General features: G+C 38.5%; 4 protein-coding genes across 4 annotated transcripts; 3 read left to right on the top strand and 1 right to left on the bottom strand.

Annotated features, from left to right (window-relative positions):
- The first annotated feature begins 31,484 nt into the window (after positions 1-31,484).
- LOC138898936 (uncharacterized) lies at positions 31,485-32,198 on the top strand. Its single transcript, XM_070185045.1, has one exon. The coding sequence runs from the start codon at positions 31,485-31,487 to the stop codon at positions 32,196-32,198; it is 714 nt and encodes a 237-aa protein (XP_070041146.1).
- A 72-nt stretch (positions 32,199-32,270) lies between these two features.
- On the top strand, positions 32,271-50,132 carry LOC138898935 (uncharacterized). The gene is made up of 13 exons (XM_070185044.1): positions 32,271-32,566; positions 33,276-33,507; positions 33,604-33,748; positions 34,091-34,125; positions 34,417-34,548; positions 35,302-35,396; positions 36,072-36,135; positions 37,746-37,859; positions 46,204-46,209; positions 46,774-46,852; positions 47,045-47,169; positions 48,642-48,815; positions 49,569-50,132. Exons 1-13 carry the CDS (start codon positions 32,271-32,273, stop codon positions 50,130-50,132), a joined length of 2,061 nt encoding a protein of 686 aa, XP_070041145.1.
- A 13,353-nt stretch (positions 50,133-63,485) lies between these two features.
- Positions 63,486-74,172, top strand: LOC104086977 (uncharacterized). Its single transcript, XM_009591344.3, has 4 exons — positions 63,486-66,946; positions 67,431-67,690; positions 69,263-69,859; positions 71,602-74,172. The coding sequence occupies exons 1-4, from the start codon at positions 63,659-63,661 to the stop codon at positions 74,015-74,017; spliced, it is 6,561 nt and encodes a 2,186-aa protein (XP_009589639.2). The 5' UTR covers positions 63,486-63,658; the 3' UTR covers positions 74,018-74,172.
- A 16,316-nt stretch (positions 74,173-90,488) lies between these two features.
- Positions 90,489-91,136, bottom strand: LOC138898934 (uncharacterized). Its single transcript, XM_070185043.1, has one exon. It carries the CDS (start codon positions 91,134-91,136, stop codon positions 90,489-90,491), a length of 648 nt encoding a protein of 215 aa, XP_070041144.1.
- Between the last annotated feature and the right edge of the window lie 53,043 nt (positions 91,137-144,179).

The raw sequence follows: 144,179 nt of genomic DNA, 5'->3' as shown, positions 1-144,179 counted from the left end.
AGGTTAGTTGGATGTTTAGGCTTTGGCCAATCAGGCTGAGAGTATGGGTAGACTTGCATATATTCTTGCTTGGGTGGTTTCTCGGTCTTCTCTGTATGAGCGCATCAGATTGTGTGAGTATGACAACCCCCATTTGCTTGTACTTAAGGACACGGTGCAGCATGGTGATGCCAGGGAGGTTTCTATTGGAGATGATAGGGTGCTGCAGGTGCAGGGTCGAATTTGTGTGCCCAATGTGGATGGGTTGTGTGAGTTGATTCTTGAGGAGGCCCAAAGTTTGTGATATTCCATTCATCCGGGTGTCGCCAAGATGTATCAGTATTTGAGGCAACACTATTGGTGGAGAATAATGAAGCAAGATATAGTGGAGTACGTGGCTCGGTGTTTGAACTGGCAGCAGGTGAAGTACGAGCACCAGAGGTCGGGCGGTTTGCTTTAGAGACTTGAGATTCCAGAGTGGAATTGGGAGCGTATTACCATGGATTTCGCTGTTGGGCTCCCACGGACTTCGAAGAAATTTGATGTAGTGTGGGTTATTATGGATAGACTGACCAAGTCTGCACATTTCATACCGGTTGTGACTACCTATTCTTCGGAGCTGTTGGCTCAGATCTATATCCGGGAGATTGTTCTTCTTCACGGTATGCCAGTGACTAATATCTTCGATTGAGGCACGTAGTTCACATCGCATTTCAGGAAAGCTGTACAGCGGGAGTTAGGTACGCGAGTTGAGTTGAGTACAACATTTCACCCTTAGACCGACGGACAGTCCGAGAGCACCATTCAGATCTTGGAGGATATGTTATGCGTATGTGCTATGGATTTCGGGGGTTCATGTCGCTTGCAGAGTTTTCCTACAACAACAGCTACCAATCGAGTATTCAGATAGCTCCTTATAAGGCTTTATATGGGAGGCGGTGTCGTTATCTAGTTGGTTCATTTGAGCCGAGAGAGGCTAGGTTGTTGGGCACTGATATGGTTCGGGATGCCTTGGAGAAAGTCAAGTTGATTCAGGATTAGCTTCGTACAGCACAGTCTAGACAAAAGAGTAATGCTGATCGGAAGGTTCGTGATGTTGCATACATGGTGGGTGAGAAGGTTTTGCTTAGAGTTTCACCCATGAAGGGCGTGATGAGGTTCGAGAAGAAGGGAAAGTTGAGTCGTCGGTATATTGGCCCCTTTGAGGTGCTTGAGAGTGTTGGGGAGGGGGCCTATAGACTTGCATTGCCACCTAGATTGTCGTGTGTTCACCCAGTGTTTCATGTTTCTATGCTCCGAAAGTGTTATGGTGATCCGTCACATGTTTTGGACTTCAGCACGATTTAGTTTGATGAGAAATTAGCCTATGAGTAGGAGCCGGTGGCTATTCTAGCTCGGTTTTCCCTCTGTAAAAGTGAAATAAAGAGGTGAGCCGATTGACGTAGCTATGTGGGACTCCGAGTCCGATATGCGAAGTATATACCCACACCTTTTCACCAATCCAGGTGCTTTTCTATGTCTGTTCGAGGATGAACGTTTCTTTTAGAGGTGGAGTATGTGATGACCTAATAGGTCATTTTGATTTCTAGCCCTTATTTATGTCATCCAAGACCTTTATTAGCTCTATTTAATATTTCTCGATTTGTGCGCGCAGTCCGAGTCTTTTTTCGAAAAGTTTTTATGTAAAAATTTGAAGAAAATACAATTTTTGGCTTTAAAACAACTTGAGTTGACTACGGTCAACATTTTGCGTAAACGACCCCGGATCAGTATTTGGATGGTTCCAGTAGGTCTGTATTGTGATTTTGGAATTGGGTGTATGCTCGGAATTGAATTCAAAGGTCCCTGGGTTGATTTGACTTGTTTTGCCGAAAGCTAGTAATTTGAAGTTTTGGAAATTTCTTAGGTTTGATCGTAGGTTGATATAATGGCTATCGGGTTCGGATTTTGGTTTTGGGACTTGGTATAGGTCCATTTTTCTATTTGAAACTTATCTGTAAAATTTGGTGCAAATCGGAGCTGGTTTGATATGATTCGGACGCTTGGTTGTAATTTTAGAAGTTCTTGAGTTTTCTTTGAAAGTCCATGCATTCTGACGTCTGATTCATAGTTCTAGGTATTATTTTTGTGTTTTTCGCGCGATCAAGTTCGTATGATGTCATTACAGTTGTGTGCATGTTTGGGTTGGAGCCCGAAGGGCTCGTGTGAGTTTCGAATAGGCTACGGACCATTTCGGACTTAAGAGATTGCTGGTTTCAGCACTTTCTGGTGTCTGGTATGTTGTGCTTCGCGATCGCAAAGGGGAAGTTGGGGATGGGGCTAGTTTTTCTACGCGAACGCAAGGAGCTGGTCGCGAACAAGAAGTAGAGTAGGGATAACCCTTCGCAAACGCGACAGGCCTCTCGCGAAGCCTTGTGGGGATCTGGGAAGGTCAGTCGGTTACTCTTCGTGAACGCAGGCCTTGGTTCGCTAACCGGAAGGCAAGGGGGAGTTATTCCTTCGCGAACGCTAAGACCTTCTGACCGCTGCTCCTCACGAACGCGAAGAACACCTGACACTTAGGTATTAAAACATCTAAAAGTCGGGATTTGAACTATTTTTCACCATTTTCAAGTTAGAGCTCGGCCTGGAGGCAATTTTGAAGAGGTTTTTCATCCCAACTTCATTGGTTAGTAAATTTTAACTTGTTTAGTTATATTTCCATAAACACCCATTGATTTTAACCTTTAATATTGGATTTTTCATGGTAGAAATTAGGGATTTTGGAGTTGTTGGTATTTTGAAAGTTGAGATGAATTATCATTACATTAAGATTTAAGTGAAATAGCTTCCCACCTTGTTTTGCTATTTTGAATTAATGTTGTTGCTTGGTGAGGAAGAGTGAAAATCACGTATGGTGTTGTCGTGCCTTATTTGCATACAATATTATTTATTGAGAGATTGTGAGGATAAAAGCATGAAGTGTGATGTTGTGCATTTGACTGCTTATTATCATTTATCATTTCATGTGAGGTTGGGAGAAAAAGAACGAAGGGTAATGCCGTGCCATGTTATTTATGATATTACATGGTGAGGATGAGAGTAAAAGAACGAAGGGTGATGACATGCCATTATTGATTTTTTTTCTTTACTTGGATACCGGATTGATGATTTACTTGGTTGAATTATTATTGTTTCTTTTTGGAAAAGGGCTATTCAGTAATTTTATACTTGATGTTCTTTTTGTACTTCCCTTTCTACATGTTCCCTTCGAGTTAATATTTTAATTGTCTTACTTGTCATTTTGTTGCTTTATATATATTCTTGTACAGGGTTTACATAGGTGTCTTGTCATAGCATCGTCACTACTTCGTCGGAGTTAGGATATGGGCAATCTTGACTGGTCAACATTCTTCCCCATAAATTTTGGGGGCACCTTCTTGTCACACAAAACACCAGATGCTAACCTCCATTTCATCCAACCTGCCCCTATAAGGTGCGTGACATCCTCGTAGATCTCCCCGTTCCCCTGGATAATCGACCCAAGGTACTTAAAACTTCCTTTCTTTGGAATTACTTTTAAATCAAGCCTCACGTCACTATCCACTTCCCTCGTGACTTCGCTGAACTTGCACTCCAAGTACTCAGTCTAATCCTGCTCAACTTGAAACCTTTAGACTCAAGGGTCTGTCTCCAAACCTCCAGCCTCTCGTCAACACCTCCTCGCGTCTCATCAATCAGAACTATATCATCTGCAAATGAGATAAACCATGGCACCTCCCCTTGAATATGGTGCGTCAGAGCGTCCATCGCCAGTGCAAATAAGAAAGGGCTGAGCGCAAATCCTTGGTGTAGCCCCATAACCATTAGAAAATGCTCCGAGTCGCCTCCTACTTTCCTAACCCGAGTCTTGGCTCTGTCATTCATGTCCTTAATCATATTAATATATGCTACCAGAACACCTTTTATCTCCAAACACCTCTAAAGAACCTCCCTCGGGACCTTGTCGTACACTTTCTCTAGGTCAATATACACCATGTACAAATCCTTCCTCTTATCCTTGTACTGTTACACCAACCTCCAGATAAGATGGATAACTTCTGTAGTTGAACGACCCAGCATGAATCCGAATTGGTTCTCAGATATAGACACTGACCTCCCCACCCTCGCCTCCACCACCCTCTCCCATAGTTTCATAGTATGACTAAGCAGCTTGATACCCCTATAGTTGTTACAATTCTGCATATCACATTTGTTCTTGTACAATGGAATCATCGTACTCCATCTCCATTTGTCTGGCATTTTCTTCATCCTAAAAATAACATTGAACAGCCCGGTCAGCCACTCTAGGCCCTCTCTACTGACATACCTCCAAAATTCAACTGGGATCTCGTCTGGCCCAGTCGCTCTGTCCCTGTTCATCTTACGCATAGCGCCCACGAGGGTTTTAGTTGTTTTATCATATTTTGAGATTGTGAGCTCGGATTTGGGCGATATTAGAAGAAATTTTCACTATTTGGATTAGGGTAAGTATTTTTTACTCGGATTTGGTTATTATTTATGATTCCATCTTTATTTTAGCATTTAATTGATGAATCTAAGTAAGGGAAATTGGAAATTTTAGTAAAAACATTTCCAAAAGTAATTTGAGGATTTGAACCCTGATTCAAATTCAGAATTGGATGAAACTTGTATGGTTGGACTCGTATTCAAATGGGTGTTCGGAATTTGTGAATTTTGTTGGGTTCCGGGAGGTGAGTCCAAGTTGAATTTTTGATTCTTGTTAAATATCGAAGCTTTATTATTTGAGGTTGTTTCCTATGGCTTTTATTGATGCTATTAAGTTATTTGGTCTAGATTCGAGCCGCCTAGAGGTTGATTCATGCGGGAAGGGATTTTTATTGATTTGGCATGTTTGAGGTAAGTATGTGTTAGGGAATACCCTTTAGGATTTAGCCTTGATTGCTCATCCGTTTTATGTCTAAAGCGACGTGTACATGAGGTGGCGAGCATGTACACGGGTGCTATATGTGGCTTTGTAATCGAGTTGGACCGTAGACTTTTAATATGCCTTAATTTGATAAAGTAACTTATATGGAAGATTCTTACACCACTTTGTGATTTTATGATCATGATCGCTACATTTGACTTAGCCATAGTCATGTTTTATTTGTTGAGCACCCCTCCACACTTTTATGTTATTGTCATGTCCTTGTGCACCTTGTTGGAAAGTTGTGAGATTATATCTTGATAAAACTTTGATAATATTGTTTGTGATATTGTGTCACATATGGACATGTTATGTAGATTGATTGTTGTTGTATGAAATATAAGGGTGGTATTTCACTATTGTTGATTGTGTGGAGCGATATGGGTGGCTATTGTGATATTACCAGGGCAAAGTGATACGGGTGGCTATATTGAGCGATACGGGTGGCTATTGTATTTTTGTCAGGGCAGTGTGATACGGGTGGCTATTATGACGTTGTCGGGGCGGAGTGATACGGGTGGCTATTGTTGTTGTGATAAAAATGAGGGCATGAGGTGCTATTTGTGTGAGTTTCTCTGTGATGACTTGTTGGTGAAACTGAGCCTTTACTTGTATTGAATTGTTATCACTTATTCTGATGAAGTTATTGTTATCGGTTTTCTGCTATGCTTTTGTTGCCATTCTTTGATCTATTACACATGTTATTTTGACTAGTGAGTATCACATGACTTGAACCGCGTCACTACTTCACCGAGGTTAGTTGATGTGCTGTAGAATTTTGGCACTTTTGATACTAATTGCATAGACTTTAGCTCGTCTTTTAAAGAATTTTTAGTTATTTCATATGAAGTTTTGGTGTTTTGCAGTATACTAGACTTGAAGAACCAAGAACACGGAAAAGAAGATAAAAATCCATAGAAGGGTAGAAATGCGACAGGTCTGCGACCGCAGAAGTGATGTGCGAACCGCAAACCAACCGTAGACTGAAGCAGGTGGTCCAGCTCTTGAAGAGAGAAATATGCGGTCGCATAATGCTTTTGCGGACCGCATAATGACCACATAAGTGCAAAAGGAGATCCTGCGAGAGCACTTTTGTGACGCAGTCTGCGGTTGTATAATCAATATGCAGACCACATAATGGATCTACGATGGGGAACTGAGCAACTGGGCGTGCAATTATGCGGCGACTTTGTATTTCTGCGGACGACATACATGATCTGCGACCCATTCTGCGGTCGGAAATGTGTTCTGCAGGGGCATTTTTGTCTAAATTTGACCCCGACTTTTGGCACATTATAAATATATTTACTAGAATTTTTGTGGGACATCTGGTCTGAAAAGAGGCTACCTTTACAGCATTGAATACACCATTGTTTTGGAAGCTTTTGAATAAAGAATCTTGTATCTTTGTAAGCTTTATGACTTCATTTATTGCTTTGTTCTTGGATTCTAGTATGAGTAACTAGTTTTAAATACTAAGGTTGTGGGCCCTAAATGTGTGTAATGCTAATGGTTATTTACCATTGAATATATATATAATGGTTGGTTGGTATTTATTCATTTCTCATCCTTCATTTAATGTTGGTGGTTGCAAACATTGACTACTTCCATTTCATTCTATCTTTACTTGGAAAAGTGGGCTAGGGTTTGGTAGAATTGAATAGCAAAAATTCAAGGCTTTAAACCTTGTTTAATAGAATCGCTTAGGAATAAGTGGGTTCTATTTGACATAAATTGGTTGTTCTTAATTGTAACTCTTTTATATTTGGAAAAATCATAAAGAGAAAATACTACCTAACTATTGGAAAATATTGGGTAGTCTTTTAGAAACCATTTTCATATCAAAGGACCTTCCATTAGGAATATATCATATTAACATCGATAACATTACATTCCATTGATGGGGACATAACCTTGGTTTCCTTAATCAAATTAATTACATTCTCATAACAAAATAGTTTTCTCGATAACTCGTAATTATAACACTCTCTTTTAAGCTAACGGAGTGGGATTCGACTTAAGTCAAGTTTCACACTATTCAAGTAACCTTTCCTCACTTATTCCCCGTGGGATTCGACCCTAACCTAGTTGGATTATTATATTTGACATCGACCGCCTTACATCATTTATTTAGGTGTAATTTGAGCGTATCATTAGTCTTGATACTTATTGGATACCGATCGTGGTGTACTCATACTACATGTATGCACATTTTTATGCATATCCAGGTGTTGGAGGTAGCGTAACCAGGCAGTGAGAGCTTCTTTGATTACGAGGATTCAAGGTAGAGATGCTTTGATCGTCGCAGTCCATTGGAGTTCTTTTTCTTATATTTATACTGTCAATTCACTATCTGAACAGTATTGTATTTTGAGATATTTCTATGTATTCAGTTAGAGCTCGTGACTCTGTACTACCTAGTTCTAGGGTTTTGTTTGTGGTTATCGTCGGTTTTGCTTGTATTACCTTTATTTCTACAGTTATGATAAACTTTGTTTCATTATACCATGTATTATTGATTTAATTGTTGTAAGTGATCAGCTTACCTAGTTTTAACGATTAGGTTCCATTACGACCCCTATGGTGAGATTTGGGTCATGACAATTCTTTCCAAGAGTTCTTGTTTATTATCAAAAGGGCAAAAATATTACATTTTCTATTCGATTTGAGCAAAAGATGAACGGTTCTGAGGGTTATTGAATGATACATAATGTAATACAGTTAAAGTAAAGTATTATAATAAGAATAGATACCTTGGATGCAAGTAAAGATCGGCAAGCGGAAAATATTTACTCAAACTAGTATTTTCCACCAATCTAATGTATATAAAATATGTCTTTAATTTATATATATGTAACACCCCGAAAAATTTCGAAGTACTTAAGTGTAAAGCCCGGTAAAGTTTGCAAAGAAAATAATGTTTCATGGTGCCGGACTAGGCTTACGTGTTTGAGGATTGTAGAAATTCTTCGCGGCGAGCTTGCGAGTTGCGGCTCGGACTGTTGGGTTGAACAATGCACCGGAAAGTAAAGAATAATATTTGGCGGAAAAGTGCATTTCTGCGGTCCATTATGCGACCGCAGAACCACTATGCGGATCGCATAATGGCCGCAGAGTGAGGTAGTTAATTGATTCAGTTGGAAGCAACTATGCGGTCGACTATGCGACCGCATAACTGTTATGCTATGCATTATGCGACCGCAGAACCACTCTGCGGACCGCATAGTGACCGCATACACACACAGTTCTTTTGGCTATTTTGTAACCAATTATGCGACCGATATGCGGTTCGCATATTGGTTATGCGATCGCATACCTTGTTCCGGAGCTCCATTTTTGGGTTTTTAAAACCCGACCCTATTTCGTTAAATACACTCTTTAGGCCATATTTGAGACATAATCTGATATTTTAGAGTGAGAGAGAGTGCCCTAGAGTGAGAAGGTGTTCTTCAATAATTTTTCTTCAATTCTTACTCAAGTTTTGGAAGATTAAGAAGGGAAGCTCACTAGGTCTTCATCCTAGAGGTAAGATTCTATACCCTAAACCCTAATTTCAAAATTTTCTGAAAATGGGTTACTAGCTAGATAATTTTTGGGCATGAGAGTTGTTTATTTTACATGCATGTGTTATCAAAGGGTGTAGGAAGATTATTGAGATAAATATTATAAAGATTGGGTTGTGGGATGATGGAATTCTTCATAAAAGGACCTTGGAACCATAATGGACACTTAGAGTTTGATAAAATGCTCAAATGAGCTCGAACCATGATCACCTTCCTAATTTTGATTCAATTTGTTATATTTCTACAATAGATTGAAGTTGCTAAGAATTCCGGAACATTTAGGGTGTAAGGAAGCTCAAGTGAGGTGTGTTGGCTAAACTCTTCTCTTAGATTTGAATCCCACGATATTCATGTAAATTATGTAAGTCCCGAGTGATTCATTATGAAATTGGCTATTCCGAGTAAGATTGGATTGAACGATATATGTTCAACAAGCATCACAAATGATCTATTAATGTTATGTTACCAATTGAGGATGTGTTAAAATATGGGTTGTGCATTAATAATATTTCGACTTTAAGTCAAGTTCAAATGAAGGCTATTATGCCAAGTTTTGTGAAATATCTCTATGTGCATTAGACTCTAAATTGCTCACATGTGTACTACACACTTTTATTTGAATTGTGTTTGTTGTTGATGATGAGGATGATATTTGAAATTGATAATGTGAGCATGAAATACTGAATATGGCCAACATGCCAAGAATGATCTTATCATTATTGCCACTAGTGCCAATGAAATGAAAAGATGTGAAAGTATTATGAAATGCGATGATTGATATAAAAAGGTTGATGTCTCAAATAAGACGGCCTAGCTGATTGGGTCTTGATCGGACACCATGCCGCACACATGGTGGCGATTGTGCTGGAAATTATAATTGAAATGGTAATTGTGGTTGATGTCCCTAATGGATAGCCTAGTCGATCGGGTCGTGATCGGACTCCGTGTTAAATAAGGTGGTATTGATATTGAGAGAAATTCTGTTTGATGCCTCTAATGAGATGGCCTAGCCGATCGGGTCGTGATCGGACTCCGTGCTGAGTGTACGGTGGTACTGGTTTTGTAAATAATGGTATTGTGAATAAAGGTATTGTGGACAATAGTATATCGATACTAAAAATCTCTCAATGTGAGATATGGAAATTAATTTTAACATTGTCTTGATCCTAAATTGAGGTTTGATGTATATTAAGTCTTTCATTGATATTATAATAATCTTATTTGTATTATTTGTTATTCAATTGAGAGGGTGTTTAGTTATACATACTAGTGCTATTCGACGGTACTAACGCCCCTTTTGCCGGGGGCGCTGCATCTTTAAATGGATGTAGGTAGTTCCACAGCAGGAGATATTGATCAGTGATAGCAGTGCACCTTCTTCCCAGCTGACTTGGTGAGCCCCACTTCATTCCGGGGTCATAAATCTTTTGTACTTTGTGTATTCTGTTTGAGGTATAGCCGGGGCCTTGTTGCCGGCATTATCATTGTACTCTTCTTTATCTATAGAGGCTCCATAGATATAGTGTGGGTTGTATATTGGTGTTGGGGAAAGGCAAACTATGTTATGTTGTGAATGTATTACTTGTCCATTTGAGACTTTAAAAATGATGAAACAATTGGAAATGAATTGGTATTGTAGACATGAACACATTTTTGTCTAATTAATGATAATATGTATTATCTCTATTCATGGATGAGTTTGGGTAGAAGGAATATAACAGGCTTGTTCGATCGGGTTCACTCGGTTGAGCGTCGGTCGCGTTCCTCGGTTTTGGGGCGTGACAAACTTGGTATCAGAGCCTAAGGTTTTAAAGTGTCCTAGGATGTCTCGGAGCGGTGTCTAGTAGAGTCCTTATTATCGGTATGTTGTCGACCACATCTATAAATAGGATGCTATATGGGCATTTAGGAATATTATGCTTCTTTGATATTCTGAATCGTGCGATGAAACTGGTTGTGAAACTGTTCTTCCTCCAACTAGTGCATTGAGGTTCAAGGTAAGTTTAAATGCTCTTTTATTTTATTCCAAGTAATGTTGTCATATGACATGACGAAAGGGTAAAGGCTTGAATATTAAACATATGGCACATGTATCATGTTGAATGAATAGTATGGCATATGAGACAAGTATATCGTACCATGAGCATACTTTATATGAGAAGAGTGCTAAAAGTGATTACCCACCTCAAAAGAGGCAGTGACGTGATAAATGAGACATAAGCTTAACTAGTACATGCGGATAGTGTGGGAACAATGTATATGATTCTAAAATGTAAACATGTTACATAGGCACGTGATATATGAAAGGCATAGCCTGGAGAGTAATGATAAACATGTAGGTCTCTCACGGGAGACAAGAAGTTATGAAAGGAGAGTTGATTGAACCCACAATGAGAAGACCCTAGCACTATGAACGTTTTAAGAATCCTAGGAATGTGCGAAGTGGTGTTACACTCCGAAAAGGATATTGACATGAGGGAGTTGGATCCCAGGCCTATGTGGCTGAATAAGAGTAGAGAACGTATGAGGTTAATACCATGGTGACCTAAATCTCCCTAATAGTCGAACATATATATGAGGGATAGAGACATATGTCCCTGAAGTTGCTAAATTCAAGATTTGTGTCAAAATGTGAATTATTCACCCAAAGTGGGGGAGGAAGGGCCATGCAGAGGCCAGTTAAATACAATGAAACAAGAGTAAGACCATGTAGCTATGATATTTGAATATTTTGTTAAAGACAGGTGTAGTCTAGAAAAGAGATAATGGGTAGCATGATTCTCTGAAAGGATATGCTAATGATAGACCACTAGTAACCCCAAAAAGGTGGAAGGTTAAGGAAGGTAAATTCTTCATACATGGCAATGTGAATGACAAGTTCAACGATCCTAGAAACTAAGAGTATGTTTACAAAGGGATTTTATACTTGTTAGGGGGTCAGGAACAATGGAACCTAAGGAAGTAATATAGGTCAAATGTGAAAGGTTGCGAGTTTTTAGAATGAGTTAATCACGGATTTGCGATTTAGCTAAACCTCTAAGGCTTTAATAAAGACAGAATGAGTGGGAAAGATAAATGTGATGTTATAATAACCCAAGAGTGCATCGGTACTTAATGGAAAGTCTCTTAAGAATCTTACAAGCAAGGAAGTGTTAAGTGATACACGAATGAACACACTTTCCCACGGATATCCCAACAAGTGTCGAGAGGCAAGTAGGATGAATTCCCAACTAAGGGAAAAGACCATGTAATGTATGGAAGGGCGCATAGCTATTCAATAACTAGGGAGAATGCGGTGAGCAAACAAATTGGAAGAAAATCTATAAATTGAGATGGTCATGGTTATCGCAAAATAGTTTGTATCAGAATGGTGGACTCGCCTAGAGCACAAGTGTTAATAGAAGATATAAAGGATCAACTGTAATGCAACCGACTTGAGTGACGCCGAATATCAACTAAAAGATATGGAGGGAGTTCATGTCTACATATTACATTGGAAAGTGAGACTACTGGTAATGAAGTGGTGGTGTGATAAACTCAACAAACCAGACACAATGATACTACGAGTTCATGGGAGGCAAACAAATGTGTGGCACAATAGGGATTATCAACTATGAATTAAGGGCAAAATGGGATGGGAGTGAATGCTCTAGTCACAAAGGAAATATAGTATCAACATATTGTCTAGACCAAAGGGGAATGTTTGAAACAGATTAAGAGAGGATGAACACTTGTTACAAACCAAGTATGTTTAACATGATAGCTCTTAGGCTGCAATACCAGGAAACACTATTGGTAACTACAATATGGGGAATAAGGTGAGTTACTCATCGAGGATGGAATCAGGTAGACTAAGTCCTACACTTATAAGGAAAACAATAAGTTGCCGCTGAAGAATTTAGGAGGATCTTAAGTTTCAGAAAAGGCCCTATTCGGGTTAAATATATATATGAAGGGTATCAATATGTGTTTTGGGAAGTGTTTAGCAGTAAAGAGGAATCGTGAGAATGTTCACCAGGGAAGTATAGTGGTTTCTTAAAACCCTATAAGACTTATAAGGAGGAAAGAGGATGGCTAAGAAAGGTCTGAGCATGATGTTACTTCATATATTGAGGCAATGCCATGCAGGTTGATGTTATTAGGGTGTGCGCACAAGCTAGTAGATGTTATTCATTTGAAACAGATGGTCCCATAAGAAAACTGGCTTAGTAATGTCTTTTGTTGAAAAATTTGGAAAACAATAAGTTGCAAGTACTAATAAGATCGTAACCGTATCAAGGAAATTTTTGTAGAACTCAATTTCTAGGAGGTCATATGAAAGAGAAATCTGATATAGATGTTCCACTAATGATGAAATATGACAAGATGATCATTTATACCTCTAGGCAACTCAAGAATCATGAGAAAAATAATCCAACACATGACTTAGGACTTGCAGCTGTGATTTATACATTAAAGGTTTGGCATCATTAGTTGTATGAGGTCCATGTGGACATATTCACGGACCAAAAGATCCTTCAATATATTTGCAAATAGAAGAAATTGAATCTAAGGTAGAAAAGATATCATGAGTTACGTAATGATTACGATATTAATATTCTATATCATCTGGGGAAGCTAATGTTGTGGCGGATGCTCTTACCCGGAAATCTATGGGTAGCTTAGCACACTTGGAGGCATATCAAAGGCCATTGGCCAAATAAGTTTACCGACTGGCTAGTTTGGGAGTTCGTCTTGCGGACTCTAGTGAAGGAGGGGTAATTGTGCAAAATAGGGTTGAATCATTGCTTGTTGTGGAAGTCAAAGAGAAGCAATATAACGATCCATTGTTGGTGATATTAAAAGAGGGGATTCATAAATATAAGACCATGGCCGTTTCTCTTAGCATGAATGATGGTACACTAAGGTACCAAGGGCAACTCTGTGTTCCAAATGTGGATGGTCTCTGGGGAAGAATTATGACTGAAGCTCACACTTATAGGTATTCCGTGCATTTAGGTTCTACAAAAATGTATCATTATCTTTAGGAAGTCTATTGGTGGAATGATATGAAGAGGAATGTGGCGGAATTTGTGGCAAGATGTTCGAATTGTCAGCAAGTGAAGGCCGAACACCAAAGGCCTGGTGGATTGGTAAAAAAGATAGAAATTCCAATATGGAAGTGGGAAATGATTAATACGGACTTTGTGGTAGGATTACCGCGCACTTCGCGCAAGTTTGACTCAATTTGGGTAATTGTGGATCGGCTCACGAAGTCATCACACTTTTTGCCGGTTAAGTCTATCGACACAGTGGAGCAGTATGCTCAGCTGTATATCAAAGAAATAGTCAGGTTGCATGGCACCCCAGTTTCCATCATTTCTGATCGGGGGGCACAATTCACTGCTAAATTTTGGAAGACATTTCAGCAAGGTTTGGGTACTCAGGTGAATATTAGTATAGCCTTTCACCCGCAGACTGATGGGCATGCAGAGCGAACTATTCAGACGCTTGAGGGTATGATTCATGCTTACGTTCTAGACTTTAAAGGTAGTTGGGATGATCATTTACCACTCATAGAATTTGCTTACAACAATAGCTATCACGCTACCATTCAAATGGCACCGTTCGAGGATTTATATGGTAGGAGATGTAGATCTCCCATTGGGTGGTTCGAAATTGGGGAAGCAGAGTTGATAGGGGCAGACCTCGTGCATCAAGCTATGGAAAAAGTTAAAATCATTAAGGAGCGGTTAAAGACTGCTCAGAGTCATCAGAAATCCTATTCAGATGTTCGTCATAGGGATTTGGAGTTCAAAGAAGATGATTGGGTATTCTTGAAAGTTTCCCCCATGAAAGGAGTAATGCGATTTGGTAAGAAAGGGAAATTGAGTCCGAGGTATGTCAGACCGTACAAAATCATTCAGAGGATCGGTGAGGTGGCGTACATGGTTGAACTACCACCTGAGATGTCATTAGTACACCCGGTGTTTCATGTGTCTATGTTGAAGAAAGTAGTTGGAGATTTGACACTCATTGTTCCGGTTGAGACCATTGAGGTAAATGAGAAATTGACTTACGAAGAGATTTCGGTTTCTATTATTGATCGGCAAGTCCGAAAATTGAGAAATAAAGAAATTTCCTCCGTGAAAGTGTTGTGGAGAAACCAATAGGTTGAAGAGGCTACTTGGGAGGCCGAGGAAGAAATGAAGAAAAAGTAACCTTATTTGTTTGAATGACCATGTATTTAAAATTGTGATCAAGGAAGAAAATTATAAGACTTACTTTTTATGAATTTTATATCATGTGAACAATTGGCATTAAGGGTGTTCTTTTCTGAATATATATTGCTTATGAGACCACATTTGGTATTGTTTTGTATTATGTTACGTCGTTAGAATACGTATATGTTGTTAGGATGTGTTTCTGGGGCTCTCTGACAGGTGGATAGGCCTAGTTACAAGGGAAACTCTAGCGAAGTTTTTGGGGATTTTGGGAGTTAGTTAAATTTGGGGCTGCTCGAATGTGGTATGAAACAAACTGAGTTGCATAAGATGCTAATGATGGATTTTTATCCTCATTTGAGGACGAATGATCCTAAGCGAGAGAGAATGTAACACCCTGAAAAATTTCGAAGTACTTAAGTGTAAAGCCCGGTAAAGTTTGCAAAAAAAATAATGTTTCATGGTACCGGACTAGGCTTACGTGTTTGAGGATTGTAGAAATACTTTGCGGCGAGCTTGCGAGTTGCGGCTTGGACTTTTTGGGTTGAACAATGCACCGGAAAGTAAAGGAAAATATTTGGCAGAAAAGTGCATTTCTGCGGTCCATTATGCGACCGCAGAACCACTCTGCGGACCGCATAATGGCCGCAGAGTGAGGCAGTTAATTGAGTCAGTTGGAAGCAACTATGTGGTTGACTATGCGACTGCATAACTGTTATGCAGTGCATTATGTGACTGCAGAACCACTCTGTGGACCGCATAATGGCCGCAGAGTGAGGCAGTTAATTGGGTCAGTTGGAAGCAACTATGCGGTCGACTATGCGACCGCATAACTGTTATGCGGACCGCATAGTGACCACATACAGAGACAGTTCTTTTGACTATTTTGTAACCAATTATGCGACCGATATGCGGTCCGCATATCAGTTATGCGATCGCATACCTTGTTCCGGAGCTCCATTTTTGGGTTTTTAAAACCCGGCCATATTTCGTTAAATACACTCTTTGGGCCATTTTTGAGACATAATCTGATTTTTTAGAGTGAGAGAGAGTGCCCTAGAGTGAGAAGGTATTCTTCAATAATTTTTCTTCAATTCTTGCTCGAGTTTTGGAATATTAAGAAGGGAAGCTCACTAGGTCTTCATCCTAGAGGTAAGATTCTACACCCTAAACCCTAATTTCGAAATTTTCTAAAAATGAGTAACTAGCAAGATAATTTTTGGGCATAAGAGTTGTTTATTTTACATGCATGTATTATCAAAAGGTGTAGGAAGATTGTTGAGCTAAAAATAGTAAAGATTGGGTTGTGGGATGATGGAATTCTCCATAAAAGGACCTTGGAATCTTAATGCACACTTAGTGTTTGATAAAAAACTCAAATGAGCTCGAACCATGATCACCTTCCTAATTTTGATTCAATTTGTTATATTTCTATAATAGATTGAAGTTGCTAAGAATTCCGGAACATTTAGGGTGTAAGGAAGCTCAGGTGAGGTGTGTTGGCTAAACTCTTTTCTTAGAATTGAATCCCACGATATTCATGTAAATTATGTAAGTCCCGAGTGATTCATTATGAAATTGGCTATTCCGAGTAAGATTGGGTTGAACGATATATGTTCAACAAGCATCACAAATGCTCTATTAATGTTATGTTACCAATTGAGGATGTGTTAAAATATGGGTTGTGCATTAATAATGTTTCGACTTTAAGTCAGGTTCAAATGAAGGCTATTATGCCAAATTTTGTGAAATATCTCTATGTGCATTAGACTCTAAATTGCTGACATGTTTACTACACACTTTGATTTGAATTGTGTTTGTTGTTGATGATGAGGATGATATTTGAAATTGATAATGTGAGCATGAAATACTGAATATGGCCAACGTGCCAAGAATGATCTTGTAATTATTTCCACTAGTGCCAATGAAATGAAAAGATGTGAAAGTATTATGAAATGTGATGATTGATATAAAAAAGTTGATGTCTCAAATAAGATGGCCTAGCCGATCGGGTCGTGATCGGACACCATGCCGCACACATGGTGGTTATTGTGCTGGAAATTATAATTCAAATAGTAATTGTGGTTGATGTACCTAATGGATTGCCTAGCCGATCGGGTCGTGATCGGACTCCGTGTTAAAGATGGTGATATTGATATTGAGAGAAATTGCGGTTGATGCCTCTAATGAGATGGCCTAGTCGATCGAGTCGTGATCGGATTCCGTGCTGAGAGTACTGTGGTACTGGTTTTGTAAATAATAGTATTGTGAATAATGGTATTATGGACAATGGTATATCGATACTAAAAATCTCCCAATGTGAGATATGGAAATTAATTTATACATTGTCTTGATCCTAAATTGAGGTTTGATGTTAATTAAGTCTTTCATTGATATTATGATAATCTTATTTATTGAGATGGTGTTTAGTTATACATACTAGTGCTATTCGACGGTACTAACGTCCCTTTTGCCGGGGGCGCTGCATCTTTAAATGGATGCAGGTGATTCCACAGCAGGAGATATTGATCAGTGATAGCAGTGCACCTTCTTCCCATCTAACTTGGTGAGCCCCACTTCATTCTGGGGTCATAAATCTTTTGTACTTTGTGTATTTTGTTTGAGGTATAGCCGGGGCCTTGTTGCCGGCATTATCATTGTATTCTTCTTTATCTATAGAGGTTCTGTAGACATAGTGTGGGTTGTGTATTGGTGTTGGGGAAAGACAAACTATGTTATGTTGTGAATATATTACTTGTCCATTTGAGACTTTAAAAATGATGAAACAATTAGAAATGAATTGGTATTGTAGACATGAACACATTTTCGTCTAATTAATGATAATATGTTTTATCTCTATTCATGGATGAGTTTGGGTAGAAGGAATCTAACAGGCTTGTTCGGTCAGGTTCACTCGGTTGAGCGCCGGTCGCGCTCCTCGATTTTGGGGCATGACAATATATTTGTTACTTAACTGTAGTTAATTAATGTACATCGCTATCTCAATTTCATCATTTAATTATAATTAATTAATGTAATTTTAGTGGGTAATTTTTTCCGCCGACTAACAAAAGGTAATATTTAAGAATTTGAGTTTCTGTTTTTCAATGCCTCATAACATTCATTAACTCAAGTCTCTCAAAGTTAATCGTTTTCCTCCTTGTTAGGGACATAAGTACGAGGGGCCATTATCAAATTTCATATCACATGCTTTTTTTCTCCCATCAATGACATGAGACATGGCATACTGGTATAATTCAGAGATGAGATCTCCAAATAAGTCTGACATTTAATTATACATTGTCACGACCCCAAAATCCCACCTTAGGTATCGTGATGGCACCTATCCTCTAAGATTATGTAAGCCTAACACATGATAAGAATAATAGGTCAAATCCAATTAACTATAAAGCATAAATGGATAAGTGACATAGTATCGTCAAAATGACCAAACAGAAATACACCCCAAAACCGGCAGTACAGAGTCATAAGCTCTACTGAGAGTAACTAGGAATATCAATTACATTATTGTTTGGAATTAAAGAAAATAGTAATAAAGTAAAGATTCAGAAGGTGACTTCGAGGCCTACGAGCATCAAGCAGGTATACCTTGAAGTCTCCGCAATGACTGAATCAACTCACTAGCGTCCGGCACGGACAAAGTTATCTAGATCTGAACAAAAATATGCAGAAGCGTAGTATGAGTACACCACAATGGTACCTAGTAAGTATCAAGACTAACCTCGGTGGGGTAGTGACGAGGTCAGGTCAAGACACTTACTAGACATAGAAACTTGTGCAGAATATTAATATAATCTAACAGCGAGAAGTAAAAGCAATAATTGACAACATAGCAGAATGTTAATATAAGGATAACAACAGAAGTAAAAGCAATAAATGACAACAAAGAAGAATGTTAATATAAGGCTAACAACAGAAGTAAAGGGCAATAAATGATAACAAAGAGTGAACATATGATAAAATCAGCAATTAATCAAATACAGTCAAAATACAAGTGAAATGAATTAAGAAAAAACTATAACCGTTCAAATCAACAAGTCGTTCCAACAGAGAATGTACAACAAGAATTACCCGAGGTACCACACCTCATATTCACATTTCACAAGTCACAATCACAATCTTCCTTATGTCGTCGGGTGAGCCTTGCATTAATTTTAAAAATATTTTTCCCAAAATAGCTCCACGTGCTTTATCCTCCTTATCTCGCTGTGTGTGCTTGAAATGAAGTAATATCCTTTACTAGCAACACGTGCATAAATCCCCCGTATGTCTCCGCATGCGCATCAATATCACCACCCTTATACCGCCGTATGCGCATCACATCATAAAATAATAATTAACTCGCACCACACGTACCCATATGTCACAATATTTCCACAACAATAATACCAATATCACCACAATACATAGCCCACGACTCAACCACATTGTGAACAAGAATCTAAATAACAATAAAATGAAAGGGGGAAATAACTCAACAATGAAATATACTCCATAAAATAAGGACTTCAATTAAAACATTTTAATAGATCTCAATTACTACAATTTCAATTAAATTCATAAGAATAAACTCAATAATGAAATAAATGACATGTAATAACAACCTCAATTAAATACATATAAGAGTAAACTTGACAATGAAAGATAGAACATGTAATAACAACTTTAATTAAAGCATATAAGAGTAAACTTGATAATGAAAGATAGAACATATAATAACAACTTCAATTAAAGCATATAAGAATAATCTTGACAATGAAAGTTATAACTTGATATAACAACTTCAATTAAATGCATATGAGAAACTTAAGAGTCTAAACCGGTAAAATTCTACATATAAGGCCGCGTACACACTCATCACCTTGTGTACACATCTTCCACGATATTCAAATAGTGCAATTAACCAAACCCTACAGGTTAGTTGCCCCCACACAAGATTAGGCAAGATACCTACCTCAACGAGACCAAATCAACACTCAAAAATGGCTTTTTCCTAAAAATTCACCTCTGCGCGGCTCAAATTTAACCAAAAATGACTTTATATCATCAAACAATGCAAGAGAAACCAATTTCGATTAATAAAGCTAAGCTCTTTACACAATTCTCCAAAAGTCAACTCCGGGCCCACCTGGTCAAAACCCAAGTCCAAGGATAGATCTTGACTACTTATAACCCTATGAGTCCAAATATGTGTTTTGTTTTCAAATTCGAGTTCAATTCGACTCTCAAATCTCAAATTTTTATTTTTCAAAACATAGACAAAATTCCCCAAAAATTCTCTTCAAATTCCATGGATTAGAGGTTAAATCTCATAAATAATCATGTAATATAATTTAAAATTGATCAAAATCACTTACCCAATAGTTGTATGTGAAAATTCCTCCTAAACAATTACTCCTATCGAGTCTAGGGTTCTAAAATTTGATAAAATGAAGCTAAGTCCCGTTTTCTAGCCCTTTCGTTCAGGTGCAGAAGTCGCAAATGTGACCGCGGGTTCGCAATTGCGAACACTCGCAAATGCAGACAAAACCTCAAAAATGCGGCGCCTGAAAGCCTAGGGAAATGTCACAAATGCGACATTGACTTCCCAAACGCGAAGTTTTCCCCTTCCACAAATGTGGCCAAATGGTCGCAATTGCGACCTATCCAGCCTAAGCCTTTCTTCACAATTGCGAGTAAGGCATCGCATTTGCAATACCTGAGCCCTCCCTACCTACATTGCAATTGTGATGTTGGTGCTCACAATTGCGATAGCTGGAGCACCAGCACACCAACAACCTAGAATGAGTTTAATCCAATCTGAAACACGTCTGAAACTCACTCGAGCCCTCGGGGCTCCATACCAAACATCCACATAAGTCTAAAAATATCATACAAACTCGCTCACGTGAAAAACCAAAATAACATCTGGAACCACGAATCAGACATAAAAATGCATGAAATTTCACAATGAACTCAAGAATCACTAGAATCTTAACCAAGCGTCTAATTCCTATCAAACCAACACGGAATGAAACCAAATTTGTAGACAAGGTTCAAATAGAAAAACAGGCCTTTTCTAAGTCCCAAAACTAAAATCTGAACCCGATAGCCATTAAGTCAACCTACGGTCAAACCTATGGAATTCCTAAACATTCAAATTGCCAACTTTCGACAAAACGAGTCAAATCAACCTATGGACCTCTGAACTCAACTTCGGGCATACGCCCAAGTCCAAAATCATAATACGAACCTATCGGAGCCGTCAAAATACCGTTCTGAGGTCGTTTTCACAAAAGTCAGACCTCGATCAACAGTTCCAACTCTTCTAAACCAACTAAGGGATCCAAAACTTCCCCAGAACGAAACTAACCATCCCCGCAAATCATAAAACCTCAAACACACATACGTAAATCTTTAAAAGGGGGAACGGGGCTCAAATACACAAAATGACATGTCGGGTCTTTACATTCTCCCCCTCTTAAAACAAACGTCTGTCCCCGAACGTGCTTCAAGACATACCTAAAGTGCCAAAAAGGTGAGGATAATGACTCTGAATGTCTTGCTCGGTCTCCCAAGTTGCCTCCTCGACCAACTGATCCCTCCATTGAACCTTCATTGAAGCAATATTCTTTAACCTCAACTTCCAAACCTGCCAGTCCAAGATAGCCACTGGCTCCTCAACATAAGTCAAATCCTTGTCCAATTGAACTTACCTGAAATCTAATATGTGTGTTGGGTCACCAAAATACTTCCGGAGCATAGAAACTTAGAACACTGGCTGAACTCCCGATAATCTGGGTGGAAGTACAAGTCTGTAGGCCACCTCATCAACTCTCTCAAGGATCTCAAAAGGACCAATATACCTAGAGCTCAATTTGCCCTTTGTTCCCGAACCTCATCACACCCTTCATGGGTGAAACTCTAAGCAGAACCCTCTCTCTCCCCATGAATGCTACATCACGGGCCTTCCAATCAGCATAACTCTTCTGCCTGGACTGTGTTGTACGAAGCCGATCCTGAATCAATTTCACCTTCTCCAAGGCATCCCGAACCAAATCAGTTCCCAAAAACCTAGCCTCCCCCGGCTCAAACCAACCAATTAGAGAATGACACCGCCTCCCATATAAGACCTCATAAGGAGCCATTTGAATACTCAATTAGTAGTTGTTGTTGTAGGCGAACTCTACGAGCGGTAGGAACTGACCCCATGAACCCCCAAAATCAATAAGAAATGTACGTAGCATATCTTCTAATATCTGAATAGTGTGCTCGAACTGCCCGTATGTTTGGGGATGAACTATCGTGCTCAGCTAGACATATTTTCCTAACTCATGTTGCACAGCTCTCCAAAAATGAAATGTGAACTACGTGCATGTAACACCCCGAAAAATTTTGAAGTACTTAAGTTGTAAGCCCGATAAATTTTGCAAAGAAAATAATGTTTCATGGTGTCGGACTAGGCTTACGTGTTTCATGGGATGAACAATGCACCGGAAAGTAAAGAAAAATATTTGTCGAAAAAGTGCATTTCTGCCGTCCATTATGCGACCGCAGAATCACTCTGCGGACCGCATAATGGCCGCAGAGTGAGGCAGTTAATTGGACCAATTGGAAGCAATTATATGGTCGACTATGCGACCGCATAACTGTTATGCGGTGCATTATGCGACTGCATAACGGTTATGCGGACCGCATAGTGACAACATACACAGACCGTTCTTTTGGCTATTTTGTAACCAGCTATGCGATCGATATGCGGTCCGCATATCAGTTATGCGATCGCATACCTTGTTCCGGAGCTCCATTTTTGGGTGCCCTAGAGTGAGAAGGTATTCTCCAATATTTGTTCTTCAATTCTTGCTCAAGTTTTGGAAGATTAAGAAGGCAAGCTCGCTAGGTCTTTATCCTAGAGGTAAGATTCTACACCCTAAACCCTAATTTCGAAATCATCTGAACATGGGTAATTAGCAAGATAATTTTTGGGCATGAGAGTTGATTATTTTACATGCATGTGATATCAAGGGGTGTAGGAAGATTTTTGAACTAAGCATGATAAATATTGGGTTGTGGGATGATGGAATTCTCCATAAAAAGGGCCTTGAAATTGTAATGCACACCTAGTGTTTGATAAAATGCTCAAATGAGTTAGAACCATAATCATCTTCCTGATTTTGGATCAATTTGTTATATTTCTAAAATAGATTGAAGTTGCTAAGAATTTCGGAATATTTAGAGTGTAAGGAAGCTCAAGTGAGGTATGTTGGCTAAACTCTTCTTTAAGAATTGGAATTCCCAATATCCTTGTAAGTTCTGAGATGTTGATTATAAATGGAGTATTCTGATAGGTTTTGTGATGAAGATATATGTTCAATTCATGTTTCAAATGCTCTTATCATATTACATTATAAATCGAGGATTTGTCCCAAACTATGGATTATGTATCCACATGTTATAATTTCTAGTCGTGAATTATGTGAAAGTTATTATGCCAAGTGGTGTAGAGATTGTGATTGTTATACACCTCCACCTGCATATATTGTGGTGAGGCGGCATGACCGCTTTGTGTGGGAATTATGGTATAGATATTGTGATTGTGATACACCTCCACCCGCGTATATTGGGGTGAGGTGGCATGACCGCTTTATGTAGGGATTATGGTATTGTGGGACTACACCTCCACCCGCTTACATTGGGGTGAGGCGGTATGATCGCTTTGTGTATAGTTTTGGTATTACTGTGGCACCACCACCCGCATACATTGGGGTAAGGCAGCATAGTCGCTTTGTGTAGGTTTTTGGTATTGTGGTTATACATCCACCCGCATACAATGAGGTGAGGTGGCAGGGCCGCTTGATTAGAGTTACGGTATTGTACGTACACCTTCACCTGCATACATCGGGTGAGGCGGCGGGGCCGCTTTGTGTGAAGATGGTTATAAAGGATCTCATCTTAAATCCTATCAATGTTGTTGATAGCTTTTAATAAGCTTGCTATGGTTGAGACAGTTATCTATATTATTCTATTGTCGCACTGGTTCATCATAATTATCTTGTATTTCTAAATTCTTAAATTGGTGTTTAGTTTTCATAGTAGTACTATTCGACGATACTAACGTGCCTTTTGCCGGGGGCGCTGCATTTTTAAATGGGTGCAGGTGGTTCCACAGCAGGAGACATTGATCAGTGAAAGCAGTACACCTTCTTCCTAGCTAACTTTGTGAGTCCCACTTCATCCCGGGGTCATGTATGTTTTGTTCTTTATGTATTATGGTTGAGGTATAGCCGGGGCCTTGTTGCCGGCATTATCATTGTACTCTTCTTTACCTATAGAGGCTCCGTAGACATAGTGTGGGTTGTGTATTGGTGCTGGGAAAGACAAACTATGCTATGTTGTGGTTGTATTACTTGTCCATTTTAGACATTAAAAATTGTGAAACTTATGGTAAGAAATTGGTAATTGCAGACATGGCCATTTTATTGTTTAATTAAGTAAAACATATATTCTCTTTATTCATGAATGAGTTTGGGTAAAAGGAATCTAACAAGCTTACTCGGTCGGGTTCACTCGATTGAGCGTCGGTCACGCACCTCGGTTTTGGGGCATGATAGTGCCTCGATCGGAGTTGATAGAGACCGGCACACCATGAAGACGAACAATCTCACGAATATAAATATGTGCCAGCTGCTCATAAGAGTAGGTAGTCACGACCAGAATGAAGTGTGCAGACTTGGTGAATCTGTCCACAATGACCCATACTGCATCGAATTTCCTCAAGGTCCGTGGAAGTCCAACTACAAAATGCATGGTGATACGCTTCCACTTCCACTATGGAATGTCAAGCCTCTGAAGCAAACAGTCCGGTCTCTGATGCTTGTACTTCACCTGCTGACAGTTCAAACACCGAGCTACATACTCCACAATATCTTTCTTCATTCTTCTCCACCAGTAGTGCTGCCTCAAATCCTGGTACATCATCACGGCACCCGGATGGATGGAATATCGTGAATTGTGGGCCTCTTCAAGAATTAACTCACGCAACCCATCCACATTGGGCACACAAATCCGGCCCTGCATCCGCAATACCCTATCATCTCCAATGGAAACCTCCTTGGCATCACTGTACTGCACCGTGTCTTTTAGGACAAGCAAATGGGGGTCATCATACTAACACGCCTTGATGCGCTCAAACAAAGAAGACTGAGAAACCATGCAAGCAAGAACCTGGCTAAGCTCCGAAAAATCCAATCTCACGAACCTGTTGGCCAAAGCCTAAACATACAATACTAACGGCCTCTCTCCAAATGGAATATAAGCAAGACTACCCATGCTCTTAGCCTTCCTACTCCAAGCATCGTCCACCACATTGGCCTTCTTGGGATGATAAATAATGGTGACATCATAGTCCTTTAGTATCTCTAACCACCTCTGTTGCCTCAAGTTTAGTAACCTGTGAATACCTCATCAAACACGTCGTACAGATAGTGCTTCCAAATCTTTAATGCGTGAACAATGGCTGCCAACTTTAAATCATGTACTGGGTAGTTCTTCTCATGGGATTCAACTGACGCGAAGCATAAGCGATCACTTTACCCTCCTACATCAATACACACTTAATGCCAATCCACGAAGCATCATAATAAACTGTATAAGAACCTGATGTTAAAAGCAAAACCATAACTAGAGTTGTGGTCAAGACAGTCTTGAGCTTCTGAAAGATCTCCTCACACTCGTTAGACCACCTAAATGGGGCACCCTTCTGAGTCAATCTAGTCAAAGGAGTTGCGATGGATGAAACACCCTCCACAAAACGGTGATATTACCCGGTCAAGCCTAGAAAACTACGGATCTCAGTAGCAGAATATAGTTTGGGCCAACTCTAAACTACCTCCACCTTCTTCGGATCTACCTTAATCCCCTCAGTAGACACCACATGGCCCAAAATTCCACTTAATCAAGCCAAAACTCACATTTGGAGAATTTAGCATATAGCTTTTTCTCCCTCAAGGTCTAGAGCTCGATCCTCAAGTGATGCTCATGATCCTTCCGGCTGCGAGAATACACCAATATGTCATCAATGAACACGCTGACGAAATAATCATAATATGGTTAGAACACATTGTTCATCAAGCACATAAAGGTTGTTGGGACATTGGTCAACCCAAATAACATTGGAAAGAAATCTTCAGAATGTTTGAATCCCGGATCTTCAGCTGATGATACCTCAACCTCAAATCAATCTTTGAGAATACTCGAGCACCTTGAAGCTGATCAAACAAATCATCAATACGTGGTAGTGGGTACTTGTTCTTGACTGTGACCTTGTTCAACTGTTTGTAATCAATACACATCCTCATAAAGCCGTCCTTCTCTTCAAAAATAGCACTAGATCACCCCTAAGGTAAAATACTCAGTCGTATGAAACCCTTATCAAGCAACTCATAAGGTTGTTCCTTTGATTCTTTCAACTCCACCGTACGATATTGTGGAATAGAAACCGATATCCCTATCGGGTAGCATGCTCGGTAGTCTGCTGGAAACACATCTAGGAAATCTCTCACTATCAAAACTGACTCAATGGTAGGAGTATCAGCACTCACATCCCTCACAATGGCTAGATATGCTAAGCACCCGTTCTCAACCATCCGTTGTATATTTAGAAAGGACACCACCTTGCTAGGAACATAATCCAATGTACCTCTCCACTCCAACCATGGCAACCTGGCATAGCCATTGTCACGACCTTGGCATGACAATCCAGAATAGAATGATAGGGTAACAACCAATACATGCCCAATATCACGTCAAAGTCCACCATACTAAGTAGCAGAAGGTCAACTCTGGTCTCATAACCCCCGACGTTGACCAAACATGACTGATAAACACGATCTACCACAATAGAGTCTCCCACAAGTGTAGACACATATACAATGGCACTTAAAGAATCACGAGATATATTCAAATATAAAGCAAAGTAAGATGACACATACGAATACATGGAACCCGAATCAAATAAAACTGATGTATCCTTATGACATACAGGAACAATCCCTGTGATGACAGCATCTGATGCAACAGCCTCGATCGTACCCGAAAAAACATAGATTTGGGCCTGGTCTCCCTCTCTAGAATTACCTCTACCCACCTGACCTCCACCCCTAGATGGCAGTGTAGGTAGAGTGGCAACTGGAGCACAACCATAGCCTGTGAACCCTGTGGAACCCGTGGATCTTGTGGAGGTGCACCACTCCTAAGTCTGGGATAGTTTCTCACCATATTCCTAGTATCACCACACTCTAAATAACCTCTCTACATGTGTGGCTGTTGAAATTGAGTATGAACTAGTCGGCTAGACTGACCGCTTATGGCACCCTATGCGGGAGGTGCATTGGAAAGTGGATGTGCCCAATAGGTGACCTAAGACGTCAGAATAGTTGGAGCCTTGTGAGTATATGGAACTATCGAATGAACTGGTCGACTCACATAACCTCTACCATGACAAGCTAAAACTTCAGCGCGGGAACTACTAACTCCTCCAGAATCTCGAGGCCTTTTCGCCTACCTATCCTCCCTCTCCTAGCCATACATACACTCCATTCTTTTGGTGATCTCCACATTTTGCTGAAATGGAGTATTTGTCTCCAACTCTCGAGCCATACTGAATCTAAGCCCATAATTGTGCCCCTCGATAAATCTGCGGACTCGCTGTCTAATTGTAGAAACCAACGCAGGTACATGCCGGGACAACTCACTGAACTTGATGGCATACTCTGACATTGTCATAGTCCCCTGAGGCAGCTGCTCAAACTCTATGTTCCACACATCCCGGAGGGTCTGGGAAATAAACTTCCTCAAAAATAGATCTAAAAACTGAGCCCAAGTGAGTTGCATTGCATAAACTGGCCTACCCTCCTCATAAGCTTGCCACTGCCTATATGTCGCCCTTGTCAGCTAAAATGTAGTAAAAGTGACTATTCTTACCTCCACAACTCCCATGGTGCAAAGAATAGAGTTATAACTGGTCTAGAAAACCATGTGCATCCTCGGTAATTTTATCACTAAAAGTAGGAGGATCATACTTCTTGAACCAAAAAAGCCTCTTTTGGTCCTCCTCTGATGCATCTAGCCTGACCTCAGGCTGAACCGTGATAACGGGCTAAGTTGACGTAACACCCGTTACCTTATCAACGTGGACCTGCTGCTCTGGAGTACGGGCTGCAAGAGTCTAAGCTCCTCCCCCAACCTAATATGTAGTTGGTGCAACTGGGATTAATACCGCCTGAGCTAAAGTACCGAACATACCCAGGAAATGTGTTAAGGTCTCCTACAGTCCAGGGGTAGCAACAGGCGCCTCAGGTGCCTATCCCCCAACTGGAGCTACTGGTGCCTCCTCAATCACTGCTCTAGCAGGTGCTCTAGATATGGCACGTGCCCATCTTCATCCCCTACCCCGGACCTAGCCTCTCGCGGCTCTAGCAAAGGGCACGAGTGTCTGCTCATCTGATCTAACAGTGTGTGTCCTCACCATCTGTGAGAGAATAGAAAGATAAGGCTTAGATTACGAAATCAAAAAATCTGCACGATGAGGAATCAAAGAAGCGGAATTACCTAATAGTTTTGTAGCCTCTCTGTAACGGCCCCACCGGTCATTTTGTGTATTGCAGCCTCGTTTTCTTATTTATTGCTTCTTCTATGTTCATTTGTGGTTATGTGACTCTCCGGGGTGGTTGATGTGTTTCTGGGGTGTTTTGTAGTGAATTGGGATACTTAGTCCCAAGGTTGGAAGCTTAAGTTGGAAGAGTTAACCAGAGTTTGAATTTTGTATAGACGACTCTGGAATGGAGTTTTAATGGTTCTCATAGCTTCGTATTGTGATTTCGAACTTAGGCGTATGTCCGAATATTGATTTGGAGGTTCGTAAGTTGATTTGAGGTTTTTTGGCGAAAGTTAGAAAGTTGAAGGTTTGGAAGGTTGAGAGGTTTGACCAAGAGTTGACTTTGTTGATATTGAGTTCAGATTTTGGTTTCGGGAGTTAGAATAGGTCCATTGTTTCATTTTGGACTTGCATGTAAAATTTGAGATCATTCGGAGTTGGTTTGATATGGTTCGGCATTGGTTTTAGAAATTGGAAGTTCAGTTGTTCATTAGGCTTGAATTGATGTGCGATTCGTGATTTTGGTGTTGTTTGATGTGATTTGAGGCTTCAAGTAAGTTTGTATTGTGTTTTAGGACTTGTTGGTATATTTGGACGGGGTCCCCGGGGCCTCAAATATGATTCGGATCAAATTCGGATTCATTTTAGACTTTGAAGAACTGCTGCAATTTGTGCTTCTGGTTTCGTACTTCGCAATCGCAAAGATAGGGATGCGATCACGTAGAGTCTTTACTGGCAGGTAACTTTTTGCACTTTGCGTTCACAAATTGTTGTATGCGTTCGCGAAGCATTGGAGTGTTGTTCATCGCGGACGCGTGTGTGGGTCCGTGGTCGCGTATAAGGAATGTGAGGCTGTGTGGTGGCACACGTAGTTTCCCGCGGTCGCGAGGTATGGTACGCGGTCTCATAGCTTGGGGGCACCTTCTCATCGCATTCGCGACTGTGGCCTTGTGTTCGTGTAAGAGGTTTGACAGCTGGTGAACTTTGTTCTTCGCGATCGCGATGTATCACCTAGGCAGAATATTTAAATCCCATTTCCACGGTTAGAGTTATTATATCACATTTTGAGGTATAGAGCTTGGCTTTGGGTGATTTTGGAGGTAATTTCAAGGTTTGGATCGGGATAAGTGTTTTTTATTTGGATTTGTTATTATTTCATGATTCCATCTTTGTTTTTAGCATTTAATTAGTAAATTAAAGTGAAGAAATGGAGGAATTTTGTAAAAACTTCCTAAAGTGAAAATTGAGGATTTGAAGATCGAATCGAGGTCGGAATTGGATAAAATTGGTATGGTTGAACTCGTTATTGAATGGGTGTTTGAAATTTGTGAGTTTGAACGGGTTCCGGTGTGCGGTCCCGAGGTTTACTTTTTGGGTTGACTTTTTGATTTTGATAAAGATAGAAACTTTATTGTTTGAAATTGTTTCGTACAGTATTATTTGTTGATATTGAGTTGTTTCTGACTTGATTTGAGTCGTTTGGAGGCCTATACGTGTGGGAATGGCTTGTTGGGGTATTGATTGCGCATTTTGAGGTAAGTAACACATCTAAACTTGGATTTAAGGGTATTTAACCCAGGGAACTATGTTATATGAAAGATATTGGGTGATGTACGCGCTAGGTGAGGCATGTGTACGTGCACCGGTGTGTTCATGGTTTGAGGAGGGATTTAGGCTATTACAGGCTTGGTTTGCTATCATACCTTGTTATCCCCCGCGTTTCCTCTACTTGTTTGGTTATTTGAACTGTGATTCATGTTAGACACCATGTCTAGGTTAAGTGCTAACTATTTGAGACTTGTTAGGGCTATTCTAGTTGTTTCTTGTATGATATCTATGTCTCAGTATTTCTTATTTGATTCCTCACATGTTGTTGATACCACTTAAGGATAACACTATTAAACCGAGTAATTTGAGATATGTTTATCTGAGACTTGAATGGTAAATGACTGAGTTTTGGCCATAGAGTCGGTTTGATATTGATTTTGAGGTGATGCGTACGCGAGGGCCATATTGGGCTAAATGTTATTGTTTTGGGGTGACACGTGCACCAGGCCTTACTATTGGACTAAATAATTATGATTAGCGCTTGGGAGTCTAATATGCCAGCAGTGGGCTATATACGTGCTTTGATGATGGGTAGTTATGCCAAGGACCCGTAGAGTGCTAAGTGTGTATATTGATGGATCCACTGTGACATTGTTAATTGACATGTATACTTGATATGTAGACATAGAAGTGTACCTTCCACATGCTAGATGTTAAATGAAATGATTTATCTGTGTTGGGCTTTAGCTGTTATACTTGAAAGCATGTGTAAATTTCTGAAATGTGAACAAGTTGAACGTGATATCATTGGGCTACTTGTTTCTACGATTTTTCTTTTACTTTTTGAGTTGTTACCGGTTATTGATATTGGCATTTGACTATTATTCTGAGCTCATCACTACTTTTAGTCCAAGGTTAGTGTTGTTACTTATTGAGTACATGGGGTTGGTTTTACTCATACTACACTCTGCACTTCATGTGCAGATCCAAGTACATCTGGTCGAGGTGATTTCCAGACTTGACTTGTTGCTAGCTATTGGGAGACTACGAGGTAGCTACTATATTGTCTGCAGTCCTTGAAGTTCTCTTTCAGTTATTTCTATATTTACTGTTCTATTGTTCCGATAGTTGTATTAGAGGATTTTGCTTGTATCTTATTATTCAGTAGTGCTCGTACACTCGTTAACACCATATTTTGGGGTTAGTTGTAGCCGTATTATGCTTTTACTCTTAGATACTTTATGATATTCTTCCGAAGTTGAGTTATTAAACCATGTTTATTCGATTTCATTGTTAATATGTGACTATTGGATTACCTAGCAGGTTGGGTTATGTGCCATCATGACTTGTGAATTTTAGGTCGTGACAAGTTGGTAACAGATTCCCTAGGTTGATTAGGTCTCACGAGTCACGAGCAAGTTTAGTAGAGTCTTGTAGATCGGTACGGAGATATCTGTACTTATCTTTGAGAGGGTATTGAACTGTTAGGAAACTTCACATTCTTGCATTCTTGTTGTGCAAATTTGTTATTCTGAAATTTTAACCTTGACTCTTTAGTTCTCTCACAAATGGTGAGGACACGTTCGACCGGATCAGGCAGACGGCCACCAATACCACCAGCTAGGGCCGCGAGAGGCCGGGACTACAGTAGAGGCCGAGGTGTGGCTCTCACTACAACTAAAGCAACACATGTGGAGCCACCAGTTGCTCCAGTTGAGGAGCACGTACCGGATGTTGTTGAGCCGGTGGGATCAGCTCAGGCAGCAGGGCCCATTGTTATCCCTGGCCTTCAGGAGGCCTTGGCCCAGATTTTGACTGTATGCACGAGCCTTGCTCAAGCAGTTTTGGTTCCAGTTGTACCAGCCACTTCACAAGTCGAGGGAGGTGCCCAGACTCTCGTCGCCCATACTCTAGAGCAGCTAGCTCAGGGACTCCAGACACCGGGGGTACTAGCAGCCCATCCGGTTACTATTGCTCGAGCGGAGGTTGACCCACCTATGAGTGATGAGGAGCAAAAAATATTGGAGCATTTTGGGAGGCGTAAGCCCCCAGAGTTCAACGGGGAGGAGTCAGAGGATGCTCAGGATTTTCTAGACCGGTGTCAGCGGATTCTTCACACATCGGCTATTTTCGAGACTAGTCGAGTTGTATTTACCACTTTTCAGCTGACAGAGGCAGCCTATAGATGGTGGCATTCCAATGAGTTGAGCAGGCCAGTTGGCGTAACGTCACTTACATGGCATGAGTTCTCCATTCTCTTTTTAGAGAAGTTTGTTCTATAGACTCGCATAGAGGAGTTGCGTAGGGATTTTAAGTAGCTACGCTAGGGGGATATGATTGTGACTCAGTATAAGATGAGATTCACGGAATTGGCATGTCATGCTATAAGGTTAGTTCCTACTAAGAGAGAGAGGATCAGAAGGTTCATTGATGGCCTCAATTATGTTCTACGCTATAGTCTGGCTCAAGAAGCGGAGACGGATGCTAGGTTTGACCAGATGATCGAGATTGCCAGGCACTTGGAGTTTGTTTGCAAGCTTGATCACGAGGAGCGGGAGGGAAAGAGGCCCCATGTTTTAGGTGGTTACAGTGGTACCTCATATGGAGATCAGTCACATCACAGCAGAGATCGTCCTTATAGCCCGCTCAGGTGGCTTGTCTGGTTCATCGTGGTGCATCAGCTAGTCATAGGTCATACAATACTCGACCGGGTCAGTCATATTTCAGTGCATTTCCAGCTCAGAGCTCGTACCATGCTCAATCAGTTCAGGGTTCATCAGTACCGAGCTCCTCTAGTGGGTATTCTAGTTACAGGGTCCGATGCAGGCCCTACCGTCATTTCAGGCTTGAGGTTGTTATGATTGTGGAGATTTGGGGCATGCGAGAAAGTATTGTCCCAGTCATTATAGAGGTCCAATGTGGAAGGGAGGTCAGTCTATGACCCCTGCACCAGTTGCTACACCACCCGCTCAGGTAGCTTGGGGTGGAAGTCGTATGGATCGAGGTTGCCCCAGAGGGGGAGGTCAGTCATGTGGTGGTCAAGCTCGATGCTATGCTTTTTCCGCCAGGCTAGAGGCAATTGCTTCAGACACAGTGATCATAGGTATTATTTCAGTGTACCACATGGATGCTTTAGTATTATTTGACCCTGGTTCCACTTATCCATATGTATCATCATACTTTGCTCGTTATTTGGATGTGCCCCGTGATTTTTTTGTTACACTTGTTCATGTATCTACTTCGGTGGGTGATTCTATTATTGTGGACCATGTATATATCGTGTGTGGTGAGTATTGGGTGATTAGAGACGAGATTTGATCTTTTACTGCTTAATATGGTTGACTTTGATGTGATTTTAGTCATCGATTGGTTGTCACATGTCACGCTATTCTTGATTGTCACACTAAGACTGCGACGTTGGAAATGCCAGGGTTTCCTAAGGTTGAGTGGAGAGGTTCCCTGGATTATGTTCCCAGTAGAGTGATTTTATATTTGAAGGCTCAACGGATGGATGAGAATGGATGTCTGGCATATTTGGCCTTTCTGAGGGATGTTAGTGCTGATACTCCTACCATTGAGTCTATTCTAGTAGTGAGAGACTTTCCAGAAGTGTTTCCTATAGACCTGCCAGGCATGCCATCCGACAGGGATATTGATTTTGGTATTGATCTAGTATCGGGCACTCAGGCTGTTTCTATCCCACTGTATCGCATGGCACCAGCGAAATTAAAAGAGTTAAAGGAACAGCTTCAGAAGTTTCTTGATAAGGGCTTCATCAGGCCCATTGTGTCATCCTGGGGTGCGCCGGTTCTATTTGTGAAGAAGAAGGATGGTACTATGAAGATGTGTATTGATTACCGGCAGTTGAACAAAGTTACAATTAAGAACAAGTACCTATTACCGTGCATTGATGACTTATTTCACCATCTTTAGGGTGCTAGAGTGTTCTCGAACATTAATTTGAGGTCAGGGTATCATCACTTGAAGATTCGGGATTCTGATATTCTGAAAACGACATTCAGCACCTGCAATGGTCACTACGAGTATCTTGTGATGTCTTTTGGCTGACCAATGCCCCAGCAGCCTTCATGCACTTGATACAAAGTGTATTCCAATTGTATCTTGATCCATTCGTCATTGTGTTCATTGACGACATATTGGTGTACTCACGCAGCCAGGAGGATCACGGTGGATCCGAAGAAGATTGAGGTAGTTCAGAGTTAGCCTAGAGCATCTTCAGCAATAGAGGTTCGGAGCTTCTTGGGTTTGGAAGGTTATTATCGCCATTTTGTGGAGGGTTTCTCGTCCATTACTGCACCTTTAACTAGATTGACCCAGAAGGGTGCCCCATTCATGTGGTCTAACTAGCGTGAGGAGAGCTTTCAGAAGCTCAAGACTACCTTGACCATAGCTCCAGTTCTAGTTTTTCCTTCAGCATCAGGTTCATATATAGTTTATTGTGATGCTTTGTGGATTAACATCTGGTGTGTCTTGATGCAGGAGAGTAGGGTGATCGCTTATGCTTCACGCCAGATGAAGCCCCATGAGAAGAACTACCTCTTTCATGATTTAGAGTTGGCAACCATTATTCATGCATTGAAGAGGCACTATCTCTACGGTGTGTCGTGTGAAGTATGCACAGATCATCAAAGTCTACAACACTTGTTTAAGCAAAAGGATCTATACTTGAGACAGCGGAGGTGGTTAGAGCTATTAAAAAAATATGATATCACCATCTTGTATCATCCCGGGAAGGCCAATGTGGTGGTCGATGCCTTGAGTAGAAAGGTTGTGAGCATAGGTAGCCTTGCATATATTCTAGTTGGTGATAGACCGCTATGATTGGATTTTTAGGCTTAGGCCAATCAATTTATGAGGTTAGATGTTTCGGAGCCTAGTCGGGTTCTTGCTTGCGTGATTTCTCGGTCTTCTTTGTATGAGCGCATCAGAGCGCGTCAGTATGACGACCCCTATTTGCTTGACCTTAAGGACACGGTGCAACACGGTGATGCCAATGAGCTTTCAATTGGAGATGATGGGGTGTTGCGGATGCATGGTCGGATTTGTGTGCCCAATGTGGATGGGTTACGTGAGTTGATACTTAAGGAGGCCACAGTTCACGGTAATCCATTCATCCGGGTGCCTCTAAGATGTATCAGGATTTGAGGCAGCACTATTGGTGGAGGAGAATGAAGAAATATATAGTGGAGTATGTGGCCCATTTCTTGAACTGTCAGCAGGTGAAGTACGAGTATCAGAGGCCGGGCGGTTTGCTTCAGAGACTTGAGGTTCCCGAGTGGAAGTGTGAGCGTGTTACCATGGATTTCGTTGTTGGGCTCCCATGGACTTTGAATAAATTCGACACAGTGTGGGTTATTGGTATAGGCTGACCAAGTCTGTCGACTTCATTCCGATTATGACTACGTACTTTTCAGAGCAGCTGGCTCAGATCTCTATCCATGGGATTGTTCATCTTTATGGTATGTTGGTGTCCATTATCTCTGATCGAGGCACATAGTTCACATTGCATTTTTGGAGAGCTGTGTAGCGTGAGTTAGGCACGTAGGTTGAGTTAAGTACATCATTCCATCCTCAGATGGACAGGCAGTCCGCGCGCATCATTCTAGTCTTGGAGGATATGCTACACGCTTGTGTTATGGATTTCGGGGGTTCATGGGATCAGTTCTTACTGCTTGCAGAGTTTGCCTATAATAATAGCTACCAATAGAGTATTAAGATGGCTCCTTGTGAGGCCTTATATGGGAAGCGGTGTCGTTCTCCAGTTGGTTGGTTTGAGCCGGGAGAGTCTAGGTTGTTGGGCACTTATGTCATTCGAGATACCTTGGATAAAGTCAAGTTGATTCAGGATCGGCTTCGTACAGCACAGTCCAAACATAAGAGTTATGCTGATAGGAAGGTTTGTGACGTTGCATATATGGTAGGTGAGAAGGTGTTACTCAATGTTTCGCCTATGAATGGTGTGATGAGGTTCGGAAAGAAGGGCAAGATGAGGTCCTTTTGAGGGGCTTGAGAGGATTGGAGAGCTGGCCTACAAACTTGCCTTGCCACATAGTCAATCAGGTGTTCACCCAGTGTTTCATGTTTCTATTCTCCGAAAGTATTATGGTTAATCCGTCATATGTTTTGGACTTCAGCACGGTTCAGTTAGATGAGGATTTGACTTATGATGTGGAGTTGGTGGCCATTTTGAACCGGCAGGTTCGAAAGTTGAGGTCAAAGAATATAACATCACTGAAAGTTCGTTGGAGAGATCAGTCGGCCGAGGAGGCTACTTGGAAGAACAAAGGGTAGATGCGGAGTAGATATCCACACCTATTTGAGATTCCAGGTATGATTCTAAACTCGTTCATGGACAAGCGTTTATTTAAGAGGGGGAGAATATAATGACCCGGCTGGTCATTTTGTGTATTGTAGCCCCATTTACCTATTTACTGCTTCTTCTATGTTCATTTGTGTCTATGTGAGTTTTCGAGGTGGTTGGTTTAGTTTCGGGGGTGTTTCATAGTGAATTGGGACACTTAGTCCCAAGGTTAGAAGCTTAAGTTGGAAGAGTTCACCGTAGTTTAACTTTTATGTAGAAGACTCCGTAATGGAGTTTTGATAGTTCTGATAGCTTCGTATAGTGGTTTTGAACTTAGGCGTATGCCCGAATATTTATTTGGAGTTGTGTAGGTTGATTTGAGGCTTTTTGGCGAAAGTTGGAAAGTTGAAGGTTTAGAAGGTTGAGAGGTTTGACTGATAGTTGATTTTGTTGATACCATGTTCGGATCTTGGTTCCAAGAGTTGGAAAAGGTCTGTTGTGTCATTTGGGACTTGCATGCAAAATTTGAGGTCATTCGGAGTTGATTTGATATGATTCAACATTGGTTTTAGAAGTTGGAAGTTCATTAGTTCATTAGGCTTGAATTGATGTGTGATTCGTGGTTTTGGTGTTGTTTGATATGATTTGAGGCTTCAATTAAGTTTGTATTGTGTTTTAGGACTTATTGGAATATTCAGACGGGTTCCCGGGGGCCCAGGATATGATTCGGATCGAATTCGGATTCATTTTAGACTTTGAAAAACTGCTGAAATATGTGCTTCTCGTTTCCTCTTTCGCGATCGCGTAGAGTCTTTACTGGCAGGTGACTTTTTTCTCTTCGCGTTTGCAAAGCATTGGAGTGTTGTTCATTGTGGATGCAAGTATGGGCCTGCGTTCGCATATAAGGAAGGTGAGGCTGTGTGGTGGCACATGTTGTTCTCCGTTGTCGCAAGGTATGGTCCGCGATCGCATAGCTTGGGGCAAGTTGCTCATCACGTTCGCGACTGTAGCCCTGCATTCGCGTAAGAGGTTTGGAAGCTAGTGAATTGTGTTCTTCGCGACCGCGAAGGAATTTACGTGATCGCGATGTATAACACCTGGGCAGAATGTTTAAATCCCATTTCCAAGGTTAGCGTTATTATATCACATTTTGAGGTAGAAAGCTCGGTTTTGGGCGATTGTGGAAGGGATTTTCAAGATTTGGATCAAGGTATGTGTTTTTTACTCAGATTTTTATTTTTTCATGATTCCATCTTTGTTTTTTTCATTTAATTAGTGAATTAAAGTGAAGAAATAGGGGGTTTGTGTAAAAACTTTCTAAAGTGATAATTGAGGATTTGAAGGTCGAATCGAGGTCGGAATTGAATGAAATTGGTATGGTTAAACTCATTATTGAATAAGTGTTCGGAATTTGTGAGTTTGACCGGGTTTCAGGGTGTGTGCCCACGGTTTACCTTTTGGGTTGGCTTTTTGCTTTTGATAAAGATCGAAACTTTATTGTTTGAAGTTGTTTCCTATGGCATTATTTGTTGATATTGAGTTGTTTGTGACTGGATTTGAGCTGTTTGGAGGCCGATACGCGTTTGAAGGGCTTGTTGGAGTATTGATTGCGCATTTTGAGGTAAATAACACATCTAAACTTGGATTTGAGGATATTTAACCCTAGGAACTACATTATATGAAAGATATTGAGTGACATACGCGCTAGGTGAAGGGCGTGTGTACGTGCACTGATGTGTTCATGGCTTGCGGAGGCCTTTAGTATATATTTCTGGGCTTGGTTTGCTATCATACCTTGTTATCCCCTGCGTTTCCTCTACTTATTTGAATGGTGATTCATGTTAGACATCATGTCTAGGCTAAGTGCTAACTGTTTGAGACTTGATAGGGCTATTCTTGTTGTTTCTGAGTTATATACCTTATTTGTACACATGTTCTCAGTCATGATACTATATCCGTGTATGATATCTCTGTCTCAGTATTTCTTATTTGATTCCTCACATGTTTTTGATACCGTTTAAGGTAACACTGTTAAACTGAGTAATTTGAGATGTGTTTATCTAAAACTTGAACGGTAAATGACTGAGTTTGGGCCATAGAGCCAGTTTAGTATTGATTTTGAGGTGACGCATACGCTCGGCCCATATTGGGCTAAGTTTTGTTGTTATGGGGCGATACGTGCCCCAGGCCTCACTATTGGGCAAAATGATTATGATTAGTTCTTGGGAAGGATACATCCCTCCGGAGTCTGATATGCCAGTAGTGGGCGCAGGTACCGTATTTTATATACGTGCTTTGATGATGGACAGTTATGCCAGGCACCCATACAGTACTAAGTTTGTATATTGATGGATCCACTGTGACATTGTTGATTGACATGTATACTTGACATGTAGGCATAGAGGTGTACCTTCCACATGCTAGCTGTTGAATGAAATGCTTAATCTGTGTTGGGCTTTAACTATTATACTAGAAAGCATGTCTAAATTTCTAAAATGTGAACAAGCTGAACGTGATATCATTGGGCTACTTGTTTCTACAGTTTTTCTTTTATTTTCTGAGCTATTACCGATTACTGATATTGGCATTTGACTATTGTTTTGAGCTCGTCACTGCTTTCAACCCCAGGTTAGTGTTGTTACTTATTGTGTACATGGGGTCGATTGTACTCATACTACATTCTGCACTTCGTGTGCAGATCCATGTACATTCAGTCGAGGTGATTTCTAGACTTGAGTTGTTTCCAGCTTTTTGGAGACTATGAGGTAGCTGCTATGTTGTCCGCAGTCCTTGAAGTTCTCTTTCAGTTATTTCTATATTTGCTGTTTATTATTCAGACAGTTGTATTCGAGGATTGTATCTTGTTATTCAGTAGTTCTCGTGTACTCATTGACACCAGATTTTGGGGTTGGTTATGTTATAGCCACAATAAAATTACTTTTTGGCCAATCATGTTGCTCAATTTTTATGAAATTACTGAAATACCCTGAGTTATGCCAAGCAGGCATGTTGACCGCATGTATGCTTATTCTCACTTATTAATAGGTAGAATGTGCTATGTTGGCTAGAAAATCGAAATAACGCTTCATCGAAAGTAAGATCTAATGAGCAGGTCTCAGTTTCGAGGCTTATGAGTAGAGTCCTATGGTTTTATTCTCGGATACTTTATGATATTCTTCCGCTATTGAGTTATTAGACCATATTTGTTCGATTTCATTGTTATTATGTGATTGTTGGCTTACCTAGCGGGTTGGGTTAGGTTCCATCACGACTTATGGATTTTGGATCGTGACACTCTCGAAGATAAGTACAGACGTTTATGTTCCGATTCGCAAGATTCTACTAAACTTGCTTATGACCCGTAGCACCTATGAACCGAGAGCTCTAATACGAACTAGTCACGACCCCCAAAATCCCACCTTAGAAATCGTGATGGCACTTAGTCTCTAATACTAGGTAAGCCTAACATATGATGAGAATAACAAGTCAAATCCAATTAACTATAAAGCATAAACGGATAAGTGACATAGCATCATCAAAATGACCAAACAGAAATACACCCCAAAACCGGTAGTACAGAGTCAAAAGCTCTAATGAGAGTAACTAGGAATATCAATTACATCACTGTTTGGAATTAAGGAAAATAGTAATAACGTAAGCTCCAGAAGGTGACTCCAAGGCCTACGAGGGTCAAGAAGGTATACCTTGAAGTCTCCGCGAGGATTGAATCAACTTACTAGCGTCTAGCACGGGCAAAGGTACCTGGATCTGCACAAAATATACAAAAGCGTAGCATGAGTACACCACAACGGTACCAGTAAGTATCAAGACTAACTTCGGCGAAGTAGTGACGAGGTCAGGTCAAGACACTTACTAGACATAGAAACATGTGCAGAATATTAATATAATCTAACAATGGGAAGTAAAAGCAATAAATCACAACATAGCAGAATGTTAATATGAGGCTAACAACAGAAGTAAAAGCAATAAATGACGACAAAACAGAATGTTAATATAAGGCTAACAACCGAAGTAAAGGGCAATAAATGACAACAAAGAGTGAATAGATGATAAAATCAGCAATTAATCAAATATAGTCAAAATACAAGTGAAATGAATTAAGGAAAAACAATAACTATCCAAATCAACAAGCCGTTCCAACATAGAATGTACAACAACAATTACCTAAGGTACCACACCTCATATTCACGTTTCCCAAGTCACAATCACAATCTTCCTTATATCGCTGCGTGAGCCTTGCATTAATTTTAAAAACATTTTTTCCAAAATAGCACCACACGCTTCAGCCCCCTTATCTCGTCGCGTGTGCTTCAAATAAAGTAATTTTCCTTAATAGCAACACGCGCATAAATCCCCCTTATCTCGCAGCATGCGCATCAATATCACCACCTTTATACCGCCGCATGCGCATCACATCACAACACAATAATCAACTCGCACCACACGTGCCCATATACCACAACATTTTCACAATAAAAATACCAATATCACCACAACACATAGTCCACGGCTCAACCACAATGTGAACAAGAATCTCAATAACAACAAAATGAAATGGGAAATAACTCAACAATGAAAGATACTCCATAAAACATCGACTTCAATTAAAACATATTAATAGCTCTCAATAACTACAACTTCAATTAAATGTATAAGAATAAACTCAACAATGAAATACATGACATGTAATAACAACCTCAATTAAATAAATATAAGATCAAACTCGACAATGAAAGATAGAACATGCAATAACAACTTCAATTAAAGCAAATAAGAGTAAACTTGATAATGAAAGATAGAACATGTAATAACAACTTCAATTAAAGCATATAAGAATAATTTTGACAATGAAAGTTATAACTTGATATAACAACTTCAATTAAATACATATAAGAAACGTAAGAGTTTAAACAGATCAATTTCCATATATAAGGCCGTGTACACACTCGTCACCTTATGTACACGTGTTCCATGTAATTCAAATTAACCAAATTCTACGGGGTAGTTTCCTCCACACAAAATTTAGCTTACCTCAACTAAGCAAAATCAACACTCTAAAATGGCTTTTCCCTTAAGGTTCGCCTCCGCACGGCTCAAATCTAACTAAAATGACTTAATATCATGAAACAATGCAAGAGAAACCAATTTTGATGAATAAAGCTAAGATCTTTACACAATTTCCCAAAAGTCGACCTCGGGCTCGCCCGGTCAAAACCCGAGTTCAAGGATAGATCTCGACTACCCATTACCCTATGAGTCCATATATGCGTTTTGTTTTCAAATCCGAGTCTAATTCGACTTTCAAATCTCAAATTTTTATTTCTCAAAACATATGCAAAATTCCCCAAAATTTCTCTTCAATTTTTGTGGATTAGAGGCTAAATCTCATAAATAATTATGTAATATAATTGAAAATTGATTAAAATCACTTACCCAATAGTTGTATTTGAAAATTACTCCTCAAAATTGACTCATACCGAGTCTATGGTTCTAAAATATGATAAAATGAAGCTAAGTCCCGTTTTCAACCCTTTTGTTCAAGTGCAAAAGTCGCACATGTGACCCCGGGTTTGCAATTGCGAATCCTCGCAAATGCGAAGTCTGCCCTCCACAAATGCGGCCAAATGGTCACAATTGCGACCTACCCATCCCAAGCCTTTCTTCGCAATTGCCAGTATGCCATCGCATTTGTAATACCTGATCCCTCCCTGCCTACATCGCAATTGCGATGCTAGTGCTCGTAATTGCGATAACTGGAGCACCATCACACCAGCAACCTAGAATGAGTTCAATCCAATATGAAATACGTCTGAAACTCACTCGAGCCCTTGGGGATTCACACCAAATATCCACACAAGTCTAAAAACATCATACAAACTCGCTCGCGCGATCATAACACCAAAAAACATCTGGAACCACGAATCGGACATCACAACGCATGAAATTTCACAATGAACTCAAGAATCACTAGAATCACAGCCAAACGTCCGATTTATATCAAACCAACTCGGAATGACACCAAATTTTACAAACAAGTTCCAAATAGCAAAACAGACCTATTCCAAGTCCCAAAACCAATATCCAACCCTATAGCCATAAAGTCAACCTACGGTCAAACCTAAAGAATTCCTAAACATTCAAATTGCCAACTTTTGGCAAAACAAGTCAAATCAACCTAGGGACCTCCAAATTTAATTCCGGACATATGCCCAAGTCCTAAATCATAATACAAACCTATAGGAGCCATCAAAATACTGTTCCGGAGTTGTTTTCACAAAAGTCATACCTCGGTCAATATTTTCAACTTAAGCTTCTAAACCAAGAACTAAGGAATCAAAATTATTTCAAAACTTCCCCGAAACGAAACTAGCCATCCCCGCAAGTTATAAAATCTCAAATACACATATGGGAAGCTTCAAAAGGGGAAACGGAGCTTAAATACATAAAACAACCAATCAGATTGTTACATACATATTCTAATACCATATATATTTACATGTTCAACTTTCATGTAAGTTATGTGACCTTTTGCATAGAGGAGAATTTAAGATTTAGAGAAAAATATAAATAATATAAATTTGTGATAAATGATATTTAACTCGTTGAGTCAGATAGAAGATGATATCACGTCTTCTAAAGAAACAATACGAGACACCGCCCCCAATACATCTCTAGGGAAAAATAATTTATAAAAAGTACAAAAAGGATAGTGGTTAACTGCTTGATTAAAAAAAATTCAATGAAAATAATAAGATTAATAAGATACTCTAACTTAGAGATGTTAAAAAAATCGACAAAATCACACCAAACTAATAATCCGAGTTAAATCGAAAAAAAACCAACTAATATTTTGGTATTGAAAAAAAATCAATCATAATTGATTTGGTTTGGTATTAACTAAAAACAAAAGTTAAAATCAAAACCAAACTAACCCAACATTATATGTATATAAGTTTCAAAATTATTTTATACATACAAATACTTATTGTAATATAATTTGTAATTATTTCTTAATGTTTTCATAGTTTTTGTATTTGAACATATTATTTTAAGTTTAAAATTAAAATATTTGAGTGGTCTAATAAGTTTTATAACACATAGATGTCAGTAACTAAATAAAACTCAATCCAAAACCAAATCAATAATAATTTCAACCAAAAAAATATTAATTTAACAATAGGAATGATGATAGTGTTGATTTGTTTTTTGCATTGATTTAGAGAGTAAAATGTATAACTTAATTTTAATAATTTGTTAGTGTTCATGTAATGATCCGATCGGTCATTTTGTATATTGTAGCTATGTTCTCTTATTTATTGCCTATTCTATGTTCATTTGTGGTTATGTGACTTATCGGGTTGGTTGGATTAGTTTCGGCGTATGTCCGGATGTTGATTCGGAGGTTCATAGATTGATTTGGCGCTTTTTGGAGAAAGTTGGAAAGTTAAAGGTTTAGAAGGATGCGAGGTTTAACCGAGGGTTGACTTTATTGATATCAGGCTCAGATTGTGATTCCGGGAGTTGGTATAGGTCCGTTGTGTCATTTGGGACTTGCATGTAAAATTTGAGGTCATTTAGAGTTATTTAGGCTTATTCAGTGCAAGTTTTGAATTTGGAAATGTTCATTAGGCTTGAATTGAGGTGTGATTCATGGTTTTGATATTGTTTGATGTGATTTGAGTCCTCGAGTTGGTTCATGTTATGTTTTGGGACTTGATGGTATGCTTGGATGGAACCCCGGGGGCCTTGGGTGTGTTCCGGATTGGTTTTGGCTTGTTTTGAGACTTGGTTGTATTTTGAGTCTATTGAAGTCTGGTGCTTTTGCACTTGCGATATTTTGGCCACAGGTGCGGTGCCGCAGGTACGGCACTTGGCTAAGGGATCTGGCTCAGCAGGTGTGGAAAGGGACGCGCAGGTGCGCAACCGCAGAAGCGAAAATATTCCGTAGAAGCGGATTTTGGGTTGGTTGGTGAGGGACTGCAGAAGCGTGAGTGCAGGTGCTCCTTAGGTCCGCAAAAGCGTGAGCGCAGGTGTGCCTTAGGTCCGCAAAAGCGGAAGTGCAGGTGCGCCTTTATCTTTATGTCCGCATAAGAGAAATTGTTGGGTCTTGAGTGAGGCCGCATGTGCGATGCTTTTTCTGCAGATACGTAGTCGTAGATGTGACTGTTTGTCCGCAGAAGCGGAATTCACTAGGCAGAAATAGCTTGGACGAGGGTTTTATTTCATTTATCACACTTTGAGTTAGAGAGCTCGGTTTTAGGCGATTTTGGAGGGAATTTTCCCAATTTAGATTGGGGTAAGTGTTTTTGACTCCATCATTGTTTTATCATTTAATTGGTGATTTGAATTGGAGAAATTGGGGATTTTTGAAAAAACTTTTCTAAACCGTAAATTGCGGATTTGAAGGTCGAATTGAGGTCAGAATTATATGATTTTGGTATGGTTGGACTCGTATCAAAATGGGTGTTCAGAATTTGTGAGTTTGGTCAGGTTCCGAGATGTGGGCCGTGGGTTGACTTTTTGATTTTCATTAAATATCGAATATTTATTATCCAGAATTGCTTCCTATGGTTTTTATTTATCTTATTAAGTTATTTTGGCTAGATTCGAGCCATCCGAAGTTGGATTTGCGCAAGAATGGCTTATTAGTGGATTGATTTAGCTTGTTTGACCTAAGTATCTTACTTAACTTTGTGTGGGAGAAACTACCCCTTAGGATTTAGGTTAATTGTACTATTTGAACTATGTGAAAGACGTGTACGTGAGGTGAAGAGAGTGTACATGGGCTTATATGTGAAAATTGACCGGTTTAGACTCTTAGGTTACTTATAAGCATATAATTGAAGTATTATTCATTATTTTATCTTTCGTTGTCAATTTTATTCTCACATGCTTTAATTGAAGTTGGTAATACATGTTCTAGTTTCTATTGTCAAGATTTTCCTTATATGCATTTATTAGTAGTTGTTATTACACTATTCTTTCCATTGTTGAGTTATTCTCATGTATTTAGTCGTAGTTGCTATTTCATGCTATCTCTTTTATTGTTAAGCTTATGTTATACATTGGAATTGGAAGATGTCATTTCATGGAAATACTTTCATTGATGAGTTACTAAAGTTGTAGTCATTGAAAGCTATTAACACGGTTGTGGTTGAAACTGTTGGTTATTGGGATACCTTTCCTTGTTGAGTTATTTTTCGTTTATTTTGTTGTTAAGAGATTTTTGTATACATTGTGTTTGACTCGTGGGCTATGCATTGTGGTAACATTAGTATTGTTGATTTTGGCAATGTTGCGGCATATGGGCATGTGTGGTGCGAGTTGATTATTGTGATGTGATATTGATATGCATGTGGCGGTATAAGGGTAGGGGTTGATATGCATTGCGGCGAGATAAGGTGGAATTTATATGCGTGTTGCTAGTAAAAGAATTGCTTGAAGCCACACAGTAAAATAAGGGGGCCAAAGCGCGTGTAGCTAGTTCGGGAAAAATATTGAAAAATAAATGCAGCGCTCATGCGGCGATATAAGGAAGATCGTGATTATGATTTGTGAAATGTGAATATGAAGTGTGGTGCCTTGGTTGTGATTTTTGTTGTACATTCTATGTGAAAAGATTTGTTTATTTGAACAGTTATTGTCTTTCCTTCATTCGTTTTACTTACATTTTGATTGTATTTGATCACTTGTTGTTCTTACTATTTGTTCATTATTTGTTGTCCTTTATTGCCTGAATTTCTATTGTTAGCCTTATATCATCATTCTGTTATCATTTATTTCTTTACTTTTCGTTGTTAGATTATATTAATATTTTGTTCAAGTTTCTATGTCCACTAGGTGTCTTGACCTACCCTCGTCACTACTCCACCGAGGTTAGGCTTGTTACTTATTGGGTACCATTGTGGTGTACTCATGCTATGCTTTTACATATTTTTGTGCAGATTCAGGTACTTTTGTTCGTGTCGGGCGCAAGTTATTTGACCAGATATTTCGAAGACTTCAAGGTATACCTACTTGAAGCTCGCAGGCCTCAGAGTCACCTTCTATTATTGCCTTTACTACTATTTATATTCTTATCAAACAGAGTTGTATTAGAGATACTTAGTATATTTCAGTAGAGCTTATGACTCAGTTCTACCGGTTTTGGGATTTGTAGGACTAATGTTCCATTTTTGCTTTATGGTGTTAGTTATCAGTTTAATTTAATATCTTAGTCGTTATTTCTATTAGTTCTCATTGTGTGTTAGTCTTACCTAGTCTTAGAGGCTATGTGCATCACGATTTTTAAGGTGGGAATTTGGGGTCGTGACAAATTGGTATCAGAGCTCTAGGTTCATAGGTGCTACGAGTCATAAGAATGTTTAGTAGAGTCTTATGGATTAGTACGGAGACATTTGTACTTATCTTCGAGTGGCTACGGAACTATTAGAAAAAATTCACTTTTTTGATTCCTTGTCATATGAATTTGTTGATTTCGAAATCTGAGCCTTTGTCTTTCTATTCTCTTACAGATTGTGAGGACACGCATTGTTAGATCAGATGATCAGACATCAGCGCCCCCTGCTAGAGCCGCGAGAGGCCGGTGTAGGGGTAGAGGCCGAGGAGGGGTACATGTTGTAGCATGAGAACCTACCCGAGCAGCGACTGAGGAGCCACCAGTAGCTTCGGTTGGGGGACAGGCACCCGAGGTGCCAGTTGTTACCCCTGGACTTCGGGAGACCCTAGCACACTTCCTAAGTATGTTTGGAAATTTAACTCATGAGGAATTAATCTCCATTGCAGCAGTTACATCTCAAGCTGGGGGAGGAGCTCAGACTCCCGCGGCCCGTACTCCAGATCAGCGGGTCCATATTGATCAGGTTCCGGGAGTTACGCTGGCACAGCCTGTTATTCTGGTTCAGCTTGAGGTCAGGCCAGATGAGTCTGAGTAGGAGAAAAGGAGACTTGAGAGGTTCAAGAAGTAAGACCCTCCTACGTTCAGTGGCACAGTTACTAAGGATGCGCAAGGTTTCATAGACAAGTGCCACCATATTTTCCGTACCATGGCCATCGTGGAGGTGAGCGGAGTTGCTTTTACTACATTTCAGCTATCAGGGGCATCATATAGGTGGTGGCAGGCTTATGAGGAGGGTAGGCCAGTTGATGCATCCCCACTCACTTAGGCTCAGGTTTTAGATATGGTCTTGAGGAGTTTGTTCCCCAAACCCTCAGGGATGCTTGGCGCACAGAGTTTGAGCAGCTGTGTCAGGGGGCTATGATAGTGTCAGAGTATGCCATCAGATTCAGTGAGTTGTCCCGACATGCACCTGCTTTGGTTTCTACAGTCAGAGAGCGAGTCCGCAGATTTATCGAGGAGCTCAGTTATGGTCTTAGATTCAGCATGGCTCGAGAGTTGGAGATGGATACTCTATTTCATCGGTTGTAGAGATCGCTCGAAGGATGGAGGGTACGTGGGTCCGAGAGATGAAGGACAGGGAGCCCAAAAGGCATCGAGAGAGATTCTGGAAGATATGGTGGTACTCACGCTCCAGTTTCACCTCGTCATGGCAAAGGTTATGTGAGTCGACCAGTTCATTCAACACTTCCAACAACTAGAAGTGCTCCGGCTATTCCTAGGTCTCATGTCGCCCATTATGCCCAATCACTCTCTAGTGCACCTCCTGCACTGGGTGCCTTCAGCGGTCAGTCTAGCTGACCAGGATAGAGTCAATTTCAGTAGCCACTCCCACAGATAGCTTGTTTTGAGTATGGTGAGGGACTGTCTCAGACGTAAGAAGGGTGTACCTCCATAGACTACACAGGCTCCACGGATGCCACAGGGTCCATAAGCTATGTTTCCTACCCTAGTTGCCGCTCCACTTGCACCGCCAGCTAGGATGGAGGTCAGGCGGGTAGAGGTCGCCCTAGAAGGGGAGGCCAAGCTCGTTTCTATGCTTTTCTGGGTAGCACGTAGGCAGTCACATCAGATGTTGTCATCACAGTTACTGTTCTGGTTTATCATAGGGATACATCAACCTTATTCGATACGGGTTCCACTTATTTGTATGTGTCATCTCACCTTGCTCTATATTTGGATATATCTCATAATTCTTTAAGTGCTCTTGTATATGTGTCCACGCATGTGGGAGATTCTATTATTGTAGACCGTGTTTATCGGTCGTGTTTAGTCACTATTGGTGGTTATGAGACCAGAGTTGATCTATTGCTACTCATTATGGTAGACTTTGACGTGATCTTGGGCATGGATTGGTTGTTGCCCTATCATGATGTTTTGGATTATCACACCAAGACCGTGACATTGGCTATGCCAGGGTTATTGTGATTGGAGTGGAGGGATACATTAGATTATATTCCTATCAGAGTGGTGTGCTTTCTGAAGGCACAGCGAATGGTTGAGATGGGGTATGAAGCATATATAGCCTTTGTGAGGGATATTAGTGATGATACTCCTACCGTTGAGTCAGTTTTGGTAGTGAAAGATTTCCTATATGTGTTTCCAGCAGACTTACCGGGCATGCCGCCGGATAAGGATATCAATTTTGGTATTGACCTGGTGTTGGGAACTCAGCCCATTTCTATTCCACCATATCGTATGTCACCCGTGGAGTTGAAGGAATTAAAATAACAACTTCAGGAGTTGCTTAATAAGGGTTTCATCCGACCGAGTGTCTCGCCTTGGGGTGCTCCAGTTCTATTTGTGAAGAAGAAAGACGACTCTATGAGGATGTGTATTGATTATAGGCAACTGAACAAAGTTACAGTCAAGAACAAGTACCCACTACAGCGTATTGATGATCTGTTTGACTAGCTTCAGGGTGATCGGGTATTCTCAAAGATTGATTTGAGGTCAGGGTACCATCAATTGAAGATTTAGGATTCAGACATTCCGAAGACTGCTTTCAGGACTCGCTATGGTCACTATGAGTTTATGGTGATGTCATTTGGGTTGATCAGTGCCCCCATCAACCTTTATGCACTTGATGAACAATGTGTTCTAGCCATATATTGATTCTTTCGTCATTGTTTTCATTGAAGACATATTGGTATATTCTCGCAGGCGGGAGGATCATGAGCAGCACTTGAGGATCGTGCTCCAGACCTTGAGGGAGAAGAAGTTATGTGCTAAATTCTCCAAGTGTGAGTTTTGGCTTGATTGTGTTGCGTTTTTGGGTCATGTGGTGTCTAGTGAGGGGATTAAGGTAGATCTTAAGAAGGTGGAGGCAGTTCAGAGTTGGCCCAGACCATTTCTGCTACTGAGATCCAGAGTTTTCTAGGCTTGGCTAGTTATTATCACCATTTAGTGAAGGGTTTTTCATCCATCGCAACTCCTTTGACCAGATTGACTCAGAAGGGTTCCCTCTTCAGGTGGTCTGACAAGTATGAGGAGACTTTTCAGAAGCTCCAGACTACCTTGACCATAGCTCTAGTTTTGGTTTTGCCTTCAGCATTGAGTTCATATACAGTTTATTGTGATGAATCGCGGATAGGCATTGGGTGTGAATTGATGCAGGAGGGTAGAGTGATTGCTTATGATTCGCGCCAGTTGATACCCCACGAGAAGAACTACCTAGTACATGATTTAGAGTTAGCTTCCATTGTTCACGCATTGAATATTTGGAGGCATTATCTCTACAACATGTCTTGTGTGGTATTCACAGATCATCAGAGTCTACAACACTTGTTTAAGCAAAACAATATGAACTTGAGGCAGCAGAGGTGGTTAGAGTTATTAAAAGATTATGATATCACCATTCTTTATCATCCTGGGAAGGCCAATGTGGTGGTCGATGCCTTGAGTAGGAAGGCTGAGAGCATGGGTAGCCTTGCTTATATTCCAGTTGGAGAGAGACCGTTAGTATTGGATGTTTAGGCTTTGGCCGATCGGTTCTTGAGGTTGGATGTTTCGGAGCTTAGCCAGATTCTTGCTTGCGCGGTTTCTCAGTCTTCTTTATATGAGTGCATCAAGGTGCCTCAGTATGATGACCCCCATTTGATTGTCCTTAAGGACACGATGCAGCATGGTGATGCCAAGGAGGTTTCTATTGGAGATGATGGGGTGTTGAGGATGCATGGCCAAATTTGTGTGCCCAATGTGGATGGGTTGCGTGAGTTTATTCTCGAGGAGGCCCACAGTTTACAATATTCCATTCATCTGGGTGCCACTAAGATGTATCAGGATTTGAGGCAGCACTACTGGTAGAGAAGAATAATGAAATATATAGGGGAGTATGTGGCTCGGTGTTTGAACTGTCAGCAGGATAGGTACGAGCATTAGAGGTCGGGTGGTCTGCTTCAGAGACTTGAGATTCTAGAGTGGAAGTGGGAGCGTATCACCATGGATTTTGTTGTTGGACTCCCACGGACCTTGAAGAAATTTGATGCAGTATGGGTTATTATGAATAGACTGACCAAGTATGCACACTTCATTCCGATTGTGACTACCTACTCTTCAGAGAAACTGGCTCAGATCTATATACATGATTGTTTATCTGCAAGCTGTGTCGGTGTCTATTATATCTGATCGATGCATGCAGTTTACATCGCATTTTTGGAGAGTTGTGCAGCATGAGTTAGGCACACAGGTCGAGTTGAGCACAACATTTCAACCCCAGACGGATGGGCAGTCCGAGCGTACCATTCAGATCTTGGAGTATATGCTACGTGCCTGTGTTATGGATTTTAGGGGTTCATGGGATCAGTTTCTACCGCTTGCAGAGTTTTCCTACAACAACAACTACTAATCGAGTATTCAAATGGCTCCTTATGAGGCCTTATTGTCACGCCTCGACCTCGGGAAGCGCGACCGGCGCTCAACAGAGTTACCCCGGTCGAGCAAGACTGCATAGTGTCGTCTACCCAACTCACCCGTGAATAAAGAGAAGAATACATTTCATAAATTAGACATTAAGAGGTCATGTGAATAACACCAGTTCATTTCCATTAGTTACGTCATTAACAAGTCATCAAAACAGTATATTGTACAATCATAGTTAAAGTGGAACAGATGATACAATTACAACATTTTTAGTCAACCTTCCCAAAAATAGATACAACCCACACTATGTCTACGGAGCCTTTAACAGGACCTAAAGAGTGTTAAGATTGTGCCAGCAACAAGGCCCCGACTATACCCCAAAATGCTATGTACAAAGGATAAAAGATACATAACCCCGAAATGAAGTGGGGCTCAACAAATCAGCTGAGGAGAGGGTGTGCTGCTATCACTGATCAATACCACCTGCTATGGAACCACCTGCATCGATTAAAGATGTAGCGCCCCCGGCAAAAAAGGACGTTAGTACATATGGAATAGTACTAGTATGTAAAACTAAACACCCTCTCAATAGGATGAGTAACCCTAAACGGAAAATAAAACATGAAATCAATAATAAACTCAGACGGTAACAAGGTGTCAAGTTAGGGGAAAGGTAAATTTCAAGTAAATCTTACTAATTTAAGTTGGGAGATCTTAGCACCGATACACCACCGTGTTTTAGCACGGAGTCCGATCTCAGCCCAACCGGCTAAGCCGTCTCACTCCGAGACATATACTCATAATACCACCATGTGCGCGACATGGCTTTCGATCTTAGCCTGATCGGCTAAGCAGTCTCACCATAATTTCATGTGGGTCGACATCACATCACATCTCTCTAGCAACAATCTCATCCCATTTAAGGGGAAATTTCTCAACACTCCAATCTCATCCCATATAAGGGGAAATATCTCAACACTCCAATCTCATCCCATATAAGGGGGAACAGTCTCATCACATTAACACGTGGATTTACCCCTCAATCACTCCTACATCGGCACGTGTAGTTTTGGGGTTAGGTTGTTCTGACCTATCCTTCCTCGGTGGCTAAACGATACTCTCAAGGCATTTATTATTAAAAGTATTTACCACTCCATTCATATTCTTTTACATGCCATTCATTTTATTGGCACCATTGGCCATAACACAATATTATTCTTGCCACATTGGCCGTAGTTCATAATTCATGCTCACTATTCCACTTTCAAACATTAACACGGATTGCCAATAACAAACATTTTTATTTAAGACTTTAAGCACACATTTGAGCAATTTAGGGTCTTAAGCACATGTGATTTCTTACACAATTTGATATGATTACTTTCATTTGGGCTTGACTTGAAGTCTCAACATTTTAATACATTCTCATATGTTGAACATGCTCCCGAAAAATAACATAACATGATAATAATACTCTGGAACACATTTTGAACATATTCATATAAATACATCTTTTGACACCAAATTTATTCATAAAAGTCAATTCATAATGGACAACTCGAGACTTATAAGAACATCGTGGGAATTCAATTCTAAGAGAGAAGTTTAGCCACCATACCTTGCCTCGAGCTTTTTAAATTACTACAATATTTCGGAAATCTTAGCCACTTTGATCTATTTAGAGATATAGCAAAATTGAACAAATATTAGGAAGGAGTTCATCGTTCCAACTCACTTGAGCATTTTATCAAACACTAGGTGTGCATTAAGGTTTCAAGGTTCTCATATGCTGGATTCCTTAACCCCACTACCCAGAGTTCACCCAAAAGAGTTCAAAAATCTTCCCACTACCCTTCATGGTACATGCATGTAAAAATAAATAACTCCCACACCCAAGAATTGCTTGTCTTATTACTTATTTTCAATTAGAATCACGAAATTGAGGGCTATGCAGTAGAAACTTACCTCTAGGATGAAGACCTAGTGAATTCCTCTTGCAGTTTCTTCAACTTTGAGCAAGAATTGGTAGATGATGAGCTTAGGAACCTCCCATCTCACTCATTAGCACTCCCTCTCTCTAGAATGTATGTTTTTAATCTTCTAAAATGATCCCCAACCCTGTTTTATAAAAATGGGGTCAGGTCCAAAAATTAGAAAAAATGAAGCCCCAACATAGGTGTGCGGTCGCATATGCGACCACATAACACTTCTGCGGTCCGTAAAATAGGCCGCATAATGGCCCTCCAAAACAGGGCATGTCTGCCCCACTCTGCGACCAGTCTGCGGTCCACAGACCTGTTTTACGGTCGCATAATGCACCGTAGAACTTCCCTAAGGAAATTTTCATGCTAGATCTGAGATGAGTTATACGACCTGCAAAACGATTGTGCGGCCGCATAGTGGTCCGAAATGTTGCCCAGTTCTCTACTTCAGTATGCGGCTGATGTGCGGTTTGCAGACCAGTTCTATGACTGCAAAATGGACCACCAAAATGCCCTGTATTTCTAAAAAAAAATCTTCAACTTCCCAACGCACTGTTCAACCCAAAAAGTCCAAACACTGGCGAGCCAGCTCACCGCGAAGAATTTCAACAATGTATAAGTCTACCCCGGTATTACGAAACCCCAAGTTTTAGGTAAACTTTTACTAGGCCTTACACTTATATGGGAGGCAGTGTCGTACTCCAGTTGGTTGGTTTGAGGTAGGGAGGCTAGGTTGTTGGGCACTGATTTGGTTCGCGATGCCTTGGAGAAAGTCAAGTTGATTCAGAATCGTCTTCGTATAATACAGTCTAGGCAAAAGAGTTATGCTGATCGGAGGGCTCGGGATGTAACATTTATGGTGGGAGAGAGGGTTTTTCTCAGAGTTTTTCCCATGAAGGGTGTGATGAGATTTGAAAAGAAGGGCAAGTTGAGCCCTAGGTATATTGGTCCTTTTGAGATCATTGAGAGAGATGGTGATGTCACCTACCGACTTGCATTTCCACTCAGCTTATTGGCACTTCACCCAGTGTTCCATGTTTCCATACTCCAGAAGTATTATGGTGATCCGTCACATGTATTAGGTTTCAGCTCAGTCCAATTGGACAAGGATTTGACTTATGTTGAGGAGCCGGTGTCTATCTTGGACAGGCAGGTCCAGAAGTTGAGGTTGAAAAATTGCTTCAGTGAAGGTTCAATGGAGGGGTAAACTGATCAAGGAGGCAACCTGGGAGATCGAGCATGACATGCAGAGTCGATATCCACACCTTTTCAGCACTTCAGGCATGTTTCTATACTCGTTCAAGGACGAACATTTATTTTAAGAGGGAGAGAATGTAATGATCCAACTGTTCATTTTATATGTTGTAGCCCCATCCCTATTTATTGCCTCTTCTATGTTCATTTGTGTTTATGTGACTTGTCGGGGTGGTTGGATTGGTTTCGGAGTGAATTGGGACACATAGTCTCAAGGTTGGAAGCTTAAGTTGAAAGAGTTGACCGGAGTTTGACTTGTGTGTAGACGACTATGGAATGGAGTTTTGTTAGTTCCAATAACTTCATATGGTGATTTTGGAGATAGGCATATGTCCGGATATTGATTAGGAAGTCTGTAGGTTGATTTGGTGCTTTTTGGTGAAAGTTGGAAAGTTGGAAAGTTGAAGGTTTGGAAGGTTGAGAGTTTGATCGAGGGTTGAATTTATTAATATTGGGCTCAGATAGTGATTTTGGAAGTTGTTATAGGTCCATTGTGTCATTTGGGACTTGCATACAAAATTTGAGGTCATTCGGAGTTGTATAGGCTTGTTCGGCGCAAGTTTTGAATTTGGAAATATTCATTAGTTCAATAGGCTTGAATTGAGGTGTGATTCATAATTTTGATATTTTTGATATGATCTGAAGCCTCGAGTAGGTTCGTATTATATTTTGGGACTTGATGGTATGCTTGGACGGGGTCCCGGGGGCCTCGGGTGTATTCCGGATTTATTTTGGCTCATTTTGAGACTTTGTTGTATTGCTGAGTCTGCTGAAGTCTGGTGCTTTTGCACCTGCGATGTTTTGGTTGCAGGTGCGGCGTTGCAAAAGCGGCTAGTTGACCGCAAGTGCGTCATTTGGCTAAGGGAACTGGCTCCGCAGGTGTGGAAAAGGACGCGCAGGTGAGCAACCGCAGAAGCGAAAATATTCCGTGGAAGCGGATTTTGGGTTGGTTGGCGAGGGACCGCAGGTGTGGTAATTGGTCTGCAGAAGCGTGAGCGCAGGTGTGCCTTAGGTCCACAAAAGCGGAAGCGCAAGTGCACCTTTATGTTCCGTAGAAGCAGAATTGTTGGGTCTTGAGTGAAGCTGCATCTGCGATGCTTTTTCCGCAGATGCGACTGTTTGTCCGCAGAAGCAGAATTCACTAGGAAGAAATAGCTTGGACGAGTGTTTTATTTCATTTATCACACTTTGAGTTAGAGAGCTCGGTTTTAGGCGATTTTGGAGGTGATTTTCATTATTTGGATCGGGGTAAGTGTTTTTGACTCGGATTTGTCCATTATTCATGATTTCATCGTTGTTTTTATCATTTAATTGGTCATTTGAATTGGAGAAATTGGGAATTTTTTTAAAAACGTTTCTAAACCATAAATTGAGGATTTGAAGGTTGAATTAAGGTCGGAATTGGATGATTTTGGTATAGTTGAACACGTATCAGAATGGGTGTTCGAAATTTGTGAGTTTGGCCGGGTTTCGAGGTGCGAGTTTGGGGTTGACTTTTTTAGTTGACTTTTTGATTTTCATTAAAGATCAAATTTTTATTATACGGAATTGCTTCCTATGGCTTTTATTTATCTTATTAAGTTATTTTAGCTAGATTCGAGCCGTTCAGAGTCGAATTTGCGCGGGAAGGGCTTATTAGTGGATTTATTTTGCTTGTTTGAAGTAAGTATCTTGCCTAACTTTCTGGGAGAAACTACCCCTTAGGATTTGGGTTGATTGTACTATTTGAACTATGTGGAAGACGTGTACATGTGACGAGGGTGTACACGTGCTTATATATAAAAATTGACCGGTTTAGACTCTTAGGGGTTATTTGGTACGTGGACTAAATTATCCCGGAATTATAATACTGGAATTATGATTCCTGGACTAATTTATCCCACCTGGGAGGTGGGATAATATAATCCCAAGTTTGATGGGATAAAGCGGGACAAGGTGGGTTATCCTGTATTAAGACTGGGATAAAATTTATACCATATTTGGTGGACGGTATAAATTTATACCATCAACCAAACATGGTATAAATTTAATCTCACACCTTATCTCACTTTATCCCGCGTACCAAACGACCCCTTAGGTTACTTATAAGCATTTAATTGAAGTTGTTATTCATTATTTTATTTTTCTTTGTCAATTTTATTCTCGCATGCTTTGAAGTTGTTATTACTTGTTCTAGTTTTCATTGTCAAGGTTTTCCTTATATGCATTTATTAGTAGTTGTTGTTACATGTTATTCTTTCCATTGTTGAATTATTCTCATGCATTTAGTCATAGTTGCTACTTCATGCTATCTCTTTTATTGTTAAGCTTATGTTATGCCTTAGAATTGGAAGATGCCATTTCATGGAAATACTTTCATTGTTGAGTTATTGAAGTTGTAGTCGTTGAAAGTTATTTACACGGTTGTGGTTGAAATTGTTGGTTATTGGGAGACCTTTCATGTTGAGTTATTTCTCGTTTATTTTGTTGTTATTGAGATTTTTGTACAAAATGTGGTTGAGCTGTGGGCTATGTATTGTGGTAATATTGGTATTGTTGTGTTTGGCAATATTGTGGCATGTGGACACGTGTGGTGCGCGTTGATTATTGTGTTATGATATTGATGCGCATGCGGAGGTATAAGGGTAGGAGTTGATGTGTATGCGTCGAGATAAGGTGAGATTTATATGCGTGTTGCTAGTAAGAGAATTACTTGAAGCCACAGGGTGAGATAAGGGGGCTAAAACGCGTGTAGCTATTTCGGAAAAAATGTTTAAAAATAAATGCAAGGTTCACACAACGATGTAAGGAAGATCGTGATTACGACTTGTGAAATGTGAATATGAAGTGTGGTACCTCGGTTGTGATTCTTGTTGTACATTTTATGTTTTAAAATTTGTTGATTTGAACGGTTATTGTCTTTCCTTCATTCGTTTTACTTACATTTTGGTTGTGTTTGATCATTTGTTGTTCTTACTATTTGTTAATTATTTGTTGTTCTTTATTGCCTAAATTCCATTATTAGCCTTATATCATCATTCTGTTATCATTTATTTTTTTATTTTCCGTTATTAGATTATATTAATATTTTGTTCAGGTTTCTATGTCCAGTAGGTGTCTTGACCCGACCTCGTCACTACTCTACCGAGGTTGGGCTTGATACTTACTGGGTACCGTTATGGTGCACTCATGCTATGCTTTTGCATATTTCTGTGCAGATTTAGGTACTTCTGCTCGTGCCAGACGCCGGTGATTTGACCTGATATTCCGGAGACTTCAAGGTATACCTGCTTGACGCTCGTAATCTTCAGAGTCACCTTCTGTTATTGCCTTTACTATTGTTTATCCTCTTATCAAACAGAGTTGTAGTAGAGATTCTTAGTATATTTCAGTAGAGCTTATGACTCAGTTCCACCGGTTTTGGGATTTGTAGGACTATTGTCCCATTTTGGATTTATGGTGTTAGTTATCAGTTTAATTTAATATCTTAGTCGTTATTTATGTTAATTCTCATCTTATGTTAGGCTCATCTAGTCTTAGAGACTGGGTGCCATCACGATATCCTAAGGTGGGAATTTAGGGTCGTGACAATTCAACCATGAAATTAATACTTATTAGCAGTACTTATTTTAGCATGACTAAGTACTTTTAGACTATGTTTATTTTAATTATGGCTTATTAGCCATAGTTGTTTTATGGGATTTAACTATCTTTATTGTTGGTGAATTATATTTTAGTACATGACTCATCTCACATTTTGTGTTATTTCGAGAAGCACCTTAAATTGTTGATTTTACTAGGATTGAAAAATCTTTGGAGCACAATTAGATGTTTTGTGCTATAAAGACTTTACTAAGAACACTGAAAAAAATCAAGATTGAAAACCTGACTTTTGTTAGTTTGGTTTGATTCATAAATTTAAAAAGTTGACACAATTAGTTTGGTTTGGTAAATAAAAAATTCCAATTGATCCAACTTATGTACATTGCTATAAATAAGAAAAATTACCAGTTATGTCCACTCATAAGTAAATTAGTACAAAAATTAGTCAATTCATAAAATATTACTAGTATTAGCCAAATGCTATTAATATTATCCAATTAGGTATTTGTAGCTAAAAGAAGGTCAAATTTTTGCTTTCTTTTGAGTGGGTATTATTGGAATAAATTGGGTATATCTTAAAGAGTTTGAATCTCAATTTTGGAATGACTTGGTAGAGTTTTGAGGTAGTTTAAATTAAAAATTCGAAGTAGAAGATGAACATAAAAAAGATGATATGTGTATCATTTGTGTATCACATATGTGTCATATGTGTATCTGTCACGACCCAAATCACAAGTGCCGTGATGACACCTATCATGATACTAGGTAAGTCGACAACTCACAAATACTAGCTTCTTAAATTCTAAAATATATTGAATTAGGTTTATGTAAATAAGAATCTCATAAAAACTAGATGAAACACTACAACTCAATATAGAATTTCCCAAAACCCGGGTGTCACTGAGTACATGAGCATCTATACAATAACATAGTCTGATACACTGTCTAAGAAATTTGAACAGAATAAGTAAAACTGAGAGTTAGGGGAGGACAATCAAGGTCTGCGGATGCCAAAGCAGCTACCTTGATAATCTCCGAACAGGTAAAACTCCACGATCAGCAACCACCGTGCTAAAAAATACCTAGATCTGCATACGGGGTGCATGGTGTAGTGTGAGTACAACCAACTCAATAAGTATCGTAAAATAAACAAGGCAAGGTAAGAGAAGCTTAAATTGTTGAGGATACTAGTTATTCCGGTGCAATTCTGCCTTTTTAAAACAACACAGAACCATATTTAAAACTAACTCATCAAGCTTCGTGAGAAGAATATCCTTGTGTGCATGTGCACAGTTTCTCAAATAACCTGCTCAAACAGTATTATGGCATGTAGAGGAAGGAAACAAGTAAATCAGATAAATGATTAAGAAAGTACAAATTTCACACACTGCACGGACAACTCGCGTGCTGCATGGACAACTCACGTGCTGCACGGACAACTCACGTGCTAACAATAGAACCTGCACGGACAACTCACATACGACACGGCCAACTCACGTGTCAATATTATTAATATATGGAACCGCACAGACAACTCACATGCTGCACGGACAACTCACGTGCCAATAATATCAATATATGGATCCGCACGGACAACTCACGTGCTGCCCGGATAACTCACGTGCCAATAACATAATCCGCCCGGCATAGTCACAGGCATCTTAGTCCAAACATATCATACAAAAGCAATAAAGCAAGTATACATGTATGTGATGAATGAAATAAGATTCTCATGTCCTTGGACTGGTATAAATGACATGCTAAAGTGTAGGCATGTGCAAAGTGTGCTATCGTAGCTCAATTCGGCAATTTCAACACTTAAACGCATTTAACAAGTTTGTTCCGGGGTTAAACCTCTAAGTAGCCTCAACATGGCTCAAATAGATCACATAAATTGTTACAACATGTGAAATATCATAGATTAAAGCTTAACAATCAATTCTACGATTATAAGAGCCCGAGCACAACCCAAACATGAATATATAACCCCGTTGACTGCACATGGGCTCATCCCCATGCATGTGCGTGCACACCTAAAAGCACGTGGCTATCACAACAATTCAGGCAACTGGTACCTCAACCGAGTTTAAATACGATACTTACTTCAAGCAAATTGAATCACTCCGCTAGCAAGCCCTTGCCTCGCGAATCGGCCTCCGAACGCCTCGAATATAGCCACAAATAACTCGATACAATCAACACGAGCTATAGGAATCAATTCCATATGAAAATGTAAGTTCTTAATCAAAAATATAAAAAAGTCAACTCAAAAGTCAAACCTGGACCACGTCTCGGAACCCAACAAAAACTACAAAATCCGAACACCCATTCAACCACGAGTCCAACCATAACAAATTTACCAAATTCCGATACCAAATTGTCACTCAAATCCCCAAATTTCACTCTCCAATCCCTAGCCCAAAACTCCCAAAATTCAACCTAAAAAATACATAAACTTAGGTGGGAAATTAAATGGGTAATCAATGTTATTGCCTAAAAATGATCAAAAGTGACTTACCTCCCGAAATCACTCGAAACCTCTCTCAAAAATTGCCTTAATCCGAGCTTGCAATGTCCAAAATGATTAAAAATCTCGAAACCCTCGAATTTAAACACTGCCCAGGCATTTACGCACATGCGGAGCCTGGGCTCGCACTTGCGGAATCGCTTCTGCGATAAAAATCCCGCTTCTGCAGAAGTCACTTAAGTACACAAGGTCTGCACATGCGCTCAAAGTTCCGGAAAGGCGGATGCGCTTCTGCGACCATCCATCCGCTTATGCGAAGACAACCCACTCTCCCATTTTTCGCATCTGCGGAGCCTTGCTCACATCTGCGGGCTCGCAGATGCGGAAGACCCCTCGCACCTACGACAAACCCCAGACCAGCCCAGCTCCACTTCTGCGCCACATCAGCTGCACCTGCGGCTAAATTCCTGGAAGTGCGATCACACCAGAAGGCAAAAATCCAGACCAACTTTTGGTCCGTTAACCATCCGGAATTCACCCGAGGCCCCCAGGACCTCATCTAAATATACCAACAAGTCCTAAAACACGATACGACTTAGTCGAGGCCTCAAATCACATCAAACAATATCAAAAACACGAATCGCACCCTAATTCAAGCCTAATGAAAACTAAGAAATTCCAACTTCTACAATCGATGCCGAAACTTATCAAATCGAGTCTGATTGACCTGAAATTTTGAATACAAGTTACAAAAAATACAATGGATCTTTTCCAACTTCCTGAACCAAAATCCTATCCCGTTAACCACAAAGTCATCTCTCGGTCAAACTCCTCAACTTTCCAAGCTTCTAATTTTCCAACTTTTGCCGTTTCAAGCCAAAATCAACTACGGACCTCCAAATCACTATCCGGACATACTCCTAAGTCCAAAATTACCCAACAGAGCTATTGGAACCATCAAAACTCCATTCCGAATCCATTTACACATAAGTCAATATCTGATCAACCTTTTCAACTTAAGCTTCCAACCTTGGAACTAAGTGTTCCAACTCATTCTGAAACATCCCCGAAACCAAACCAACTACCATGGCAAGACACATAACAACAATTGAGCAAAAAATAAGTAGTAAATGGGGAAACGAGACTATAACGCTCAAAACGACCGGCCGGGTCGTTACAGTATCAAATATGTATCACATGTATATCCATATATACCTTGGAGATACATACACGATACATGTTTGATACATGTGTCACAGAAGAATTTTGTAATCTCGATGTTAACTACAAATTTTGATACTAAACCAGTTCAAATCACCTCAAATCTTACTTGTATTGCCTCATCTATATGTTTTCAACTAATTCCAACCGTACCTATTGGAAAAAATCCTTTTTGCCTAATTTGTTTTAATATTATATATCATTGGTAATGAATTTTGTCTCCAAACTAGTCTAACTCACCTTCAAAATTCATCAAATTTTGTATATTGCCTCATCTATGTATTTTTAATGAATCGCAACAATACCCACAAGAAAAATCCTTTTTTGCCTATGTTTTTTGAATATTATATATCATTAATAATATTTTGGCTATTTTTGATAGCACAAGTGGCTAGTTGTTTGTAAATATTATCTTTTTTGGTTCATTCCCGTAAGATTTATTATAAATAAACATTGGTTTTTTACACGCTTGATCCTTTTTTAATTATTGTTTAAAAAAATAGCATCATTTATTGTGTATTCCATAAAGATCACTTTTTTTTCATTATTAGCATATTATAAAAATTAAGCTCAATATTTAATAAGTTAATTGACTCACTAATCACATGAAGTAATTTTTTTGTCCATCTCCATTCTCCCTTTCCAACATTCATCTTCTTCACTCCATTTTTGAAAATCTGATGCATATGTGAATGTCACCTAAATTCAAGATGTATTGATTTATACGTCTTTTATACTTTGTATATCAAGTATCACTTTAATTCAAAATGTATTTTTATGTATATAATTGTTGTATATTTATTTGTGAAGTACCATCTTATTTTAAAATATATTTTTATGTATATTTCAAATATATTTTATATGTCAAGTGCCATTTTAATTCAGGATGTATTTTTTATGTATATTTTTTTATATATATTTATATGCCATCTTAATTAAATTTAAGATATATTTTTTATGTATATTTTACATGTCTAAGTGTCATCTTAATTGAAGATGTATTTTTTATGTATATTTTTTGTATATTTTATATGCTTTAATTCAATGTATATTTTTATATATACGTTTTGTATATATTAACATATATTATTATCGAAGTAATATCTTTATGTTAAGAAAGGAAGAAAGAAGGAAGAGAAAAACTTAAGAAGGATGTATTGACTTTCCATTCAAATTGCTTATGTTTATGGATTAATAATTAATATTCCTATTTTGATAGAATTGTGTGCTACAAATATAAATATTTTTCTGCCACAACTGTAATATTGGATTTCATCCTAAGAATTTGTTATATTTATTTTAAACGGTGACAGTTATGTAAAGTTCCCGTAAACATTTCACATGGCCCGCCTTAGTACTCCATTGTTTCTACAATGGCTTTATTTTTGCGCTTTTACGAGTTACTCAACGGATTGGGTTAATTTCAGTGCGCAATCTTCATAAAAAACGATTTGGGCCGAGAACATATAGATGTGCATGCTCTGAGAGAAACTAGGGGTCCAAAATTAAACTCAATCAGAGATCACCCCTTGCATCATTTGTTATGAGCAGAGATGTATTGTTATAGCAACAAGTTAGCATAAAAAAAGTTTGATCATTTCATTGACCATTCCATCTAATTGTGGAAGCTTAATCATATAATATTCAAATATGATTAAGTTCTTTTTCTATTGATGAAGTGTCTCTGTTTGAGTTATGAGTTTAAGTTATTTTTATGCGTTGATAGTGTATAATTTTTTTTATATTATAAAGTTAAGATGAGTTATAACAACAGTTAATTGTATAAAATAATCATAATTTAGTAACCCAAAAAAAAATACAATAAATAACATGCTATACTGAGGTTATATGTTCATGATTAGTCAAGTAACTGATCCCTAACTTTAAAATTTTAATGGCTTCTAATTGCCAATATTTGCTGGAAATTTTATCATAGCACGCTTCAAACAAAAAAGGAAAAATAAATGTGCAGGGGTACGTTGGTCAATTCGTTTCCCAACTATACAATTCTCCTAAAAACCCTTGTTGAACCCCAAACAATCCTTGCAAAGAACCACCAAAGTCGGCACCGTCTTCTCCCATACCAAACTTCCGGTGACATAACCTCCGTTTAATCCAAATACCGAAATACCGACATGTCAGCTAAGTGGAGAGCCTTACAGCATCGTCATCGTTACACTTACAGTGCCGTATTATTTCCCAAAAATTTCAGTGACGCATTTCATCAAACACCTTCCACTCACTTCTACACCGAACTCAAACACTTCACCTCCTTATCATCCACATACTCTCAGCTCACTCACGCTAAAACCATCGCTTCAGCTTTCGCCGAATTACTCTCAAACCCCAATGCTGACGTGTCATCAATCTCTACAGCTTCCAGATTTTACCTAGAAATTCTCTTTCTAGAAAATTCACAGCCATTGCATAGAACTTTACTCTCCGTGCTTGTCAAATGCAAGAATTTTCATAACTTAATTCAAAACTGTTTTCGTGAACTTTGCGAAGAATATGGCGAAAAAGGGAAGAGATTTTGTGTTTCTAGAGCAGCGTTGTCTATGATGAGCACACCGAAATTAGGGTACTTAGTTGAAATTGTTGAAGAATGTGCGGTTTTGGTTAGTTTAAATGTTGTATTAGGGTTAAGCGAGGTATTACAAGAGCTGAAGAATTATTCTAGACCGTCACCTATCGTAATGGAACAATGCAATGAAGCACTTTCGTGTATGTATTACTTGCTTCAACGGTTTCCTTTGAAGTTTGTTAATCCTGCAGGTGATAATTGTGTTTTTCTAGAGAGAATTTTGATTACTGTTTTGAGTATTTTGAAATCGGAATCATTTTCTAGGGATTGTTTAGTGGCTGCAGGGGTGAGTTTTTGCGCAGCGTTACAGGTTTGTCTTAGTCCTCAAGAGCTTGGATTGTTTATTATGGAAGGAATTTTTAATGAGAGTGAAATTGTGTGTGATGAGTTTGAATTTAAGGATGTAGTTGAAAAAATCCCGTTTAAGGGCGATTTGATTGGTGAATTAAGTAAGTTTTTGTCGTTGAGCAGACTTTGTTTGATTCGAGGTATTTTAACTGCAGTCTCAAGGACAGTATTGAATATTGGGTTTCTTATATCAGATGATAACGAGGAATCAATCAAGATGATTCTTTATGATGGGATTTTGCCTGAGCTTTGTAATTTTTGTGAGAATCCAACTGACAGTCACTTCAATTTTCATGCTCTTACTGTGATGCAGATTTGCCTGCAGCAGGTTAAAACGTTGATGTTAGATAAGAATGGAAGTTGTGAAATAAGTTATGATCCCATTTCTGAGGACATTGGGACACGGTTGTTGCAAATAGTGTGGAATAATTTGGAAGATCCTTTGAGCCAAACAGTCAAACAAGTGCATCTTATTTTTGATCTCTTCTTAGACATTCAGGCTAGTCTGCACTGGGTAGAGGGTAGTGATACATTCAAATTGTTTATGAGGAAGGTTGCTTTTGATCTTCTTCGCCTGGGACCACGTTGTAAAGGAAGATACGTTCCTTTAGCATCCCTTACCAAGAGGCTGGGCGCAAGGACACTTTTAAGTATGAGACCAGATCTGTTGTTTGAAACGATAAAGGCATACATTGATGATGACGTGTGCTGTGCTTCAACAACATTCCTCAAGTGTTTCCTTGAGTGTTTGCGTGATGAGTATTGGAGTAGTTATGATGTTGAAAGTGGGTACAACAAATATAGAGGTCATTGCCTGCCTCCACTTTTGTCTGGCCTAGTTTCTGGACATTCGAAACTCCGCTCAAATCTTAACACCTACGCACTGCCAGTAGTTCTTGAACTGGATGTTGATGCTATATTTCCTATGCTTGCTTTTATTGGCGTTGGATGTGGTGGGGACAATGGTGAAGTATTTCTTACTGAGCTGGATTTTAGGGGTATGACTCCTGCGCTTGAAGAGCGCGTGGCTGTTTTAGTTTCATTGTTTAAGGTTTCTCGTTTACTTGCTTTGCTGGAAGGGGATATTGATTGGTCTAATAATTCTTTGTCATCCACGGAAGACATGGAGCAGAACTTGGAAAATAGAGATGCTGTTGCCTGCATTAAGGGGATTGAGATTAAAGTCCCAGTGAAATATCTGGTTTTGGCACTTACCCATATTGATGAGTCGCTTCGGATTGATGCAGCAGAATCTCTGTTCATAAATCCAAAGACCGCAAGTTTACCATCGTCATTGGAACTCAGTCTGATGAAGGTAGCAGTTCCTTTGAACATGAGATGTTGCTCAACTGCTTTCCAGATGAAGTGGACAAGCTTATTTAGGAAGTTCTTTTCCCGGGTTCGAACAGCATTGGAGAGGCAAGTTAAGCAGGGAGGTTGGCAACCCCTTGCACATAATGACACAAGGAGAAATTCTGTTGCCAAAAGAACAGGGGATACGTTTGAAGACAGGGCAGATGAACTTTTTAACTTTATGATGTGGTTGAGTTGCTTTCTGTTCTTTTCGTGCTACCCATCTGCTCCATATGAGAGAAAGATAATGGCAATGGAGCTTTTATTGATAATGCTAAATGTTTGGTCTATTGTGCTTTCTACAGAAGGAAACATTGATGCTGTTTCTCCTCAATTCTGTCTTTATCCCTACAATAAGGGTCTTCTTTTACCTGAATCAACTCTATTGCTGGTTGGATCAATTGTTGATAGTTGGGACCGACTTAGAGAGAGTTCTTTTCGTATTCTGCTGCATTTTCCTACCCCTCTTCCTGGAATTGATAGCCAGGACAGGGTTAGTGAAGCAATTGTTTGGGCTAAGAAGCTAGTCTGTAGTCCACGTGTCAGAGAGAGTGATGCTGGAGCTTTGACCTTACGGCTTATATTCAGAAAGTATGTTTTGGATCTTGGTTGGGTTGTTAATGCCTCATCTAACGATGTCTCTCCGCAACCACTGTTGAAGCTGCCAAATGGGGAGAATAAGGCTTGTAAGTTTGCACCTCCAGCAATAGAGTATTTAAGATCACTGATTGATTGGTTGGATGCGGTTGTTCAGGTTGGAGAGAAGGATCTCTCAGAAGCATGTAGGGGCAGCTTTGTTCATGGTGCTTTGCTTGCTCTTCGATATACTTTTGAGGAACTGGACTGGGATTCGGATGCAGTAGTCTGCAGTATATCCGAAATGAAAGTGGTATTGGAGAAGATTATGGAGTTGGTCATGCGGATAACTTCATTGGCCCTTTGGGTGGTATCTGCTGATGCTTGGTACTTACCTGAGGATATGGAGGAAATGGATGATGATGCTCTTTTGTTAGAGGTTCCTCATGAGATGGATGAGTCCCTATCTACCTCAGACAAGGTAGAAAATACAAAAGTGGTGCGGGATGGCAGGCAAACTGAGCAGATAGTTATGGTTGGTTGTTGGCTTGCTATGAAAGAGGTATAAAAACTGGCTATTTATCCCATTTGTCCAAGTAGCTAACTAATTAATAGAACTTATATGAGGTTGATGGTTAAATTATGTCATCACTCATTGTTGTGCTGTCATTATTTTTTTCCTTGCTTTTTTGTACTCAGGCCGACTAACTTTATAGTTCATAGTTCAACTGATGGAAGAGAATGCATTTTCTACCCTTCCCCCCTCTTCTATTACAACCTTTGTGGCTGAAGCTGGAATGATAAACATTAGATGATTTCTTCTCATCTGCATAGGTCTTAGTGGGTAGAGTTATCCGGTACCTGTGTTAGTGGGAGGTAGCAGGTACCCGATGGAATAGTCGAGGTGTACTCAAGCTGGCCCAGACACCAACGCTATTAAAAAAACAAAAAGAAGGAATCGTAGATTGTAATCAACTACTTTATATGAAGTTTATATTCTTAAAAATTCCAGAAGGATCAATATCTTCTCATCTACATTGTTTCAGGTGAGCCTTCTTTTGGGAACAATAATAAGAAAGGTTCCTTTACCTACTTCAGATGTTTCTGAATCAGGTTTCCAAGTTGTTCATGAAACTGATTTATCCAATATGAAGTCTGGCGCAATGCTTGATCTGAAACAACTCGAGGTAATTGGCAACTATTTCTTGGAAGTCCTTTTGAAAATGAAGCATAATGGTGCTATTGATAAGACAAGGGCTGGATTTACTGCTCTTTGCAATCGATTACTTTGTTCGAATGATTCAAGGTATGTGTACTGGATTCTATTTTTATATGTGCAGTCATGTTTTCGACATGCTTAGTTGTTTTGCAGGAATTCCAGTGCCAAGGCTGTAAGCGGCATGCTTATCTTTGGTCTAGCTTAAGATAATTTCTCTCTAAAATCAGAAAACTGAATGATGCTGTGGTTTCACAGCAGACATCTCCTTTTCATCTATCTGTTTGTTAATTACTGAAAATGACTAAAATTCTCATTTTCATTTAAGACTCACCGATTTCAATGGGAGGAACCCTGGGCAGATTGCTAGTACAGAGAGGTGGGGAAGCAGACACCAAGAAAGGGATAGAATCCAGTACTAGTAATCAGCAAACCCGCGAGTACTGCAACTCCTTCAGTGGGCTGCAGCTAAGAGGAGAGTAGGAGAACATGAGAGGGTCTAGGGTATATTCCTTTGTTCTTTGGGTTTTCCCCATGTGGAAAGGGGGAAGAACAACCCCCTAAAAAAAGGACTTGAAAGGGAATTCTCCGTCCTATTGGGTTTTATGAACTAGAGCATAGTATCAAAGAGATTGAGTTCTGCTTGCGATGATGTGAGCTCAAAATTAGTGAGGTTGAGCTCAGATCGCTTCCCTACTTGAGCAAGTAACATTGAAAATTCGTGAGCCTGAGTAGCTTGTAAGCTTTAAAGCGACAAAGCAAGCAAAAATTGAAAGGAAAAAGCCAAAATAGTGACACTTCCAACCTTGCTTCAGGTTAATGGCAGTATGTGACATCTTAAAGTTTTTTAGTTCCTCTGTCTGTCATACCACCTCTAAGATAAGGTTGGAGTTGAACTTTTTGAATCTTTGTTGTTATATTGTAATCAGAGTTTAGTAAGGGAGTAATGAAAGATAGATTTAAATTTAAATCTCTTAAAACTCATTGTCGCGCACTTGTAAGCAAGCTCACTCATGTATTGTCAATGCAGAGGAAAAAGGAGATATCTGAATATTGTGCTGTAGATAATTTAGTTTGTTGTTTGCTTCATGACAGAGGTGTTGACCTGCGTTCAGTAGATAAGGCATTCTTGTTAACTCATTTGCTACCTTGTTATTGTTATTCAGGTCTATTATTTGTTTTTTCTTCCAATTCCTGTTTCTTTGGAGATACCAATTTTACGGCTGTTTCTGTCCAACTCTCATCCCTCCCTTTGCATTGCCCTTCAAGAAAAATAGAAAATTGAAAAATGAAAAAAAATAAAAAATATTGCAGATGTAGAAAGTTTTAAAAAAGGTGTAACAGGTATGATAGGTGGACTAACGCTGTTCTCTTTTTAAAATTATCAGAAAGGAAGACTTTCGTTTGACACCATTTCTCCAGCTTGATAACTTTTTATCTGAAGATTGGCTATTGATTTTCTGTTTAGTGTCTGTTTACAGTAGTCTCTAATGGATAACTGCTGTTACTTATGAGGACTAGGAAATTGATGGATTTTAATTCGTGCCATATTGCATTTGACGATGTTGGACTTTCATTGTTAGGATTATAGCAGAGTTCACTACAAAGATAAACGACATGCATTCTGAATTCATTTGCTAAGGTTACTTTTCGTTTTTGCAGACTTTGTAAGTTGACTGAGTCTTGGATGGAGCAACTTATGGAACGAACAGTAGCCAAGGGACAAACAGTGGATGATCTCCTAAGGAGAAGTGCTGGTATTCCTGCAGCATTTATTGCTTTCTTCCTTTCAGAGCCGCAGGGCACACCAAAAAGGCTTTTGCCTAGGGCATTACGATGGTTAATAGATGTTGCTAATAAGTCTTTAACAGATCATACTGAAGCAAACAGTTTCAGTGCTGATGCCTGCAATGGTTTTGTGGAGGCAAAAAGTCCAGCTAATTTTTCTGAAGTCGCCCTTGATATATATGACGCTGAAAGGATTTCGAAGATTCGAGATGAGGGTGTTGTTCCTACTGTGCATGCTTTCAATGTCCTTAGAGTTGCTTTTAATGATACCAACCTAGCAACTGATACATCGGGTTTTTCTGCTGAGGCTTTGATTATCTCGATACGGTGTTTCTCTTCTCCACATTGGGAGATACGGAACAGTGCCTGTCTTGCTTATACTGCTTTGGTTCGTCGCATGGTTGGATTTCTGAATGTGCACAAGCGAGCATCAGTCAGGCGTGCTATAACAGGGCTTGAATTCTTTCATAGGTATAACAGGATGGGTCTCTTCTGATCTTTATTTATCATAATTTATGCTTTGTGTTATGTGCTTCTATTAGACCACTATTAGTTATCTATATGCTGTCTTATTTTTCATCGAATTTTGATCATATTCTTCTGCGAAGTAATTGTTTATATTTGCTGTATGGTTGTATCGTTTCTTGCAATTGAAGGAAAAGGTGCTTTTCACATTTGAAAATCAGATAAAACTCGTCTTCTCTGTTCTACCATTTAAACTACTTTCCCATAGTATGCCTTCATGTTTTGGTTTATTTGAACTTTATAAAATCAAGAAAGACCATAAGGAACCAACAAGTCTATCTTCAATTAACCTATAAATTAGTAGTGGCCAAAGAAACATGATTCCAGGCTCAACGGGGTTAACTAAGATACATTCAATTAGGTGGGTAATAGCATATAACTGGCTCAATAAAGAAACGCCTATATCACTTCCAAGACTGAACAAAACTACCATTTCGCTTTGCAAACATACGGGGTAAGTTCTAGACATCAAATGCAATGCACATAATAACGCAAAACCTCACACACACATGGCATATAACTCACTCAGGATCGGACTCATCAAGACACTCTAGTCAAAGCAGTTAAGCAAAGTTAAGGTCATACAATTTCAGGTACTTATACAAGAGTCAAAAACTTAGCCTAAGCGTTACACTAAATAATTCACTATTCTCAAGGCATCATAAAGTTAAGATATATTGCTTTCAATTCAAATCCTAGCACAAGGTTTCCTACTACTAACAAAATAAAACTAACTACACCCGGTTCAAACAAAACCCTTGGAAAAGAACCGCGGCACAAAGAAAAATCAATGGTTTCTTTTTTATTTTGGTAATCTTGAGTTTGTTTTATTCTTGATATTTAGGCCTGTATATTACAAGAAACTGTGTTTTTTTTTCCTTCAAAATTTCATACTCTTGAATCTGTTTATTTCCTGATGTTTATTTTGACATATTAGATTCCAAAAAATTGTAGGCTTTTCCTGTAACTTAGAAATAAATCATTCATACTATGAACATGCTACATGGATAAAAGCTTACATGTATGCTGATTATATTCACATGCTCCTTTTCCCCCAAATGACCTCAAATAAACCCCCTCCCCCCTCCAACCCTTAATAAAAAACTTGTTAGTTTCTTTTGTTTGTGTGAGGTTTTAAATCTGAGAACATAATTTTTCTACTCATTTTTTGTTGGCTTGATGCATACCCTCCGTTTCAATTTTTTTTGAACTTATTTGACTGGGCACGAAATTTAAGTAAAAAGAAAAGACTTTTGAAACTTGTGGTCTAAAATAATCCATAGATATTTGCGTGGCTATAAATCATCTCATTAAGGTAAAATGGAAATTTTAAAGTTAAATTTTTTCCAAATTTAGTAAGGATTCATTCTTTTTGAAACTGACTAAAAAGGTAATAGGTTCATTTTTTTTAAAACGGATGGAGTATATCTGAACAGTACTATATATCAATTGCATTTGTCATGTTTCTTCTATTGTTTCTGAAGTGTGAACCAAGTGTTTGATTTTGGGAAATTGAATCTGTGATTCTGTAGAAGATGACAAAGTAATCAATCATCATTATTTCTGGCTTTTGGAGAATCCGTTCTTATGCCCACTAGTTGTTTCATTTGTGGGTATGATTGTTGCTATGTCTTGTTTAAGGAAAAGCAGATATTCTCTAATCACTTTCCTGACTGTTTGTCGTGTAGGTACCCTCCCTTGCATTTGTTCTTATTTAATGAGCTAAAAATTGCAACTGAGTCACTTTTGGATGGATCATCTGAACATTTAAGGTCCAGCATGGCTAAAGTTGTGCACCCCAGCTTATGTCCGGTCCTGATTCTCTTATCTCGACTCAAACCTTCTCCAATTGCAAGTGAAGCTGGAGATCCCCTGGATCCTTTCCTGTTCATGCCACTCATCAGGAAATGCTCAGTCCAGAGCAATCTTCGTATTCGTGTTTTCGCATCAAGAGCTCTAACAGGTTTAGTGTCTAATGAAAAGCTTCCATTTGTCCTCCTAAATATTGCCTCCGAGTTACCTGGTGCTGGCGAGCACGTCGAGAATTCTGATTCGTCTCTCTCTTCCATTAGAGTAAATAGCTCTTTTAATTCACTTCATGGGATGTTATTACAGTTGAACTCTCTTCTAGACACAAACTGCAGAGATCTAGCTGATGTTTCCAAAAAAGATAATATTCTTGCTGAATTGATTCATATTCTTGCTTCACGCTCATGGATTGGGAGTCCTGAGCAATGTCCTTGCCCAATTATCAACAGCTGCATTTTGAAGGTGCTAGATAGCATGCTAAGTGTTGCAAGAACATGTCAAATGAGCGACAATATTGATGTCATTTGGAGCCTCCTTTGGCGGCTATCTTCAGAATGTTTAGATTTAGGAGTGGCTTGTGCACCAACATATTTTGATCCAACCATCTCAGAACTTCGGAAGCAAGCTGCAAGTTCATATTTTAATTGTGTTTACCAAACATCTAAAGAAGTTGCTGAAGAGTATCTGTTAATACCATCAGGAGGCCCTCCTTCTGGTTCAAACTTATCAAAGATATCTGTAAATGAAATTTCTTTCAGCAGATTCCAGGAAAGGCTAATACGTTCGATCTCTGACACTTCATATGAAGTTCGGATTGCAACACTGAAGTGGTTTCTTTTATTTCTCAAGTCACCAGAATATAATGAGATAAAGAGAAGTTGCTTCACCAGCGTCGATCTCCAGACCTGTGTGATGAAGCTTTTAACGTTGGACAATAACCATAAATGTTTGAATTACATTCTGAAGATTATCTACAGCTGGAGTCAGCAGGAGTATCATAATAATGGAGAAGAGTGTGCAGATCCTAAATTTTTTGGTGATATGGATAGCGAGTCAGTGCTCCAGTTCTGGGACAAGGTGGTTTCCTTATACAAGGTCACTAGGCATTCAAAGACTCGAGAGATGCTTCTTTGTTGCATGGGGATTTGTATAAAGCAATTTGCTAGCTCGCTTAGTATTTCAGTTGTAGATTTGCAAAATGTCAAAGCTGGTGAATTCAACCCCCATGATCCATCTGATCCATCTAAATTATCTGTCTTTTACGAGTGCATCAGCTATTATGTAGACCTAATTGAACAACACACTGATGCGTCAGAGCCTGTAAACATGCGTAGGGCGGCTGCAGAGTCTATGATAGCATCTGGTTTGTTGGATCAAGCCAAAGTTATTGGTCCTTCAGTCTACAATAACCAAATTCCTGATGGCAATTTCTGCTCCTCGTTTAAGCAAGAAAAGGTGGTTAATATGTATGCCCATAAAATCCTGGATTTATGGTTTTCATGCATTAGGCTTCTCGAGGATGAAGATGAGAGTCTTAGGAGAAAACTCGCCTTAGATGTCCAGAATTGTCTTACATCTAAAAGATCTGAAAGAAGCTTCGTGACAGGAGTGGTCCCAAGCCAAGTAGAACAAGTGATCGAGAGGAGCTTCAAGCATCTCTCATCAATTTTTGGCCACTGTCTTGACTACCTTGACTTCCTTTGCCGCAGGGTTCTAGATTCTGCTAACCATGCTTGTTTTATTTCCGAAGGAGATCTTGTCAAACGTGTCTTTGACAAGGAGATTGACAACCATCATGAAGAAAAACTGTTGATCTGCCAGATATGCTGTTTTCATTTGGAGAAACTTCCAGCTTCAAGATTTTTGTTAATTGAACCCTGTAACGTACATGAGGTGAAAGACTTCTTGCAGAACTGGAGGAGGAGGTTTGCACAGAAGTTGGTATTATTTGCCAAAGACTATGTTGTTGCACAGGGAGGAGCTGATTGGATTGGTGGGGTTGGTAACCATAAAGATGCCTTCTTACCTCTCTATGCAAATTTACTTGCCTTTTATGGCTTGTCAAACTGTATTTTTAAGGGGAAACAAGACGATAGAAAGTTGATGCTCCCTGAAGTTGAAGAAATTGGTGAGGCCATACAACCGTTCCTTTCAAACCCATTTTTATCTAATTTATTCTCATTGGTGGTTAAGTTACATGACAAGATGATCGGTGAAGGTTCGTGTGATTTTAGCCAAAAGATCATTGATGAGTCAGCTTGGGATTCTTTTGATCGTTATTTTCTTCTAAGGTAAGTCTTGCTTTAGGGATCGCGGATTAATAGAATTTTGTATGAAAGTTGTAGCTTGATCATTGTATACTAGCTAATTGATATGTGAAAATGTTATAAGGGTTGTGATTCTTTTCGGAAGCTTAAGTATGATGATCCCTATTCTAGATTTATTGATTATTATAGTTGTTTTTACGGTAGTAGGAATTCTCAAGTGGTTAAAGTAGATAATGATGTAAACTGGTTTTTCCTTTCCCTTTTCTCTTCGAAAGGATAAACTGGCTACTTTTGGTGAATTACATGTTACCAATACTTGAAACTCAAAAGGGATTGAATGCTCACTGATTGATACTCTGATGTATTATCTAAATTAGTCTTCTAAGACATTTTGAAGGAGTTGCAAAATAACGATTGCAAGAGAAAGAAAGAAAAGAGAGAAAATTGCATATCAACATTAATTGATAACCTGGTAGAAATGGTAACTAATCTATTATAACAAGTCAAATTATACTGAGTATTAGCGTATATAACTTAAATCCAATGGGGCAAATTACTGTAATTTGATGCTAAAACAAGGATGCAATTTTCTTTTTTTAAGTATAAAAACTTATAATTACAGGGGACTTTTACTAATATTTGAGATCCAAAAGTTACGATTAGTTGGCAGTTTTACTAAAGTCTTCTTATGGAAGTGTGGTTTAAGAACAAAATAGATGGTAGGTTACAATTATTGTTTATCCTAAAAACGGATAACAATTAAATTTGTATGCGATTTTAAGGATATCTGGATTGATTCCACACAAGTAACCAAAATGTTAGATAAACGAATTAAAGAAGAAATAAATAACCAAACCAGTTGTGACGTTGAGTCCGAGCTCGAATTTAAACTTAACAGTAGTTTAACTTCGATCGGACCCTCGATTCGAAGTCAAACGTGTACGAAGAACTATGATTAAAATAAGAACCTTTCAATATCTAGAAAGCAGAGAAATAAGTTTGTATTGCTTTGATATGCGTGTTACAATGTATCTACTGAATAAGAAACTTCCCCTTTATATAGTAGGGGAGTTTTATCCCTAGTACAATTCTAAAAAAGGTAAAAATCCTCCTTGTACATCAGTCACTGATACGCTACCGGCATCGGACGAGATCCGCGCCGTGATATCCGGTTGGGTGCGGATATCACGGCCCTCTGTTAGTCGTGTGCAACTGTTTGTAATGCTTTCCGAGGTCTTGGAGCTCCTTCCGGGTTCTGGGGTGTTGTCTTGCCGGGCCCGGTGGCGAGCACCCCATTCCAGACTCGAACCAAAGAGTTCTCAGATTCCGTCTCTATCTCATACATACATACTTCGTTTGATTCATCGAGAACTCGGGGTGTGTGCTGACCCCGAGTTCACCCGTATACAGATAGTTCCCTCGTTTCTCAGAGAGTAGGTTTGCCGAAATGATGGAAAATGATAGATGAACCCCGGTTCCTTCCTTCGTACGTTACAACCGAGATGACGAATAAGCCAAAACGTCCCATCAGTCATGTCGTTCTGACTTCGGACACGTGTCAACCATCGGCTGGTCGCCTCCGAATGTGAAACGTCGCATAATGATTACAATTTCTCCTATAAAAGCTTCGACCTTTTGTACTTCTTCCACTTTCCGATCCTAGCTTTTATCTTCGAATTCTCTAGCGGCATCCAACTCTTTTAAATCTTCATCTCTTTACCTTTGATCTTCAAATCTTCATAACTGTTCTTAGGTTTCTACCCAGATATTCATCCTATCTTCAAACCTTCATATCTTTTCCTTCAAACCATTATATCTTTCCTTCAAACCTTCATATCTTCCCTTCAAATCTTCTTATTCTCGAGATCACGATGGCCAAGACTTCAAATTAGTTCCTCAGCAGGCTGCCTCTTCATCTTCTCACCCAGCCACAGGTACCGAGGCGGTCGTTCCCGAAGTGGTTGTTCTCAAGACAGCTGCTCCCGAGGTGGTTGCTCCCGAAGTGGCCCCAGAACCCCCCATGAAAAGCTTTATTCCCGGGGGCTGTTCAATCGCAGACGACTTCAAAGTCGAGAAGGCCTCATCCAAACAAGACCGGGGTGAAGGGGCATCGAGATATATATGGTTTGTCAACAAAGATACCCTTCCCATAGTCCGAGAGGACTGTAAATGGGGTGGGGGGGTAAGGACGTAGTAGTCCCGGGCCTGAGGACGATATTATCACTCATGTGGAGGGGTATTTAAGTGTTTACACTTATCCCTTCACACTGGGCCCGGTAGACCAGTAGTTTTGGTCTTTTGCAAGAGATACGAGGTGTGCCTTGGGCAAATCCACCCGTCTCTTTGGAGCATCGTGATCCTCCTACGTTATTTTGTGAACAACACCGAGTCTCCTCGGTTCACCCTCGACCACCTACTCCATCTATACAAACCCCGAATTTTTTGAGGGGGACTAATCAAGGTCACTCGCCGGGCCAGCAAGGCCCACTTTTCGAGTATCGACGAGGATCGAGACCGAGGTTGGCAGGGGCACTTCGTTCGGGTGAAGACTGAAGATTTTATCCCTCCCGAGTTCCTGCCATTTCCCGAAAAATGGGATGCATCTCGTAAGTGTAGTTTTTCCTTGAGTGTCGAGTCTTCTTTGTTCACTTTCTCACCATCAATATTTGTGATCATGCAGCTGTTGCTCGGGTTCCCAATGCGATCCCCCGGCTCAAGGAGTGGATCGAAGGCATCTGCAAGAAGATGTCGTACTTTGAGCACTCGTGGCGTAAGCTTTCGAACGGCCTATGGGAGGCCCGTTCTCATGGTAAGGCTCTTCTCAGAATAGTTACTATTACGCTCCGAACTTACATAACGCTGACCCTTTTTCTTTCCTTTGCAAGTTTGCCTAAGACCACCGAACTTAGGCCGCTGAAAGGAGACGAGGATGCGTTCCTATCCGTTGATCCCTCCGTTACGGGATAGCCCGGGGCTTCTGCAGGGGAGAATAAGAACAGGAAAAGAGGGCGACTTTCCGGGCTCGTATGCCAAAGAAGAGCACCAACTCCCGGTTGCCGGATTTTGACTCACTTTGCCTGCTCCGGGATGAGTCTGAAGAAGATGACATTTGTTGCTCACGGATCGACCCTTGCCGGGGAGCAGGCGGCAGCCGAGGGAGAGAGCCATGAGGCCGATCTCCCTCCGACTCGAGAGGCCGAAATGGAGACGGGGGCTGAGACCTCCAGAGAAGACGCTTCTACTACGAAGGAGGCAACCGGTGTAATAGACATCATTGAGATACCCTCCTACACCGAGTCAATGCTTGAGAAGGCCCAAGAAGGAAATGAGAAGTCAAGTGAAGGAGTTCACAGCGCAGACGACCCTCTTCACTCCTTCTTCGATGGCGTGGACATGTCCACTTTGGAAGATTTTTCCGGGTTGGGCGACCTGGAGGTCCCGAAGAAGGACGTGCCTTTGGAAGTTGGCGGGCCGAGTTCGAGCCCAAAACTGGTGAAGTAGTTTACTGCTCTGAGTGTGGACCCCGTTCGCAAGAGAACAATCATTCTTACAGTCCTTGAGGATGCTCAAGTTCTATCTGCTCCCGTGGGCATAGCCAGCTACCTCCGATGCCTGGTGAACGAGGAGGACCAAACAAAGATGAATGAGGTGGGCGCGATGTGTCTCTTCTAACGAGGCGCAATAGGCGCTGAACCAGGTAAGGCATCAATACTCCCTCTTGAATTCCACTTAAGTTTCGATGTCTCTTACTATTTTCGTAGTTTTGCAGGCCTCGGTGCTTTACCATGAGAGCTTCTTCCGGTACCGCTTCGAAATCAGCCAGCTCGAGTTCGAGCTTAAGGAGCAGGTGCAGAAAAATGACATGTTCAAGCTCCTCAGTGAACAACAGGATGAGGCCATCAAGGACCTTCAGGCCGAGCTGGACAGGGATGATAAGAAAGCTTTGACACTGAGACGGGAACATGCCGACCTGGTTAAAAAGGTAAAGGTCTTTGAAGCTAAAAATAAGGAGCTAGTCGTGATGACTAACAACCCAACCTCGCAGGTCCAACAGAAGATCGACCCGATCGACCAACTCCGAGCTGAGATGAACGAGGTCCAAGCCATGGATGATATGCGGAAAAGTAAAATGGACCTACTGGCTTTGGAGAAGGAAACCGCCAAGGCGAAGCTAACATCAGTAGAGGTCCAACTCTGGGTGGCGAAGGAGAAAGCTGACAAGTGGTTTCAGCTGAATGATGATCTCCGAGCACAGCTGAGATCAGTTTTCACAGAGCGGGACGCCCTCGGTAGAGAATACGAGGCAGTGAAGTCCAAGTTGGATAAAACCTCTGCCGATGCCAAAGAAATGGTGGCCCAATACAAGGCCGATATGGAGGCACCTGAGGTTCGCCTAAAGGCAAAGGCCGAATATATAAAGCGGTTATCCCGAAGAGAGACCCTCGAGGAGATCCATGCCTGAGGTTTTGACCTGTCTGCTGAGATCGAGGAAGCCAAAAAATCCGAGGCCGAGGCGAAGAAGCTTTACGAGCCTAAAGGTGCCGAAGGCTCTGAGGGTTTCGAAGGCTCCGACGGCTCTGGTGACGAGTCGGGCCCTGGTGAAGATTAGGCGTAGACGCCTTAGTACTTTTTTAGTTTTTGTCTTATGTACATTTTTTGTTTATTTTGAGGTCATTTTTATTGGTCCTTTGTAAGTATTTTCCGGAATATATATAAAATTTTCCCTTTCTGGCAATTTCGAGTCTTTACATTTTCAGCATATTTTCATAATTTCTATTCTTGCAATGTTTCTAATGCCTTAACATAGAATCATATGTAGTTATAGGGCGTTCATTTTTTAGAGGTCCGAACAGAGCTTAACTTTGATACAACTTTGTTTGCTCGAGGCTTTGAAAACTCGGTGTGACCCGAGAAGTTTTTTTAAGATGATTAAGTGATTTTAGACGATGCTTTTGCCGAGGGTAACCTTTTAGCAGGTATCAAATTTTTATAAAGGCCTTACTTTCTGATTATGAGTTTCGGACGACTCTGAGCCATTTTTAGGGCGGGCGTAGCCTTTTGTATTTAGGCACCGCCTAATAGGTTTGGTGCCTCTAGGATTTAGTAGCCCAAGTTGTCCGAACTCTTTTCGGACGACAGTCCCCGAGTGGAGGTAGCCCATGGGCTGATAGTCTCCGAATAGGGGTAGCCCGAGGGCTCTTAGGATCCGGAATTTAAGAGGCAAGAAAATGTGTAATAGCAAGGCGGAACTTTCATTCATTTCTGTGTGTAAAGTACATGATCGAAAACGCACAAAAGCTTGTGTCATGGCTAAAGTGAACTATGTGGGCACAGTTCATACGACCGTTTGGCCCTTACAATGAATCATAACCACCAAGCCTTAGCTTCTAGCATTAAAGGTTTTCTTTTTTCCTTACTAAATTTTCCCTTGCTGAAAACCTTAATCCGAGGGTAATGGCCCCCGGTATTTGAGGTCGAGCTTGAGAAAGCTCAGATACTGTTTGAGACCGGCCTTCGAATCTAAGTTAGCACATTTTACTGTTGCCTTGTTAAAAATCTTGCCGGATGCCCATTTTTAGGACATTACCAGTTCAAGGGAAAAAGAGTGCAACGCGTGCTTTCAGACCTAATAGCCACATCTATTCTTGAACGTTGCCTGCAAGTGTTAGTCCGATACATAACATGATTAAAGAGTAGTTGAGATCGTAACTTAGCAGTAGTACCATTTTAAGTGTGTCACGTTCCAATTGTTCGGTAGTTGCACACCGTTTCTCGCTTCGAGTTTGTATGAGACTTTGTCGGTAATTCCGATGACTCGTACGGTCCTTCCCAATTAGATCCCAGCTTTCCCTCGTTTGGGTTCCGGGTGTGTAACGCTACTTTCCTCAACACTAGGTCCCCGATATTGAAATGTCGGAGGTTGGCTCTTTGGTTGTAGTATCTTTCTATCCATTGTTTTTGGGTGGCCAACCGGACTAAAGCTTCCTCACGCCTTTCATCCAATAGTTCTAGGCTCGTGACCATGATCTTGCTATTTGACTCTTCGGTTGCATATTGGAATCTGAGGCTTATCTCTCCCACCTCGACTGGTATCAAGGCTTCGGCCCCGTAGACCAACGAAAATGGAGTGGCCCTGGTGCTAGACTTCTAGGTTGTACGATATCCCCATAGGACTTCAGGAAAGATTTCTTTCCATTTCCCTTTGGCATCGGTCAACCTCGTTTTTAGGTTTTGAAGTATGGTCTTGTTTGTTGACTCCGCCTGTCCGTTCCCACTAGGGTGGTAAGGTGTTGATAGTATCTTTTTAATCTTGTGATCTTCGAAAAATTTCTTTACGTTGATGCCGATCAATTGCTTCCCATTATCACACATGACTTCGGCCGGTATCCCAAATCGACATATTATGTGGCCCCAGATGAAGTCAATGACTTCTTTCTCCTGGACCTTTTTGAATGCTTGGGCCTCGACCCATTTGAAAAAATAGTCAGTCATGAATAATATGAATTGAGCTTTACCGGGTGCCCATGGCAGGGGACCGACGATGTTCATTCCCCATTCCATAAACGACCATGGGGACAAGACCGAGTGTAGTAGCTCTCCCGGTTGATGGATCATCAGTGCGTGTCTCTGGCAGCCGTCGCATTTTCGTACGAAGTCCTTCACATCCTTCTCCATTTCGGTCCAATAATAGCCGGCCCTGATTAATTTCCGAACCAAAGATTCTACCCCCGAATGGTTTCCGCAATTGCCTTCGTAAACTTCTCTCAAGGCGTACTCGATATCTCCCAGCCCCAAGCATTTGGCTAACAGGCCGTTGAATGTTCTCCTATACAGTGCCCTTTCGACCAAGCTAAATCTGAAAGCCTTAGTACGCAGGGATCTCGATTCTTTAGGATGCGGGGGCAATTTCCCAGTTTTCAAGTAGTCTATGTACTTGTTCCTCCAATCCCAGGTTAAACTTGTTGAGTTTATTTCAACGTGGCCTTCTTCTATCACCGACTTCATGAGCTGTACAACTGCTCCCGAATTGAATTCATCGTCATCAACCAATGACCCCAAGTTGGCCAGAGCATCAGCTTCGCTGTTTTGATCCCGGGGCATATGTTGTAGGGTCCATTCCTTGAATTGATGCAGCGTTACCTGTAACTTGTCTAAATACCTTTGCATTTGTTCCTTTTTCACTTCGAACGTCCCATTGACTTGATTTACCACTAGGAGGGAATCACACTTAGCTTCGACCACCTCAAACTCAAGGCTTTTAGCCAATTCGAATCCTGCAATCATGGCCTCATACTCGGCCTCATTGTTAGTAAATTTCACAGTTCTAATAGACTGCCTAACTACATTCCTCGTAGAAGGCTTCAACATGAAACCGAGCCCAGACCCTTTTGTGTTCGAGGCACCGTCCATAAAAAGGGTCAAAATTTCCGAGGTAGTCCCCGAGGCTAACAATAATTCTCTTTTGACTTCGGGCACTAAGGCTGGCGTAAAGTCAGCCAAAATTTGAGATTTTATGGCTGTTCGGGGTCGATACTCGATATTGTACCCACTGATTTCGACGGCCCATTTGGCCAACCGACCTGATAGCTTGGGCTTGTGCATGATGTTCCTCAGTGGGTAAGAGGTTACGACACATATGGGGGTAACATTGGAAGTACTGTTTCAACTTTCTAGAGGCGCTTAGCAAAGCGAGCGACAATTTTTCGAGGTGAGGATACCTTGTTTCGGCCTCACCTAGAGTCTTACTATCACGACCCAAACCGGAGGGCCATGACTGGCACCCGGTACCTACTCATCCGAGCGCCACATACCTTATCCTTATTTACTATAAGACTCATCACAGGCCATGATAGGCCACATCTATATATATAAGTAACAATATTAGGACTTAACTCACATAACTAATTCAAAAGGATTTATATAGATACATAAGGGCCGACAAGGCCGTTGATATGTCATACCTAAAACTATACACAAGACATTTTCTGCAAAACCTCTAAGAAAACATGACCATAATATATAAGTCGGGACAAGGCTCCCGACATCCTCATAAAACAAAATAGCATATACAGAACGTGACTCGGCAATACTCCAGGAAGAAGTGGAGCTCACCAAACAAATGCTCATATCTGGAGGCAACCTATAGTGGAGGGTCCTCGCCTCGGCTATTTACACCTGCGTGGCATGAAGCACAGTGCCCCCAGGCAAAGGAACGTCAGTACGAAGAATGTACCAAGTATGTAAGGCAGAAATAAAACATAATAATAAGATACTATCACTGGGAGGGATAAGAGTCAACCTGTAACCTCTGACTTGCCGTTGAGGGCCATAACATATAGAATAAGTCCAATCTCGTATATATAAATAAAACTACAATATAATAGTTCTGATTACATCATTCTCATGACGTTAACTGCCCGACTGATCAGTGGTAACTGCCCAACCGGCCGTAGCGCGATGGTAAATGCATGACTGCTCGGCCGGCCATAGCTCGGTGGTAAATGCATGACTGCCCGACAGTCCGTAGCTTGGCGGTAAATGTGTAACTGCCTAACCGGCTGTAGCTTGGTGGTAAATGCATGACTGCTCGATCGGCCATAGCTCGGTGGTAAATGATGATGCATGACTGCCCAATCGGCCGTAGCTCGGTGGTAAATGGAGATGCATATAATACTACATTATGAACATTTACATCTTTATTGAATATCTCGATAGAGAGTTAGGAACATACTTAGGCATGCTTTGAATATCATTTTACAGAAATGAATAACGTAGACATTTTTAACTACTAAGAGTAGAACCATTTATGAAATCACATTACGTTTATGTATCGTTACTTGGATCATGTCAAAAGAAGGAAGGATTAGCCTTAACATACCTTAATTACTTATACGAGCTCGTAGAAGATCGCCTTCTTTAAAGCTTCCCTACACCTTACTTCAATTGAGACAATTTGATAAAAGGAACCTATGATTAAGACTACTGTTCTTCGTCGTTAAAATAGAAAGAAGGAACAAAACTTTTATTTGTACTCCATTGAATTGAAAAGAAGAGGAATGTAAATTGCTGCTTATTAATTTATAAAGAAGGTAAGGAAAGGATATGATGCAACATTAGTTGTCTTTGGCGGTGGAACATGACTAGTTAACTCAAGATGCAATTTTTTAAGAAAGTTGAGCACGTGTCTACTATAACAAGTTATACATATCACAAGCATATTAAACAATGCATTTGTTTCCCTAAGATAATGGCATAAGTGTAACTACTTTCCGTTTAACACAAGTCACATGACATTAATAACTTGATTCATTAATAAAATAATATATGACTACTTATTGACACCCATGTAATTTTATCAAATCCAGTTTTTGTCAACCTAGTATGAAGAGCACAATTTTTTATACTATTAATTCTAAAATGGGTAAAAATATAACTTCTATTATGAGAAAATAATTTCTAGAAAGGATATAAACATAACTTTTCTTATGAAAAAGTAATTTCTTTTCTTATAATACATAAAATATTCTTTAAAAGTTTCCTCATATCATGTGTTTAACTAAAACTTATCAAAACAATATTATACTAATAATTTTTGATAATCATATTTATCCAACATTTTAAAAAAAATAATGTTTCTCTTAAAAGAAAGTACCATATCAAGGCAATATATAACGTTAAGTAGCCATCCTTTGAAGAAAGCGTAATAGCTCACTGGTCTAGCTCCATGGCACCGAAAATGTATCAGGGCTCAAGTGATTCACCGAAGCGACGAGACCTTGAAAGCTGCTTTTTCAAGTGTCAGTAGCGGAACGTTCTGTCAATCGGGGAAGGTTTTTGGTGACAAGACCTGGAGATATCAGAAGTGAGAATGCTGATATGAGTAACGAGCACTTCGTTCCTTACTTTCAAGTCTTTTTCTGAAGTTCCTTCTAGATTACTGTCAAATAGGTTCTTCTGCCGCTTCATTGGTTGATCGGCATACGAGGGTGTCAGCACTAAGAAAGCAAATCGGACAATAAAGATCAGTACTAAGTTAGAAGGAAACTGAAATTCAATAAACTTACGGGGTCTTATATCTATAGCTTAATGTACGACCTTAATCTCTTCCAAATATCATGGTTTTACTATGATGCATCCAAACACTAAGGTACGAGGTGTTACACCTACTGACATAGTAAATAGGGAATTGCGTACCTTCCTCTTCCCGGACTAAGACTCCACTTACCGCCACCTAGAAAACCGCCAAGTAAAGGTACAAATATTCATCCGCCTTCGGAGTGTGGAGAAAGGGGGGGACTCGAGATGTACCGATTGAGTTCTTCCAAAGCTTGTTGGCATCCTGGGGTCCAGGAAAGGTTATTCTTCTTCTTCTTCTTCTTCAATAATGAGAAGAACCGATGTCTTTTGTCCGAGGACCTTGATATGAACCGGCCCAAGGCGGCTATACGCCTGGTTAGCCTCTGAATGACTTTGACGTCGTCCACCACATAGATGTCTTCTATGGATTTGATTTTGTCGGGATTGATCTCGATCCCTCGATTGGATACCATGAACCCGAAGAATTTTTTGGAACCGACCCCGAATGCGCACTTTTCCGGGTTCAGCTTCATATTGTATTTATTCAATATGTCGAAGATTTCTACAAATGTTTCAAATGGTTCTCTGCTCGCAGGGACTTGACTAACATGTCGTCAATATAAACTTTCATTGATTTTCCTATCTGTTCTTCGAACATACAGTTTACTAGGCATTGATAGGTGGCACCGATGTTCTTTAATCCGAATGGCATTACGCTATAACAATAGGTGCTGACTTTAGTAATAAAGGAAGTTTTTTCTTGATCGCTCGGATCCATCCGAATTTGGTTGTACCCAGAATAGGCATAGAGAAAACTGAGTAATCGTCTCTGACCGTCGCGTCGATCATCCGATCGATGTTAGGCAAAGGAAAAGAATCCTTAGGGCATGCCTTGTTCAAATATTTATAATCTACACATATTCTTAGCTTATTCCTTTCTTAGGTACTACCACTATGTTGGCTAACCAGTCCGGGTACTTAACTTCCCGAATGGATCCTATTTTAAGGAGTTTAAATACCTCATCCTTGATGAAAGCGTGCTTGAATTCGGACTGCGGTCTCCTTTTTTGCTTAACCGGATGGAACTTTGGGTCCAAACTTAGCTTGTGAGTGGTTACCTCCGGCGGGATCCCTGTAATGTCAAGATGGGACCAAGCGAAACAATCTATGTTAGCTATAAGAAATTTAATGAGTTTTTTCCTGAGCTCGGGAGTTAACCTCGTCCCCAGGTATACCTTTCGGTCGGGTAAGTGTTCGATCAATATGACTTGCTCCAGCTCCTCGACCGCCGATTTGGTGGCATCAGAATCATCGAGAGAAATGAAAGACTTAGGAACTCCGTAATCATCCTCCTCGCCTACTCCTCAATCTTCTGGTTCGTTCGGGGTTGGTATCGGTGATTGCTATTTAATTTCTTCCTTCCTGGCTGGCTTAGTGTTCTTTGATGTCGAGATCACGGGTATTGAGATCACCTCGTCGATTGCAAACATTTCTTTTGCAGCCGACTGCTCTTCATAGACCGTCTTGATTCCTCCCGGCGTAGGGAACTTTTGTGCCTGGTGCAGTGTTGAGGGTATTTCCCTCATGTTGTGAACCCAAGGCCATCCGAATAAGGCATTATACCTCATGTCCCCTTTGATCACGTAGAATTTCGTATCTTGAATTGTCCCGGCGGTATTCACTGGCAAGGTTATTTCTTCTTTAGTAGTTTCGCATGCCATGTTAAATCCGTTCAACACCCGGACCGCCGGTACGATTTGATCTTGTAACCCCAACTGCTCGATGACCCTCGATCTGATGATGTTGGCCGAGCTGCCTGGATTAATCAACACACATTTAGCCCGAGGCTTGTTGATAAGTATGGATATCACCAGTGCATCATTATGAGTCTGTATGATGCATTCGGCATCCTCGTCGATGAACAAATGGCTCCCTCCAGGATATAATCTCGGGTACGCTTTTCCCTCGTGATGGATACTTTAGTGCGCTTTATCATCGGTCCCTGGGGGACATCGACTCCTCAAATGATCATGTTAATGACCTGCTGAGGTTCTTCTTGTTCAGTCTGTTTGTTGGAGTCCCTGTTCCTGAAGTGGTTTTTGGCTCGATCACTCAGGAATTCTTGGAGATGTCCGTTATTGAACAACCGGCAACTTCTTCTCTCAATTGTTGACAGTCCTCGGTCCTATGGCCATGAGTTCCATGATACTTACACATCAAGTTAGGATCTCTCTGGGTAGGGTCGGGTTACAATGGTCGAGGCTACTTGATTTCCTTGATGTGCCCAATGGCTGATACGATGCTAGCTGCATCAATGTTGAAGTTATACTTTGATAATCTTGGTGCTTCGCTTCCCCCGAGCGGCCTGTCGAAGCCATTTTTTCTCATCAGCCCTCGGCTATTGGGCCCTCGATCACTTCTCTTTTCATTCCTCGTTCCTTGTAGAGTTGTGCCCTTACCCATTTCCCTTTCGTTCTGCACTGTGTGGTTGGTACCAATCTCGAACCGGCCCTGATTCATGATCGATGACTCTCTTAGGCATGTCGTCGGTTATGATGGGATAAACGGACCCATAAGGGGCTCCGAGTTGGTCGTATCGACTCTAATTTTTGACTGGTACCTATTGTGGACGTTGGCCCAAGTTACCGCCGGGTACTCTACCAAGTTTTGTTTCAGCTGCTGCGAAGCCAAGGAGCTTCGGGGGTTAAGTCCCTGAGTGAATTCCTGAACGGCCCAATCGTCTACAACCGGAGGTAAGTCCAACCGTTCCATTCGAAATCTTGATACGAACTCCCTGAGCATCTCGTTGTCCCTTTGCTTAACCTTGAAAAGGTCCAATTTTCTTGTCTCGACCTTGATAGCCCCGACATGAGCCTTTACAAAAGCATCCGCGAGCATAGTGAATGAATCAATGGAATTTGGGGGCAAGTTGTGGTACCATATCATTGTTCCTTTTGACAAAAATTTCCCTAACTTCTTTAATAACACAGACTCGATTTCGTCGTCTTCTAAGTCGTTACCTTTGATGGCGTATGTGTAGGAGATCACATGCTCATTTGGATTCATAGGTCTGTTATATTTTGGAATATTGGGCATACGAAACCTCTTCGGGATGGCTTTGGTGCCGCGCTTGGAGGAAAAGGATTTTGGGCAAATATTTTGGAGTCCGGGCCTTTCAATATCGGGGGCGCTCCTGGGATTTGATCGACCTGAGAATTATATGTCTCCACGTTCTTGTCATTAGCCTCAATTTTCTTTTCACCTGACTCCACCCGTATCATTATTGCTTCAAGCATTTTCATTACTTCGGGACTGACACCGGGCTCAGTTCCACCTGGCCTTTCGGCGATCTGCTCATTTCTTCGGGTGTTTTCCCGGGATGGTTCGGGCTCAACTCTGCTGGGAGCGTGACTTTGATTCTGTAGCTGCGCTATCGCTGCCTGTTGAGCCTGCAACATTTCTAAAATCACTCGTAGACTGACCCCGTCGCCTTTGCCTTCGGGCGCTCCTCGAGCCGTTGGCCGGGCTCCTCCGCGAACGCTGTTCTCGGGGTCGGTAGATAGATTGGAGTCGATGGCCACGTGCGAGTTAGCATCAACTGGGTCTGCAACTGGGACTTTGTTGGGATCAGCAGGGGGAACCTCATTGCTTGGCACCACATTATTGTTTTTGCCATGATGGCCAGACTCAGCCTCGGCGTTCAAGTGAGCAGACTGAGAATTTGACATTTTTTAAACTGATCTGAAATTGAGACCTTAAAGAACAAGTGTAAAATAGAGTTTGTTATGGAGATTTGTATCAAACTACCACTATTATCCTTAGTCCCACGGTTGGCGCCAAACTGTTTACCCTAAAAACGGATAACAATTAAATTTGTACGCGGTTTTAAGAATATGTGGATTGATTTAACACAAGTAACCAAAATGTTAGATAGGCAAATTAAAGATGAAATAAATAACCAAACCAGTTAAGACGTTGAGTCCGAGCTCAGATTTAAGCTTAACAGTAGTTTACCTTCGATCGGACCCTCGGTTCGAAGCCAAATGTGTATGAAGAACTATGATTAAAATAAGAACCTTTCAATAGCTAGAAAGTAGAGAAATAAGTTTGTATTGCCTGATATGTGTGTTACAATTTGTCTACTGAATAAGAAACTTCCCCTTTATATAGTAGGGGAGTTTCACCCCTAGTACAATTTTAAAAAATGTAAAAATCCTCCTTGTACATCAATCACTGATGCGCTACCGGCATTGGGCGAGATCCGCGCCGTGATATCTGGTTGGGTGCGGATATCACGGCCCTCTGTTAATCTTGTGCAACCGTTTGTAATGCTCTCCAAGGTCTTGGAGCTCGTTCCGGGTTCGGGGGGTGTTGTCTTGTCGGGCCCGGTAGCGAGCACCTCGTTCCAGCTTCAAACCAAAGAGTTCTTAGATTCGGTCTCTATCTCATACATACATACTTCATTTGATTCACCGAGAAATCGGGGTGTGGGCTGACCCCGAGTTCACCCGTATACAATTATGTTGCCTGTAAAGGCCATAGCATAGGAGATAACAGGTATATATGTTGAAGATTCCATGGCGTGACAAAATATGGTTTCCCTTGTATTGGCTTAAGAATATAGGTACTCACTTTTTCAGTGAAATGCTATTATCGTCGAGGTAATGAGACAACGTACCCAAAGGTTTCCCTTGTATTGGCTTAAGAATATAGGTACTCACTTTTTCAGTGAAATGCTATTATCGTCGAGGTAATGAGACAACGTACCCAAAGGTTTCCGCTGGATGATCGAATTCATTCACTCTTAATTAGAGGTCTCGCAGTTAAATTTTGAGAAAGAAAAAAATCTTGGTAAGGAACGATTCTCCCTTTAATTAGTTTTATACCCGAATAAGTTTGGGCTTCAAAACGAATATCAAACACCGGATGAAAAATTAAAAAAGATGAGACAGCGTGCCATCAAATTTGAGGTAGTAACTTGATTGTTGAAAGTGATTGGCTGCTTGGGTTATTAGGCCATGCATCCGATAACCAATCCTCTTATTTGTTGAGGGGCCACTCAAATATTGGATGCCTCGTTGAACTATCAGAAATACGTTATTTGTTTATTTATGGATGTATTTCCTGACATCTCTTTACGTTATGGTAACTATTGACTACGGGATTTGAGTTCTGTGCATTTTCATTCCGGAAAAGAGCCAGAAATTGTCTATATTTACATTCGATTTGAGTTATCGGATTTTAATGCCCTCGTCGTAATTCCTTGCATCACAATTGCCCCTCCTCCTAACGGAGCAAAGTTCCCACGCAAACTACAACTACAAGGCCAACAGTTTGTTGAGCTGCTCGTCACTTTGGGGCTGGTGAATTGCATGCATCATTTCAATTTCCACCCAAACTTCAAACGGTGCAGATGCTCACTGTTTATGACACAAAAAAATATATATTTTGGTTAGCCTAACCTTAGCATTATGCACGAGCACGTACAAGTTCCCAAAAAATATGCACGTTCCAACCTAAATCAATGCACTGACGTAAATCTCCAGATCAAGATATCAACACTGACGCAATTGTTATATAGATTTGACTTTTATATATATATATATATATATATATACACACACACTATTATCAAAAATTGTGGTAAGATGAATACAATTCCTTCAACCTTAACCAGAGGTGTTAAGTTCGAATTTTGCGAATGAAAATAATCTTGTTAAAGAGCGCTTTCCTCTTTAACGAGCCTTACTAGCGTCAATCCGAATTAGACAAGGTCCCAAAGCGGACATCGAATCTTATAATATGAATATTCTTTTGAGTTAAACTCTACTTATATACAAGTGTATAGAAGTTAAACTCCACCTATATTATCTGCCTTTACACTACAGGATTTATGGTTGCATGCGCCTTAATTGCTAGTCCATTTCTCTATTTATAATTATTTTACCATTTCCCATCCTATATACAGCCCCAAGAAACTTATATATTTTAGTAAATTTATTTTAGTTTCTTCAAGTTCTAAAAAGCATAATCTTAAATTTTGTCATGAAATCTCACCCTAGACTATCACTAGGAATTTCATTATCCTTCTATTATTAAGATAGTGACCATCAAAGATTGTGACAGAATGGATATGATCCCTCTATTCTATCATTACAATTCCTAAAGATAACCTCTACCTACTCGAACAGAATCACCAACAAATGTAGATAGATAAACAGGAATATCAAGTAACTCATAAAGCATATCTAAACCCAAAATAAAGTACGAAAGACACATATGAATATGTAGAATCGGGATCAAATAATAGAGAGGCATCCCGATGACAAACTGAGATAATACCCATGATAACTACTATTCAGTATTGAGATTTTGATGATTAACAAAGTGTGTCAAGAGAATGTGCGCTAAGAACCAGGTCCTCAAGGTACTTGATGAGTCTTTAAGTTTTCAGTCAGCTCATCTAGTGAAATCTTATCCAACTCCTTTGCTTCGTGGATGGCTGTGACTTTTGATTCCCATGAAGCTGGGAGAATCCTTAGAACCTTGCTAACCAACTCTTCAGAAGTGAATACATTTTCAAATGATTTCAGTTCATTTTTTATTATGGTAAACCTGGTCATCATCACCTGGATGGGTTCAGATTCCTTCATGGAGAAGAGCTCATAGTTCCTCATAAGCAATTCAATCCTTGATCTCTTCACTTGATTTGTTCCTTCATCAGCAGTTTGAAGTGCATCACAGATCTCCTTTGCATTAGAGTATGCAGATATCTTGTTGTACTCATCAGGACCAAGTCCACAGATGAGGATCTTCTTGGCCTTTGCATTCTTCTCCATCATTTTGAAATCTGTTGCCACGAATTCAGAGGGGTCTTTGGGAATAGTTTTATTTTGCCCATTTTGTTTGGTGGGAGTTAGTGGTCCTCGATTTACTATTTTCCATAGTTCATAGTCTTCAACCATCAGGAAGTCCTCCATTTTTGCTTTCCACCAACTGTAGTATTTTCCGTTGAACAGAGGTGGTCTACTAGTTGATTGTCCTTCGTTAATCCCAGGTGGGGCACTCATTTTTCTTCCAATATCTTTCTAGGTGTTAACCACGTGTGAGAGAACCTGCTCTGAAACCAATTGTTAATTTGAGTGCCTTCCTAAATTACAAAAGAACTTGGTTCTTTACCTTACTCCTTAGACGTAAATGATATAAACAGTAAAAGCAAAGATAGAAATTTTTACGTGGAAAATCGCTCGGCTCAAAGGTGCAAAACAACGACCTACCACGTAGGATTTTAACTTCAACTTCACTAAAACAAATGAACCAAATGTATTGATTACAAGACCTATAAATCAATACACACACCATTCTCCTACTTCAACTATTTGACTTATAAGTTACTCTAAATTGCAAACTCAAACAATTACTTCAACTCACACATTATGTATGACACCTTGATTACAACTCAATTTCCTAGTACACATTCACTAACTGACTCAATAAGAACACTAAGACTAGTAATCGACTTGAGTGTTGAAAATGTAGTTCCATGGTTGACGTGCAAAAGGATAATTGTCCTCAGTCCATCAGGAAAGTATTTAAGTTCACTGGGCTCCGAGATCTTTTATGAGTCCTATGCATAGTCAACTCCTCATTTGATAGGACTCCTACAGTTCCAAGGACTCCACAAATCTTGTGACTCTTGTCTATCACTTATGCGAACATATCTTCTTACACAACGATCCTTATTACATTAACAGCCTTCTTCCAACAATCTCGGACTAGAGTAACTTTGTGAAAAAGTTATTGCCTTGTAAAAACCTTCAACAACGACCTTGAGCACCTAGTTCTTAGCGCACTTCATCAAGTACCTTGAGGACCTGGTTCTTAGCGCACATTCTCTTGACACTAAGACATTATGTATGACACCTTGATTTCCTAATACACATTCACTAACTGACTCAATAAGAACACTAAGACTAGTAATCGACTTGAGTGTTGAAAATGTAGTTCCATAGTTGACGTGCAAAAGGATAATTGTCCTCAGTCCATCAGGAAAGTATTTAAGTTCACTGGGCTCCGAGATCTTTTACGAGTCCTATGCATAGTCAACTCCTCATTTGATAGGACTCCTACAGTTCCAAGGACTCCACAAATCTTGTGACTCTTGTCTATCACTTATGTGAACATATCTTCTTGCACAACGATCCTTATTACATTAACAGCCTTCTTCCAACAATCTCGGACTAGAGTAACTTTGTGAAAAAGTTACTGCCTTGTAAAAACCTTCAACAACGACCTTGAGCACCTAGTTCTTAGCGCACTTGATGAGAAAGCTGGAACTGTGCAAGGATGAACCAAAGAGGGATAAGGCCTTGGTTCTTAAGGCATCTAGAGAAGATGAGTCTGACAATGATGAGCTCGACCTAACAATGTTTGCTAAGTTCAAGAGGTTCATGAAGAATTTCAAAAATGCATCGGCAAACCTAAGTAGATTGACAAAGCTTCATACAATGGGTGCTACAAGTACAAGAAGCTAGACCACATGGTCAAAGACAGCCCAATGTGGAAAATTTAATGGAAGAAAGAAAGAGCTGAAAAAGAGAAAAGGCAAAAAATGAAAGAGAAGGGCCTAAACCAAGGCAAAATCCTAGGCAAAGGATTCACTGAAGCCATGAAACAAGCTTTTCTGGCAGCATATGAGGATATGGAAAGTGATAAAGAGGAAGAGAATGAGGACGAGGCTATAAGTCTTTATGTTGTGATAGATGCACACCAGGCGGTGGAGACTGATCCCCCCCGTACAGCTAGGAATACACATTGGAAGACCTCCTTTGTTTGATGGACACCACTATGATGAATGGAAGATGTATATAGAAACGTTCCTCCAGGCCACTGATTTTGACCTATGGATAATTATCAATCATGGACCAATTATCCCTACCAAAGTGGATAGTAAATAAAACAAAAATATCAAGAGAGAGGAGGATTATGATGCTAAGGATCATCAGATGATCCAGAAAAATGCTAAGGTAAAGGATCTGCTCTATAAAAGTTTACCAAGGAATGTTCTCTACAAGGTGTCCTCTTGCATATTTGCTCATGATATATGGGGACATTGGAGGCTAATTTTGGAAAAATAAATATTGAAGTTTCTCTAATGGCAATTGAAAAAAGCCAAACAGAAGATGAAGTGATATGGATGATGGCCGTGAGTGACTCAGAGGCTGAAGATGAAACAAACCAGGTAAGTATTTCTAACTTGAAAGAAAATATCCATGTTATGTCTAAAAAATAGCTAATGGCCATAATAGTGACCATGATGAGTGAGATGGATAGGTTGAGTGCTGAAAATAATCAGTTAATAAGTAACCTTTCATGTGTTAAGCCTGACCTCAAAAAACTTGAATATGACAAAGCTGATCTTGAAGGACAAGTCAAAGATATTAAGACCCAGGTTCTTGAGCTCACTTCTAAAAATGAGCAGCAACTTGATGCACATGGCAAGGAAATAATGAGTGATCTACAAGATAATCTTGAAATGAAATTAAAAGAGCTTAAAGATAGTGTTTGTGATGTTGACTATAGGAATAAAGTATTACAAGAAAATCTTGAAAAGGCAAAGTATGAACTATCTAGACTAAGAGAGCTGCATAGATCCTCAGATGCACTAAATTGGCTAAATGAAAATTGCAGCACTAACAAATCAGGAATTGACTATAGAAAACCTGTGCCCAGGTTTGATCACAAGTATGTAGGAATTTATGATAATAAGATGTGACCTCAACTGTGGGAAGGTAGGACACTTAAGAGATACTTGCCCTGCTTTAATTCATGCTCAGTTTAAGAACACCTTTGGGATATTGAAACACGTAGAGAAGGAAGAAGAACCCACAGTCAATTTCTTTGTCCAAACTAAGTGGATTAAGGTCAATAAGAAAAGAACTGTCAATACTCTTCCCTTCTATGCAAGGAGAGATTTGATTAATCCTTCTTCAAACAAAAAAGGGACCCAAGCTTTTCTGGGTTCCCAAGACTAACTTGTGATTTTTGGTGCAGGCTAAAGTGAGAGGAAACAATCAAGACTGGTATCTAGACGGATGCTCAAGACATATGACTGGTGAAATGAAAAACTTCCTCTCACTGACAGCATTCCAAGGAGGGAGTGTGTCATTTGGAAATGGGAAAAGGGACAAATAACAGGTATTGGTAAGGTTGGTAAGTCACTCTCTCATTCTATTGAAGTTGTGTTCTATGTAGTTTGTCTTAAACATAATCTTCTCAGAATCTCTCAAATGTGTGATAAAGGCAATGAGGTAAAGTTTAATTCCAAAATCTGCACTGTCACTACGCTGGATACAGATGAAATTGTTTTGGAAGGTAAGACACATAAAAATATCTACAAGATATCTATTATGTCTCTTCCTCTGAGTGAGCATACATGTTTAAGTGTAGTCGAAGATGATCCACTGTTATGGCATATAAGACTGGGACATGCCAGTCTATCTCAACTCAGCAAGTTGGTAGCAAAGGACCTGGTCCTTAGACTACCAAAGTTGAGTTCACATCAGACAAAGTATGTGATGCTTGTGTCAGAGGCAAACATGTAAAGTCATATTTTAAATCTAAGAAAGTTGTCAGTACTTTCAAACCCCTTGAACTCCTTCACATGGACCTATGTGGACTAATAAGAGTGAAGAGAAGGGGAGGCAAGGAGTATGTATTTTTCATTATTGACGACTTCTGTAAGTACACATGGACCTTGTTTCTGGGATCTAAGGATGAAACTTTTGATGTTTTCTATGTGTTTTGTCAGAATGATTCAACAGAAACTGGAAAGTGTTTTCAAGTATAAGAGCATACCATGGGACTGAGTTTGAAAAACTCTAAATTCCTTGAGTTCTGTAGCACTCATGGCATTGATCACAACTTCTCTGCACCTAGTACTCCATAGCAAAATGGTGTTGTGGAAAGAAAGAATAGATCTCTAGAAGACAAGGGCAGGACCATGCTAATTGCCAGTGGACTTCCTAAAAGCTTTTGGGCTGAGGCAGTCACTACTTCGGGTTAAAAAGATGCATGGTCAGACCCATTCTTGAGAAGACTCCCTATGAGTTACTTCAGGAAGAAAGCCCAACATCACTCACCTAAGAGCTTTTGGGTGCAAATATTTTGTTCACAATAATGGTAAAGAAGCTCTAGGTAAGTTTTATGACAGAAGTGATGGGGGAGTTTTCCTAGGCTACTCACCACATAGTAAAGCTTACAAAGTATTTAATAAAAGAACTGTGTGTAGAAGAAAATATTCATGTTATTTTTGATGAATCTAACAACCTGGCCGAGAAAGGTATGCATGATGAAGACTGACATAAGGCTCACTAATGAAGGAACCTCTAGAGAACCTGAACAACACTCTTAAGGAGGATCAAGGAATCCTGGGGAAGTTGAGAGTGATCAGGAAGAACAAGAAGAAGAAAGAACTACATTGACTGATACTCAGACAGATGAACCTGTAACTACTGACACTAGTCCTTTGGGTCACTCCCTGCCTGAACCATCTCTGGGTATGCAAGTTAGGCCATGGAAATATCAAAGCTCACACCGCCTTGAGAACATCATCTATGATCTAATGCTGGAGTGCAAACCAGGTCATCTCTTAAGAGAAGCAAGGTCTAGCACCTGGTGCAGGGACCCAAGAACAGAATTGTCATAGGTACCAGATGGGTGTTTAGAAACAAGCTAGATGAGCAAGGAAATATCACAAGGAGCAAGGACAGACTGGTAGTTCAGGGGTACAATCAAGAAGAAGACATTGACTATGATGAGATATTTGCTCCTGTAGCTAGAATGGAAGCTATAAGAATGCTAATTGCTTTTGCTGCACACATGGAATTCACTATATATCATATGGATGCGAAGAGTGCATTCTTGAATGGTTACCCGAAGGAGGAGGTGTTTGTTAAACGGCCTCCTAGCTTTGAAAGTGAAGAGTTCCCTAACTATGTGTTCAAGTTAGACAAGGCATTGTATGGACTGAAACAGGTTCCAAGAGCCTAGTATGAGAGGCTTTCTAAATTCGTTTTTACTAATCACTTTGCAAGAGGAAAGGTGGACAACACATTGTTCCTGAGGAACAAAGGGAAAAATCTTATGATTGTGCAAGTATATGTGGGTGTGATGGTAGGCTATAATCTCATATTTTAGTCGATTATTACACTCTAATTTACTGCACTTTAATTGAGTTGGAGCTTTAATCGCTAGTGTTTTGCACTAATTGTGTGTGTTATTCCTTATAGGAGTAATTCCGATCTATGTAGATGTTATGGAATGAATTCAAGCTAGTCGGGAGCTTTGAAGTCTGAGTAAAAGCCCAAGGATTAAGTCAGGATCGTGTTCGGAGATCAACGGATGATAGTGGAACGAAACGAAGAATCGAGCAGGCATATTATGTAGTGTCCAGTAAAACGCACATAACTTTTCACTCAAAACTCCGTTTGGGCTCCACAATATATTGTTGGAAAGAAATTTAAAAGGACTACAACTTTCAAGTTTTAAGGTTTCCACCCACATGCGCAGCCGTGCACTGGCAGTGCATTGGGAGCGCATATGAGGCAGAACAGGGTGAAAAGTGCACGGCCGCGCACGTCCAACTCCGGAAAAATGTCCTATTTCACGAAGGAGAAGGTATATTTATTTTCTCTAGACCCTACTTGGTATATATACATGGAAAATGGTATTTTGAGGACTTTCGACATAATATATACCTAAGAAATCTAAAGAGAAGAGGGAAAAGCAAGAGCACAAGGGTTTCACTATTCATCCTCACTCAAGACAAGGGTTTGGAAGTTTTATGTTTTTTTTTGACTTAAACTTATTGTGATAAATTTCTCCATATCCATGGAGTAATTCTTACTTAATGATTTATGGATTTGGTGTTTTGAGAATTGTTTGTGGATATTAACTCTAGTTTTATGTATTGAAGTATTTTGGGTGCTTTTGTTGTTGCATATATATTCACTTGTTTATGTAATCGAAAGAGGCATAATTTGTGATGTTTTACATTATCTTATTGGTTGAATTTATTGATTCTTATTAGTAATCGAAAGAGGCTAGTTGAATTAATGTTTAGATCTAGTTAGGAGGATAATCGAAAGAGGTTCTCCTAAGGATCAATCCACTACGAATTCTTACATATCTTCACCAAGCTTAACTTAGTTCAAATCGTAAGGTTGAGACTTAATAGAGAGAGGAGTTTCTACTGAATGTTTGAACATAATAGAGTGAATTCAAGAGACTTACTTGAACCATAGAAGTGAAGTAACTAGAGTTAATTTCCAAACAAGTATCTTACACCTATCCAATCAACCCCTATTTTCTCCCTTTGATATCTTCTTGATTACTCTTGTTGCGATTGTCATTAGCCAATAGTTTAGACTTTTAGTAAATTTTAGTTTTAAATCACACAATTCTAAAATTTTGATCATCTTGGATAGCAATTAAAACTAGAAGCTACGAAAATACTGTTTAAATCCAATCCCTGTGGATATGATATTTTTTATACTATATTCGACTAGCGAGCATAATTTTGTGTTGTTTTTTTTAGGCCGTCAGGGTGATATTATCTTTGGGGCTACTAATGAAGCAATGTGCAAGGAATTTTCTAAAACGATGGGGAATGCATTTGAAATAAGAATGATGGGTGAATTGAATTTCTTTTTGGGGCTGTAAATCAAGTGAACACCTACTGGAACCATGATCCATCAAATAAAATACATCAAAGAACTATTGAAAATATCCAACATGGACTCCTCTACGAAATTGATACTCCCATTGCCAATGTAACCAAGGTGGATCTTGATGAAGAAGGAAAAAGTGTGGAGCAAAAGCTGTATAGAGGAATGATTGGATCACTGTTGTATCTCACAACAAACAAGCCTGATATTGTGTTCAGTGTGGGACTGTGTGCAAGATTTCAAGAAAATCCCAAAGAGTCTCATCTAAAGGCTATCAAAAGAATACTCAGATATCTTAAAAGGACTCCTGATTTGTGTCTATGGTATCTTAGAGGATACAACTTTGATCTAGTTAGTTATGCTGATGCAGACTATGCAGGGTTTCATGTTGACACGAAAAGCACTTCAGGAACTTCACATTTCCTCGATTCTTACCTGGTGTCTTGGGGAACAAAGAAGTAGAACTTAGTGGCTTTATCCACGGTTGAAGTAGAATACGTGGTACTAGCATCTTACTGTGCTTAATTACTATGGATAAGACAACATCTAAGGGACTATGGCATTTTTATTGATTGTGTTCCTATTTTCTGCAACAATACCAGTGCCATAAATATTCCTAAAAATCCTTGTCAGAATAAGAGAACAAAGCACATTGATATTAGACATCACTTTCTTAGAGATAATGTTGAAAAGGGAAACATCTCAATCAATTTCTGTAAAAATGAAGGCCAAATAGCATACATATTCACTAAGGAACTGACTAGGGAAGAAACATACTAGAACTGGGATTAATTAACACTTCCAACTAGGTTGAACCCCAATGATTGGCTGGAAAAGAAGTTATTAGTTGTAGATAACTGAGTATAAAATGCTTGATTTAGTCTCGTGTTTGTCATAAACGCAGACACTCGCTTAGAAAATCTAGCCGATGACTATGTCTCATGATACTAACTTACTGTGCTGAAGTATTATTGCAGAAAAGACTAAAGAGTTGCTAAGGAGTTGGTGTTTGGACTTAGGTACGTTCCAAATTGTCTTAAAATCAATAAAACTTAATAACTAAAATTACTGCTACTCTCAGACTTTCTAACCTTGTTAGCATCACTCCTAGTTATTTTCAAAGTCAAGGATCAAGGGGGAACCCTAGAGCAATTAGAGTTTAATTATTTCTAAAAGTCCAGCAGTCAAAGGTAACCGTTGTTAGAATCCCATTAGAACTCAAGTTCATTACCTTCTATCTTCCAGTCAAATCAGGACTACCCTTATTAAAATCCTCTCATTATAAATCTCTCAAACCACACTATTCCTCTCAAACCCTAAGCAAGAACCAAAGAAAAATCCCTTGTTCTCTCATCACTATGAAAAAATCATGCCAAACTTCCTCAAAGGCAAAATCTTCATCTAAAACTGAGGCAAGACCCAAAATTATGAAGCCCAAGCCTAAGAAAATTGCAAAATCAACCAGTGAATATGTACCTGCACATTTTGCTTTTCCACTCATACCCTCTGCTATACCTACGCCATCGTTCTCTACTACTATTATACCTGCAATTTCTACCTCTACTGGACTTTCATCCCCAAAACCAACTGCCCATGCACATGTATCTATTCCCAAAATCATCTCCAAACCTACTAAGATCAAGGCTACTTCATGAAAATCTGTTAACAGTGACAACGTGGTGATTCGTGCTGGTGGTAAGGGGGAACTAGTAGTTAAGGAAGTTGTGGCTCAGGGGGAGTCTACGTGTATCACGACAGATAAGGTAAAATCACCTCCATCAAAGCTTGATGTTCTAGTTTCTTCTATTGAGGTTGCCCCTTTGGATATTGTTGCACCCATGAGTGACAAACCATATGTAGAGGATACTACTGTAGAAACTGAAGTTGTAACTCAGGAGAAAATTGTGGACACCATTGATAATATACTTGTGGTTGAGGGGGAAGGGGAGAAAGAAACAGAGAATAAAGAGGCTTCTGATGGTACCTCTTATAGTTAGACTGAGGATGATGAGGAAGTTCATGGGGAGGGAAGAGAAGGAGCTAGTCATGAGGAGCACCAGGTTCAGGAAATGGCTCATAGTATTGATAAGAAGAAGAGTGAGAATGAGGGGGACTTGGGTGAGGAAAAAGAGAGAGGTAGAAGAGCAACTATGTGAATAGGTGGGAGACTCTGCAGAAGGAGAAAAAGAAAGTTAGGGAGAAGGAGACTCTGAGAGTAAGGGTGATGAAGATGAAAAAGAAAGTGAAAGTGAGGGTACTGAACCTAAGAGTGAGGAGGAGAATACTAGTGGGGAATCTGAAGGCTCTATGGCTATTGGGAACATAGTCATAGCCCATTTAGAAGAAGTTCGTGGAGAGGAAAAGCCTCAGTTAACTCCTTTTTCTAGATATGAAGAGGTTGACAATGATAAGGATAATTTGCCCTTATCTGATGTAGGGAAAAAGGGCAGGAAGGCCCCTGTGAGATCTACAAAATTAGTTACCCAGGCAAGAAAGGAAGTGGATCCTCCTGCTAGGACTTCTCTCACCAGGAGAAAAAGAAAAGGTGTTGATGAACAAATGATCAAGGAATCCAGGGGTGCCAAGAAAATAAGACAGGAAACTCCTGTTACTGAACCTTTATTTGAGTTAGTTGAAGAGGATGAATCTTGTCCTTCTCTGCAGGCCAAGAAACCACCAGTAAAAGGGCTGATGTTAAACTCACCATGACAACTGCCACCTCTAAGAAGGCGAGCAAAGGAAAGAAGAAAATGGCTTTACCTCCTGTGATTGACAGGCTGACTGGATTCAAGAATAGAAAAGTGTTGAATGAGAAGATACTAGAAAATATAGATGAGAAGGGTATGGACCAGTTGGTTGAAAAGCTTGATCTGCAGGGATGGAGACATATGTTTGTCAAGCCCTTTCCCCCTGTATGTGTGCCTGATGTAGTTGAGGTTTATGTAAACTTCCAATTTGATGGCAAGGTGGTAAAGACTTTTGTAGGAGAATTTGATATGGAGTTTGACACTAAAGAGCTTGGTCTACTACTAAACATTCCTTCCTTAGGATTTGACAACTATCTGAAGAAGAAGTGGCTAGCTACAGACAATGATATTGACACATGCATTGTATTTACCAGGAAATTTCTCAAAAGTTTGAGCTGGATGCTCCCTAGAAGGTGTACAAGACTGACATGACTCCTTTTCACAAACTACTATTTCACTTTGTGAACTCTTGTATTTTGCAGAGATTTGAGATGAGGCATGAGGCCACCCTACTTGACATGGCTGTTATGGAACTGCTAGATACAGGTAGAGCCATAAACCTTCCCATCCTGATGATTCAGCACTTGGCAATGGCTGTAGACACCTCCAAGCCTAAGCATGCTATTCCTTATAGCTTCATGCTAACTAGGTTGTTTGACAAGCTCAACATTGACTTGCCTGAGCTAAAGTTTGGGAATCACAATGATGTTATGGATTTTGTTCACGCTAGTAGTGTGGTTATGAGGAGATTAAGGCTAGAGGGACAACAGATTCAACCATTTTACCTAGTAGAAGCAGGGCAATTGAGCTCTCTAAAAGGTTGGAATTGGCTCTAGAGGAGAATGCTAAGCTTAGAGAAGACAATGACGAACTGAGAAAGGAAACTAGGCAACTTAGGGAGGAGCTTAGAAAAGTCAGAGAGGCCCATGCCGAATAGATTGCCACCCTTGTGAAAGCCTTGACCCCCTCCTCTTATTACCCCTGATCCTGGTCCATTACCCCTGGTCTCCAGTTTGTTTTGTTAACCCAGTGGTGCAATTATTTTTATTGTAGTTCTGAGTAGGTTGCAGGTTGTTTCAGTTTATTTTGTTCTAATGTTTTAGTTCAAGGCCATGGGATTAATTTGGCACTACTTAATAAACTCTCTTATGTTGTTTACATGCTTCTCACATAGTTTTATCATCAGTACAGTTTATTTGTCTTGATATTTCTTGTGCTTGTGCTGTAGCCTCGATGGATATTAATCTTACATTAACTGTGCTTGGACTGTCTAACCGTTTTTAGTTTTTATCGATGATGCCAAAAGGGGGAAGATAAAGTTGGGGGTTCTTTATGTACTTGCTCTTATCATGTTGTGTTGTTGTAATAAGATGATTGATTACCTGGTTTATGTGCACAAAGTTTGTCATCATAAAAAAGCGAGAATTTGTTGAGTATTGGGATTTTGATGATTAACAAAGTGTGTCCAAAGAACGTGTGGTAAATACCAGGTCCTCAAGGTACTTGATGAAGTACACTAAGAACCTTGTCCTCAAGGTCGCTGTTGAAGATTCTTATAAGGCAGTAACTTTCTTACAAAGTTACTCTAGTCCGAGATTATTGGAAGAAGGTTGTTAATGTGATAAGGGCCGCTTTTCAAGAAGATATGTTCCCATAACAGATAGACAAGAGTCACAATATTTGTGGTGTCCTTGGAACTGTATGAGTCTTATCAAAATAGAAGTTGACTATGCATAGGACTCCTAAAAGATCTCTGACCTCAATGAACTTAAATACTTTTCTGATGGACTGAGGATAATTATACTTTTTCACGTCAACTTTGGAACTACATTTTAAACACTCAAGTCGATTACTAGTCTTAGTGTTCTTCTTGAGTCAGTTAGTGAATGTGTATTAGGAAATCAAGTTGTAATCGATGTGTCATACATAATCTGTAAGTTGAAGTAATTGTTTGAGTTTGCAAGTTAGAGTAACTTGTAAGTCAAATTGTTGAAGTAGGAGAACTGTGTGCGTATTGATTTAAAGGTCTTGTAATCGATATATTTGGATCATTTGTTTTAGTGAAGTTGAAGTTAAAATCCTATGTGGTAGGTCGTGGTTTTTCATCTTTGAGCCATGTGATTTTCCACATAAAAATTGCCATCTTTGCTTTTACTGTTTATATCGTTTACGTCTAAGGAGTAAGGTAAAGAACAAAGTTGTTGAGTTATTTAGGAAGGCACTCAAATTAACAGCTGCATCAGATGTGTTACGACCCAACCGATTGTATTGATTTGTAGTATCATATTTTGTGATTATTGACTTTGAGTAGATTCGTATGATATTTTATGACTTACGGGTATGGGTGGTACCTCGAAAGACTCAGGGAAAATTTAAAATATTATCTTGCTATTTGGAAGGTTAAAGGGCTTAATTAGTGACCTTATCCCTCGATTCTAGTGATATCGCGTCGGTTCATGTTTTGAGGCATCAACTTAGTTTATTGATATATTTGGACTTGTATGAATATTTGGATTAAGGCCTGAGGGGCTCGCAAACGTTTCGACATTATTGTATGAAAATTAGAACTTTAAGACTCTTAAGTTTGACTTGAGCCATTGTATGGAGTTGTAGCACTTTACTTCATCTTTCAAGCCTTTGATAGGTCCATTTAGGGTATTCAGACTTATCAGGATGATTTGGAGGAGTACCGAGGGGCTCTAGCGAGTTTCAGCAAATTCAAGTAGGTTTAGTATAATGACACTGGTTGTTTTCTGTTCTAGCACCTCATTACCTTATTTGAGACTTCTTTATCTGATAATTTGAAACTTGCGACTATGGGTGGTTCGGGTCTGGAGGGGTCTGGGAGTATATATTTATGCATACTTGTTAACTAGAGGCCTTAAAGAAAATAGAGTTGACCAAAGTCAACGATATGAATTAGCTTAGTTTCACCGTTTGAAGGTTCTAATAGGTTCATATAATAATTTTGGAGTTGTACGTATGTTTGGATATGGACCCAAGGAGCTTAGGTAGGATTCGACCCTATTGCATGATAATTGGAAGCTTAAGATTCTCAAGTTTCACTTGGTTCTTCATTTTAAGTTGTTGCGCTTAGATTCATGTTTTGATATCTTGGAAAAGTCTGTATTGTGTTATTGGACTTGTCGGAAAAATTGGGTTAGGGGGCTTGGATGAGTTTTAGTGTGTTTGGAGCATATTTAGAGAGTGGAAAAATTTTAACAGCTGCAAAAAGTATGAACCACACTTTAAATTGTGTATCAGCACTTTAAGGTTTTGTAGTGAGCACTTTGAAAAGTACGGTCAACACATTAAAAAAATAGTGTCATCATCTTTTGAAAGAAATTGTAGCAAGTATAAATAACGAGATTATGTATTATTTCCTTCTTCACCACATTGGAGTATTGAGAGATTAGTTTTGAAGGATTGTTGACCTAAATCTTCATCTACAAATTTGAGATAAGAAATTCTAACCTAAATATATGATTTTTACATGAATCTATCACTAGTGTAATATCAAAATATGAATTTGATCAAGAAGAAAAATGAGTGTTTTGACTATAAAATAAGAGAGTGACTTTTGTGGGTTTGAACATCGAAATGGACTCATATTAGAAAATAAATTACATATTTGGATTTGTGAGGTTGTGGCCAAAAAAATTTGAATTTAATCTCAAATTTTGACCATGTGGGCCCTGATTAACGTTTTTGATGACTTTTGAGATTTTGATAAGATTGATTCTTTTTCAAATGAGATTAATTCCTATAGCCGTATTTGACCCCATCAAGTATTCTTTGGCTAGATTATGAATATTGGAGGCCATAAGTAAAGAAAAGAGTGGATTTTGAAGAATAGAGCTAGCCCGGGATAGAGGTACTAGGCTTAGTGTTCTTCTTGAGTCAGTTAGTGAATATGTATTAGGAAATCAAATTGTAATCAATGTGTCATACATAATCTGTGAGTTGAAGTAATTGTTTGAGTTTGCAAGTTAGAGTAACTTGTAAGTCAAATTGTTGAAGTAGGAGAACTGTGTGCGTATTGATTTAAAGGTCTTGTAATCGATATATTTGGATCATAGGTTTTAGTGAAGTTGAAGTTAAAATCCTATGTGGTAGGTCGTGGTTTTTCATCTTTGAGCCATGTGATTTTCCACATAAAAATTGCCATCTTTGCTTTTACTGTTTATATCGTTTACGTCTAAGGAGTAAGGTAAAGAACAAAGTTGTTGAGTTATTTAGGAAGGCACTCAAATTAACAGCTGCATCAGATGTGTTACGACCCAACCGATTGTATTGATTTGTAGTATCATATTTTGTGATTATTGACTTTGAGTAGATTCGTATGATATTTTATGACTTACGGGTATGGGTGGTACCTCGAAAGACTCAGGGAAAATTTAAAATATTATCTTGCTATTTGGAAGGTTAAAGGGCTTAATTAGTGACCTTACCCCTCGATTCTAGTGATATCGCGTCGGTTCATGTTTTGAGGCATCAACTTAGTTTATTGATATATTTGGACTTGTATGAATATTTGGATTAAGGCTTGAGGGGCTCGCGAACGTTTCGACATTATTGTATGAAAATTAGAACTTTAAGACTCTTAAGTTTGACTTGAGACATTGTATGGAGTTGTAGCACTTTACTTCATCTTTCAAGCCTTTGATAGGTCCATTTAGGGTATTCAGACTTATCAGGATGATTTGGAGGAGTACCGAGGGGCTCTAGTGAGTTTCAGCAAATTCAAGTAGGTTTAATATAATGACACTGATTGTTTTCTGTTCTAGCACCTCATTACCTTATTTGAGACTTCTTTATCTAATAATTTGAAACTTGCGACTATGGGTGGTTCGGGTCTGGAGGGGTCTGGGAGTATATATTTATGCATACGTGTTAACTAGAGGCCTTAAAGAAAATAGAGTTGACCAAAGTCAACGATATGAATTAGCTTAGTTTCACCGTTTGAAGGTTCTAATAGGTTCATATAATAATTTTGGAGTTGTACGTATGTTTGGATATGGACCCAAGGAGCTTAGGTAGGATTCGACCCTATTGCATGATAATTGGAAGCTTAAGATTCTCAAGTTTCACTTGGTTCTTCATTTTAAGTTGTTGCGCTTAGATTCATGTTTTGATATCTTGGAAAAGTCTGTATTGTGTTATTGGACTTGTCGGAAAAATTGGGTTAGGGGGCTTGGATGAGTTTTAGTGTGTTTGGAGCATATTTAGAGAGTGGAAAAATTTTAACAGCTGCAAAAAGTATGAACCACACTTTAAATTGTGTGTCAGCACTTTAAGGTTTTGTAGTGAGCACTTTGAAAAGTACGGTCAACACATTAAAAAAATAGGGTCATCATCTTTTGAAAGAAATTGTAGCAAGTATAAATAACGAGATTATGTATTATTTCCTTCTTCACCACATTGGAGTATTGAGAGATTAGTTTTGAAGGATTGTTGACCTAAATCTTCATCTACAAATTTGAGATAAGAAATTCTAACCTAAATATATGATTTTTACATGAATCTATCACTAGTGTAATATCAAAATATGAATTTGATCAAGAGAAAAATGAGTGTTTTGACTATAAAATAAGAGAGTGACTTTTGTGGGTTTGAACATCGAAATGGACTCATATTAGAAAATAAATTACATATTTGGATTTGTGAGGTTGTGGCCAAAAAAATTTGAATTTAATCTCAAATTTTGACCATGTGGGCCCTGATTAACGTTTTTGATGACTTTTGAGATTTTGATAAGATTGATTCTTTTTCAAATGAGATTAATTCCTATAGCCGTATTTGACCCCATCAAGTATTCTTTGGCTAGATTATGAATATTGGAGGCCATAAGTAAAGAAAAGAGTGGATTTTGAAGAATAGAGCTAGCCCGGGATAGAGGTACTAGGCTTAGTGTTCTTCTTGAGTCAGTTAGTGAATATGTATTAGGAAATCAAATTGTAATCAATGTGTCATACATAATCTGTGAGTTGAAGTAATTATTTGAGTTTGCAAGTTAGAGTAACTTGTAAGTCAAATTGTTGAAGTAGGAGAACTGTGTGCGTATTGATTTAAAGGTCTTGTAATCGATATATTTGGATCATAGGTTTTAGTGAAGTTGAAGTTAAAATCCTATGTGGTAGGTCGTGGTTTTTCATCTTTGAGCCATGTGATTTTCCACATAAAAATTGCCATCTTTGCTTTTACTGTTTATATCGTTTACGTCTAAGGAGTAAGGTAAAGAACAAAGTTGTTGAGTTATTTAGGAAGGCACTCAAATTAACAGCTGCATCAGATGTGTTACGACCCAACCGATTGTATTGATTTGTAGTATCATATTTTGTGATTATTGACTTTGAGTAGATTCGTATGATATTTTATGACTTACGGGTATGGGTGGTACCTCGAAAGACTCAGGGAAAATTTAAAATATTATCTTGCTATTTGGAAGGTTAAAGGGCTTAATTAGTGACCTTACCCCTCGATTCTAGTGATATCGCGTCGGTTCATGTTTTGAGGCATCAACTTAGTTTATTGATATATTTGGACTTGTATGAATATTTGGATTAAGGCTTGAGGGGCTCGCGAACGTTTCGACATTATTGTATGAAAATTAGAACTTTAAGACTCTTAAGTTTGACTTGAGACATTGTATGGAGTTGTAGCACTTTACTTCATCTTTCAAGCCTTTGATAGGTCCATTTAGGGTATTCAGACTTATCAGGATGATTTGGAGGAGTACCGAGGGGCTCTAGTGAGTTTCAGCAAATTCAAGTAGGTTTAATATAATGACACTGATTGTTTTCTGTTCTAGCACCTCATTACCTTATTTGAGACTTCTTTATCTAATAATTTGAAACTTGCGACTATGGGTGGTTCGGGTCTGGAGGGGTCTGGGAGTATATATTTATGCATACGTGTTAACTAGAGGCCTTAAAGAAAATAGAGTTGACCAAAGTCAACGATATGAATTAGCTTAGTTTCACCGTTTGAAGGTTCTAATAGGTTCATATAATAATTTTGGAGTTGTACGTATGTTTGGATATGGACCCAAGGAGCTTAGGTAGGATTCGACCCTATTGCATGATAATTGGAAGCTTAAGATTCTCAAGTTTCACTTGGTTCTTCATTTTAAGTTGTTGCGCTTAGATTCATGTTTTGATATCTTGGAAAAGTCTGTATTGTGTTATTGGACTTGTCGGAAAAATTGGGTTAGGGGGCTTGGATGAGTTTTAGTGTGTTTGGAGCATATTTAGAGAGTGGAAAAATTTTAACAGCTGCAAAAAGTATGAACCACACTTTAAATTGTGTGTCAGCACTTTAAGGTTTTGTAGTGAGCACTTTGAAAAGTACGGTCAACACATTAAAAAAATAGGGTCATCATCTTTTGAAAGAAATTGTAGCAAGTATAAATAACGAGATTATGTATTATTTCCTTCTTCACCACATTGGAGTATTGAGAGATTAGTTTTGAAGGATGGTTGACCTAAATCTTCATCTACAAATTTGAGATAAGAAATTCTAACCTAAATATATGATTTTTACATGAATCTATCACTAGTGTAATATCAAAATATGAATTTGATCAAGAGAAAAATGAGTGTTTTGACTATAAAATAAGAGAGTGACTTTTGTGGGTTTGAACATCGAAATGGACTCATATTAGAAAATAAATTACATATTTGGATTTGTGAGGTTGTGGCCAAAAAAATTTGAATTTAATCTCAAATTTTGACCATGTGGGCCCTGATTAACGTTTTTGATGACTTTTGAGATTTTGATAAGATTGATTCTTTTTCAAATGAGATTAATTCCTATAGCCGTATTTGACCCCATCAAGTATTTTTTGGCTAGATTATGAATATTGGAGGCCATAAGTAAAGAAAAGAGTGGATTTTGAAGAATAGAGCTAGCCCGGGATAGAGGTACTAGGCTTAGTGTTCTTCTTGAGTCAGTTAGTGAATATGTATTAGGAAATCAAATTGTAATCAATGTGTCATACATAATCTGTGAGTTGAAGTAGTTATTTGAGTTTGCAAGTTAGAGTAACTTGTAAGTCAAATTGTTGAAGTAGGAGAACTGTGTGCGTATTGATTTAAAGGTCTTGTAATCGATATATTTGGATCATAGGTTTTAGTGAAGTTGAAGTTAAAATCCTATGTGGTAGGTCGTGGTTTTTCATCTTTGAGCCATGTGATTTTCCACATAAAAATTGCCATCTTTGCTTTTACTGTTTATATCGTTTACGTCTAAGGAGTAAGGTAAAGAACAAAGTTGTTGAGTTATTTAGGAAGGCACTCAAATTAACAGCTGCATCAGATGTGTTACGACCCAACCGATTGTATTGATTTGTAGTATCATATTTTGTGATTATTGACTTTGAGTAGATTCGTATGATATTTTATGACTTACGGGTATGGGTGGTACCTCGAAAGACTCAGGGAAAATTTAAAATATTATCTTGCTATTTGGAAGGTTAAAGGGCTTAATTAGTGACCTTACCCCTCGATTCTAGTGATATCGCGTCGGTTCATGTTTTGAGGCATCAACTTAGTTTATTGATATATTTGGACTTGTATGAATATTTGGATTAAGGCTTGAGGGGCTCGCGAACGTTTCGACATTATTGTATGAAAATTAGAACTTTAAGACTCTTAAGTTTGACTTGAGACATTGTATGGAGTTGTAGCACTTTACTTCATCTTTCAAGCCTTTGATAGGTCCATTTAGGGTATTCAGACTTATCAGGATGATTTGGAGGAGTACCGAGGGGCTCTAGTGAGTTTCAGCAAATTCAAGTAGGTTTAATATAATGACACTGATTGTTTTCTGTTCTAGCACCTCATTACCTTATTTGAGACTTCTTTATCTAATAATTTGAAACTTGCGACTATGGGTGGTTCGGGTCTGGAGGGGTCTGGGAGTATATATTTATGCATACGTGTTAACTAGAGGCCTTAAAGAAAATAGAGTTGACCAAAGTCAACGATATGAATTAGCTTAGTTTCACCGTTTGAAGGTTCTAATAGGTTCATATAATAATTTTGGAGTTGTACGTATGTTTGGATATGGACCCAAGGAGCTTAGGTAGGATTCGACCCTATTGCATGATAATTGGAAGCTTAAGATTCTCAAGTTTCACTTGGTTCTTCATTTTAAGTTGTTGCGCTTAGATTCATGTTTTGATATCTTGGAAAAGTCTGTATTGTGTTATTGGACTTGTCGGAAAAATTGGGTTAGGGGGCTTGGATGAGTTTTAGTGTGTTTGGAGCATATTTAGAGAGTGGAAAAATTTTAACAGCTGCAAAAAGTATGAACCACACTTTAAATTGTGTGTCAGCACTTTAAGGTTTTGTAGTGAGCACTTTGAAAAGTACGGTCAACACATTAAAAAAATAGGGTCATCATCTTTTGAAAGAAATTGTAGCAAGTATAAATAACGAGATTATGTATTATTTCCTTCTTCACCACATTGGAGTATTGAGAGATTAGTTTTGAAGGATTGTTGACCTAAATCTTCATCTACAAATTTGAGATAAGAAATTCTAACCTAAATATATGATTTTTACATGAATCTATCACTAGTGTAATATCAAAATATGAATTTGATCAAGAGAAAAATGAGTGTTTTGACTATAAAATAAGAGAGTGACTTTTGTGGGTTTGAACATCGAAATGGACTCATATTAGAAAATAAATTACATATTTGGATTTGTGAGGTTGTGGCCAAAAAAATTTGAATTTAATCTCAAATTTTGACCATGTGGGCCCTGATTAACGTTTTTGATGACTTTTGAGATTTTGATAAGATTGATTCTTTTTCAAATGAGATTAATTCCTATAGCCGTATTTGACCCCATCAAGTATTCTTTGGCTAGATTATGAATATTGGAGGCCATAAGTAAAGAAAAGAGTGGATTTTGAAGAATAGAGCTAGCCCGGGATAGAGGTACTAGGCTTAGTGTTCTTCTTGAGTCAGTTAGTGAATATGTATTAGGAAATCAAATTGTAATCAATGTGTCATACATAATCTGTGAGTTGAAGTAATTATTTGAGTTTGCAAGTTAGAGTAACTTGTAAGTCAAATTGTTGAAGTAGGAGAACTGTGTGCGTATTGATTTAAAGGTCTTGTAATCGATATATTTGGATCATAGGTTTTAGTGAAGTTGAAGTTAAAATCCTATGTGGTAGGTCGTGGTTTTTCATCTTTGAGCCATGTGATTTTCCACATAAAAATTGCCATCTTTGCTTTTACTGTTTATATCGTTTACGTCTAAGGAGTAAGGTAAAGAACAAAGTTGTTGAGTTATTTAGGAAGGCACTCAAATTAACAGCTGCATCAGATGTGTTACGACCCAACCGATTGTATTGATTTGTAGTATCATATTTTGTGATTATTGACTTTGAGTAGATTCGTATGATATTTTATGACTTACGGGTATGGGTGGTACCTCGAAAGACTCAGGGAAAATTTAAAATATTATCTTGCTATTTGGAAGGTTAAAGGGCTTAATTAGTGACCTTACCCCTCGATTCTAGTGATATCGCGTCGGTTCATGTTTTGAGGCATCAACTTAGTTTATTGATATATTTGGACTTGTATGAATATTTGGATTAAGGCTTGAGGGGCTCGCGAACGTTTCGACATTATTGTATGAAAATTAGAACTTTAAGACTCTTAAGTTTGACTTGAGACATTGTATGGAGTTGTAGCACTTTACTTCATCTTTCAAGCCTTTGATAGGTCCATTTAGGGTATTCAGACTTATCAGGATGATTTGGAGGAGTACCGAGGGGCTCTAGTGAGTTTCAGCAAATTCAAGTAGGTTTAATATAATGACACTGATTGTTTTCTGTTCTAGCACCTCATTACCTTATTTGAGACTTCTTTATCTAATAATTTGAAACTTGCGACTATGGGTGGTTCGGGTCTGGAGGGGTCTGGGAGTATATATTTATGCATACGTGTTAACTAGAGGCCTTAAAGAAAATAGAGTTGACCAAAGTCAACGATATGAATTAGCTTAGTTTCACCGTTTGAAGGTTCTAATAGGTTCATATAATAATTTTGGAGTTGTACGTATGTTTGGATATGGACCCAAGGAGCTTAGGTAGGATTCGACCCTATTGCATGATAATTGGAAGCTTAAGATTCTCAAGTTTCACTTGGTTCTTCATTTTAAGTTGTTGCGCTTAGATTCATGTTTTGATATCTTGGAAAAGTCTGTATTGTGTTATTGGACTTGTCGGAAAAATTGGGTTAGGGGGCTTGGATGAGTTTTAGTGTGTTTGGAGCATATTTAGAGAGTGGAAAAATTTTAACAGCTGCAAAAAGTATGAACCACACTTTAAATTGTGTGTCAGCACTTTAAGGTTTTGTAGTGAGCACTTTGAAAAGTACGGTCAACACATTAAAAAAATAGGGTCATCATCTTTTGAAAGAAATTGTAGCAAGTATAAATAACGAGATTATGTATTATTTCCTTCTTCACCACATTGGAGTATTGAGAGATTAGTTTTGAAGGATGGTTGACCTAAATCTTCATCTACAAATTTGAGATAAGAAATTCTAACCTAAATATATGATTTTTACATGAATCTATCACTAGTGTAATATCAAAATATGAATTTGATCAAGAGAAAAATGAGTGTTTTGACTATAAAATAAGAGAGTGACTTTTGTGGGTTTGAACATCGAAATGGACTCATATTAGAAAATAAATTACATATTTGGATTTGTGAGGTTGTGGCCAAAAAAATTTGAATTTAATCTCAAATTTTGACCATGTGGGCCCTGATTAACGTTTTTGATGACTTTTGAGATTTTGATAAGATTGATTCTTTTTCAAATGAGATTAATTCCTATAGCCGTATTTGACCCCATCAAGTATTTTTTGGCTAGATTATGAATATTGGAGGCCATAAGTAAAGAAAAGAGTGGATTTTGAAGAATAGAGCTAGCCCGGGATAGAGGTACTAGGCTTAGTGTTCTTCTTGAGTCAGTTAGTGAATATGTATTAGGAAATCAAATTGTAATCAATGTGTCATACATAATCTGTGAGTTGAAGTAGTTATTTGAGTTTGCAAGTTAGAGTAACTTGTAAGTCAAATTGTTGAAGTAGGAGAACTGTGTGCGTATTGATTTAAAGGTCTTGTAATCGATATATTTGGATCATAGGTTTTAGTGAAGTTGAAGTTAAAATCCTATGTGGTAGGTCGTGGTTTTTCATCTTTGAGCCATGTGATTTTCCACATAAAAATTGCCATCTTTGCTTTTACTGTTTATATCGTTTACGTCTAAGGAGTAAGGTAAAGAACAAAGTTGTTGAGTTATTTAGGAAGGCACTCAAATTAACAGCTGCATCAGATGTGTTACGACCCAACCGATTGTATTGATTTGTAGTATCATATTTTGTGATTATTGACTTTGAGTAGATTCGTATGATATTTTATGACTTACGGGTATGGGTGGTACCTCGAAAGACTCAGGGAAAATTTAAAATATTATCTTGCTATTTGGAAGGTTAAAGGGCTTAATTAGTGACCTTACCCCTCGATTCTAGTGATATCGCGTCGGTTCATGTTTTGAGGCATCAACTTAGTTTATTGATATATTTGGACTTGTATGAATATTTGGATTAAGGCTTGAGGGGCTCGCGAACGTTTCGACATTATTGTATGAAAATTAGAACTTTAAGACTCTTAAGTTTGACTTGAGACATTGTATGGAGTTGTAGCACTTTACTTCATCTTTCAAGCCTTTGATAGGTCCATTTAGGGTATTCAGACTTATCAGGATGATTTGGAGGAGTACCGAGGGGCTCTAGTGAGTTTCAGCAAATTCAAGTAGGTTTAATATAATGACACTGATTGTTTTCTGTTCTAGCACCTCATTACCTTATTTGAGACTTCTTTATCTAATAATTTGAAACTTGCGACTATGGGTGGTTCGGGTCTGGAGGGGTCTGGGAGTATATATTTATGCATACGTGTTAACTAGAGGCCTTAAAGAAAATAGAGTTGACCAAAGTCAACGATATGAATTAGCTTAGTTTCACCGTTTGAAGGTTCTAATAGGTTCATATAATAATTTTGGAGTTGTACGTATGTTTGGATATGGACCCAAGGAGCTTAGGTAGGATTCGACCCTATTGCATGATAATTGGAAGCTTAAGATTCTCAAGTTTCACTTGGTTCTTCATTTTAAGTTGTTGCGCTTAGATTCATGTTTTGATATCTTGGAAAAGTCTGTATTGTGTTATTGGACTTGTCGGAAAAATTGGGTTAGGGGGCTTGGATGAGTTTTAGTGTGTTTGGAGCATATTTAGAGAGTGGAAAAATTTTAACAGCTGCAAAAAGTATGAACCACACTTTAAATTGTGTGTCAGCACTTTAAGGTTTTGTAGTGAGCACTTTGAAAAGTACGGTCAACACATTAAAAAAATAGGGTCATCATCTTTTGAAAGAAATTGTAGCAAGTATAAATAACGAGATTATGTATTATTTCCTTCTTCACCACATTGGAGTATTGAGAGATTAGTTTTGAAGGATTGTTGACCTAAATCTTCATCTACAAATTTGAGATAAGAAATTCTAACCTAAATATATGATTTTTACATGAATCTATCACTAGTGTAATATCAAAATATGAATTTGATCAAGAGAAAAATGAGTGTTTTGACTATAAAATAAGAGAGTGACTTTTGTGGGTTTGAACATCGAAATGGACTCATATTAGAAAATAAATTACATATTTGGATTTGTGAGGTTGTGGCCAAAAAAATTTGAATTTAATCTCAAATTTTGACCATGTGGGCCCTGATTAACGTTTTTGATGACTTTTGAGATTTTGATAAGATTGATTCTTTTTCAAATGAGATTAATTCCTATAGCCGTATTTGACCCCATCAAGTATTCTTTGGCTAGATTATGAATATTGGAGGCCATAAGTAAAGAAAAGAGTGGATTTTGAAGAATAGAGCTAGCCCGGGATAGAGGTACTAGGCTTAGTGTTCTTCTTGAGTCAGTTAGTGAATATGTATTAGGAAATCAAATTGTAATCAATGTGTCATACATAATCTGTGAGTTGAAGTAATTATTTGAGTTTGCAAGTTAGAGTAACTTGTAAGTCAAATTGTTGAAGTAGGAGAACTGTGTGCGTATTGATTTAAAGGTCTTGTAATCGATATATTTGGATCATAGGTTTTAGTGAAGTTGAAGTTAAAATCCTATGTGGTAGGTCGTGGTTTTTCATCTTTGAGCCATGTGATTTTCCACATAAAAATTGCCATCTTTGCTTTTACTGTTTATATCGTTTACGTCTAAGGAGTAAGGTAAAGAACAAAGTTGTTGAGTTATTTAGGAAGGCACTCAAATTAACAGCTGCATCAGATGTGTTACGACCCAACCGATTGTATTGATTTGTAGTATCATATTTTGTGATTATTGACTTTGAGTAGATTCGTATGATATTTTATGACTTACGGGTATGGGTGGTACCTCGAAAGACTCAGGGAAAATTTAAAATATTATCTTGCTATTTGGAAGGTTAAAGGGCTTAATTAGTGACCTTACCCCTCGATTCTAGTGATATCGCGTCGGTTCATGTTTTGAGGCATCAACTTAGTTTATTGATATATTTGGGCTTGTATGAATATTTGGATTAAGGCTTGAGGGGCCCGCGAACGTTTCGACATTATTGTATGAAAATTAGAACTTTAAGACTCTTAAGTTTGACTTGAGACATTGTATGGAGTTGTAGCACTTTACTTCATCTTTCAAGCCTTTGATAGGTCCATTTAGGGTATTCAGACTTATCAGGATGATTTGGAGGAGTACCGAGGGGCTCTAGTGAGTTTCAGCAAATTCAAGTAGGTTTAATATAATGACACTGATTGTTTTCTGTTCTAGCACCTCATTACCTTATTAAGACTTCTTTATCTAATAATTTGAAACTTGTGACTATGGGTGGTTCGGGTCTGGAGGGGTCTGGGAGTATATATTTATGCATACTTGTTAACTAGAGGCCTTAAAGAAAATAGAGTTGACCAAAGTCAACGATATGAATTAGCTTAGTTTCACCGTTTGAAGGTTCTAATAGGTTCATATAATAATTTTGGAGTTGTACGTATGTTTGGATATGGACCCAAGGAGCTTAGGTAGGATTCGACCTTATTGCATGATAATTGGAAGCTTAAGATTCTCAAGTTTCACTTGGTTCTTCATTTTAAGTTGTTGCGCTTAGATTCATGTTTTGATATCTTGGAAAAGTCTGTATTGTGTTATTGGACTTGTCGGAAAAATTGGGTTAGGGGGCTTGGATGAGTTTTAGTGTGTTTGGAGCATATTTAGAGAGTGGAAAAATTTTAACAGCTGCAAAAAGTATGAACCACACTTTAAATTGTGTGTGAGCACTTTAAGGTTTTGTAGTGAGCACTTTGAAAAGTACGGTCAACACATTAAAAAAATAGGGTCATCATCTTTTGAAAGAAATTGTAGCAAGTATAAATAACGAGATTATGTATTATTTCCTTCTTCACCACATTGGAGTATTGAGAGATTAGTTTTGAAGGATTGTTGACCTAAATCTTCATCTACAAATTTGAGATAAGAAATTCTAACCTAAATATATGATTTTTACATGAATCTATCACTAGTGTAATATCAAAATATGAATTTGATCAAGAGAAAAATGAGTGTTTTGACTATAAAATAAGAGAGTGACTTTTGTGGGTTTGAACATCGAAATGGACTCATATTAGAAAATAAATTACATATTTGGATTTGTGAGGTTGTGGCCAAAAAAATTTGAATTTAATCTCAAATTTTGACCATGTGGGCCCTGATTAACGTTTTTGATGACTTTTGAGATTTTGATAAGATTGATTCTTTTTCAAATGAGATTAATTCCTATAGCCGTATTTGACCCCATCAAGTATTCTTTGGCTAGATTATGAATATTGGAGGCCATAAGTAAAGAAAAGAGTGGATTTTGAAGAATAGAGCTAGCCCGGGATAGAGGTACTAGGCTTAGTGTTCTTCTTGAGTCAGTTAGTGAATATGTATTAGGAAATCAAATTGTAATCAATGTGTCATACATAATCTGTGAGTTGAAGTAATTATTTGAGTTTGCAAGTTAGAGTAACTTGTAAGTCAAATTGTTGAAGTAGGAGAACTGTGTGCGTATTGATTTAAAGGTCTTGTAATCGATATATTTGGATCATAGGTTTTAGTGAAGTTGAAGTTAAAATCCTATGTGGTAGGTCGTGGTTTTTCATCTTTGAGCCATGTGATTTTCCACATAAAAATTGCCATCTTTGCTTTTACTGTTTATATCGTTTACGTCTAAGGAGTAAGGTAAAGAACAAAGTTGTTGAGTTATTTAGGAAGGCACTCAAATTAACAGCTGCATCAGATGTGTTACGACCCAACCGATTGTATTGATTTGTAGTATCATATTTTGTGATTATTGACTTTGAGTAGATTCGTATGATATTTTATGACTTACGGGTATGGGTGGTACCTCGAAAGACTCAGGGAAAATTTAAAATATTATCTTGCTATTTGGAAGGTTAAAGGGCTTAATTAGTGACCTTACCCCTCGATTCTAGTGATATCGCGTCGGTTCATGTTTTGAGGCATCAACTTAGTTTATTGATATATTTGGGCTTGTATGAATATTTGGATTAAGGCTTGAGGGGCTCGCGAACGTTTCGACATTATTGTATGAAAATTAGAACTTTAAGACTCTTAAGTTTGACTTGAGACATTGTATGGAGTTGTAGCACTTTACTTCATCTTTCAAGCCTTTGATAGGTCCATTTAGGGTATTCAGACTTATCAGGATGATTTGGAGGAGTACCGAGGGGCTCTAGTGAGTTTCAGCAAATTCAAGTAGGTTTAATATAATGACACTGATTGTTTTCTGTTCTAGCACCTCATTACCTTATTTGAGACTTCTTTATCTAATAATTTGAAACTTGCGACTATGGGTGGTTCGGGTCTGGAGGGGTCTGGGAGTATATATTTATGCATACGTGTTAACTAGAGGCCTTAAAGAAAATAGAGTTGACCAAAGTCAACGATATGAATTAGCTTAGTTTCACCGTTTGAAGGTTCTAATAGGTTCATATAATAATTTTGGAGTTGTACGTATGTTTGGATATGGACCCAAGGAGCTTAGGTAGGATTCGACCCTATTGCATGATAATTGGAAGCTTAAGATTCTCAAGTTTCACTTGGTTCTTCATTTTAAGTTGTTGCGCTTAGATTCATGTTTTGATATCTTGGAAAAGTCTGTATTGTGTTATTGGACTTGTCGGAAAAATTGGGTTAGGGGGCTTGGATGAGTTTTAGTGTGTTTGGAGCATATTTAGAGAGTGGAAAAATTTTAACAGCTGCAAAAAGTATGAACCACACTTTAAATTGTGTGTGAGCACTTTAAGGTTTTGTAGTGAGCACTTTGAAAAGTACGGTCAACACATTAAAAAAATAGGGTCATCATCTTTTGAAAGAAATTGTAGCAAGTATAAATAACGAGATTATGTATTATTTCCTTCTTCACCACATTGGAGTATTGAGAGATTAGTTTTGAAGGATTGTTGACCTAAATCTTCATCTACAAATTTGAGATAAGAAATTCTAACCTAAATATATGATTTTTACATGAATCTATCACTAGTGTAATATCAAAATATGAATTTGATCAAGAGAAAAATGAGTGTTTTGACTATAAAATAAGAGAGTGACTTTTGTGGGTTTGAACATCGAAATGGACTCATATTAGAAAATAAATTACATATTTGGATTTGTGAGGTTGTGGCCAAAAAAATTTGAATTTAATCTCAAATTTTGACCATGTGGGCCCTGATTAACGTTTTTGATGACTTTTGAGATTTTGATAAGATTGATTCTTTTTCAAATGAGATTAATTCCTATAGCCGTATTTGACCCCATCAAGTATTCTTTGGCTAGATTATGAATATTGGAGGCCATAAGTAAAGAAAAGAGTGGATTTTGAAGAATAGAGCTAGCCCGGGATAGAGGTACTAGGCTTAGTGTTCTTCTTGAGTCAGTTAGTGAATATGTATTAGGAAATCAAATTGTAATCAATGTGTCATACATAATCTGTGAGTTGAAGTAATTATTTGAGTTTGCAAGTTAGAGTAACTTGTAAGTCAAATTGTTGAAGTAGGAGAACTGTGTGCGTATTGATTTAAAGGTCTTGTAATCGATATATTTGGATCATAGGTTTTAGTGAAGTTGAAGTTAAAATCCTATGTGGTAGGTCGTGGTTTTTCATCTTTGAGCCATGTGATTTTCCACATAAAAATTGCCATCTTTGCTTTTACTGTTTATATCGTTTACGTCTAAGGAGTAAGGTAAAGAACAAAGTTGTTGAGTTATTTAGGAAGGCACTCAAATTAACAGCTGCATCAGATGTGTTACGACCCAACCGATTGTATTGATTTGTAGTATCATATTTTGTGATTATTGACTTTGAGTAGATTCGTATGATATTTTATGACTTACGGGTATGGGTGGTACCTCGAAAGACTCAGGGAAAATTTAAAATATTATCTTGCTATTTGGAAGGTTAAAGGGCTTAATTAGTGACCTTACCCCTCGATTCTAGTGATATCGCGTCAGTTCATGTTTTGAGGCATCAACTTAGTTTATTGATATATTTGGACTTGTATGAATATTTGGATTAAGGCTTGAGGGGCTCGCGAACGTTTCGACATTATTGTATGAAAATTAGAACTTTAAGACTCTTAAGTTTGACTTGAGATATTGTATGGAGTTGTAGCACTTTACTTCATCTTTCAAGCCTTTGATAGGTCCATTTAGGGTATTCAGACTTATCAGGGTGATTTGGAGGAGTACCGAGGGGCTCTAGTGAGTTTCAGCAAATTCAAGTAGGTTTAATATAATGACACTGATTGTTTTCTGTTCTAGTACCTCATTACCTTATTGAGACTTCTTTATCTAATAATTTGAAACTTGCGACTCTGGGTGGTTCGGGTCTGGAGGGGTCTGGGAGTATATATTTATGCATACTTGTTAACTAGAGGCCTTAAAGAAAATAGAGTTGACCAAAGTCAACGATATGAATTAGCTTAGTTTCACCGTTTGAAGGTTCTAATAGGTTCATATAATAATTTTGGAGTTGTACGTATGTTTGGATATGGACCCAAGGAGCTTAGGTAGGATTCGACCTTATTGCATGATAATTGGAAGCTTAAGATTCTCAAGTTTCACTTGGTTCTTCATTTTAAGTTGTTGCGCTTAGATTCATGTTTTGATATCTTGGAAAAGTCTGTATTGTGTTATTGGACTTGTCGGAAAAATTGGGTTAGGGGGCTTGGATGAGTTTTAGTGTGTTTGGAGCATATTTAGAGAGTGGAAAAATTTTAACAGCTGCAAAAAGTATGAACCACACTTTAAATTGTGTGTGAGCACTTTAAGGTTTTGTAGTGAGCACTTTGAAAAGTACGGTCAACACATTAAAAAAATAGGGTCATCATCTTTTGAAAGAAATTGTAGCAAGTATAAATAACGAGATTATGTATTATTTCCTTCTTCACCACATTGGAGTATTGAGAGATTAGTTTTGAAGGATTGTTGACCTAAATCTTCATCTACAAATTTGAGATAAGAAATTCTAACCTAAATATATGATTTTTACATGAATCTATCACTAGTGTAATATCAAAATATGAATTTGATCAAGAGAAAAATGAGTGTTTTGACTATAAAATAAGAGAGTGACTTTTGTGGGTTTGAACATCGAAATGGACTCATATTAGAAAATAAATTACATATTTGGATTTGTGAGGTTGTGGCCAAAAAAATTTGAATTTAATCTCAAATTTTGACCATGTGGGCCCTGATTAACGTTTTTGATGACTTTTGAGATTTTGATAAGATTGATTCTTTTTCAAATGAGATTAATTCCTATAGCCGTATTTGACCCCATCAAGTATTCTTTGGCTAGATTATGAATATTGGAGGCCATAAGTAAAGAAAAGAGTGGATTTTGAAGAATAGAGCTAGCCCGGGATAGAGGTACTAGGCTTAGTGTTCTTCTTGAGTCAGTTAGTGAATATGTATTAGGAAATCAAATTGTAATCAATGTGTCATACATAATCTGTGAGTTGAAGTAATTATTTGAGTTTGCAAGTTAGAGTAACTTGTAAGTCAAATTGTTGAAGTAGGAGAACTGTGTGCGTATTGATTTAAAGGTCTTGTAATCGATATATTTGGATCATAGGTTTTAGTGAAGTTGAAGTTAAAATCCTATGTGGTAGGTCGTGGTTTTTCATCTTTGAGCCATGTGATTTTCCACATAAAAATTGCCATCTTTGCTTTTACTGTTTATATCGTTTACGTCTAAGGAGTAAGGTAAAGAACAAAGTTGTTGAGTTATTTAGGAAGGCACTCAAATTAACAGCTGCATCAGATGTGTTACGACCCAACCGATTGTATTGATTTGTAGTATCATATTTTGTGATTATTGACTTTGAGTAGATTCGTATGATATTTTATGACTTACGGGTATGGGTGGTACCTCGAAAGACTCAGGGAAAATTTAAAATATTATCTTGCTATTTGGAAGGTTAAAGGGCTTAATTAGTGACCTTACCCCTCGATTCTAGTGATATCGCGTCGGTTCATGTTTTGAGGCATCAACTTAGTTTATTGATATATTTGGACTTGTATGAATATTTGGATTAAGGCTTGAGGGGCTCGCGAACGTTTCGACATTATTGTATGAAAATTAGAACTTTAAGACTCTTAAGTTTGACTTAAGCCATTGTATGGAGTTGTAGCACTTTACTTCATCTTTCAAGCCTTTGATAGGTCCATTTAGGGTATTCAGACTTATCAGGATGATTTGGAGGAGTACCGAGGGGCTCTAGCGAGTTTCAGCAAATTCAAGTAGGTTTAGTATAATGACACTGGTTGTTTTCTGTTCTAACACCCCATTACCTTATTTGAGACTTCTTTATCTTATAATTTGAAACTTCCGACTATGGGTGGTTCGGGTCTGGAGGGGTCAGTGAGTATTTATGCATACTTGTTAACTAGAAGCCTTAAAGAAAATAGAGTTGACCAAAGTCAACGATATGAATTAGCTTAGTTTCACCGTTTGAAGGTTCTAATAGGTTCATATAATAATTTTGGAGTTGTACGTATGTTTGGATATGGACCCAAGGAGCTTAGGTAGGATTCGACCCTATTGCATGATAATTGGAAGCTTAAGATTCTCAAGTTTCACTTGGTTCTTCATTTTAAGTTGTTGCGCTTAGATTCATGTTTTGATATCTTGGAAAAGTCTGTATTGTGTTATTGGACTTGTCGGAAAAATTGGGTTAGGGGGCTTGGATGAGTTTTAGTGTGTTTGGAGCATATTTAGAGAGTGGAAAAATTTTAACAGCTGCAAAAAGTATGAACCACACTTTAAATTGTGTGTCAGCACTTTAAGGTTTTGTAGTGAGCACTTTGAAAAGTACGGTCAACACATTAAAAAAATAGGGTCATCATCTTTTGAAAGAAATTGTAGCAAGTATAAATAACGAGATTATGTATTATTTCCTTCTTCACCACATTGGAGTATTGAGAGATTAGTTTTGAAGGATGGTTGACCTAAATCTTCATCTACAAATTTGAGATAAGAAATTCTAACCTAAATATATGATTTTTACATGAATCTATCACTAGTGTAATATCAAAATATGAATTTGATCAAGAGAAAAATGAGTGTTTTGACTATAAAATAAGAGAGTGACTTTTGTGGGTTTGAACATCGAAATGGACTCATATTAGAAAATAAATTACATATTTGGATTTGTGAGGTTGTGGCCAAAAATATTTGAATTTAATCTCAAATTTTGACCATGTGGGCCCTGATTAACGTTTTTGATGACTTTTGAGATTTTGATAAGATTGATTCTTTTTCAAATGAGATTAATTCCTATAGCCGTATTTGACCCCATCAAGTATTCTTTGGCTAGATTATGAATGTTGGAGGCCATAAGTAAAGAAAAGAGTGGATTTTGAAGAATAGAGCTAGCCCGGGATAGAGGTACTAGGCTTAGTGTTCTTCTTGAGTCAGTTAGTGAATATGTATTAGGAAATCAAATTGTAATCAATGTGTCATACATAATCTGTGAGTTGAAGTAATTGTTTGAGTTTGCAAGTTAGAGTAACTTGTAAGTCAAATTGTTGAAGTAGGAGAACTCTGTGCGTATTGATTTAAAGGTCTTGTAATCGATATATTTGGATCATAGGTTTTAGTGAAGTTGAAGTTAAAATCCTATGTGGTAGGTCGTGGTTTTTCATCTTTGAGCCATGTGATTTTCCACATAAAAATTGTCATCTTTGCTTTTACTGTTTATATCGTTTACGTCTAAGGAGTAAGGTAAAGAACAAAGTTGTTGAGTTATTTAGGAAGGCACTCAAATTAACAGCTGCATCAGATGTGTTACGACCCAACCGATTGTATTGATTTGTAGTATCATATTTTGTGATTATTGACTTTGAGTAGATTCGTATGATATTTTATGACTTACGGGTATGGGTGGTACCTCGAAAGACTCAGGGAAAATTTAAAATATTATCTTGCTATTTGGAAGGTTAAAGGGCTTAATTAGTGACCTTACCCCTCGATTCTAGTGATATCGCGTCGGTTCATGTTTTGAGGCATCAACTTAGTTTATTGATATATTTGGACTTGTATGAATATTTGGATTAAGGCTTGAGGGGCTCGCGAACGTTTCGACATTATTGTATGAAAATTAGAACTTTAAGACTCTTAAGTTTGACTTGAGCCATTGTATGGAGTTGTAGCACTTTACTTCATCTTTCAAGCCTTTGATAGGTCCATTTAGGGTATTCAGACTTATCAGGATGATTTGGAGGAGTACCGAGGGGCTCTAGCGAGTTTCAGCAAATTCAAGTAGGTTTAGTATAATGACACTGGTTGTTTTCTGTTCTAACACCCCATTACCTTATTTGAGACTTCTTTATCTTATAATTTGAAACTTACGACTATGGGTGGTTCGGGTCTGGAGGGGTCAGTGAGTATTTATGCATACTTGTTAACTAGAAGCCTTAAAGAAAATAGAGTTGACCAAAGTCAACGATATGAATTAGCTTAGTTTCACCGTTTGAAGGTTCTAATAGGTTCATATAATAATTTTGGAGTTGTACGTATGTTTGGATATGGACCCAAGGAGCTTAGGTAGGATTCGACCCTATTGCATGATAATTGGAAGCTTAAGATTCTCAAGTTTCACTTGGTTCTTCATTTTAAGTTGTTGCGCTTAGATTCATGTTTTGATATCTTGGAAAAGTCTGTATTGTGTTATTGGACTTGTCGGAAAAATTGGGTTAGGGGGCTTGGATGAGTTTTAGTGTGTTTGGAGCATATTTAGAGAGTGGAAAAATTTTAACAGCTGCAAAAAGTATGAACCACACTTTAAATTGTGTGTCAGCACTTTAAGGTTTTGTAGTGAGCACTTTGAAAAGTACGGTCAACACATTAAAAAAATAGGGTCATCATCTTTTGAAAGAAATTGTAGCAAGTATAAATAACGAGATTATGTATTATTTCCTTCTTCACCACATTGGAGTATTGAGAGATTAGTTTTGAAGGATTGTTGACCTAAATCTTCATCTACAAATTTGAGATAAGAAATTCTAACCTAAATATATGATTTTTACATGAATCTATCACTAGTGTAATATCAAAATATGAATTTGATCAAGAGAAAAATGAGTGTTTTGACTATAAAATAAGAGAGTGACTTTTGTGGGTTTGAACATCGAAATGGACTCATATTAGAAAATAAATTACATATTTGGATTTGTGAGGTTGTGGCCAAAAAAATTTGAATTTAATCTCAAATTTTGACCATGTGGGCCCTGATTAACGTTTTTGATGACTTTTGAGATTTTGATAAGATTGATTCTTTTTCAAATGAGATTAATTCCTATAGCCGTATTTGACCCCATCAAGTATTCTTTGGCTAGATTATGAATGTTGGAGGCCATAAGTAAAGAAAAGAGTGGATTTTGAAGAATAGAGCTAGCCCGGGATAGAGGTACTAGGCTTAGTGTTCTTCTTGAGTCAGTTAGTGAATATGTATTAGGAAATCAAATTGTAATCAATGTGTCATACATAATCTGTGAGTTGAAGTAATTGTTTGAGTTTGCAAGTTAGAGTAACTTGTAAGTCAAATTGTTGAAGTAGGAGAACTCTGTGCGTATTGATTTAAAGGTCTTGTAATCGATATATTTGGATCATAGGTTTTAGTGAAGTTGAAGTTAAAATCCTATGTGGTAGGTCGTGGTTTTTCATCTTTGAGCCATGTGATTTTCCACATAAAAATTGTCATCTTTGCTTTTACTGTTTATATCGTTTACGTCTAAGGAGTAAGGTAAAGAACAAAGTTGTTGAGTTATTTAGGAAGGCACTCAAATTAACAGCTGCATCAGATGTGTTACGACCCAACCGATTGTATTGATTTGTAGTATCATATTTTGTGATTATTGACTTTGAGTAGATTCGTATGATATTTTATGACTTACGGGTATGGGTGGTACCTCGAAAGACTCAGGGAAAATTTAAAATATTATCTTGCTATTTGGAAGGTTAAAGGGCTTAATTAGTGACCTTACCCCTCGATTCTAGTGATATCGCGTCGGTTCATGTTTTGAGGCATCAACTTAGTTTATTGATATATTTGGACTTGTATGAATATTTGGATTAAGGCTTGAGGGGCTCGCGAACGTTTCGACATTATTGTATGAAAATTAGAACTTTAAGACTCTTAAGTTTGACTTGAGCCATTGTATGGAGTTGTAGCACTTTACTTCATCTTTCAAGCCTTTGATAGGTCCATTTAGGGTATTCAGACTTATCAGGATGATTTGGAGGAGTACCGAGGGGCTCTAGCGAGTTTCAGCAAATTCAAGTAGGTTTAGTATAATGACACTGGTTGTTTTCTGTTCTAACACCCCATTACCTTATTTGAGACTTCTTTATCTTATAATTTGAAACTTACGACTATGGGTGGTTCGGGTCTGGAGGGGTCAGTGAGTATTTATGCATACTTGTTAACTAGAAGCCTTAAAGAAAATAGAGTTGACCAAAGTCAACGATATGAATTAGCTTAGTTTCACCGTTTGAAGGTTCTAATAGGTTCATATAATAATTTTGGAGTTGTACGTATGTTTGGATATGGACCCAAGGAGCTTAGGTAGGATTCGACCCTATTGCATGATAATTGGAAGCTTAAGATTCTCAAGTTTCACTTGGTTCTTCATTTTAAGTTGTTGCGCTTAGATTCATGTTTTGATATCTTGGAAAAGTCTGTATTGTGTTATTGGACTTGTCGGAAAAATTGGGTTAGGGGGCTTGGATGAGTTTTAGTGTGTTTGGAGCATATTTAGAGAGTGGAAAAATTTTAACAGCTGCAAAAAGTATGAACCACACTTTAAATTGTGTGTCAGCACTTTAAGGTTTTGTAGTGAGCACTTTGAAAAGTACGGTCAACACATTAAAAAAATAGGGTCATCATCTTTTGAAAGAAATTGTAGCAAGTATAAATAACGAGATTATGTATTATTTCCTTCTTCACCACATTGGAGTATTGAGAGATTAGTTTTGAAGGATTGTTGACCTAAATCTTCATCTACAAATTTGAGATAAGAAATTCTAACCTAAATATATGATTTTTACATGAATCTATCACTAGTGTAATATCAAAATATGAATTTGATCAAGAGAAAAATGAGTGTTTTGACTATAAAATAAGAGAGTGACTTTTGTGGGTTTGAACATCGAAATGGACTCATATTAGAAAATAAATTACATATTTGGATTTGTGAGGTTGTGGCCAAAAAAATTTGAATTTAATCTCAAATTTTGACCATGTGGGCCCTGATTAACGTTTTTGATGACTTTTGAGATTTTGATAAGATTGATTCTTTTTCAAATGAGATTAATTCCTATAGCCGTATTTGACCCCATCAAGTATTCTTTGGCTAGATTATGAATGTTGGAGGCCATAAGTAAAGAAAAGAGTGGATTTTGAAGAATAGAGCTAGCCCGGGATAGAGGTACTAGGCTTAGTGTTCTTCTTGAGTCAGTTAGTGAATATGTATTAGGAAATCAAATTGTAATCAATGTGTCATACATAATCTGTGAGTTGAAGTAATTGTTTGAGTTTGCAAGTTAGAGTAACTTGTAAGTCAAATTGTTGAAGTAGGAGAACTCTGTGCGTATTGATTTAAAGGTCTTGTAATCGATATATTTGGATCATAGGTTTTAGTGAAGTTGAAGTTAAAATCCTATGTGGTAGGTCGTGGTTTTTCATCTTTGAGCCATGTGATTTTCCACATAAAAATTGTCATCTTTGCTTTTACTGTTTATATCGTTTACGTCTAAGGAGTAAGGTAAAGAACAAAGTTGTTGAGTTATTTAGGAAGGCACTCAAATTAACAGCTGCATCAGATGTGTTACGACCCAACCGATTGTATTGATTTGTAGTATCATATTTTGTGATTATTGACTTTGAGTAGATTCGTATGATATTTTATGACTTACGGGTATGGGTGGTACCTCGAAAGACTCAGGGAAAATTTAAAATATTATCTTGCTATTTGGAAGGTTAAAGGGCTTAATTAGTGACCTTACCCCTCGATTCTAGTGATATCGCGTCGGTTCATGTTTTGAGGCATCAACTTAGTTTATTGATATATTTGGACTTGTATGAATATTTGGATTAAGGCTTGAGGGGCTCGCGAACGTTTCGACATTATTGTATGAAAATTAGAACTTTAAGACTCTTAAGTTTGACTTGAGCCATTGTATGGAGTTGTAGCACTTTACTTCATCTTTCAAGCCTTTGATAGGTCCATTTAGGGTATTCAGACTTATCAGGATGATTTGGAGGAGTACCGAGGGGCTCTAGCGAGTTTCAGCAAATTCAAGTAGGTTTAGTATAATGACACTGGTTGTTTTCTGTTCTAACACCCCATTACCTTATTTGAGACTTCTTTATCTTATAATTTGAAACTTACGACTATGGGTGGTTCGGGTCTGGAGGGGTCAGTGAGTATTTATGCATACTTGTTAACTAGAAGCCTTAAAGAAAATAGAGTTGACCAAAGTCAACGATATGAATTAGCTTAGTTTCACCGTTTGAAGGTTCTAATAGGTTCATATAATAATTTTGGAGTTGTACGTATGTTTGGATATGGACCCAAGGAGCTTAGGTAGGATTCGACCCTATTGCATGATAATTGGAAGCTTAAGATTCTCAAGTTTCACTTGGTTCTTCATTTTAAGTTGTTGCGCTTAGATTCATGTTTTGATATCTTGGAAAAGTCTGTATTGTGTTATTGGACTTGTCGGAAAAATTGGGTTAGGGGGCTTGGATGAGTTTTAGTGTGTTTGGAGCATATTTAGAGAGTGGAAAAATTTTAACAGCTGCAAAAAGTATGAACCACACTTTAAATTGTGTGTCAGCACTTTAAGGTTTTGTAGTGAGCACTTTGAAAAGTACGGTCAACACATTAAAAAAATAGGGTCATCATCTTTTGAAAGAAATTGTAGCAAGTATAAATAACGAGATTATGTATTATTTCCTTCTTCACCACATTGGAGTATTGAGAGATTAGTTTTGAAGGATTGTTGACCTAAATCTTCATCTACAAATTTGAGATAAGAAATTCTAACCTAAATATATGATTTTTACATGAATCTATCACTAGTGTAATATCAAAATATGAATTTGATCAAGAGAAAAATGAGTGTTTTGACTATAAAATAAGAGAGTGACTTTTGTGGGTTTGAACATCGAAATGGACTCATATTAGAAAATAAATTACATATTTGGATTTGTGAGGTTGTGGCCAAAAAAATTTGAATTTAATCTCAAATTTTGACCATGTGGGCCCTGATTAACGTTTTTGATGACTTTTGAGATTTTGATAAGATTGATTCTTTTTCAAATGAGATTAATTCCTATAGCCGTATTTGACCCCATCAAGTATTCTTTGGCTAGATTATGAATATTGGAGGCCATAAGTAAAGAAAAGAGTGGATTTTGAAGAATAGAGCTAGCCCGGGATAGAGGTACTAGGCTTAGTGTTCTTCTTGAGTCAGTTAGTGAATATGTATTAGGAAATCAAATTGTAATCAATGTGTCATACATAATCTGTGAGTTGAAGTAATTGTTTGAGTTTGCAAGTTAGAGTAACTTGTAAGTCAAATTGTTGAAGTAGGAGAACTCTGTGCGTATTGATTTAAAGGTCTTGTAATCGATATATTTGGATCATAGGTTTTAGTGAAGTTGAAGTTAAAATCCTATGTGGTAGGTCGTGGTTTTTCATCTTTGAGCCATGTGATTTTCCACATAAAAATTGTCATCTTTGCTTTTACTGTTTATATCGTTTACGTCTAAGGAGTAAGGTAAAGAACAAAGTTGTTGAGTTATTTAGGAAGGCACTCAAATTAACAGCTGCATCAGATGTGTTACGACCCAACCGATTGTATTGATTTGTAGTATCATATTTTGTGATTATTGACTTTGAGTAGATTCGTATGATATTTTATGACTTACGGGTATGGGTGGTACCTCGAAAGACTCAGGGAAAATTTAAAATATTATCTTGCTATTTGGAAGGTTAAAGGGCTTAATTAGTGACCTTACCCCTCGATTCTAGTGATATCGCGTCGGTTCATGTTTTGAGGCATCAACTTAGTTTATTGATATATTTGGACTTGTATGAATATTTGGATTAAGGCTTGAGGGGCTCGCGAACGTTTCGACATTATTGTATGAAAATTAGAACTTTAAGACTCTTAAGTTTGACTTGAGCCATTGTATGGAGTTGTAGCACTTTACTTCATCTTTCAAGCCTTTGATAGGTCCATTTAGGGTATTCAGACTTATCAGGATGATTTGGAGGAGTACCGAGGGGCTCTAGCGAGTTTCAGCAAATTCAAGTAGGTTTAGTATAATGACACTGGTTGTTTTCTGTTCTAACACCCCATTACCTTATTTGAGACTTCTTTATCTTATAATTTGAAACTTACGACTATGGGTGGTTCGGGTCTGGAGGGGTCAGTGAGTATTTATGCATACTTGTTAACTAGAAGCCTTAAAGAAAATAGAGTTGACCAAAGTCAACGATATGAATTAGCTTAGTTTCACCGTTTGAAGGTTCTAATAGGTTCATATAATAATTTTGGAGTTGTACGTATGTTTGGATATGGACCCAAGGAGCTTAGGTAGGATTCGACCCTATTGCATGATAATTGGAAGCTTAAGATTCTCAAGTTTCACTTGGTTCTTCATTTTAAGTTGTTGCGCTTAGATTCATGTTTTGATATCTTGGAAAAGTCTGTATTGTGTTATTGGACTTGTCGGAAAAATTGGGTTAGGGGGCTTGGATGAGTTTTAGTGTGTTTGGAGCATATTTAGAGAGTGGAAAAATTTTAACAGCTGCAAAAAGTATGAACCACACTTTAAATTGTGTGTCAGCACTTTAAGGTTTTGTAGTGAGCACTTTGAAAAGTACGGTCAACACATTAAAAAAATAGGGTCATCATCTTTTGAAAGAAATTGTAGCAAGTATAAATAACGAGATTATGTATTATTTCCTTCTTCACCACATTGGAGTATTGAGAGATTAGTTTTGAAGGATTGTTGACCTAAATCTTCATCTACAAATTTGAGATAAGAAATTCTAACCTAAATATATGATTTTTACATGAATCTATCACTAGTGTAATATCAAAATATGAATTTGATCAAGAGAAAAATGAGTGTTTTGACTATAAAATAAGAGAGTGACTTTTGTGGGTTTGAACATCGAAATGGACTCATATTAGAAAATAAATTACATATTTGGATTTGTGAGGTTGTGGCCAAAAAAATTTGAATTTAATCTCAAATTTTGACCATGTGGGCCCTGATTAACGTTTTTGATGACTTTTGAGATTTTGATAAGATTGATTCTTTTTCAAATGAGATTAATTCCTATAGCCGTATTTGACCCCATCAAGTATTCTTTGGCTAGATTATGAATATTGGAGGCCATAAGTAAAGAAAAGAGTGGATTTTGAAGAATAGAGCTAGCCCGGGATAGAGGTACTAGGCTTAGTGTTCTTCTTGAGTCAGTTAGTGAATATGTATTAGGAAATCAAATTGTAATCAATGTGTCATACATAATCTATGAGTTGAAGTAATTGTTTGAGTTTGCAAGTTAGAGTAACTTGTAAGTCAAATTGTTGAAGTAGGAGAACTGTGTGCGTATTGATTTAAAGGTCTTGTAATCGATATATTTGGATCATAGGTTTTAGTGAAGTTGAAGTTAAAATCCTATGTGGTAGGTCGTGGTTTTTCATCTTTGAGCCATGTGATTTTCCACATAAAAATTGCCATCTTTGCTTTTACTGTTTATATCGTTTACGTCTAAGGAGTAAGGTAAAGAACAAAGTTGTTGAGTTATTTAGGAAGGCACTCAAATTAACAGCTGCATCAGATGTGTTACGACCCAACCGATTGTATTGATTTGTAGTATCATATTTTGTGATTATTGACTTTGAGTAGATTCGTATGATATTTTATGACTTACGGGTATGGGTGGTACCTCGAAAGACTCAGGGAAAATTTAAAATATTATCTTGCTATTTGGAAGGTTAAAGGGCTTAATTAGTGACCTTACCCCTCGATTCTAGTGATATCGCGTCGGTTCATGTTTTGAGGCATCAACTTAGTTTATTGATATATTTGGACTTGTATGAATATTTGGATTAAGGCTTGAGGGGCTCGCGAACGTTTCGACATTATTGTATGAAAATTAGAACTTTAAGACTCTTAAGTTTGACTTGAGCCATTGTATGGAGTTGTAGCACTTTACTTCATCTTTCAAGCCTTTGATAGGTCCATTTAGGGTATTCAGACTTATCAGGATGATTTGGAGGAGTACCGAGGGGCTCTAGCGAGTTTCAGCAAATTCAAGTAGGTTTAGTATAATGACACTGGTTGTTTTCTGTTCTAACACCCCATTACCTTATTTGAGACTTCTTTATCTTATAATTTGAAACTTACGACTATGGGTGGTTCGGGTCTGGAGGGGTCAGTGAGTATTTATGCATACTTGTTAACTAGAAGCCTTAAAGAAAATAGAGTTGACCAAAGTCAACGATATGAATTAGCTTAGTTTCACCGTTTGAAGGTTCTAATAGGTTCATATAATAATTTTGGAGTTGTACGTATGTTTGGATATGGACCCAAGGAGCTTAGGTAGGATTCGACCCTATTGCATGATAATTGGAAGCTTAAGATTCTCAAGTTTCACTTGGTTCTTCATTTTAAGTTGTTGCGCTTAGATTCATGTTTTGATATCTTGGAAAAGTCTGTATTGTGTTATTGGACTTGTCGGAAAAATTGGGTTAGGGGGCTTGGATGAGTTTTAGTGTGTTTGGAGCATATTTAGAGAGTGGAAAAATTTTAACAGCTGCAAAAAGTATGAACCACACTTTAAATTGTGTGTCAGCACTTTAAGGTTTTGTAGTGAGCACTTTGAAAAGTACGGTCAACACATTAAAAAAATAGGGTCATCATCTTTTGAAAGAAATTGTAGCAAGTATAAATAACGAGATTATGTATTATTTCCTTCTTCACCACATTGGAGTATTGAGAGATTAGTTTTGAAGGATTGTTGACCTAAATCTTCATCTACAAATTTGAGATAAGAAATTCTAACCTAAATATATGATTTTTACATGAATCTATCACTAGTGTAATATCAAAATATGAATTTGATCAAGAGAAAAATGAGTGTTTTGACTATAAAATAAGAGAGTGACTTTTGTGGGTTTGAACATCGAAATGGACTCATATTAGAAAATAAATTACATATTTGGATTTGTGAGGTTGTGGCCAAAAAAATTTGAATTTAATCTCAAATTTTGACCATGTGGGCCCTGATTAACGTTTTTGATGACTTTTGAGATTTTGATAAGATTGATTCTTTTTCAAATGAGATTAATTCCTATAGCCGTATTTGACCCCATCAAGTATTCTTTGGCTAGATTATGAATATTGGAGGCCATAAGTAAAGAAAAGAGTGGATTTTGAAGAATAGAGCTAGCCCGGGATAGAGGTACTAGGCTTAGTGTTCTTCTTGAGTCAGTTAGTGAATATGTATTAGGAAATCAAATTGTAATCAATGTGTCATACATAATCTATGAGTTGAAGTAATTGTTTGAGTTTGCAAGTTAGAGTAACTTGTAAGTCAAATTGTTGAAGTAGGAGAACTGTGTGCGTATTGATTTAAAGGTCTTGTAATCGATATATTTGGATCATAGGTTTTAGTGAAGTTGAAGTTAAAATCCTATGTGGTAGGTCGTGGTTTTTCATCTTTGAGCCATGTGATTTTCCACATAAAAATTGCCATCTTTGCTTTTACTGTTTATATCGTTTACGTCTAAGGAGTAAGGTAAAGAACAAAGTTGTTGAGTTATTTAGGAAGGCACTCAAATTAACAGCTGCATCAGATGTGTTACGACCCAACCGATTGTATTGATTTGTAGTATCATATTTTGTGATTATTGACTTTGAGTAGATTCGTATGATATTTTATGACTTACGGGTATGGGTGGTACCTCGAAAGACTCAGGGAAAATTTAAAATATTATCTTGCTATTTGGAAGGTTAAAGGGCTTAATTAGTGACCTTACCCCTCGATTCTAGTGATATCGCGTCGGTTCATGTTTTGAGGCATCAACTTAGTTTATTGATATATTTGGACTTGTATGAATATTTGGATTAAGGCTTGAGGGGCTCGCGAACGTTTCGACATTATTGTATGAAAATTAGAACTTTAAGACTCTTAAGTTTGACTTGAGCCATTGTATGGAGTTGTAGCACTTTACTTCATCTTTCAAGCCTTTGATAGGTCCATTTAGGGTATTCAGACTTATCAGGATGATTTGGAGGAGTACCGAGGGGCTCTAGCGAGTTTCAGCAAATTCAAGTAGGTTTACTATAATGACACTGGTTGTTTTCTGTTCTAGCACCCCATTACCTTATTTGAGACTTCTTTATCTTATAATTTGAAACTTGCGACTATGGGTGGTTCGGGTCTGGAGGGGTCAGTGAGTATTTATGCATACTTGTTAACTAGAAGCCTTAAAGAAAATAGAGTTGACCAAAGTCAACGATATGAATTAGCTTAGTTTCACCGTTTGAAGGTTCTAATAGGTTCATATAATAATTTTGGAGTTGTACGTATGTTTGGATATGGACCCAAGGAGCTTAGGTAGGATTCGACCCTATTGCATGATAATTGGAAGCTTAAGATTCTCAAGTTTCACTTGGTTCTTCATTTTAAGTTGTTGCGCTTAGATTCATGTTTTGATATCTTGGAAAAGTCTGTATTGTGTTATTGGACTTGTCGGAAAAATTGGGTTAGGGGGCTTGGATGAGTTTTAGTGTGTTTGGAGCATATTTAGAGAGTGGAAAAATTTTAACAGCTGCAAAAAGTATGAACCACACTTTAAATTGTGTGTCAGCACTTTAAGGTTTTGTAGTGAGCACTTTGAAAAGTACGGTCAACACATTAAAAAAATAGGGTCATCATCTTTTGAAAGAAATTGTAGCAAGTATAAATAACGAGATTATGTATTATTTCCTTCTTCACCACATTGGAGTATTGAGAGATTAGTTTTGAAGGATTGTTGACCTAAATCTTCATCTACAAATTTGAGATAAGAAATTCTAACCTAAATATATGATTTTTACATGAATCTATCACTAGTGTAATATCAAAATATGAATTTGATCAAGAGAAAAATGAGTGTTTTGACTATAAAATAAGAGAGTGACTTTTGTGGGTTTGAACATCGAAATGGACTCATATTAGAAAATAAATTACATATTTGGATTTGTGAGGTTGTGGCCAAAAAAATTTGAATTTAATCTCAAATTTTGACCATGTGGGCCCTGATTAACGTTTTTGATGACTTTTGAGATTTTGATAAGATTGATTCTTTTTCAAATGAGATTAATTCCTATAGCCGTATTTGACCCCATCAAGTATTCTTTGGCTAGATTATGAATATTGGAGGCCATAAGTAAAGAAAAGAGTGGATTTTGAAGAATAGAGCTAGCCCGGGATAGAGGTACTAGGCTTAGTGTTCTTCTTGAGTCAGTTAGTGAATATGTATTAGGAAATCAAATTGTAATCAATGTGTCATACATAATCTATGAGTTGAAGTAATTGTTTGAGTTTGCAAGTTAGAGTAACTTGTAAGTCAAATTGTTGAAGTAGGAGAACTGTGTGCGTATTGATTTAAAGGTCTTGTAATCGATATATTTGGATCATAGGTTTTAGTGAAGTTGAAGTTAAAATCCTATGTGGTAGGTCGTGGTTTTTCATCTTTGAGCCATGTGATTTTCCACATAAAAATTGCCATCTTTGCTTTTACTGTTTATATCGTTTACGTCTAAGGAGTAAGGTAAAGAACAAAGTTGTTGAGTTATTTAGGAAGGCACTCAAATTAACAGCTGCATCAGATGTGTTACGACCCAACCGATTGTATTGATTTGTAGTATCATATTTTGTGATTATTGACTTTGAGTAGATTCGTATGATATTTTATGACTTACGGGTATGGGTGGTACCTCGAAAGACTCAGGGAAAATTTAAAATATTATCTTGCTATTTGGAAGGTTAAAGGGCTTAATTAGTGACCTTACCCCTCGATTCTAGTGATATCGCGTCGGTTCATGTTTTGAGGCATCAACTTAGTTTATTGATATATTTGGACTTGTATGAATATTTGGATTAAGGCTTGAGGGGCTCGCGAACGTTTCGACATTATTGTATGAAAATTAGAACTTTAAGACTCTTAAGTTTGACTTGAGCCATTGTATGGAGTTGTAGCACTTTACTTCATCTTTCAAGCCTTTGATAGGTCCATTTAGGGTATTCAGACTTATCAGGATGATTTGGAGGAGTACCGAGGGGCTCTAGCGAGTTTCAGCAAATTCAAGTAGGTTTACTATAATGACACTGGTTGTTTTCTGTTCTAGCACCCCATTACCTTATTTGAGACTTCTTTATCTTATAATTTGAAACTTGCGACTATGGGTGGTTCGGGTCTGGAGGGGTCAGTGAGTATTTATGCATACTTGTTAACTAGAAGCCTTAAAGAAAATAGAGTTGACCAAAGTCAACGATATGAATTAGCTTAGTTTCACCGTTTGAAGGTTCTAATAGGTTCATATAATAATTTTGCACTTGTACGTATGTTTGGATCTGGACCCAAGGAGCTTAGGTGGGATTCAGCCCTATTGCATGATAGTTGGAAGTTTAAGATTCTTAAGTTTCACTTGGTTCTTCATTTTAAGTTGTTGCGCTTCGATTCATGTTTTGGTTTCTTGAAAAAGTCTGTATTGTGTTACTGGACTTGTGGGAAAAATTGGGTTAGGGGGCTTGGGTGAGTTTCAGTGTGTTTGGAGCATATTTAGAGAGTGCAAAAATTTTAACAGCTGCAAAAAGTATGAACCGTACTTTAAATTGTGTGTAAGCACTTTAAGGTTTTGTAGTCAGCAATATGGAAAGTACGGTCAACACATTAAAAAATAGGGTCATCATCTTTTGAAAGAAATTGTAGCAAGTATAAATTACGAGATTATGTATTATTTCCTTCTTCAACACATTGGAGTATTTAGAGCTTAGTTTTGAAGGATTTTTGACCTAAATCTTCATCTACAAATTTGAGATAAGAGATTCTAACCTAAATATTTGATTCTTACATGAATCTATCACTAGTGTAATATCAAAATATGAATTTGATCAAGAGAAAAATGAGTGTTTCGACTAAAACATAAGAGAGTGACTTTTGTGGGTTTGAACATCGAAATGAACTCAGATTTGAAAATAAATTGCATATTTGGATTCGAGAGGTTGTGGACACCAAAATTTGAATTTAATCTCAAATTTTGACCATGTGGGCCCCGATTAACGTTTTTGTTGACTTTTGAGATTTTGATAAGATTGAATCTTTTTCACATGAGATTAATTCCTATAGCCGTATTTGACCCCATCAAGTATTCTTTGGCTAGATTATGAATATTGGAGGCCATAAAGAATGAAAAGAGTGGATTTTGAAGAATAGAGCTTGCCCGAGATAGAGGTAAATGTCTCGCATAACCTCGACTAGAGAGAATTTTTCCAAAAGTGGACTTATTTGCTAGATGCTTTGTGGTTGGAGATGACGTATATGCAAGGTGACGAGCGCATATACGGGTACCAGTTAGGGCATGTGGATTCACGTCCCTATTTTGAGGTATCAGTTAGGGCATGTGGATTCACATTTATGTCTTGATGTATCAGTTAGGGCATGCAGATTCATCCATAACAGCTCATCTCCAAGATCTGCACACAAGGTGCAGAAATATAGTATGAGTACAACTGACCTCATGTACTTAGTAAGTATCGTGACGTACCTCGGTGAAGTAGTGACGAGGGTTCAGGTCAAGGATACTCACTTTACATAACATGTACAACTCAATAACATATACATATTCTCAGCAAAAATATTGAAATCTAAGCCTGAAGTTCGGATAAGGCCATCGGTGCACATAGAGAAGATATGCACAAACATTTTAACCAACTAACATATTGGAATATAGAGAAAATACACATTTAATATCAAATAACTTGTTAACAATTTTATTTAGAGCAAATTTGAATGAAATATCGAATACCATAAACAACTTGCAAATAGAGAATATAGGCATGAAGTAACAATAATTCATCACAAGTTGCATGTAGAGAAGCTATGCATAAACAAGTCAAGTAACACGGACTGACATATGGAGAAGATATGTATCATGAATTATTTCATCAAATAATGCAATATATATATAGAAGATATGCATAAAAGGCGTTTGTATATAGAGAAGGTACACAAAATCCAACCACTGGCCAGTTTTCTATAATCCACATGTCCATCATCAAGGAAAAACATGAGAGGACGACCCTAGGGGGATGGATCCTTATTCACAAGCTGCACAGACAACTCATATGCTATAATCATAACCACTGCACGGACAACTCATGTGCCATAATCCCAACAATCGCACGGATAACTCACGTGCTATCAATCCAGTCCATCATATAAAACACATATACAAGGTTATATGTATACAGTCAATGAATATCAAATCACATACTCATGGACTAAGGAAAATATCATGCTAAGGTGTATGCACGTGCAAAGTGTACAATTATAGCTCAGGTTAGGCGGGTACGCTATATAGAAACGAGTATCATGACCAAACAAAAGATCAAGACCTAGACATGATTTCTAACATGATTTGAGAAGTTCATGTAGTCATTCAAACATATAAAGCATGATAGCAGGAAGCACAATATCCAAAACAAGGCATGATAAATCCTAAAGACTATTCTAATCATGAATCATACATTGCACCCGCATATACGCTCGTCACTTCGCATATACATCGCTTCTCACATATTCCAATTAGAAAAATAAGGTCATATCCTAAGGGTTATTCCCTCAACAAGATTAGGCAAGATACTTACCTTATTTGGACTAGCCTTCAACCTCAAATTGCGGCAAGACCTCGCTTTAGTCCTCCAATCACGCAAATCCAATCCAATCATCAACCAAGGAAGTCAAGAAATGCTATAGGAAGCGATCCCAATCCATAAGAATTCGATCTTTAATGAATTTCTACAAATATCAACAAAAGTCAACACGGGCCAGCGTGCCCAAATCCGGAACCAATACCAAATCCTGATGACCCATAACCTGTCGAGTCAAAATATGTGATTTGATTCCCAAATCGAGTCCAAATCGGTACTCAAATCCCCAAAATATATTCTCTTAAACTGTAGGCAAATACCTTAAATTTCATCTCAAAATTCCATATTTTAGATATTAATAATTCATGTAAATTTTAAAATGATACCATAAATGAGTAAAAATCACTTACCCCAAAGTCTTGAATGAAATTCTCCATGCAAAATCTCCCCACTCCAAGTCTAGGGTTGAAAATATAATAGAATGAGTCAGAATCACGAATTAACATCTTAAATAAGTCTACCCAGGGGTATCCTTCAAGAACGCGGCCCAATCCTCGCTTTAGCGAAGCACATCCCTGCCGCTTCCAAAACCTCATACGCGATCACAGAATATCACACACGATAGCAAAACTCTGCAACTCCCATAACATCACAGACGCGGATGAAATAACGCGAACATGAAGCACACTTCCCCCAGCTCAGGACTCCACAACACGAACACAATCTCCATCTCCGCGAATGCGATAAACAATTCACTGTCTGCCTCTTCCTCTATGCGAATGCGACATCATCTTTGCGAACACGATGAATTGACCAAGACACTACGCGAACGCAAATTACACATCGCAAACGCGATGAACAAAATCTTGCCTGCCAACATCCTTTTTCACGATTGCGATGCAATGCAACACACCAACACATCAGCTACTTCAATCTCAACCAAAATAATCCGAAACTACCCCGAATCGCACCCGCGACTCTCAGAACTTCATCCAATCATATCAAAAAGTCAAAATACCTCTTCCAATCTTATCAAGGACTCGGAATGCCACAATTAACATCGACACTAAGAATACAAGATTAAAATCCTACTCTTAACTTTGAAACCATCAAACTTCATCGAATGTGTTCGAATCGCACTTAAACATTCCATATCACAACACAACATCACGCAAGTTCCAATCAACTAAACTAACCTATAAAATCTCTCAAAACCACAAGAGGAGTCCGATAGCATCGAAGTCAACTCCCGATCAAATTTATGAAATCTCCAATTCTTCAAATTTCTAACTTTCGCCAAATAGATTTAAAACATTTTAGGAACATACAAATTCAAGTTTGAACATACACACAAGTCCAAAATTACCATATGAACCTACTGAAACCCTCAAATCTCAATTTCGAGATCGTTTATTAGAAAGTCAAACTTTGGTCAACTCTTCCAATTTAATACTTCCAAATTGAGAATCACTCAATCAAATTCATCCCGAACCACTCTAAAATCAAAACCAACCACGCACGCAAGTCATAATACACCATATGAATCCACTCGAAGTCAAATATTACATAAAATAATTCTAGAACTCAAAGCAACCGATCGGGTCGTTATATTCTCCCTCACTTAAACATAAATTCGTCGTCGAATATGCCAAGAGTCCTTCCAAAGGCATCCAATCACTGCATAAACTCATCATACACATATCCACGGGTGATACCACTCACCACAATCCATGTAAGTCCATTAGCACAACCCCGACTAAAGATTCTTTCTTCAACCTTAGCCCATTAATCTTAGAACTAATTTCTAACATTCGAAATTCCTTATAAGATTCGATTCTTGCATATATATACTGCATAAGTCTCAACAAACTGCATCAAGTCATAAATACCACTCACCACAATCCACTCACCAAAGGCATCCAATCACTGCATAAACTCATCATACACATATCCACATGTGATACCACTCACAACAATCTATATAAGTCCATTAGCACAACTCCGACTAAAGATTCTTTCTTTAACCTTAGCCCATAAATCTTAGAACTAATTTCTAACATTCGAAATTCCTTATAAGATCCGATTCTTGCATATATATACTACATAAGTCTCAACAAACTGCATCAAGTCATAAATATATTCATATGATATAACCACATGATGTAGCACATAACTAATATACCCATAGTAATATCTTCAAACTCCGATAACTGCTCATTCTGGTACCGGTAACATATATGATATTAAATAAAACCTTGTGCCAAACCTTTGCCACACTACTAATGATAGAAAAACATGCAGATATCCATAACCACCTATCAAATCAACAAGTCGTAAAGTCCTCTCGCCCGACAAGAACCATTACCAAATTCTAAGCTGACTAATGTCATTCTTCTTCCAAACATACCTTATCCAAATCCGATTGCACTAATTCTCGGTTCAACCACCTTGTCTCACCCAGTATAAGCTGCTCGACTCCAAGCCACATTAAGTTCTACATAGAGCCACATACGACACAATCTGCACCCAGCTAGCAACTCAATAACCAATAATGGGGAGAGAACAAAATGAGAGAACTATCCAACAAGTTCAATAGATACAACCATAAAAGCACAATGCTATGATTCTATCCCACAAGGGATAATCAAAACACATAAAATAAGCACAAAGAATCATATACCAACATATAGTTCAGCTGCAACGTGTGACCCGATCTAATATATCAATTCACATGGAACACTCATCGAGCCCAAATGTACATACTCAACAAACATATGTGTATCGACAACAAGCACGCGAAGTACATGACATAACTATGGGAAAGCAGATATCACATTATACTATAGACAAGAAAAGAACGACTAAGGTGCAATAATCAAGTAACAATCTCAAGAGACATCTCACTCAAATATCACCACAAGGCCTAAACCAAACCGCATCATACGTGTAAATAGTTAAATAGTCTCACAACCCATCATAGCATAAGAGAGTGGCACATGAAACTACTCAAGGCATGAATAACATCCACTTTGCCCGATGACACACCCACAATAAATGTTGCACAAGAGTAAACAAACCTGATATGATGTAGATTACACATTCTCAGTAGGCCTCAACATACATTCCTATCATCCCAAAATAGGTAATTAACCTTCCAAAAGTTCATAGGACCTATACATATATAGCGACCCGACCGGTCACTTATTGTATTTGGAGCCTCATTTCCCTATTTGATGCTCCCAGTATGCTTGTTTGTTGTTTTGTGACTTGCAAGAATGGTTGATTTAGTTTCGGGAAGGTTTTGGAGTGAATTGGAATACTTAGTTCCATTCTTGGAAGCCTAAGTTGTAAGAGTTGACTGAGGTCTGACTTTTGTTTAAATGATCTCGGATTGGTGTTTGATGAGTCCAATAGGTTTGTATGGTATTTTCCACTTAGGCGTATGTGTGGATTTTGATTTGGAGGTTCCTAGTATATTTTGGCTCTTATTGTCGAAAGATGGAAGTTTGAAGGCTTGAAAAGTTCATAGGTTTAATCGGGAGTTGAATATGATGATATCAGGGTTGGATTGTTGTTCGAAAGCTTGGAATATGTTTGTTTTGTCATTTGCGACTTGTGTGAAATATTTGGATGGAATCCGGATTGGCTAGGCTTGAATTAAACGTTTGGTTTGAAGTTATGAAGATCTTGAACTTAGGAAAAGTTTAATTTGTGGTTTGATATTTTATTTGTAGATGTGATGGCCTCATATATGTTTGGATGCTTTGGATAGGTTCAAGTAGTGTTTGAGGACTTGTTGGTGTGATTGGACGGGGCCCCGGGTAGCTTAGGTGAGTTTCAGACCACCTGGAGCTTGTTTGAGGTTGCAGATTTTCTGTTGGTATCTGGTGTGCTTTGGATAGTGGAGTATGTCTCGCGATCATCGAGGGTTATTTTATGGTAGATATTATTTTTTCTTTGCGTTCGTGGGTAGAGGATCACGTTCGCGGTGTGTATGGTAAGTGGATTTCACATTCGCGCTACAGTGGTCGCGTTCGTGGCGCATGGGAGGCAGGCTGGAAGATTAGCCTTCACGATTGCATGATGGGTGTCGCGTTCACGAAGTTCTAGGTGCCTGCGCTTCAGATTCATGATGTAGGTTTTGCATTCGCAAAAAAGGCTTTGGAGGCAGTAACATATTTGTTCTTCTAGAACTCGAGGCTTTGGTCGTCTTCGCGAAAGGTAACGCTGGGTAGCCACTTAAGTGTTATATTTCGGGATTTTACTCCTTTCTCTCATATCTTGAACCCTAGACTTGGAGATGGGTGATTTTTGAAGGAGACTTTCATGTAGGACTTTGGGGACAAGTGATTTCTACTCATTTTTGGTATTATTTCTTGAATCTACATGGATTATTAACACATAAAATATGAAATTTTGAGGAAATTTTGGGAATTTTTCCTACAACTTTAGAGAATAAAAATTGAGCTTCTGGGAGTCGATTGGACTCAATTTTGGAATTTAATCATATATTTGGACTCATGGGGTTATGGGTAGTCAGGATCTACCCCTTGACTTGGGTTTTGACCATATGAGTCCAGGTTGATTTTTGTTGACTTTTTAGGAATTGAATAAAGATCGAAACTTTATTATTTGTAATTGATTTCTATAGCTTTGTGCGACGATATTGAGTTATTTTTGGCCAGATTTGACCAATTCGGAGGCCGATTTGAGAGGCAAGGAATTTTTGGAGTATTGATTCTCGCGCATTTGAGGTAAGTATCATGACTAGGCTTGAATTAAGTGTATTTTCCCGTAGTCTATGATGTTTGCTATATGTTGGGGGTGACATATATGCAAGGTGGAGATCGTATATACGTACACCGTGGTTATTTATGATCTCGGTAGATATTAGATAATATGCCTTGTTTTACTATCATGCTTCTTTGATACCGTGTTTGCTCTACTTGTATGACTATGCAAGCTATTATCCATGCTAGAAATCATGTCTAGGTTATCTACTTATCCGTTTGAGACATGATAGGGCTAGTTTTGCTATGTTGAGCTATAGTCATAATCATACTTTTCAATTGTTGGGTCAAAATACACACACAAGTATACGCGGTCTACACGTAATAAAGTCATAAGAAAGTATCGCTCTCACGAGGATTTATGATCAACTATTGTCCAACCCAAGTTATTTATAAATTTAATGCTCAAGTGAGTGTGAAAAATATGATGGTTATTTTTGTAACGGAATTACTACGAACTAATAAGCAAGCAAGAAAATAAGATCGCAAGTAGAGAAAATAAACACTTAGAAAGAATTCAATGAGATAGGAATATTCCAGGGTTATGGGATTAACGTCTCTCCTATTGCATTTTTCGGGTTGATCTAATCACTTGACTTATCTAATTTGTTGATTAGCAGGGTTTATTATGCTAGCGAAGTTCTTTCGACGCTTCGCTCACCTATTCGAGCCAGCGTAAGACTATATGTCTATAGAATCAAACTGGACAAGAACACATGTATATTTCCTGCAAGAATAACCAAGTGAGGCAACTGGAATATGTCTATCCTAATTACTAATCTATTCTCGGATGCGCTGATTTAAGAACTTACGCTATTCAACCTTATATGCAATCTATAGTTCCCTCTTTCGAGTTCAACTATAAATTCGTAGATAATACTCTATTGGTAGCTACACAATAGAATAATTAAGTTCAAGATTGAATAAACAAATTAATATGATAAAATCAAGCAAATAATCAACCATCAATTTACAATAGTCAAGAATGAGCCATAACCCCAGAATAATGAGGTTCTTAGCCACTCATGTTCATAAAAATCACCAAAATATTGTTTTCAAACATAAAAGCTAAGAATACTAGAAGACGAATGGAAGAATTGATGAATTCCGTGCTCTCGAGTGTTTCGTACTTGTGTTTCTCTCTCAAAGTCGCATCCCCTTTGCAAAAATAGGTTTAATTTTGCTTTTATACGAGTTGGTGGCGTCTT

Source organism: Nicotiana tomentosiformis, chromosome 9, assembly GCF_000390325.3.
Source record: "Nicotiana tomentosiformis chromosome 9, ASM39032v3, whole genome shotgun sequence".
In the NCBI taxonomy this organism is placed as follows: Eukaryota; Viridiplantae; Streptophyta; class Magnoliopsida; order Solanales; family Solanaceae; genus Nicotiana; species Nicotiana tomentosiformis.
This window is presented reverse-complemented; position numbering and strand designations above follow the sequence as displayed.

Coding starts and splice junctions, on each gene's coding strand:
- LOC104086977 (XM_009591344.3), top strand. CDS start 63,659: ATGTCAGCTAAGTGGAGAGCCTTACAGCATCGTCATCGTTACACTTAC. Junction 66,947..67,430: donor GTTGGCTTGCTATGAAAGAG/GTATAAAAACTG, acceptor ACATTGTTTCAG/GTGAGCCTTCTTTTGGGAAC. Junction 69,860..71,601: donor GGGCTTGAATTCTTTCATAG/GTATAACAGGAT, acceptor TTTGTCGTGTAG/GTACCCTCCCTTGCATTTGT.
- LOC138898936 (XM_070185045.1), top strand. CDS start 31,485: ATGGTGAGGACACGTTCGACCGGATCAGGCAGACGGCCACCAATACCA.
- LOC138898935 (XM_070185044.1), top strand. CDS start 32,271: ATGAGATTCACGGAATTGGCATGTCATGCTATAAGGTTAGTTCCTACT. Junction 34,549..35,301: donor TCTACGGTGTGTCGTGTGAA/GTATGCACAGAT, acceptor TTATTGGTATAG/GCTGACCAAGTCTGTCGACT. Junction 47,170..48,641: donor TTATTCTGGTTCAGCTTGAG/GTCAGGCCAGAT, acceptor TGCTTTCTGAAG/GCACAGCGAATGGTTGAGAT.
- LOC138898934 (XM_070185043.1), bottom strand. CDS start 91,136: ATGAGTGCCCCACCTGGGATTAACGAAGGACAATCAACTAGTAGACCA.